We start from the raw sequence: 144,179 nt of genomic DNA on the forward strand, positions 1-144,179 counted from the left end.
AACAGTCAGCATGGCTTTTCTGAGGATAAGTCATGCCAGACCAACCTGATAGCCTTCAAAGATAAAATGAGTGGATTTTCTTGACTATAAGAAGGTTGCTGTCACTGTCCCACAGTACTCTTATACTTGGGTAGGGATGCTTTGGTCTTAATCAGTGGGCAACCAGATAGGTAAAAATACTGGCTGGATGGGCTATACTGAGCTTGGAGGCCCATAACAGGCTGGGTACTGCCAGGGTTTATCCTGAGACTTGTCGTGTTTAACATCTCTATCTATGCCCTGAAGGTGGCAACTCTGATCAAGTTTGCAGATGACACTAAACTGGGAGTAGGGAAGGGAGAGAGAGTCAACATGTCTGAGAAGAAGAGGTGCCATCCAGAGATACCTGGTCAGACCAGAAGAGTGGGCTGACAGGAACTATGTGAAATTCAGCTAGGACCAGTAACCAGTCCTGGCACCAGGGAAGGAGCAGTTCCTTCCAGTGACACAGGATGAGGCTATGGTGGTTGCGGAGCAGCTCTGCAGGCAAGGCCATGGATCTTGGGTGGCAGTGAGCTGGGCAGGATCAAGCTGTGCTCCCTGGCAGCCATGAGGGATGACAGCATCCCAAGCTGTGTGAACAGGGCACGGATATGAGGTGGGTGGAAGGGATTGTCCCCCTCTGCTGAGCACATGTTTGGTCTCATCTAGATACTTTGTCCAGTTTTCACCCTCAAGTGCAGGAAATACATCAACAAACTAAAGCACGTTCAGCAGAGGCCATCGAGGTAGTTTGGGCTGGAGCACTCCCTGTGCAGAGAGGCTGAGGAAGCTGGGCCTGGTCAGCCTGGAGATGGGACCTTTAGGGAAGAAAGGGCCTTTGGTGGGCCAGCACCAGCTCCCCAGTACCTAGGCAAGGCCTTTGATAAGGGAGAGCTGACCCTGCACACTGGTGCCTGATGGGCTGAACAGAGCTATGGGCATAAATTGAGAAAAGTTCTGGGTGCAAGGAAAATCTTTTCCCCACGGGAACCATTCGGCAGTGAAGCAGGTAGCCCAGTGCGCAGGCTCAATCCCTGTAGGTTTTCAAGACCTGACTGAATAAAGCCCATAACAGCCTGGTCTGACTTGGTAGTTGACTCTGCTTACAGCAGGAGGTTAGAATGGAGATCTCCTGAGGTCCCTTCCAGCCTGAATTATCCTACAGTCCTCTGATTCCTATGAATGTTGTGGGCCTGGTAATTTCAAAGATACGGAGCTGTTATCAAAATATCATTGCCTCTCACTCTTTTCTTCTGTTGGGATAAATGTGCAGGTATATTGGGCTGGGCCAGAATTGTTGCAAAGTTGAAGTACATGACTTGAGCACAGTTACGTCAGGGTAGATTTTATCTACAAGGATATCATATTCAACTGAAAGGTGCATATTCTGACTGTTAATTCAGAGCCACCCCAGCAACACAATGAACCAGGACTTAGTCTAACTATAACTGTTTTAGCATGCTGACAAAACATGCCACCATGTGAATCCACCTATGTCTGGAATAAAATATACGGGATATCAAAAAAGCCGTGGGAGAACTTCAGAAAGGGCTAGGTGTGAAATGGCTTCCCTGTGAGGAGTGGCTATGTAGGCCATGACTTGTCAATCTGCAAAGGAGATGACTAAGGTGGGTACGATAAAGGCCCGTGATATAGCATGGACAGGACAGGGATCAGTTGTTTACTCTTTTCTTAAAGAATTGGGTGGCATGGAGTAAAACTGCCCTGCATGCATGAGGTTCAGAACAAGGAAAATGATTCTTCATACAGATACAGCTAAGCTGTGAAACTTCTGGCCACAGGATGATGTGAATGCTAATTTTCCCGTAGGCTAAAAGGGTAAGTGGATGAGTTTGAGGAAAAGAAAGTGATCTGGGACTACCGGACACAAACCTGAAGAATTCCATTATGTCCATCATTCCATGTCTCAGCTGGTGGCCAGGAGAGCCTTCTGGGCAAGTGAACAGTCTGCACGTCCTCTAGGACTGTATGATTGCCTGGATTCCGTTTGACCACCAGCAGAGACAACCGGGATCAGTTACCTTTTGTCTGACACAGTACACTTACTCGTGTATAGTTCTGTGCTGGAAACAGAACATTGCATATAGAAGAAAAGACTGTTTACTTAGGTTTACCTGAGTCATGTCAGATTACTGGCATGTATTTGGGAACAATTCAAAGGACAGAAATCTGTCAGAACTGTGAATAAGCAGAGCTCATTCTGGAGAAATGGTATGGCCCATGGAAAAATCAAACAAAAGGCTGTATTCAGCTGTGGCACTCGTGTAGTGTTCTCTTTGAAGTCACAGTATCCATGCATGCATCAAATCCAAAGCATAGGTAAACAGCAAAAATGGATGCAAAGGTACCTATGTGAGGGGAATAATCTTATTCACAGGAAAGGCTGCAGTGTTTGTTGCCAGTTCAATCTTTTGTCATAGAATCCTGAAGGGCACATGGGTACAACCCCATATCTAGTCAGAAATGAAGGGTAACAATGGATAGTTTTCTCTTTAGACATGCTCCAGATTATTTAAATTCAGAATGATCAAAAAGAAATTGCTTCTCTGAAGATGATCTGTTGAAGATGGTCTCAGTTAGGGATGGATAGCTAGATCTTTTATTTCAATGCCAGGGAATACTTTGTTTTCCGTGCCAGCTTGACAAATAAGCGCTCAACAGAAGTTCAAATACTTCATCACATTTTAGGCTTTTTAGAGTAATTTGAGGAAAAGTTTGATTATGTATGCATTTGGTAGGTTTATATTTATATTTAACTAGGTCTGAAAATGGAAAAGACATTTAATTAGGGTGTAACTGTAAATTCATGTTGAAGCTCTAAATAGCAAATGGTGCAAACACAAATCAGACTGAGTCTTCTGATTTCCAGAGAGGTGTGTTAAACTAATCTGTACATGCAAAAGCAATTTCTTACTTCTCAGCTGCTGATTATGTACAGAATTCATCTGCCACTGTTGAAACCATATGAAAACATATGATATGTAGCATAAAATTTTACAATACTAAGAATTTTCTGAAGTATGGTTACAGGTGCATTGTGGAAGGTTTGTGATGTTTCTTTTTAAAGTACAGGTAGTTCCATGTTAAAGTTTCAAAGCATGTTCCAAGCCATGGCACAGCATTCTTTATAGAAGTTTTTACAGATGAATTCATTGTCCTTGTGGCAGTCCACCGTATAATCCCTGTGCTCCCTTTTCTGCCCTAATGTGCAATCTTTCCTGACTTCCATTACTAGGAAGGAATTGTGATATAAAATTTAATTCCTAGGCCCCTAACAGGAAAAGGCCCAAAAGTATTAACCTCCAGAACAACTCATCGAGGTAATTTATTTTCACATTTTTTGGAGAGCAAGTGGAGACATGCAGGTAGCTTAGCTTTTGGGGGGATACAGGCCTTTCACTTTGTAGCTGGTGGTGCTGATGGTTTATCTGCGATGTTTGTGGAACAGGTTTTATCAGGCTGAGCTTATATAGGAATTGCATTAGACACTCTTGAGAGTATAAATTAAGAGCAATGCAAAGAAATACAAAATGCTGGAACACCATGGGGAAAAAATACACAGGAGGATGAAACAGAAAATGTCAAATTAAATACTTAATTTTTTGGAGGTTCATTTGATTAGTCTGCTACTTTGTTAATAACTTGAGTAAAAGAATCTAGTTTTAGACAACTTACAAATTGCCGTGTACAGGAATTTGAAGATCATTATTTGCAACACTACATTCTTTCTCAGATACAGTTTTTGATATTATACGCCACTCAAGTCCCTAAGCCATCATAATCTGTATCTCAATTTCCGTTTAAACCTAAAAAGCTTCTGACATCTGTTTAAACACCAATATCTTCACAAGTACATAGAAATTTTACTCCTGCTGGGTATCAAGTGAAATAATCTGAAGTTTAAGATGACACTAAGCTTAACAAGCAACTTCTGGTGATTTTCTGCTGATGTTGGTATTTAAATGGGCTTTTGCTTTAATATTTCCTGTTTTGTCAGTGGCCTTAGATTCTTACTGAGATGTCTCAAATAGATTTACAATTTCTTGACTGAATAGTGAGATAATTTGATTAAACTTTTCAGCCTTTTTCCTTGTAGTTTATCATAGGCATGTGTGCTTCTTTTTCAATGATTCATCAGCTCTCACGAACAAACAGCACCACCAAGGCAGAAAAGCTGAGATCTGAGACTAATAAATGGACTGATCCAACTAAATTTTACAAATGCAACTTCTTCCTCCCTCTTTGGCACTTGTGCTTTATCTTTTATGTGTACAGTTTGTATTTATTTCCTTGGCTTTTAGGCAAGGATGCAATAGAAATAAATAAACACATACATATGTTAATGTCAAGTAATGTACTCAAATAATATAAATTAATCACAGCTGCAATTCTGTGCCCTGACTGTGAATTTCTATTGCCCCCTGCTTGAGTGGTACGTATGGTTTACAGTGATTACAATCTCCATTTTACCATGAACCCAGGAATTGTAGAGCTTGCCTTGTAAGCTGTAGCATTTGACCTTAAAGGTCAATCTGTTGGGCTGTACCAGTATGCCAACCGTGAGCCATCTTGCTGATATCTTTTTTCTTTAAAAAATATTTTAGAAGCTCAGAAAAGAGCTGTGGAGATTAAATTTTGTCCAGGTAGAGGAATCAGTGAGGAAATACTGTTTTCAGGTGTTTATCCAGTTAACAAATCTATTTTGCTAACAGCTTTAGTCATTAATTTATTATCTTATCTTCAAAAGGTACTTAAATGTCTATGCTTACAGTCAGATATCAGATCTCCTTTTTGGTATAAAGCTGATAACTGTTTGTTAGGTGAAGGTCAAGATTATCCTTGTCATAGTCTGCATATTATTTCATTGTGGTCAAAATCAAACGTGAGGGTTTAGTGGAAACATGGCATTTTAAAGCTCCCTGACAACTGCATTTTCTGCAGGAGATATTATTATCATTGTTTTCCATGGCTATTGTTAGGATGTCACCATATCATGTTCACTTTGTCTATTTTGTCACCTTGACATGTGTTAGGCTGTAATTCCACTTGATCTTAACCTGGAAAGACAGCATTTTTATATGTGCAGGAAATAAGAAAAATATTATGTCTTCTACAGTCACATTTGTAAAGATTGTTGTTGCACTGCATCCAGTTTGACTTTGCTTGGAGAAAGAGTTGACAGCAAGGCTACTGTAATCTGCTCCCCAGACTGACTAGGTTATATCCAGACAGGACTATTTCTTTGCCTCTGAAAGCACGTGCATCTGTGGAAAGCAAAACTTCTGTGGCTGAGCTTTTTTTGAGGTCCTGAACTGGTGATCTGCAAAGATTGTATGGAGGCTTCAGGTTTTAAATCTGAGCCCTTCACCAGGACTCCTCCTCTCCCAGGCACAAGGCTGCAATTGCTCAGTCTGCATGTTAGGAAGGCAAAGCTCAGTTTATCCCACAGTTAGTGGTTTCATGTTTGAGTTCTGAAGAACTGAAGTCATGTGCTAAAATCCCTGTCATCACCCTGTTTGAGGGTTAGCTGCACATAAATGTTCTTCTTGATGTGTTTCAGAGAATCCAAATTTTCCATGGGATTCCCTGTTCTGCCTTTCTTCTTTCTCACATTATATTTAGATCTTATCGCATCAGCTTTCAACTTGACTGGAAGATACAAACCTGAAGTTTTCTGAGCCTGCAAGCAGCATGCTGAACTGAGCATGCAGAGCAAAAAGTTAGCCTCTGTCTCTGGGGTTTTATTTTGCCATGCCTGTATTAACTTTTCTTTTGGCTTAGAGAGAAAACTTGGCACCTGGACTGCCTCTCTAGCTCAGCAGTACAAAATGCTGCCTTCTCAGCTAGCTTGAATGTGTCCTTAGTTGTTTCTTTATATGGAAAATAATTCTCGCTGCTGCTAACAAAAAAGAATACTGATCCCTAGCCTTTATATAGTACATATTAGCTGAAGCTCACAGTACCTTTTACAAACAAACCTGGAATAGTGAATGTTTTTGGGGGTTTTTGCGTTTTTTTTAATGGTTTTTTTTGCTCGTTTTTTTTTGTTTTGTTTTCTTTTTTTTTTTTTTTTTTTTTTTTTTAACTATTGGGAAGATTGGGGCAGAGAATGTGGGAATTGATTTAGCCAGTGTTATCCAGCAAGTCAGGGATGCAGCTAGGGCAGAATCTGATCCCCCGAAACCCAGTGCCTCAGACAATGGGGCTGCAGTAAGCACATAAGAAGCTGCACAGCAAAAAGAGCACAGCAAAAGCTGCCTCTCCCAGCCTGTTCCACCAGAATCACTCATTTCCATTGTTTTCAATCTTTCCATATCACTCTGCCTTTTAGGTGGTGAGCCATTTAGTGGCAAAACATTTGAAAATGCAGGAAGCTCTGTTCAGACCGAAGGGGAGATGACCTTCCAGGTTCAGAAGGAATTGCAAGTTTAGCCATGGCAGAGAACCCTTTCATCCCCCTCTGCTGATTCTGCTCCACTTCGCCTGCTTAGGTAATGATGCAATTGTTGAGGAGCTATCAATATCGTTATTTATTCTGCTCTGTTTTCAGAGTTGAAGGATAAAACTAGTTTGGCTCATCAGAATTCATTCATTCCTCCAGAAGTTCAAAGCTGGGTCAGCACAAACCAGATCTTTGGCTTGGAAACATTTAGGGTTTTTTCCTTCCTTTTTTTTTGCTTCCCCCCCCCCCCCCCCCCCCCCCCTTTTTTTTTTTTAAATCTTGCATTAGTGCCATGTTTAACTATGTCCCCACATAAAAGCTTTTGGCACAGAAAGTTCTCCATTCAAGTCATTCTCCTTCATGTCACCGATTAATTCAGATCATTAACTAAGAAGCAGACTAGCTAATCATTTGTCCATATGTGGCCTGCATATGTAGCAAGCTTGTAGGCTTGTAAGTGCAGTTGGCTAGCAAAGAAACCACTGGCATTTCATTACATTTTTGTGTGTCTCAGCACTTTCTGCCCTTGCCCAAAAAAATGAAAAGCCAAAGCACAGCCTGCCTTTACAGTAATTCCTACCAATGCAATCAGAAACAGAAAAGCTCATCATCTGACATTTCTAGTCCAATTTCCACAGCTCAGATCTTTTTACTAAAAATGGACAGTCACCTGGTCCAAATTTTTGGTTCGTTTCTTGCTACTGCTCTTGTCAAAACTCTGGGATGGTTGTTAAGTTTATATTGTGAATAAAATCAAAGGAAATTTGGATAAGTAAAGAATCAGTTACAGCTGAAAGTTAGAAGTTAATTCTCCTGTTGTAATCTCAGTCTGTGACTTTCAGACTTTTATTACAGGCTATGCTTTACTGAAGTCTCTGATCTCTTCCCCATCAAGTCCCTATTTAATCAAGACTTTTATTTTGGCTGATTATCTTTCAGAATTTTTATAGTTCAGTTCTCTAATCACTATTCAATAGTTTTAATTATAGCTACTGCTCAAGAGACCTGAAACATAGCTTTTCATATCTTTATGAAATACTTCTTGGATGGAGTTTTGAAGATCTCGTAATTTAAATGCTATTAGAAAAGTCTTATGTGAAGTGGAAGTGAGACCTGGACTATAGTGAATACCCATGAATGGCTTCAGGGTTTTATTAATCGCTTTGTGTTTGGTTCTTATAGGCATCATGGACTTAACAGGTGTAGAGTGCATGTGCGTACTACAGAACTTTGTGTGAGGCTTCAGAACACAATTCTATAGGTTAATGAAAAATGCCCAAGTCTCTGTAGCTTATTTAGAAAAATAAAACATCACAATCTCACTGCCTTTTGTCCCCACAAAAAGTCCTTGTGACTGCATAAGCTGAAAGAAAGAGTTCTTTCCTACAAGGGTATCTTCAGGTCAAGATGGTGAGAAACAGAATGCACAGGCAAAGGTCTGCTCTGCTTTACCTTTTCTATGATGAGATTTGGCCAGCCTATGGAGGTGACAAGTGATTCCATGGGAATGCTATCATGCTCTGTGCTTCATTGTATTTCCTCAAATTTTCCTCCTGTTTTGATGATTTTTTACACTTTTTGGCAGGTATCACAAAGCTCACACAGAGTGCACGTCACTGTACCGCAGCTGCCCTCTTCCACAGGATTTTTGGCTCAGACACAAAAAATGCTTATTAAGTTTCCCTGAAAGGAATAGGCAATCAGCTCTGGACAGTCAAACCTTCGGAGACAGACCAGGTATATTTTTTCCTAGCAGTGTATTTTCAAATCTCCACAGTCAGATGTTCAAGCCTGGAGTTATGAAGGGTGTATAATACCTGGAACTACACATAAGGCAGTAAAATTGCTCATAAACACTTTTAATGACAACTCTTTTAAATATATTTACATTAATATATTGAAAATACGATGAACTCTATTACCTGTCTGCCTTCATGTGTCCTCCTGGGTTGGCTTCAACACTTCATTTGAAGGAGGTATATATATATTTATTTTTTTTTGTCTTCTCTCTTTTTATCTCTCTTCTGTTTTTCTTTCAGTGCTATTTCAGCTTCAGACTAAGGGTTGTCAGCATCATATCTAATCCTCCAAAACTGAATTCTCAATCTTTTTATTTTTTATTATCATCCTCCAAGGCAAAGTTATGTATTTAATCTCTGTGGAATGAAAGCAGTGGAGACTGAAAACAATGTGTGTCTACTTAGACACAACAGAATCACCAACTTCTTCGTAATGCAGTTGGCATGAAGCTTCTGTGTTTTCATCTGTGGATAATTGCTTCTGTGATCAACAAGGTGAAATAGTTGGACAGTTGTAGACAACAGAGGGAACTAAAAACTGTTCTGTCTGAAAACATTAAAATAATTTAACATCAGGCTGTAGAAAAAGTGTTCAGAAAAAAGCACACAATTGGTTAATAGAAATTTCTCTAGCATATAGATGGAAAAAGAGTCAAGGAAATCTGTAAGAATGCTGTTTTCATCTTTAGTGGGTTGTGAGCCTCATTTTTTTTTTCAAAAGTGAAAAAAAATTAGGGTGAGAGAGAGAAAAGAGCACTGAATAGCTAAAAATTATTTATCTGGAGAAAAATGGGCTATTTGTTGAGAAAGTCCCACTGCTGGTTGCTGAGAACAAGTTGTCTGATGCAAGATCTGACTGAGGGTGTGCATGACAGACGAATGATTACTCATACTTGCCCTTCTTCTTTGGTGCTAGTAAGAAATTGTTATATTTCACTTTCAGAGACAGGACAGCTGGCTTGGGCTGAGCGAGTGTGGTTTTTGAGGCTAGTATGTCTTTGAGAGGAAAAGGGGGACTGAAAGCAGTAGGGAGTGTAGCTGTGTCAGAGTAAGCAAAGCTATGGGAGAAAAGTTGGATCAATCAACTCTGTTGTATTGCTCTGAAGGTATGTCTCCTCAGAAACAGTTTTGTTCTTGGTAAATAATGCTATGCTCTAAGGAGGCTTTTGTCAAAAGAGGCCAGAACTGCAAGACTTAGACTAAAGTTAGACCCTCTGTGGTAAATCTTATTTGCTGGGGGGTGGGGGTGGGATGGGCTGTGTTGGATATCCAGGCTGAGAATGGGAAAATTGTCTGACTGTACCCTAAGAGGCAAGTGATGGTTAAAGACCTGAGCAGCAGACAGAGTGTGGTCAGAGAGATAAGAAAATGTCAGAGGTACAGTTTTCTCCGAGACTGTAAGAATCAGTGATAAACATAAGAAGACACTACACACACAGATCCTTAAAATACCTTTAAGCATCTGGGTCTTAGTCTTCAGGATTATCCAGGCTTTTGATTCTGATAAGATGATTTATGAAGGTGCCAGTAAGTACTGCTTATAGACATGCTATTTATGATGTTTGCATTCAAAGCCATAAGTTCAGAATGTGGGACATGTTAAGGAGATAATTTGCAATTGTATAATCTATTTGTGAAAACTCTATGCATATAATTTTGGTGTGAAGTCCAACTGGAAGCCTGTCTGTTATTTCCCTACTACTTACTCCATTTCTTTTTGGGACTGGCAGGTAGAAAATAATACATCTTCAAAAATTGTTGGCTTTAGCAAAATCGTATTATAGCTATGCCTTTGTTAAGAGGAAGTACTGCCTGGTGGCCAGAAAGGAGATGGTGCCTTCAGCCATAGTGTCTCTTACTGTAGTATCCTCTCTGACCTGTTCTCTTACTGCACCACTGTCATCACACCATCCCTTTTGTGAACATAGACTATAAGAACAGAGATATTTATATTATACCTATCTAGCTCTGTATCTGAGAGCGCTAGTAGCATATGATGTGGAAAAGCATAGTACTTCAGAGGGCCATCAGAGTGATGTGCTGTGATTCTGCATCTCAGAGTTTCCATGTTTACCACTACCCATGCTGTCAGTAGTAGGTTTGAGCCCTTTTAATACCCAGAAAAGCCCTTTGCACCAGTGCTATAGTGTTTCTTACCTCAGTGCCAAACCAGGAGGTTTCAGAGCTCTGCAATACTTAGTAGAGATCTCCTTGTGCTAGAATCAGGTCTTTAGCCAGGTAATGTTTTAAGGAAAAACAATTCTTAAATAGAAACTTTACCACAGGAAAAAAAAAATGTTTTGCTTTTCCCTTTTGTTTTTGTTTCATTCAGCTCCAAACTCCATTACCTATGAATATGATATTAGTTATGCTGACCAGAAACTAAGGTCATACTGAATCTATTTCTCTTACATTTCAGTTGCACAACAAGGTTAAGTGTAGTTACTGTATTAGTTCACTTTCCTTACAGTGGATGATATTTGCGCTTTAGAGGTATCACTACAAAATTAACTGAAGCCCAGAAGACATTTTTAGTCTGGCCTGTTATGCATGCAGAACCAGTCTGGTTCTGTTATTCTTTTGGTTCATCAAAGAACAGTAGTGAGGATCTTCCCCTAGCTCCACATCACAGGCTTACAAATGCTTGATAAAAGGGTGAGCACTGTTGCAGAAGGGAATTCCTGGCCTGAAGTAGAAGAGAGAAGCATTTCTGCAGTTTTCAGTTTTGTTTTGCTTCTTTTTGATAAGGTATATTTCATTAGTGATCTCTTCCTTTCCACAGTGTGATAAAATTGCTGAACCAGAATGGAGAGAAAAGTGCTTCTGTTGCTGAAGCAGAATACAGTAATATATCTGCTTGCCATCTGTCACTATCAAAGAAATACTGCAGCTGGGTTAGGTAGAACATTTTGAATCTCACAACCATTTAAAATCTCCGTCCAAGCCAATGAAAGGTTATCACACAGGTACAACAATACACCCATTTCATAAGCCACTGTCTACTCATTTATCAAAAGATAGTCTTTCTTTTTTTCTGTTTCTTTTACTACCTTCCATTATCTTTGTAAGGTACTTGGGAGACAGGATAGTCATAGGTGAACAATTTCTTTCAGGCAATTTCTGTAAATTCTGTCTTCCCAGGCTTCAGCAATACATAAATATACTTAAATACATCCATGACAATAGAGTTTCGCTCCAGCCTACAGCATTGACCCAACCCTCTACCACCCTCCCTTTCTTCTACCTGTCCAGCCCTGGGTTCTGCACTACATTTCCATATGTCCTCATCACATATCATTCAATCCTTTCTGCTCTATTACTAGCATTCCTGAAAAGAGATATCCCTGTCCTTTCTTACTAAAGCCAAGGCTAATCTGAAAATATTTTTACTCTCCAATTATATGATTAGTAATGGGAGTTTCATATAATAGATGTCACTTTACTCCCACTCATGGCTTCATTTCACTGCAATATAATCCTGTCAACTAAAGTGGTGTTTTTATATTGGTGTCACCAAGAGAAGGGAAAGGATCAGAAATCTTTGTGAACCAAGTTCGCTTTAAGATTGCCATTTTGAGCATCTCTTTAAGGAGAGGGTCTTTGAATGTGGATGGTGATATTTCAAGCAAAAAATCACAGCTGATTTCTTTGTTTAAAAATAATGAAGACAATAACAACAATAACTCTGGAAAACTGTTTTTCAATGAGCTGTGTTTATGGGGAAAAGCCTCTGGAGCAGAAAGGTGTGAGACACACGGAGGGTGAGAAGGAGAGTGGCAGGGCTGCTGCTCCCCCACGTCTTCACGGAGCCCGCTGGGCCTGGGAATCAGCAAGGGGGAGCAAGCAGTGCCAAAATGCTCCTCACAGCACTGTCTGACGAGGGAGCTCAGATGAAAGCTGTGCTATTTCAGTGAAATACTTTGGATAAAAATAATTCCATAATACACAGCAGTGATCTAATAGTTTATAACAGGTTTATTCACAAATCCTCATATAGTGTCCACTTAGGTAAGCTCCAGTTGATTTATCAGCTAGTCAATCAAAAAGCAAAATATTTTGTCAAATGTTTAAAAATAAGTGGCCGTCTGACTTCAACAAAGGAACTTTTGCCACATCCAGCTGTTGTTTTTACAGAGTTTTCTATAGCCATTTATGGTGTTTCTTTTCTCTTCTGCTCCTATGGTTTGTTTCTCTTATGCAATGAATTGTGAGAGTAAGACAAACTAGGAAAGGAGATAAAGGCACCATGTGATTTTTCATTATTTGTTCTGTAAAGCATGTAGCTTATTTTGTACAATTGTATAAATGGCAGTAAAATAATTGGCTTCAGTGGGAGCTTTATTTGGGTAATTTCTACATAAGGATTACAGTCCAGGGCTCCCACTGTTTTAAGCAGTTCCAAAATACTGAGATAGCTTTTTTCACATCTGTATAATATCTAATATTTATTTCAATTCTCCACAGAGCTGAAGTATTTGGGCAAAAAAGGTAAGCAAAATGAAAACACCAAGTGAATGCATTTTAGGAATGTGTAGTGTTGGATGGTGTCTTTTCAGAGCTTTACTTGTGATTTCTATTTAAAATAACGTGTGAAAGTACCTAGTAGTTCTGATATTTCCATTTTTAGTCCCTAAACAAAAATACCTTACAGTGACCTTTTATTCTGAGAAATAACAACAAATATTTTTAAATAACTTAACTAGGCATGCAATATTATACATACATTAAAATCTAATCCTGTCCCAGAGGAGGATGTGGGGAGAGACAAGGTGACACAAACTACAGTTTAGAGCTGCAGTTTACCATTATTTTAATGGTACAAAACATGGTATTTTGCAGGAGCTGCTCCAGACTGGTCATGCAGAAGCTTGTGCTCTGTTGGTGCTGAGGGGTACAGCAGACTGGTGTGTCCCCTAGCAGAGGGGGTCAGCCCTCAGCTGAGTATAGGACTTCACATGAATTTCTTGTTGTTTCTGTAGAGGAACAAATAAGGATTTCACCGAGGAGTCAAAATGTGACATGAAGCCTTTTTATCTGTCTGAGTCAGAAAAGCACAAAATCTAAGAGGCTGCTGACTCTCACAGCCTGAGAATCGATTTTTTTTTTTTCGTGTGGTGTCTACTCCTTTATGTAAATAATAAGCTTTCCAAGAATAACACTGTATTCTTCTTTTAAATATTTAAACTCTGAAAGAGATTTGGCTTAATCACTAGAAGAAATACTGGACCAAGTATATATCAACCCCACAATTTTTCACCATAGTCCCCTATTCCCTCACTCTAAACCAGCTGCTTTTAAAGAAATATGAAAAATTAAGTTGTAGTTAATTACCTGATTCTGCACAGTAAAGTAGAGCTGAGGAAGCAGCTAAAGGGACTAATAAAGAGCAATCAGGAGAAACAATTAAATGTTTGGAGAGATGAACAATACGAAATGAGGGTGCAATGTGGCACACTCCGGAAGTGTTTAAAAACTTGTAGATGTGGTGCTTAGCGGCATGGTTTAGTGATGGACTTGGCAGTCCTGGGTTAATGGTTGGACTTGATGATCTCAAAGGTCTTTTCCAGACTAAATTTTTCTATGATTCTGTGATTAATTTGAAATTACAATGAGTTTCTAATGGCTGTTCTCTTGCTGTTGATCTATTTTGCTAAAATATATATTTGCTATTTAGGCAGATGATCATGTCTTAGAGATTCCCCTTGTAGATCTTTGGTGAGAGTCCATTACAATTTTCTTGCCTTGAAATTTAATATCTCCCTCTTGCTACTGCAGCTGCCTTTCCAACAAGTGTAGTGATTAAATGCAAAAGGAGCACAAAACCAGAGGAAAGGAAAGTGTTAAAGACTAAGTAGTCCTGTACAAGTTTTTGTGCTCTTCCTCTAGCTCTCACATCAAGAGGCACTCAGGACCCAACTGCCGCAATTGTTATAAAAGCTAGTCAGGAAAGTACTTGTTCTGTTCTGCAAAATGTGATACTGAAGTGCCATTATGGGGACCTAGCTTTTCCTTAAAGACATCATAACAGGATAAACAAATTCCCCTTGGGCAGGTAAGTCAGTATGAGGGGCCTCCATCTTGCAACAAGGAAGACTTTGAAGCTTTGATAGTGGAGATTTATATGCCTAAGGTACAAGCGTCTGAAATACAAGCTCTTAAGAAACAAAAGTACGGCTTTTGTGACAAAGAATGGAAAGTATTGTGCAGGAGGAGAGGCCCAACAGTGATGCAGCCATTTTCTTACTCTCTGAAAGCACACAGACTGGTGAAGACAAACGAGGGACCACCAGTTTTCTTGGATGTCTAGTAAATCTGCCCCATGCTAAGCAGCTACAAGTGATACAGAAACAAGCAGTATGCTTTATAGAGGTTAAAAATTGTATCCACTGAAGGCCTCCAGCTAGCTGACAGCTTGGAATTTAAAACCATGCCTCCAAATAGGCCAGCTAAGACTACTGGATTTCTAGGATCCTCAGTGTATTGGTGAGACATGTATAAGCTCCAATATAATCCTTTATGCTTTCTGAAAAGTACAGTATAATGTGCAAGGTAACCCATGTACAGAATAGACATTCCGCTTTGATTTAGAGAGAATAAATTACTAGAGTACTATAAAATAAAAACAGGTTATAAAACATGCAAGAAAATGGAGAAGAACAAGTTGTACTGCCAGCTCCAGCACAGATGCATATGCACAATGCTGAGAAAATAAGCCGTCTTTCCCGGCCTCAGTGACAGTAAATAAAGAGCGATGGCTAACAAAAACAATGTGATAAAGGCTGGGTTGTGTGAGTTGCTCTTTTGCAGGATACCCATAGTACAGCATATTCATTAGTCATATTATTGCTAACTGAGTTTTATGTATAGCTCCCTGTCCACCCAACTGAAAGCACAGTATGTACTATATATTTCCTTTGATGCACTGGCTGTGATCAAATCTAAACTGGCTCTAGTGTAAACCAGAAAGGAAAATAAAGGCAGCAGTTCTTAGAAGGGGAGGAAAAGGAAAGCAAAGTAACAGTAAGGACACATTCATGTAAAGTGTTGTGAAAGACACAGAGTATGTGCTGCATCAGAGAAGAAAAAAGTATAGGAAATTGCATTCCACAAGTACTAGACAAAATCTATAGCAATTGGCAGTGCTTTACATTCGTGTATTATGTGCCTTGGCTCAGCTGCTGCCAGTGGTGGTGGTTATTAGAATATTCCTGTATTATGAAGGACTAGGAAGAGCTGCCAACCTACAGTTGGTGATGCTCTTTATGTCATGATTATAGGTAGAAGGACTGATACAGACAACAGACCAACAATTTTCTCATTGGAACAAAAGGACAATTGATGGTTTTAATCCAGAAGGAAGACAGCAGCTGGTTGATCACCCTGGAGTGCTTTCTGGTCTTCTGAGCACCTGAAGAAGTTATTACTGAAAGGCCTTGGAGGGCGTCAAGACATCCAGCTACTCAGTGTTTGCTCATCAGCTCCAGCAAGAGGAGTCAGAAGACTCCATTATGAAAGTCTAGTAACAGTAAATCCTCAGTCCTTTTAAGATAATCCCTAATTTGCCAACTTGCTTTCAGGTTTGAGAACTGAGGTGGCACTGATGAGGTAGAGTCAGATGTTCAGTCAAGTGACTTCAAAGTAATAGGTTACCATGCATCAAAGTCATGGCAAATGTTCTTGTGAGTGCTCTTAGCCAAAGGCATATGCCAGATGAGTTAGGACAATTTAGTCCACAGTGGAAAGGTCTTGAGCTAAGTGTATTAAGCTGCCAAGGACACCGCTTTGGAAGCAATGTTATCTTGTCAGTACTGCTCCGACACGTGAATGTTGTCACACACAGAAGCAGAAACATTTTCTGTCCTTGTACCTCATGCCGCTTCCAGGATTGTGTATAAGCCATATATCCATGTGAAGAGAGATTGTGAAAGGAGCCTAAGGAGGTAAAAATATCTGAAGTCCACTGAAATTCAGTACAAATTGAATGTTTAACAGATTAAAACCCCAATTAAGTTGTCAAGGACTCAGAAAAAATCACAGATATTGCTGGTGTAAATTCAACTAATTGAGTAGTACAAAGTCCCAGTTTAACTTCACCCATAATCTCTTTTTTTTCAGTAAAACACATAGTTCACCTAAGATTTTAAAAAGCAATTCATTTCTCTTGACAGATAAGACATTTCATTATTTTCTTACATTTGGATTGTCATCAGTCATCAAATCAGAGCTAACCCAAAGTCATTATATCAAGCACTTATAATTTTTCCCCTTGGAAAAAAAGCACTGAATCCTTACCCCAGCTGATTCTTCTCTAGGTACAGGAATAAAAAACCTCAACAGAGTAAAACCCAGAATTTGCCCTGACAGATGCACAGGCCTAAGTTTTATCCTAAATAAATATGACTTCTCCAAAAAGATGAATTCAGAAATTTCAGTGTGTGCTTACTAGGATTTTGATGGAAGACTTGCTGGGAAGTCTTGTGATTGCCTATGCTGACTTTCTGCAGAGCATGCCCTTGAACTGAGTGTTGGTGTTGGAGACAGGCCACATTATTAATCAAACCCTTGGTGCTTCTGCAGCACCTATCAACTAGTAAATTTTTATGCAAAATATCAATATTCCTGAAGTTGTATTTTGGCCTTCCTGATTTGCCTGGTGACCTGGCTCCAAGCAGCATATAAAGTTTTCTGGGTTTCTTTGCCCTGGGGACCAGGAAAGTCAGTGCTGAGACACAGACTTTGATGGAGGCTCACGCTATCCATCAGACGCTTTATTGGCCAAAGGAGACTCGAGGATTAGAGGCTTAATCCTTGAAGCAAATTTTATTTCCTAACTTTGATTTTGCCCACAAAACAAAGTCGCTATAAATCCAGCTGTAGGATTTACTGGATGTGTTTTTCCAGCTTGAAAGCAAATATTTAACTCTTTATCTTACATTTTATGAGACAATGTGAGCTCAACAGAGTCCTTCAGTACAGGGCTGAGCCTCAGCTGCTTTTGCATTTGAGCTTTCTTGGCTACAGAGTCCCACAAGCACAAGCAGCACATAGGAATGGTTGGACAGAGAGTGGTGAAGAACGGGATTGCAAATACAGTTAGATCAGGGGTGGGAGTCTTTGGCTGCTTGCTTTTATTTACTTATCAAGCATCCTTGATAAGTCCGAGCTACGATTAAGCACTGAAGAATCATTTTTGGACATTAACTGTTGTCACCTGCCCATTATGGTTTTTGCATTATATACTTTTATACACTGAATAAAATTTACAAACCAGCAGCCCTTTGAGGGTAAGAGAAAGCAGCACTTCATCCTGCCTTTGAGGTACTTTGGGAGGGCAACCGAGCAGCCGAGGAAACAGTCCCTGATTAGCAAAAGGGGACCATTTTGCTGGAACAACAGTACAGGAGAGCAGAGGTAACGCTGTAATCGAGCCTGCTTTCCGAAGGCCCGGGATCCATATGCTAACAGGGCAAGATTTAACAGGTAACACAATGAAACTGAAGATGTATACAGCTCCAGCCCTCCAGCTAAGGTGGAGATCTTCTTTAAAACATGGAAATGAGTGTTAGTGTCAGGAAGACCATGAATGGCAGTGTCAGGAGAGAGAGTAAAGTTAAACAAGGCAAAAAATAGGCAAACATGTACTATACCAATATGGAAATTAACTACCCAAATAGTACGGCAAGGGGAATATAAGGTCATACTTGAGTTAATTCACATAATAATGCATCACAATAATTGGAAGTGTGTCAATGGTACATCATTCTTTAGACATGCAAAGAGGTGTCAGTAAGGCAAACATTTAGGGAAGTCCCAGTTTGTTGGCTGAATTTGATTCAGGATCAATGGAGTTTTTACTCACTACGACTACTGGTAATAGAAATGTTCCTGAAATGAGACATTTAATAGTGAACAGGATCTTAAGAAAATAGTGTAATCAAGTCTTTTCTTAAGAAAAAGTCAATGGAAAGAAAAGACTCTACATAGATGCAATGTAATTTTTGAACTGGTTTCTACCAAGTCTTCTAAAAAGAAACTTTTTAAAAATGAAAAAGAATATTTTTGCATGGATGGGTGAAGGGGAGTCAATGAGAAAAAAGGAGAGAAATCCTGTAGTCTTCCAGGAGAAAATTCTGCCTGCTTTCCATGGCTACCTACAGGAAATACAAGTACAGCAGGGGAAAACATGCTTTTGTAGTTACTGAGGTTTTTGATGTAGGACTGACTGCAAAGTCATGTCCCATACCAGCTAGCACACACTGTACTGTAAGCTGGAAACGACAGGAGAGCACTTTCACCCCGTCTATAGCACATTATGAGAACAGCAGCAAAGCCCAGGGTTGCCTTGACCTAAAGAAAAGCCAAATAGTCTGGCAGAACATACTGTAGGTTCTTCCAAATATGGAAGTTTCTTCTGATCTCCGGGCATATTTCAGCAGAACTATTTTTAAACATAATGTTCACGCTTTTCAAGTACTTTTCTTTGATTGGGAAGCAGAAAATATGAAAAGAGTGGAGTAATTCCCATTGTTTTGTTCCATTTTTTAAACAGCATGTTCCTGGTGTCAGTGATATCAAATAACACTAGTGCGTGTATACAACTGAGAGAGATAACAACCATATTTCTTAGCTTACTGCAGATACTGAATTTTGAAAAAAAGAAGGAAAACTAAAAGCTAGGATTCTTTATCCCCCCTTCTTCAACTCAATAATAGAAGTTCTTATAATCTAGCCTGGCAAAAGCAGGAAAAATTATACAGAATTACTATCCTTCAGTGTTCTTCAGTGCTCTGGGGACTGACACACCAGTTCCTGTATCAAGACATTAATTCCAGCACCTGGAGCTCCACAGTTGTATTAGAACAGTGTTTTGTCATCTTTGTGTATACACAAGGATCTCAAATGAGACTGAAAATACAAACTAATCTTCTGAGTGCTCCTGTGTAGTAGAAGTAACTGTGACTACATAAGATGGAACTGGGCATTATTGCTAACTGACAATGGTTAATTATCACCATGAGCACTGTTCCAGGATTGCCAGCCATCCAGGGCCAAAAATATGAGTCATGGCAAGGAGACTTGGTTTATTCTACAACAAAAATAATCCCATGTCTAGAAACACTTAAATTTTTTTACAAAGGTACCTGACACAAAAAGAATTATTTGTATTTTTTTATTTTTATTTTTATTTTTATTTTTATTTTTATTCATAACCAGGTGCTGGTAATGGAGAAAAGAGATCGGGATTTTCTTAGCTTTATGATCATACTCAAGAACTGGCATGGGCCAGGGAACATTCTGAATGGCCAATCTGGATGCAGTAACTGCTTTCATCAGGTAAAGGAGTTCATCTGTATGCACAGTGGCCCTGTCATGCCACTTGGCTTCAGAGTCAAATATTGTCTGGTCACTTTTACTTATTAGAACAGATGCAGCTGTTTATGGTGCACAGCTGTTATGGAAGATTTCAGTTCTTTTGCTGGCCTATGATGAAGATCGATTCAAATCTGCTTTGTGTGCTTGATTTGCTTATTTAATGTAACATAAGAACATAAAAAGTCTTTTCTGGGTCATATTAAAGGTTTATTTAGATCCAGATCTTTCTCTGACAATAAGAAACAGCCTACAGATGAGTTTAAGAACAGGACAAATTTAGCAGAACTTGCCAAGAATTCTTCAGTTCCAGTGATTTCGAGTTCAGGGGCTGCCCAAGGCAGAAGCACTATCTTAGTATTCAGTCACTCCCTGATAGATTTCTCTTCTGTAAGTGTGAGGCTTGGCAAACTTTTGGATCTCCTCAGTATCTTGCAGTGCATCTTACCTTCAGTTTGTGTAAGAAGCAAGTCCTTTTGCTTGCTTTCAGTCTGCCAAATACTAGTTTGCTTTGATGTCATTGTACTGCAACGGTGAGCAGTGACTGATCATTCTCTGTTTACCCTCTCCTTGTAACATGATTTTATAGATCACTTCCCTTTGGAGCATCTTAATTGATTTCTTTTCTATGAACAAATGTGTATTTGGTGGTTCTTCCTTCAGATGCCGTTTCAGAATTCTGTCACCTATGTACTCCTTTTCTTAGGCTTTCCCTGGGTGTTTTGAGTGGGTTTTTTTTTTTCTTTTCTTTTTTTTTTTCTTTTTTCTTCATACAGACAGAAAAGGTATTTTAAGCTATTCAGGATGGGAGAGGTCTTTTACTGAATATGTATGGTGCCTCGAGCATGGGTGAGTAGGTGTGCTGTAATACAATATAAAGGAATCAAAGGCAAGTTTTATGTAGCTATTGAGGTACCTTAGAAGGCAGAAGGTAGGAAACAAGATTTACAGAAACATCTTTGCAGATTAGATGCCTAACTTCTCTTGGTAGTCTTACAAGCACAGCAGAACTCTTTTCATGTTGCTGATCTTTTGAATAACAGCCCATAGGTCAGTGATTAAAAGCAATCAGCAACACCATATGCACACAGAAAACAGCACTGTTGCTTCCCAGGCCCAGTAGGCACTCAGGCATGACATATCTGTAGAAATAGAGGGAATCCGACAAATATAAATAATGTGAATTTTGATGACTCACAGGGGAAACCCATCCTGTGAATATAAAAGAGGTAATAAAAAATTCACAAGGAAAAGCGATTCAGCAACACTGGATTAATAAACTGTAAGAAATGAGCTTTGGAAATTAACGAAGTCCTAAGAATTGTTGGAAAGAAAGATGTATTGCTCTTCCTTGACATATACTATATTTCACCCATAGAGATGTTTTTTACTTGTTCACTTAATGTTTTGCTAAAGACTGAGCTTGAAAATCAGTTTAAAAATTTCAGTTTCTCCTAATTTCATTATATAAAGAAGGGATCAGGATGAATCAGACCAGTAAAGTTTTCAGTAGCTTCAAAACTGTGTGAGTACGACTGCCTTTATTGTGGGAAGACAGGGAGAGAAAAGATGGCCATCACAAGACAAAGACACAGTTGCAGACACTTGAGTCACAAGCTCAATCACTCGATTACTGAGAGTTTTTCTGGTATCTTTAATGTTTGGACAACTAAATTACTTTTTTGATATAGAATTTATTTACAACTAAGCCAGCAAGCATATCTGCACATTTTTTGGAAAATGATGATTTTTGTGAAAAGAATTCATATGACTTCATCAACTATTATTTTTTATGCTCATGAGCATGAGAAGGAAAAATGGCTGAAATGGCTTCTCAAAGTATGAGCCTTTCCATCTGTAGCCCAGTCATACATGTTTGTCTGGTTAAAGACTGGTAGACAAAAACTGATGTTCTTGACCAGGGTTTTCCAGTGCATAACCAAGTCTTGGAATGGATTTTCATTTATTTCTCATGAAAAGATTTCTGAATGTCTTGCACTTTTCAGCATACTGTATACAGGCACATGAAGAGCACAGTAAGCTATTCTCAGCAAACAACTTGTTCATCAAATATAGCTGCTTTATATATTTTTTTTAAATATTTGTATATAAACTCAATGTTTGTGGGGTTTTTATTTTTTTATTATTATTATTATTTTTTAATCTGGGACTACTCTGGAGTAAATTTATGCTTAGAGTGAATACAGCTGGCAAAACCAGACATCAGCTGACTGGTTTATACAAACATACTGTACCCTGTGGATTCCTTGCAAGTTTTTTCCTGTCTTAACTATGTGTACCATGTTTGTTATTGGGAAATTATTTTCATGCTGCTCAATGATATGAATTCACATGGATCACAGTGTTACATACATTTCCTAAATGCAATGCTATGCCTTTCCTCCACTGCTACACTGTGCTTTCAGTCTGTCTGAACTGTGACCAAATATGCACCAACATTTTGTTTCCTTCTTTTCCTATGGAAAAGTTGTCCTAAGAATTTTATTGCCTGAAAGTTTACATAAAATATCAACCATAGATTTTACTGGGGAAAGGGCAAGGCAAAGGAGGTAAAAGAGGAGAATTAAATATGTTGTAGTCCTTCCATTAGTCCTGTAAGATGCACACACATGGGATCAGGCGGTGCAGTAGGGACTCCTTGTTCATGTTACAGCTGCATTTGGCCTTGACCAGAGAAAAGGGTCCACTAGATTCAATACTTTGGTAACTACATGAACTCTATGGTCTGTGTAACACAGAACGTCAGGCCGAATGATGGAAAAGTCATCACTGGTCTTCAAATCAGTAAATTCCAATGGGTGATTTTTTGAATCGTAGTGAAATGAAGGTTTATGACTAGTTTTCCTAGCTGTTGCTATAATATAATGCTGTGGACTGTTGAACCACATGCTTTATTTCAGGCAGAGTTTATGTACCTCCAAGAGAAGATTATATAATCCCCTTTCAGATCAGATGGTCTGTGAAAGTACAGATGCATGCAGAATACATACTGGAGAAAAACTGGAAAGCAATAAGGTTACTTGGTTTAGTGTCAGTGTTACTGTCTTTGGCTTATAATAAATAAGCATTAGAAAGCATTTCACTCACAACAAACACTTCTGATAGTATAATAGACTGGGAAAAAAAGAATTTTTACAGGTCCTTACTCACATAAACTGTAACAGCAACTGGATACAATGTCAGGCAAATGGCTTATGCATTATATGAGAGCATGAACCTAACACTTCTGTTGACATTGTATAGAAGTCATTACACTTTTGATTGACTTATTTCGCCATTGAAAACACTGTTATCTTCTCAGTGGAAGATATTTTCCTCTGTATTTTTGAGAGGACGATTTTATATTGTTTTAAGAAGTGTTGCTGTTAATCATATTTTAAAGTAACTTTTAATATAGTCACATTGTTGATCCCTTTCAGTTAAAAGCTGAACAGGATAATTACTGAGGGGCCACGTCCACACTCAGCTGACAGTCAAGGATTTCTGTGTGATATAGCAGTCCCCTTTTTGTGTGACAGTGCACGTACTACACCTGCTGTGAGGACTAAAAACCCAGTCTTTCTCTCTCTTTTTTTTTTTTTTTCCCTTATCATCCCATCCCCTAACAATTTCCATATATTCACTATTTCACACATTTATCCCACTTTTTGGCTTGAAAAATTACAGCCCTTTAGTGTACACAGTGCTAGAGTGCACAGAAAAATACATAGATCTGAAACATATTTGACTGAATAAACAATGAAGTTTAATTTTCCATCATTTCATCTACCTATAGGAATGATATACCTGAATTGTCAAATTTTTTGGGTTTTTTTTTTTTTTTTTTACTTTGTTACCCTGATGTCAGAGTTACTATGGAGAATTTCTGAAATTCTGTTCTTCTGCCATGATTCACATCCTCAAATATGTACAGTTTAGGAGACATGTTTATATTTATTCTTTATTGTAGACATGTGCTTAAATGCATTTCTGAACTGGGCCTTTTGGCAAGCAAAGCAAAGAATGTACAAGCCATCTTGCATTTTCTGCCATGTAACTTTCTGCCATAATAGATTTTTTTTTGGTGTTCACACCCATATTGGGCTCGAAGTTGAGAACAGAGCCATGACAGTTAATTGAGCAACCAGATACTTGGCCTCGAGGATGTGATGGCCACAGCCCAGGTTGTCATACTGATGTTCAGCAACCAGTAGAGCACAGGAACTGACTCACTTGTAAGGCTGCACACCCTAACCTGAAACCAGGGGGAGTGCAATGCTGTGTAAAGGCTCTTTGGTTCAGTAAGACATTACAAACCTTCTCACAGTACAAGTCATAGGCCAGCTAGAACCACCTGACTAGAAATACATACTTATGGACTTGCCTAGGTACTGACTGCAGTGCAGAACATGTGATCTATTTAATTCCTTCCGTGGTGAGGATGTTAGACCTAACACAAAGATGTTCTTTACTAGTTCCACCTGCTCAAGATTAAGGATGGTCTAAATTGATGATCTCCAAAGTTCTGATGTTATAATTCTTTAACCCATTTCTAGGTTTTCAGAAAATACTATTCCATAGGTCTAATACGTTCCAATATAATGACACTTTTTATTTTGTACAGAGACAGAAGTAATAGTGTGCATTTATTTCAGGAAACTTAAACTTCAGCATTGTGCATAAAGCAAAAGGTAACATTTCAAGGTTTGCAGTTTGACAGGGAAAATGCCTTCTTGACCCTCCTACACTTAAAAAGAGAGGACAAAAAAGGAATACCTGTAACTCTTTCATCTTCTCCATTAATCTTTGCTTTAGACTTCGACTCATAAACAAGCACGATAGGGTCCTGAACCAGGATTAAAATAGAAGGTCTTTTTCAAAGCTGTTAAAGAAAAGCACTTCTTTTTTTTTTTTTTTTTTTTTTTTGGTGTAAATGTCTTTAAAAAATGAATAGAGTCATTAATCTGGAAAAAAAAAAAGTATTGACATTTTTATGACGTTGTTTTTGGAAACATCCAACATTTAATATTAAATTCAACATATGGTTGTGGTCAAATTGTGCTCCTACTGTGTAAAATGTATGAATAACAACTTACTGCATTCTCCTGGCCAGTATATGGAGAGAAGGTTGATTAATTTAACTAGTATCCCTTAATCTCCTACCTTGGCTTCCATCCCATTCTGCAAGGGCTGATAAATCTTACATCCCCTGAGGAGTATTACAATTCCTAATAGTCTTACGCTATTAGGAAGAAGCAAGGCTCAACTGTACCAAAACATCCAGTACATGAAATTGTATAAATAATTTAGCTTTTCCAATTTAATTTTTTCTACAGCTTTTCTTTGCAGACCACGATAAGAGTTGTTAGTTCAGTCAACTGTAAGTAAAAAAAAAATAAAAATGGAAAATACTCTTCAGGCAAATTGTATGAAAAGGTAGAGCTGTTCCTGTCACTCTCTGCAGCACTGTGTTAGGCTATTGAACCAAAGTCACTCATATATTTGCCCCCTCTTTTAAAAAAACAAGTAGTATTTTGCTTAGAGTCAGTGTTCTGTTAGGACCACCAGCTACTTTCTTTGTGGTATTGCATGGCCCAGAAGAGGAAAGTTATCCACTGATTTCAGCATGAAGTAGGATTGCCTGTCCTGTCACGGATTTTCTGTGTGACTGCAGGCAGATCACTCTGTGCTTCCTGGTAGGCTCAGGTGCACAGTCAGGCTACTTAAGTTGTATGAGTTCCTCTGCGTCAGATGAGCCGTAACAGTTGCCTGTGCTCGTACTCATAGCCCACAGCAAATTCAGCTTGACTTAGCTTACAGTGAAGGAAATTTAAGATAAATAGTATAGCCTTACATTTGCTTTAGGCTTAGTTAGCACAAGGACAGTCACCATGTCTCAGATAATACATGTTGAATTGCTCAGCTGAAATATCTTGATCATGTGACTGAGATTTATGCCTCATCTATAAACTATCTTGAAGGAGAGTGAGAGTTGAAAGGATTAAAAAAAAAACTATCAGGACTGTAAAATTCTCAGAACTTGGGTCTAGAAGAACCATGCAAGTATTCAAGAGACACCATTCTCCTACACAGGAAGAGACAATATTAATCAATTCTAAATGGGGATAGATTTTTTTCAGAGTACTGTGAAACCTGGCAGATCAGCTGATTATTTTCCTATTAACTAATATGGGATGAGTATCAGTAAAGATAAATGTATTTTGCATCAGTTTGAATCACCTGCAACAGGCTGAACCCTATTGTCTTCATTCTAGCAAAACTTCTGCTGCAGTTAGTGAGATTTTTGAAGGACTTGGAGCTTGCAGTACATACTTTCACAAAATAATGCTCTGACTTCAGTAACAGGTTGGACTGACTAAGGGTATGAAAACAGGGCTTGATTCATGATTTATATTAATAACAATGCTTTCAATTCTTATCTATTATTCACAAATCTTTCTTCATACATAGTAAAGTAAGTCCTATTACATCTGAGGTAAATAAATCGCATTATATCTGTTGCCAAAAAGGGACTTACAAAATTCAGGACGGGCTTTTGTAGGAGTACATCTCCTAGTAAGTGACCATTCTGTGGTGTCTGGGACAGAGGTTGTCCTCGGAGCAGTTTAAAGGATTTTGGCTGGCTCTCTGAAACAAGATGTGGATGCTGTGTGCCCATTGGCTGTTAAAGTTTGGGTATGTGTTTTATTGGGTCCCCTCTTGCACCCCAAAGCTTCACTTAGGGGGTAGGAAAGGGGAAGAAGGGCTGAGTCTTAGGCCAGCAGCAGTTCTGTACCACAAGACCCTGCTATGAAAACACTATGGCAAAGGGTAGAGGTGCAAAGCTGTGAGAACAAGAAGCTTCATGGTGAGGTTTGGTTTGTTTTGGGACAACTTTTCTTGAGAGTTTCTTCGGTTAAAAGTATGGCACTTTTCCATCACATGAGGAGCAACTAATTGTGGTCAACGTCTTGTGAAAGTCATGCTTTAATAGCTATGTCTTATGCAGTTTTATGGGTTTTAAGTGTAAAAAGCTGTCTCTGGAAAGAAAGAAATGGACCAAACCTATTCATGCATGTTTATTGAGGCTCTCCTAACATCCAGGAATACACTGGGACATTGCAGAGGTTTACACATAAGAAATACTGTAGAAAGACGAGTCCAGCACTGTAAAGTGAGAAACTTCAGTCCATCCTGTCACATCTATTTTCAGATAGACCCAGAGGACTTGGTTCTAACATTTGTACAGCCTGAGGGTATGGGGAAAACTTCTGGTCAGGAATGACACAATCCAGATGGCCAGCCATTTGGGTCCACCTTATACAACCGTTCTGACCAGCCCCCTAGGCAATTCAAAATCCCTTTGGACACACCTCCATATGCATTTCTTCCTAAAGCTGTAGGCTTGGCCCAGACCCCTGCAATTTCCCAGACCCATGTGACTGGATATACAGGGTCCACTGGAGCACTTCAAAATTAACTCTCACCAAAAGCCTCAAAAAAACTATCTTACCCCAGATGTCTCAAGGAAATTTTACTTCCCTGTGGTTTTCAGGTTTGTGCTTTCATAGCCAGAAAATAGAACACAACATTCCCAACCCAGTGTGGAATTAAACCTGAATATCATAGAATTATAGACTCATAGAATGGTTTAGGGTGGAAGGGACCTTAAAGATCACCTAGTTCCAACCCCCCTGCCATGGGCAGGGACACCTCCCACTAGCCCAGGCTGCTCAAAGCCCCATCCAGCCTGGCCTTGAGCACTGCCAGGGATGGGGCATCCACAGCTGCTCTGGGCAACCTGTGCCAGTGCCTCACCATCTTCATAGTGAAGAAATATCAGCCTCTTGTTCCTTTAGAAAAATACAGATGTATTTATTTCCCTATTCCTAGTTTCATGTACATTGTATTTCATACGCTTGCTGTAATAACACCACAAAAGGCTTCATAAATGCAGTAGTCAGTGGGGAATGCTATGCCTGCTTGTGATTTTACTCATCTTTTCTCTAAGCCAGAAAATCTAAATGTAAAATGTAGTATTCATAGACACTGAGTGGGGTTTTGTGGTGCTCTCTGGAGGTTGCTGGATTCATAAAACAATGAATGGATTGCAGTCATCGATAGAGTTAGTTTTTCCATCTGTGGCAGACACACAGTATACTCTTGCTAACGTGCTTCATATTAATAAACCACCCAAGTATAATTCGTTGCAGGTCGCAGCTATAAATCAGAAATAGCCTTCATTTTGTTCAGCTGTCATGACTGAGAGAGCAACGAGGGGTGGGGGATTTTTGTAAAGAGGCAAGAGGTGCTGCAGCGCTTTGACCTCTCCCTGCAGTGTAAAGCATGTAACACCGTGGCTGTCCAGAGAGATGCGTCTCATGACTCAGTGCCCTGTCACAAGCTAAAAGCCACCTTGTCACCTGCCATCATTTTTTTGTCTTGCTGTGTTCTGCTGGGAAAGAGATGGAAAGAAATGCTGCAGAAACTGTGCAATGCAAATGCAAACACACTTGCCAGCAGCTGAATCCTGCAGGCAATGATGCTGCTGTTACACTGCTGGGAGCTCTGGGATTGCGCAAGCCTGACCCAGACACAAACTGACCAGGAGATTAGAATGGAATGGAATGGAATGGAATAGAATAGAATAGAATAGAATAGAATAGAATGAGTATTTTCAGCTATAAGGGACCTACAATGATCATCTAGTCGAACTGCCTGACCAATTCAGGGCTGACCAAAAGATCCGTCAGTCCCAGAAACTCCCAGCTATGGGTAACTTTGCTCTAACCCTAACATTTTGGTGGCATTAGACAAATCACTCCAGACCTGATTCAAGTCCCATTAAAGCTGATGAGGTGTTTTTTCCCCCTGACTTCAATGGAAGTTCTCGCAGTCACTTAATCTCTCAGCTTCCCTGTGTCTGCCTAAGAAATTGGGATAAGCGTGCCTAGCTCAAAGAGCTGTTCTGAGGATTAATTAGTTAACATTTGTAGGGCATTTTGAGGATGAAAAGTGCTGAATATGGGTATTATCACACCTGGCTCTGTGTGTGTGTGTCTGTATGTGTTTGTGTGCAAAAAGAATGCCATACCTCCGGGTAAAACTTGCATATCAGATAAGCTGCATGCCTATGCAAATAAATCCTCAGGCAAATAAAAGTGCCCAAATAGTCCTCAGGCAACATGCAGGAAAGCAGAGGCAAAGGCAGAGGGCAGCAGAAGCAGGGGGAGATATTGAGGAGAGGAAAAAGAGAGACTCATTTGTGTGTGAGGGGGGAAATCTGAGAGAGTGGAAATCTCTTTTTCTACAAATGCATATGAATAAGCTGTACTGAATCACAGGCCACAGGCTGTGCACATGAAAATACAGTATTTCAAAATTCTTTTTGCATTGTGATTTAGCCATGCATTGTGTTTTATGGTGACATGACCTCATTGTTTAGAGATTTTTGGTGTGCACTACAACAGCCTTTGTATGGCAATAATTGTAACTCATACGTTAATTTTTGGCATTCCTCATATATTCATTCAGTCACTGGAATGTGCATAGTTTAAAACTAGCACATTGTAACTGAACAAACACTGGATTAAATGTGCCTGTTTTGTCTTCTTTACTAAGCTAGGTGGGATCAAAGCTATCTGCTTCTGTGCCATAGTTTAATTATATTTTTATTCTGAGTGCCAACATTTTACAAAATGAAATGAAGCAACGACAGGAGAAAATACAGCACCATTCAAATAGGCTTTAATCAGGTCTTGGAAGGATAATAGAAAGCAACTGAAGCAGGTTTGTTAATTCAGTTGATTTCAGCCCATTGTAAAACCAATACACATAGCTGTTATTTCAGAGATGATCAGCAATGGTCTGTCTGGACCTGCAACTGCAGAGTGGGTAGCAGGATAACAGCATGTGTAGGTGCCCACACAGAGGTAGCTGCCACACTGCTAGCAGTGACAGACAATCAGGTTAAGGACAAGGAAGTGGCTGCTGTGAAGGAATGAATTGTGCATAAGCACAGCAGTAAATGATGGTCCCTATCTGTGCAATTAACTAGGAGCTACAAGCAGGCAGTGAACAATGGCAATGCACACTATAGTTATTGCCTTTGTATTCTGTAATCTTCGCTACAGACACATTTCTCAGTATTTCCTAGTTACCCACGTAATTGCAAATGTTTAGAAGGTGTGGACTGGATCTAATTGTGAGAGGATTTTCATGTCTATAATGGGAAAGTGTAAGCCCATGCCTCTTTTGAAATGACACAGTGAATATGACTTATACACTGCAATGTCAGCCCTTAGCAATGTGTTGAATCCTTAGGGTAAAAGCTCATTCACTGACAAAGGCTGTAAGGAGAAAGGGGGGAGGGAAGCAAAAGCAAACACAAAAAAGCCAGAAAAGTGTGGAATCAGGTAGCTTCTGCTCCTCCTCTCTAAAATGTGAAGTGCTAGCAGGAAGTGCTGTAATAATTATTTCTTCTAACAGCTGGCACTTCAACCTTCCTTCACACCAGGGGAAGTCAGCACACAAGAGCTGGAAAGCGAGGTGGAATCTCAGGGGAGTTTTTGTCGCTGAGGATAGCATTTTCATGCCATGTTTGGGAGTGAAAAAAGATTAAAATGCAAACTGCTTTCTGAATGAACCACCTGTCTATCTCATGTTTTTTTTTAAAGATGGACCTTGATTGGAGGGGCATCTGGTTGCAGTGTTTTTTACACTGACTTTTCTTTGCCTACTGACTTATGTGGCTCCCCCCCCCTTTGTGCCCCCTCCCTCCTGGATGCTTCTTCTCACCCCATGGATAGTCCTTCTCACCCCACATCTCCTCTACAGTTCTGCCAGTGCTATAGTTTGTAGGTACTTGTGTTAAAGCAGACTGGAGGCTAGCTTGAGATAAAGTAACCCTGAAAGTAACACAACAAGGAAAAGTGGAGAGAAAAGGTGTTTCTAACATAAGTCTGGATCCTAGCAAGGACCTGCTGGCTCCTGATGTAGGTCCACAGGCACAGTCTTTTAGGCAGAAAGAAGTGCCCAGCAGTCAAAGGTGGAATAGTTGCTGAAGGAAATTATAACCACAGCCTAAAAAGGGAAGAAGGAGGGAATAGGATCCCCACAGAGTAAAGGAAATTGCAATTATGGTGGCTGAGTACAGATACAGAGGTGATGAAGAAGGGGTATTAAACACCTTTATGTCTCTTTAGTGACTTTACACAAGGCTGTGTGATGGTTTGGTGACCTACCACCATTACCTCCTTCCCTGATATGCAATTTTTCAACTGTACTTAGAGATTTTATGTTTTTATTTTCCTGGCATCACTTTGTAAATGTCAGAAATTTTGTTTGCCACCTTCATTTAGCCCCCTGCGCATGTGTGTTTTGACACAGACTTTAATTACATGGTCATCTATTATTTTTATTTCTCTGAATGGGTAATTATTAAATAGTTCTTTTTATCTCCTTTATTCAATGTATGTCTCCAGGCCCTATTAATCATGATCTAAAGCCTCAGCTGAATACAATGTTATTAAGTTTCTCATGTTTTTTTTTTATGGTGCTCCTTCTGTAATTTGTCAGTTCTTCAAAAACATTGTGAATTTATATTCACAGCAGCCCTAGCAATTAGGTGTATTATTGCCATCATTTTACAGATGGAGAACTGAAGAAAAGATAAATTATAGACAAAGCTGTCAAAACCCTATACTAATTTTTGATGACCAACTTTAGATACCTAGCCTACAATTTCTCAGTGGCAATAGTATCAAATAGACAACCTACATTCCAGTCACCTCTCCATGTGCTTCAGCTTTCTGAATTTCTGCAAATGACACCCAGAAAGCAAGGAATAAAAAATATTAAGAGCTGAGAGCTAATTGCAAATTGTTGGCTCTAATCCAAGATTAACACTGTGGCAAAGGTAGGGAGATCATATAACTGCCTTACATGCTGTTAAAGGTTAACTTGGGATTTGTACAGAAACAGGTAAAGGCAGATGCTTATACTGTGCATGTGTACAGCTGAGTTAGGCATCTAGGCTCCCATTGGTGCCAACAGAGCCTGGGGAGCTGCTGTTTACCCTCCCCAGGAGACACCCATGTCTGATCAGCCCAGCACTCTGCTATGCTCTACCAAATGCATTGACTAGGTCTCAGTTGACTCTACTGGGAATGTAGACACTCAGTTGACATACAGACACCTATCTTGTAGACATCCAATTTCTTTGCCTGAATCTGAAGCCAAGCCTATTCTCTATATTTAGTAATGAAATGCTATACTTTCTACGGTATTCTTCCTTTATCCTTTCTTCGATACCTTCCATTTTCTGCAGCAGATCGAAGCTGGGATGCCACAGACACATTTTCATTAATCCTGTAGTCCTTATTCTCATAGCAGTGTCCAGACTTCCTGAATTTTTAGTACTTATTCACATCTAGTGGAAATATCTCCTACTGTACACAGAGACGTGTTTCTCTTTGCACTGTTCAGGACTGTTATATTGCATCATGTTATGTATTCTTGCTCTGGTGCTTCTTTTTGACAGACCCCACCCTGACACTGTAACTGCATGACTGTAGCTCTGTTTTTTATAGCTGAATCAAAAATCTAAAATATTAATCCATTGTGATGTTGACTAGTGAGAATGCAACTGAAATCCTAGAAGGGATTTTAATTATACTGACACTAGGTTTCCTATTTTTTATATGCTGGTTTTTGATACCAGCCAACTGCTTAGTTACATGACTATTCCACTAAATAAACTTTAATTTATATGATAAATTATATAATAATAATTTGATATAATAATATATAATCTCTAGATATCATACAGCACCGTTGCAAGTCTCTCTGTTACTAGGAGAGGCAACAAAGCGGTGGTATGATCTACAGAATAGTGTATAGGTCTGGGAATAAAGGAAAGGTACTATTCCCAGCTTCATCACTGACTTTGTAGGTGGAATTATATTGACTAAATGCACGTCTGTACTGAAGACATCTGCATCTGGCTTCTGGCTCAGTTGATAGTCAGTGAAGAACTAGTCAATAGAATCCAGGGGGCAATTCATCGTCTCCTAGATTAGATGTCTGAAATAGGGCAGATGATTGGCACCCTTAAAGGGCATATTTATCTCCAGTGACTATAAATGGAGCCCCAAGGGCTAGCTTGTTTTAAATGTCTACATTGTTGATGTCTAAAGTCAGGTGAGACAAATCCCACCCTCTGTATCCCTAGGCCATTTTTTTCATCTCAGTTTGCCTTTTATTTGTCTCTCTGAAAGAGCTAGTGCAATATACCAGAAGCAGTAGAGTAGAATTAACACAGACTTCTGCCTTGACTGATTTCTTTGTCAGTAGGGCCTTTTTATAGATCACTGGGCCATCTCTATATGGCATGACGTTGTGCAATGTAAAAATACCCTAAGTGCTATTATAATAAGTCACATGGTAAAGCTCAATTAAATACTGACATCTTCCATGCAACATGGGAGTTCTTGCTTCCCTGTAGGTTTTCTTATGAAACAAAGATCTTAAATGATATCCCTGCCCATGGCAGGGAAGTTGGAACTAGATGATCTTTAAGGTCCCTTCCAACCCAAACCATTCTGTGATTCTATGATATCAGTGCAATATCTATATCAGAACTTTTGTTATACCAACGTTTTCATAGGAATCATGGTGAATTTTGCTTAGCAGAAATCACTGTTCTTATCTTACTTTTCTTCTGTGCCCAATTATTTCTTTGTCTGGAAGACACTGAAGCAGGAAGCTTCAGAAGCAGAAGCCTTGTGGCAAGCCAGAATGAATAATAAAGCTGAATTCTGGGGATATTGCCAGGGAATGTCATACAGGATACTCTGCAGCAACAGCTCAGGAACTACAGGTGGAATTACAAGATTATATGTTGCCAAGCTCTAAGGCAAGCTGGGGAAGCAAAACAGAGTCAGCGAGGGAGCAGAGGGGAGTTCCAGGTAGCTGCAGTTTACCCCTTTCTGGAAACCTGGAAAGCCGTAATGAGTTTGACATTAAGTATACCCATATAGTAAGGTTGTAACTCCCCATGGAATTTCTTTTCTGAGCTCAACTAAAGACCAGTGGTGCACACATTTTTAATTGCTTATGTTATTGCATCTATGGAGATGGCAATCTTTCATTCTCTTCTTCTTTCTGGGTAAGACCTATTCACTTCTGCCTCCAGCACTTCTCTCTAAGCTGCACTCCATGTGTTATACTGAGGATCTCAGGAATTCAACAGTCGTGAGCTCATTGCCCTGTTTGGGAATTCAGGGTAGAACTTGCCCTTCTTCCTTTCATAATATACTCATATATTCAGACTTTAGGCTGATCCTTTGTAGATGTCAGTCTCCTACATCTCAATTCATAATTTTCGACACTTGCTAAATAGTGCTATTACAATCAGTGGGACTATCCTTGGGAAACATCTCCAAATTTGGCTATGAGAAGGATTGTTTTGGAAAGTTGGAAGCAAAATCCTCAGTTTGACCTGTGTCAGCTCAGAGATAAATAAAATGAAGAGTTACTTTGTTCACTATAAAGTGTCAGGATTATCTAGAGATAGCTGTATTAGTGTATCTTCAGAAAGGAACATCTGTGTGTTAACAGCATACACACTTATTAGGTTTTTCTTTCATGCCTACCTTCAGGAACTGTAAACAGTCTAATTTAAGACTTCTTGCAAATTAAAACATAAAAAACAGATAAGTATGCAGTCTGAAACCCAAGGTAATCAAAGAATCACCCAAGAGCAATAGAAGTTGACCTTACCCTTGCATGACCTTTGTACGTTGTTTTATCACCCTGCAGCAAAGATTTACCCTGACACTTGCGTGTGTGCATGTCTGTGGGATAAAGGAGGCAGTCTTTCACTTTTGTTTATAGAGAAACAATGAAACATTGCATTTTATATTTTCCTCTAGGGGAAGCAGAAGATAAATTCACTGACCTGCATTCTGCTGTTGTGTTCAAAGAAGCAATAGCTTGTGGACCTGTTCACGGAGAAACCGTCAGACAGTTCTTCAGAAAAGCAACTGTCTTTGGTGCTTTCCACTTAAACAAGAAAATAGACATAATTTGTAATATCCTATTTGAGGTTTGGCATATTTCTCTCATGCAGCCAGCAAGCTCTGGTGGCTGGGATCTGACAGACAGACATGCCTGCACCCGTTTCTCCAGTTGCTTCATAGGATATGATGATTCATGCTCTTTTTAGTCAATTGAGAGGGAGGGGCTCATTCCTTGTGCTTCCAAGTAACCATTAAATTTCATTTAGCTTCCTCATCTTTGCCCCTTTTCTGTCAGCAGATGGGAGGTAGCGCCTGTGTATAAGATAGCTGGTTTTAATCTTCCTTCTAGAGGTGCCAATCTCTTATAATGGACAATTTCATAACAGTTCATTCCTTAAAGGGAACCTAAATTATTGACTTAAACACTAAATTAGATTCTAATTTCTAGATTGCAAAATTTAGGTGAAGCACAGCTCATTCATAGGGCCTCTCAAAATGAGTCTGACTATAATCTTTAAATACTGCCACGGTGAGACATATATTACAATAACGATGAAGTGGGTTGATAAAATGGCCCACGGTTATATGAATCCAACCATACACTCACATTTCCTGGAAAAAATGTTGCCACACTTGCAGAAATCTATTTTTTTTTTTTAAACATTTGACTGGTATCCACAAGAGACACCAGGTAAAAGTAAATGTTTACTTTTAACTCTCTCCTGAGATGAACAAGACTGACAGTATGGGGCACTAGAAAAATGTAACATGTCAGTGGCCTCAAACTGAAATGATTTAATAGGCTCAGAAAGAGCTTGTTTTTGTCACAGAAAAGCCTGAAATGAAAAGTAGATGTTCCAGAATGTCCTGTCAGAAAGCAAAAAGATCTTTCCTGTGCATGAGCCAGGAGGTGGCCCACTCCTATGGTCGCTTTCTTTTTGCTAAGTGCTGATACTTCCATGCTGTTTGTATTGGAGAGGGAGAGATGCAGGAGGAGGGAGAAGAGAAAATCAATATGCTCATGTGTAAACTCAGCCAGACAGCAGCATAATACAGGAACTAGCCAAAAATACCAATGAGGATTCTAGGCTTATGTTCAAAGAGTAATATGACGTTTTTCAGGGCTAAAATTCAGGCCTGACTGAAATAGATTTTTTCCATTTATTTAGGCCTAGATGTGCAAAGGTATTTAGTTCCTAGTTTTATTTTTGCTACCTGAGTTCACTGATTCTAATGGGACTTAAGAACTGTAATAACTAGTTTTAATTTTTCATACATACTTTTCATCCCAAAGCACTCCAGAAAAATAATTGCAACCATTATTCCTAGTTTACCATGGAATATAAAGGCACATGTGACAGAGATGACAGAGAATTTTCTATTTCAAAAAACTCAACATTCCATCAGTGTAGATTTCTCTAAATGAAATTTGTCTGTTGGTTGCAAGAGACACATCTCAGAATAATGGTTACCAAAGGATCAGGTTTTTTTTCAGAGCAGCTAATGATCTATGCTGTTTGCTAAACTGACCTACTCAGATAAGAAGCTTGGACTTTATTCATTAATATCTCAGGGAATTCTAAGTGAAGACACCTCTGATGTAAAGATGCATAATTAAGCAAGCCATCCTCAGTATCCTTGAAAACATTAGAGCAAAGTGGACATTTATAGAGATTTTGAATTGTGATGAGTCAGCCTTAGGCTCCACTGACTCAGTGTCCGTTGACTGTAAAGGCATCCTAGAGTGAGCAGTTCAGTTGATTAGATGTCCCAGTGGAGGCATCTGCATTTAGAAAAGGTGAATCCCAGCCTAAGTTTTTAAAAATTCTCAATTGATTTTAGTTTCCTTTGCTGGAAGTTTGCTTAAGTGATTAGAATGAGTCTTAAACTTGCGTTTATCCCAACTTAATGCCCTTCACATCAGAGTATTGTGATCAATTTACAAATATGTGGGGTTTGCCAGCATTGAAAGGCACTGATTTCACCACTTTGTGGGAAGGGCATGTTTTTCACATTGCCCAGGGTTCCATGGGATGGGAACATTCTCTCAGGCATCTGTCTTAGAAAGGTGAGGCAATTTTTCCAAGATTGGCAGCAGAAAACCAGCAGAATTTTTATTTCTTCAGATTCTTTTCCTCATTCTTTGCTTTAGGGTACACTGTGTCCTCTGCTAAATGGGTAAATTACATAGATATTTTACATTCTAGCCTGTGGTAGCAGCGGTATCTAAGAGTATTTAGGAATACTCTAGGCCAATATCAAGAGTACTTAGGGATGTTCACCTTAAGGTTATTGGAAGAGCTGTAAAGTCAAAACCAACATGTTAGTCCTACTGAAATAAAAATAAAGGTAGCCCTTTTTCTTTTCCTGTCTAAAGAAAAGGAAGGTATTTGCTATTGACCACTGTTAGAGACTCAACACCTGATCTGAGAGGTGATTGACTTAACATCTCTTCGAAATCAATGGCAAAGTCAATGGTTTTTCTGTGATCAGGATTTCAACCAATACCAAATCCTATATCCTGTGGATGCATTTTAATTTGTTGAGCTGATAACAGTAATCAATGAATATAGAAAGAATGCCAAACTCATTTGAAATGCATATTACTAGGCATCGAGTAATTGCTATTTCTAGTCAAATTTCTAGTCATTTGGGAATTTACTGCTGCTTGTTCACTCTCAATCAATGAAGATTAGCCACAAAGAGAAAGAGAACCTGCTTGCAATAACTTTGATAAAATGATAATGACTGAGAGCATTTTGAAGTTCTACAGCTGCTTTGCCATTTCAATTACATTCGGATTAGAAATAATATTAATAATAACAATAAATTCAGAATAATTAGCAAAGTTGAAACAAGTTTAAAAATCTGGGCTTGGGATAAGCATTTATTTTTAAATGGACACATTTAAAGTCATGTTGGCTTTTGACGTATTTATGAAGTTTTGTCTTGGGGCCAAAGTTCTTTAGAAGTCGCAATTGTTTCACTTTAAAATATTACCTGTTTAACAGATATTCCTGAAAACACTAAACCACTCTTTATGTACGATCTTAAACAGTCAAGAGTCCTCAGAAACAGCTTCTTCCTCCATGGTAGGCATGCACATCAAAACCTATAAGGAAGATCTTTACATGTAAGGACTGTCTTTTTATTAAAACAAGAGTGAATTCAGCCCAAATGATGTACTGAGACTCAGAGTGTCAGAATCTCCTCCAAAGCAGGGATCAGTCCCACCAGACAATGCTCTGAGGCAGTGCTGCAATTAGACATTATAATTACTGTGAGATTATTCATGCACATCTGTCATATGTGGACCCTGAAAGTCAACAACTGGTTGAGCAGCTGGTGATTGTGAAAGGGACCTGCTTTACAAAAACACAGTCCCTTTTGAAAACTGAGAACTGCTAGGAAGAGGTAGGATCAACCTGACCAACTGGGGCAGAAAAATCACAGCCAACAGACTGGCCGACCTGCTCAGAAGACCCTTAAACTAGAAATGATAGGGGAAGGAGATGATAACCCACAATCAAGTGGGGAAGTGGTAGACCAGGTGATAAGGAAGGAGATACTGCAAAATCAACAGAACAAGATAAAAGGCAGCCCGCTGCAACTGTATACACACAAATAAAGAAGTGCCAGGAGCAGAGCATTGTGGGGGGGAATGCTCAGTCTTCTTCTGGGAAATCAGCATGCATTAAAGAAGAACAAATGGAGGGAATGAGAGGTCTGCATGCAGTTTCAGGGCTGCGATCCCATCAAGATCACAGAGGGATAGATGATCGGATAGCACACACCTTCAGCAAAATTGCCTAGATGGTAACCAGCTAGGCATGGCTGATATACCAGATAGTTGTGCTGCCATTCAAACAGACCTGGAAAGACTGGAGAAATGAGACAACAGGAACCTCATGAAGTTCAACAAAGGAAAATATTGAAGGCCTGACCCAGGAGAGGAAAAACCCTATGCATTGGACAGGCTGGGGACCAACTGGCTGGAAAGTAGCTTTGCAAGAAAGATCCTACAGGCCCTGGTGGACACCAAGTTGAACATGACCCAGTGATGTGCCCTTGCAGCAGAGCAGACCAACAGCCTCCCAGGATACATTAGGAAGAGGACTGTCGGCAGGCTGAAGAAAGAGACCCTTCTCCTGTGCTCAGCACTGCTGTTAATAAATCTGGAGTGTTTGGACCTAGACATAGTGGAATGAGCCCAGTGCAGGGCCACAAAGATGTTTAAGGGCTTGAAGGATCTGTCAAGGAGAGACTGAGAGGGTTGGGACTATTCAGCCTGGAGAAGAGAAAGCTCAGGGATCTTATCCATGTGTATTAATACCTAGTGGGCAGGTGTAAAGAAGATTGAGCCAGAATTTTCCCAGTGGTACTAAGTGGCAGGAGAAGAAGTAACTGTCACCAACTGTAATACAAGAAATTTCATGTAAAAATAAGAAGAAAAGTTTACTGTAAGGGCAGATCAAACATTTCTAGAGCCTGTTTCCCAGAAAGGTTGTGGAGTCTCCATCCTTGGAGATATTAAAACCCCAAGTAATCCTGAGCAACATGCTGTAGCCGATCCTGATTGAAACATGGAGCTGGACTAGATGATCTCCAGAGGTCCCTGCTGACCCCAACTGTTCTATGTTTCTGTGATTCTCTGTGTTATTAAATTTGGTTAACAAGCAAACATAAGTGCAAAATACTTAAAAGAATTGATTGAAGATAGACCTATGCATTCATGCTGGAATACCATTGCTGTGCATGTTTGTTTTCATGAATTTAAGTAGTGGAAGTTCAGCAGTTCAGGAAAGTAATTTATTTTCACAGTGATGAAGCCACATTTCTGAACATTTTTAGTTGCTGAATTCCATTTATTTCAGGAAGAGTAAGATGCATAAATACCTCTGAAGGGAAAATTCCCAGGTGCTTAAATTTGAATTTGGCTTTTTCATTTCAGACCTCCAAATCAGACTAAATTGCCATGTAGTTTTGACTAACAGGAGCAAACAGAGCTGATACAGTAGTATGCAAATGAAGCTCAGGGAATCATAAATAAGTTCCCTAATTTTAGGTGTATTCCCTCAATGGTGCTGTGTTTATGGAAATGAAACTGCCACTGAAAGTCAAATTCATTTCTACATATCTTACTTTAGGTCTATTTTTAGTAATTGATGCATCTTCCCAGAACTCAGTCAACAATTATGAAAAATAAACCTGCATTTAAGTATTTAAGACCATGTTATGTCTGGGTAATTTTCTCCTCGAGTAATTTTTTTTCTAAATATAGAAATTATGAAGTCCCTTTAAATATTAAGATTATTTTTTTTAAGGAGTTTGAAATAATTTCAACATATTCCTTAGTTTAAGAATCCGAGAGGACCCATTGACTTCACTGGAATTACAGGTCTAAAATTATGGACACTATTAAGTGCTATTGTGTCTGTTTTTCTCTGCCTAGCAGAAACAATATAAATACACATGTACCTCTGGGTTACAAATAACTATATTTACTATACCTGAACAAAAATTCAGTCCTGGCTGTGTGCCCTGATTAGTTTTTAGTCAATTCTAAAGCAAAACACTTTGAATACTTGGAGAGATGATAAAATGTTTAAAAGAGTGCTGTTGTAGTTTTGTATAACATAAAATTTCTCCTGGCTATGTCTTGAATGAAGAGGGAAGGCAGACAGTGTTGGGATCCCCCACCATGTTCCATGAAGGGAAACTTCACTGCAGAACTATAAGATGAAATATCAAATTTGGCTCATTTAAAAAGATGTGTCATTCACCGATACTATATTTTATAAATGAAGTCAACGACAATCTGTATTTTGGAGAAGAAAAAATACACCTAACACACAGTTGTAAAAATAGCAACCTCTATTCAAAGCTAAAGATACAGTCTTTGTGCATAACAAAGCCAGTGGATTTTAATGATGCAATAAAGGCAATCTGGTGTATTGTTTAGAAATTAATTCTGCCTATGTAGATAATCTAAAGCTGAAACATGAGATACCTTTCCTTGTTTGAAGTGGTATTTGGGTCATAAGCTGTAATTACTTAATGCTAATTTGTTTATAACAGGTTTAATTTTTTTTTACTTGTATCATTTAATTAATGGAGTGTATATCAATTGTATTTTAATTTTCTTTCTTAGCTCAAAGTAATACCTCCATTTTCTTGAGTTTGGTACTAGCTCAAACAGCCCATCAAGAATCTGCCTCCCACACACTTCAGAATCTCCTTTCCTTGAGGAAATCCTCTTTCTGAAATTTCCTTTTCATTTCCTGTTTTCCAAAAAATACAGGACCAGACTCAGCATACTGACTGCCAGAACGTGGCCTGAGACAGAGACATGGCTATTCAGTACCTTGCAATTTCACAAGCACCAATTCTCGTATTAGAACTAATTCTGCTGGTTGCAGGGGATTAATCCAAATTTACACTAGAGTCAGAAACAATGGCTGGTTATGTGGGTTTTATGAGCATTTGCTATCCATTTTTTTTTTTCCTTTACAACTTGTTTAACATAATATCTGCAAAGCACTGCAGAACCACAGAAATGAGCAGGAACTCCTCCAGTTGCCAAAACTTCTGTTCTGGTAGATCTGAAGCTTGAACATCTCTTCCCCTACTACTTCTCCAGACCAGATGGGATGAGACATGGCCTAAGGGAGTACCAAAGCTCTCACCTCCCTTTTTAGGTTGCCTAAAGATGATCAGCCAACATGATAGGAGGCAGTAATTTACTGCCAGATAACGCAAAATTTGTTCCCTAGAAGGAAATTTTAAAAAGTCACTGAGCCTTCCATCTCTTGCTGTCTTCTGGTCCTTCTCCTATGTACCTACCTGGGAATGTCTGCTTATTCTGTTCAAAGACTGAATTTGAAGTGTTCAGCTTGAAAGGCCAAAACTACTGAAATCAAAGCAGAGACAAAGTTTTCAAAAGCACCTGCTTATACATGGCTTACTAAATCCCTATTGAAGCTAGGAAGTAGACTTGGCCTGATTTTCATATAAGAGCTGACAGAACTCTGCATTTCTGAAAAACAGGCTACACGTATTTAAGAATCTATATATAGACTACTGTTTTTGAAACCTTGGATGAGATTTTTCATTGCAGCTGTGGCAAACTTCAAATTTGGTGGGTCCTTTGATGAATTTTGGCTTGTAACTACCAGTCACTGAGAGAAAGGCAGGTTTTCATATGGCAGCAATGACTTGGCATTTCTCTTGCATTATGCCATATTGATTCAACCTATCTAATGAGAGGATCATGGCAGTCTAACAGAAAAGGCTTTCATTTGCCTTTCAGAGAAGCTTGATTGTGGCTGAATTTTCTTGTACACCTGGAAGGTTGTGTCCCTCCTCCCTTTTCCCTTTTCCTTCTAAGACCAGTGGTATTTCGTCTTTGTTTGTGTGATTTTTTGACTCTCGTAATGTTTTCCAAATTTTATTTTCCCTATGCACTGGAAGCAGCCTTGTGATTACTTTGTGAAGAGTTTGTTTCATTCCACTAGCCTGTGTTTTAGAGGAAAGCATTTGCTTGGTCTTAGACTTCTCTCACTTGCATCAGAAGAAAGACCCGGCTTCTACTTCTGCACCCCTGGCAAAGGTTTATGCATTTCCTTCAAGTTTCTCAGTCACTGGGCAAAATCTTACTGTTTATTTTGTTTGTTTTTCAGCTCTAGTGGACAGTATTGTGGCATGAAGCCATCACTAGTGTTTGGGGATTCAGGAGGAGCGAAACAAGACAGGGTTGTGAGTTTTGACTTACTCCCTTACAGGCAGGGATGTGCAGCCCTGCTGCTGCCTATCCCACTGAGCTGCCCCCTTTCCTCTGCAACTGTTGGACCCCTCACAGAGGTGGGGATGGAAAGCCTGCTTTCACCCCCCTCTCACCATCTATTCTCTCATAATTTTGAATCCCCACTTTCCCAAATGGGTCTTTTCACTATGTGTGAAAACCCAGTTCATTGGCTTTGTTGAAAGAGAAGTGCTGTGAACTAGGCAAAACATCGACCAAGATCTAAAAGCTGCTTTCACGGAAAGGGCTTTGTGTGCATTTTTCAGCCTGTAAAGTCAATTGATCCAGTAGTCTCAGAAGCCTTCTGATAAACTGAAGCTACTTCCCTTAACTTTACTACATGAACCTATTTTGCTCCTAGTCTCTGTTGTGTACTCTATCTTTCCACAAAATGGAGACATTTAAGAAGTAATGATGTTGGCTCATTACATTCTCAGCCTTTTATTCTTCAATTCTGGTGCTAGTAAATACCAAAATTTATACTCCTCCCACCAAACACTGCATGCCTTCAGGCTCTGGTATAGTTTATATGCACGTCACCTCTAAATCACAGTAAGTAGACCACATATTGCCTGTTAGGTGAAGTCTAACGAGCAGTGTTATTTTTAGAAGCAGAACTATATCCTTTGATTTCTATTGTATTTTTTTATTGCTGGAATAATTTTTGTTTGTCTTGTGCTCTGCAGCTGCATATCAAGCTGAGTGCTTTTGGGATTTGTTATTCTCTGCAACAAAGCCTAATATTCCTTCCTGGTCACTATGTGACTGCACCTGGATCATCTACTGCATTTCTAATGTCTGTAACAGATATTTCCTGTTTTGGGATTCTTTCCATTGTTCTCTGCTTTGAACTTCACTTGCCTTCTTTAGGCAAGATGTTTAAATGATTGAAGCCTTAAGACACCCATTCCTGCCTAGTGACCCATTACTTGCTCTTCCTTTACTGTATATAATGTACAAACGTGGAGTTTTTCAGAAATCTTATCTTGTGTGATGATAATCTACTTTTATATGCAATCTGCACCAGTGCCACCACTTTACTTTTAAACATACAATGAAAAGCCTTGGTGGATTCAACTAAATTATTTTACAATGCTTTCTTCTTGATTTAATTTAATTAATTAGCTACACATAAGTGTGATTATAAGTGCTTTGGAGTAATTGCTGTCTCTTCCTAAGTGTTTGTACAGAAGCTAAAACAATAAAGACGGTCCTATGAATAGTAATAAAATTAAGGAAGAAGGATCAACTGTGTATTTTAATGAAATTTGTATGATATATTTTTTATCTTTTCCCTTGACTATAAAATGTGTCAATACATTAATACAGTCAACATATACTGTTATATACAGCACAGTTATTTGAAACCTCAAACTGAAAAACTTAGTTTCTTTGTTCCCACAGCAAACAAGTGAAAGTAAAATTGAAAGTTGCTGAATATTTTGTATCTCACTTAATGTTAACTTAGTAAATAAGAATACATGTAACATTAGAGAAGGGGCCTGCAGTGAAGTGTTGAAATTCTGTTCAGGCTAGCGCTCGTTAGCTCATATCAAGGGTAAAAGAAGGGGAAAAAATGTGCCAGAAGGGTTGTGAAAAGAGAGTGTTTAGTTGATGAAAAAGTTGTAATTATAAAGAAAGACTATAGCTATATATAGATGTGATGAGTTGAAACCACAAAGAGAATTTAATGTTTTCTAGGTATAATCACGCAGGCTGAATTCTGACAGAGGTATGTGAGATATTAAGCAGATATAATGAATTATGAGTTGACTACTAAAATATTACATTTCTCCAAAAATGGAATTCTCCCTAGTGCAGAGATAAAAATGCTTTTAAGGGCCAGGATCTGAGTCACCCTTTTTCCCTTTCCCAACCCCCCACCCCCTGCAGCGGTCAGTGACTTAAGTGGGATTTACTTATGTGAGAAAAGATAAAAGTAGCAAGATCTAGTATTCTTAAAAATGCTCTATCCAGCTGACTTTGCCACACTTCACTTTATGAAACTTGACATAGCTGGGAAAAAATGAAAGAATGAGGTTGTGTTCATTCAGGCTAAGCATACCTAATAAAACATTCTGGCTGTTAAGTTCTTCACTTTTTGACTAGTTATACTAGTCCAATAGAGTGAAGTGAAATACACAGATAAATGATTGCACTGAAGATTTTTAAGACAGTGTTAAAGCCTGTTCACAGACCATTAAAAGGTTAAAAAAATATTCGCAACTGAATTTCTGTACACATACAATTACCAATGATTCTTTTAATTTCCATTGATGTATACAGAAATAAAAACTGCAGAGGTGGGGGGAGAAAACTATGAATGAAATTTGTTCTAGGTCCAGATATAGTGTCCAGATATAAAACTAAACAGAACTAATGAGTGATTAATACTTTTCATGTTGCCCTTTACAACTAGAACTGATACTGTCAACCTGTTTCAAGTTTCAAATACCCCTTCTTAGTAAAAACACAAATTCCATTTGCCTCCAGGAAACATAAATGTCTGTAATCGAACCGGTATTTTTGATAGCATAACCCATGAAATGTATATGTGCTTACGTGTAAATGGCGGTTACTGGTTTCACTGGGATCAATGAGCTTGTCATGAGCTTTGTGCTAAGCAATGTGGTTTGTGCCCAGCAGTATGCTTATCTTTGCCTGCCCTGGGGAGCAGCACCCATGAGATCACGGTGTTGTTTCATTAGGTCATTTTAATCACATGTAAACACATCACACTTAAAGATTTCAAACTTTTCCATGCTACCTCTTGGCACAGCATGAGGGATGCCCTCTTCTTCATTAAAGGCTGCGTGCCTATGTTTCAGATCTTGATTGCAGCACCTCTCTGATAGGCAATCTAAAAAACCAGCGCAGAGTACAGCATCTATATAGTTGTGTCCTGGAGTAATTTATATTCAAAATGAAGTGAATATAGGAGAGCAGAGGTCAGTGAAATGCTAGTAGAATTACAGGCCTTTGCAATTTTGCAGTTGAACCAAATAGTGACTTTCAGTGTATGTATTTTCATTCATGTCTATGTCTTATGCTCTGCAGGGCTGCAATCTCAGACAGACCCTTGCAAAGCAGTGCAGAGAGAGCACTGAGCAACACATTTGTCTGCACAGATTATTCCTTCTCACTCATGCAGATGATTGTCTTAAGTACACATAGATGGAATTCTTTTCCCCTCCAGCCTTCTGTCAGACTAGCACTGAGATTCAGCATCTAAGGTACTACATATTTAGTTATGTGTTAGAAAGAAGGAACCCCTCTTTATCACATCACATCACATGATGTATTTATGGCATAAAATAGCATCTGGGGAGTGTGTGCTTGCTAAATCAGATGCTGATTGCAGGTAACGCTAATCCACAAACACAGGAATTGCAAGCACCATTCTGCAGAAGAGTGAGATGGGATGCAGACATAATATATGAAACCTGACATGTTGATATTCCCCCATGTATTTGCCTAATAGCTGGTCTGTTTCTTTAGGCCTAAAGTTATAGTTTTATTTTGTTAGTATATGCACATGTTTCAGATAGAAGGGAAGCATGAAGCCATTGGCTTGCAGAGTCTAATTGCTCCCTGGTACACCAAGAGCAGAGGGAACATGAATGTAAATGACTTAGTCATGAAACAGCTAAGGCAGGAATCAGATGCTCCAGCTCACTGCAGAGACAAATGCTTCTGACAGCATTTAGCTGGTGCAGACCATCAGTTCTCAAAGACCAGGATTTTCACAACAGAATTGAACCAGCTGAAGCATTGGCTAAGGACATTTTTCCAAGTACACCTTGAATATACAGCCCATGTGACATAACTAACAGTACCGATAGTGTTTGCAGGCACTGCACTGTAAACAAGTTCCAACACTGTAAAGCGTGAAATGTATGTGTCAAGTTTATTATGCTTCCCTTGCCTCGAGCTGATTAGTGCAAATTAATATTTCACACTAATCAGCATGAGCAGTTAGCACACAATTTGGATTTACGGAATTCAGCTGATTGCATTAAAAATGTATTTAGGCTATTTTTGCATTGTGCAAATAGAGCAAAAATATCTGAACTGCTTCCAGTAAGGTTTTCTTTTCTATTAGTTCTAATGTTAATGTCACCCTTCATATAGAAATATCCTGTTGACATTGTAGTGGCTTCATGGATATCCAATACTTATAAAATCTGTAGTCCGTACTGAATGAAAAAGTAATGGTTAACATTTTTTTAATAGGTAATGACCAGTCAAATTTTAAGTAATTAAAAATTTATTTTAAACACACTTTATAAACATACATGCAAGCAAGTAATAGGTAGTCTGAAATTTGATCCTGAAACTAAAAAACCTCACTTAGGCTAAATAGTTATTCTGGATATTATGAATATAAAACAGTATTTTCATTTAGCTGGATCAAACAAGGCATCAGTTTCCTGCTGTGAAGAAGAAACAAGAATGACCGCTTGCCACACTAAAGACTAAATGTAAAACTCACCTGCTTACTCAGGCTTTCCCAAAACAGCACACTTACTCTTACAGATCCTTTCAAAAATCAAAGCCTCATGCAGATGTTTCCATCAATTTTTGGGAACATGTAAGCCAGTATCATTTCTGGGAAAGTTACTAAGGAAGTGCTCACTGACTTCTGTGGAAGCTGGCTCAGGTGCAGCATTTTCAAAACTTAATTTATCTCATAGCTCTTGCAGTTGTCTAGAAAAATCTTTGCAACATTGATCTCAAACACCAATTGGATGGCACAGGAACTGTTAGATCAATTTTTTAGATACAGTATTGGATTTCCAACAAGAAGACATCTAAGTACTTCGCACTAATTAAAAACACACACATGCATAAATTTGTCCAAATTAGGAATTAACTTTTGCTGATTAAACTCAACATTTATTTGGAGCAGTCTCCCATCATGGCTATGGCAAATGATGGCACAGCAAGAGGATATATTGCCTTCTGTAGAAGGTCTGGCCAGCAGTGACACTATGTTTTACCCAGTACCAGACTCCAGAGCTGTTTTTTCCTTCACTGACATCCATCTGAACTTCTTGAGACCATTGGAGTACCTCTGGATTCAGAGTGACATAACCAAGAACAGAATTTAAATCTCAGCTGATGTAGTGACACACATATATCACCCAATGTTTAGTATGGAACTTCTGAGTTTGGGCATGTTTCCGAGATATCCTCAGGAGATAAAGACCTCTGAGATTTCTCTAAGGGCAGCATCTCTGTACGCCATAACAATGTACTGTGTAGGGTGTTTCTAAACCTTTCTTCTTTGATTTGGCTTTAGGTTATGAGAGCCAGTTCTTAATATCTTCTTGCTGAAGTGCAAAAACCTCAAGACAATAAGTGGAGGATTATACAAAAGAATTACTGTAGCTTGCTTTCTTCAGACAAATAAAGATGCCTGTATTGGGCTTGTTGGATGCCAACCCAGAATTCTGCAAGGCTCCTCCCCTAACGTGGACAGCCGCTGTATATTGTGAAATGGCCCTGAGCTGTCTATGTCTCACTATGAGGTTTTCTTTGAACCACAAAAATCAAATAAAAATATTTCATTACCTAATAGTTATTCATAGTGCACATTCAACCATTATCATTTAAATGAGGTCTCTTCGATTTTCGTATTTGCTGATCCTAATGCACCATTGCTGTTCCCTCTGATTTGCTTAGTAATACATATAGAAAATTATGTAATTAGGCTTGTCAGCACAAAGAACTTGTAATGTTCTTACACATACTATAAATGCTGCCCATTTGTCAACGAATGACAACTCTAATAAGAGAAGTGCTCACATCATATGGAATGTCCACATACTCCTTTGATAAACACTGGTTGAAAAATTTACTGCCCCAGCAAGATCTTTTGGGACTTTAGCATGAAGAGGAGAAAAGTTCAGTCATAACTGAAAACATATGTCCAGAAGAAAGAACCCAGCTCTCCACACTGTCAAGTCTTATTGCTGATTTAAATTTAGGCAAGCACGTACAGTGAAGTATGTTAAACCTGGAAACTTGACCTCATACACAGCCAGCAAACCCAACTAGAACTGCTTGAATTGAAGCTGTGATAGGGTGCTGTGTCTTCTCTGGATCCAAGCCAAATTAATATTTGTGCTTTTTTGGACTGCTGACTCTATGCAGCTCTCATGCTTCTTTGAAACACTTCTATGTTTGATGTGTGCATGGCAGTGGAAAAAAGGCAAGGTGCCTTCAGGTATGAACTGCTGTGGAGAACTTTTGATTCATGTTTTGGCTGAAGTTTCCTATTTCATATCTTGACATGCTGATGCAGATAGTCACAAGCTAAGCTGTGGTTAAAACGGCAGGCTTGCTGAATGTCATCCTGTGCTTCCTATTTAGAAAATCAGAGTTCAAGCTTTCAGCAGAGACGTTCAGCAGTTAGGTAGCCAACTTGTCCTGGTTTTCCTAGGAATGCAACACCCACCTCCCTTTGGTGCCTTGAAAACCTTGGCATAGTTTATTCATCTTTAAGTTGTTTATTGAATTCTTTGTTAGATCAGGGTAAGAATAATTGACAAAAGAAGAATGTGAACTATGAGATTCATCTGTTTCCAAAGTGGAGGAAAATGACAGCAGCAAACTATAAGCGTTAATGAGAAGACAATGAATGATTGATTAATTAGTAAATAACAGCATGGTTGATGACCAGTTAACAAGATAATAGAGTAGAAATATACGTACAAAAAAGAAGTGTCCATCGTATTTAACTTTAGCATAGTTAGAGTAAAAAAGGTTAAATTGTATTGATTTATGATCTATCTATTTATTTATTTATTTTACAAATGGATGGAAGAATTTCAAAACCAATAAAATTCCTTATCTTTCCCTGCATTGTGTTGGTAGCTCATCTCAAGTGTTGGAATCCTTGGGTTATCCTTCAGACAACTATTCGAGAATTTTCTGGTTTTAAACATACAATAATACCATGTCCTTTGGACATAGTGAAAGCTGCACTGCGCTGTAAAACTCATTCTGTATTTATCCATACCCATGTAATTGAATAAGTAAAAAGAAAACATTGTGGAGCCCTCAGGGTCTCTTCACGGCTGTGGATGCAGGTGGACCCAGCTGGTTACTGCCAAAAAGGGCACAGGAATCTTTAAATAAAGTCACTCTGATTGTGGTTGTGCCAGTGATGTTGATCAGGATGGTGACCCAGAATAAATGTGATCACTCCTAGAGCTAAAATCCTAACCTGCATCCTTTGTTCATCCATTTGAACAGGATCCTGAAAGGTCAAGGTGACCAATACATATATCACATTTATGACAAACAGGGGTATATTCAGTTCTCTTCCAAGTACATTTGCTGCAAATACGAGTCTTACTCCTTTTCAAATCCAAACAAGGATGTCATTTTTGTGCTTAGTCTTCTGAGCATTGTGAGAAATAATTTAAAAGCAGATGTATTTAATGGACAGGTGTTCATTTCTGTGTGTAAAATCTGAGTGGAAAAATAGGTAAATATGTGGCAGCTCTTAATAGGTATCCTATTAATGTATGTAGAAAACATGAATCACACATATAAAGCCCCAGTTTGAAGGCTTATGACTGATGTGCTCAGGTCAGGATTACTAGCCTAATGTCAGAAGGTTTATACTTTCAAAGGCTTTGACAGGAAAAGAAACAGATCGCTAAACAGAGATACCAAAAAGCACTTTGCATCCCAACTATATCCATTTCTCATAGCAAGCAAGTTACAAGCAACCTATAGAATACACCCAAGCAATACCAAATCTATGGCTTATGATTTATTCAGCACTTCCTGAAAATCAGAAGCCTTGGAGAGATCTCTAAATGAACTCAGTATGCTGGGACTGCCAAAATCACTAAACAATCAAAAAATAATGACCAAATTGAACAATTAAGGAACAACTAATACAGCTGGAGAAAATCAGTTTGATCAAGAATATTTATTGAGAGAAAAAATTAAAATTATTAGTAAGTGTGCAGGTAATTTTCAGTCATTAGAATTACCTCTATACCAAGAAAGTTAGAGAATCATAGAATGGTTTGTGTTGGAAGGGACCTCAAAGATCACCTAGTTCCAACCCCCCTGACATGGGCAGGGACACCTGCCACTACACCAGGCTGCTCAAAGCTCCATCCAGCCTGGCCTTGAGCACTGCCAGGGATGGGGCATCCACAGCTTCTCTGGGCAACCTGTGCCAGTGCCTTACCATCTTCATAGTGAAGAATTTCTTCCTTACACCTAATCTAAATCTACCTTCTCTTAGTTTAAAGTCATTACTCCTTGTCCTGTCACTACATGCCCTTGTAAAAAGAGAAATGTGAGCATAAATAATGTATTATGATTAATTGTATGGTATTTGAAGACTTTTCTGTAGTAAAGCATCATATTCTGGAAGCAAGTAATCCGAGTTAATTTGTGCTTGAAAAGTATGTTTAGCTCTCCTATTTATAGGGAACACATGGAAACTGATGAAAACCTGTCTCAGCTGTGCTCCAAAGAGAGAGAAATGTTTGTAAACTATGATATTGGAAAATTTCCATCTTGACTTTTGAACTCTTGGTATAATATTTTGCTAGTTAGTTACTATGGTGATAGTGCCCAAAGCATCAGCAGCTGCAGCATCAAAAAAAAACTCCTGTGAAACACAGTATTACCTAAAAGGAACAGATAAGTTTGTATAAAGGAAATATTTATTTTTTGATTATATATCTATCAATTGTCTCATTGTTATAGTATCATTCTTGTTAGTGTTAATTATCTCAGCTAAATTCAGCTACCTACAAGTTAATACATAGGTAGCAAAGTTAGAGAGGAAAACTGTTCACCTCACCTATTTTTCAGATGTTTCTTTGGGTGACATGAATAATTTTCTGGAAACACGACTCTCTCCCCCACTTCCCTTCCAATAATTATAGTGAGAACTCATATAACCTTTTTAGATAGCTGAAATGGGTAAAAGGATTTGAACATAGGTCACTTGCTGTAGGCTTATAGATATTTTTTACCAAAAGACTTGCTGGAGTTAACAACCATAGATTATAAAAATTGCTGTAAATATGATGATACTGTTACAGTTTATATAACATTATGTAGTAACTGTATATAGTCATACACATACTCTTTTTCTAAAGAAATAGTGCATAAATTGCATAATGTAGGTTTATGACCATGTGTGTGCAGTAGTTATAGTTTACTATCCATTACATATTATCACTGTAAAATCAGTTCCAAGAAGTAATTTGAATTACAGGTTTTTCTCCTCCTCTTTCTCATTTTACTGCTCTTATTTTACTTGTATGACAAATCTGTCTCTCTGGATTTCAGTAGCATTGGTTATGACTAAGAGGATGCATGAAGGAAAAGCATGATCACCTTTCTGCTTATTAGTACAGAGTATTTAACAATAGTTCAATGTAAAAAAAATAATTAAACCAAACAGAATATGTATCTATGTACAAAAAATATTTTTGTGATAATAGAATTGTATTTTGAGCTCACATTTTTTCTATTTTCTCTACTTATTATGTACAAAGCATTTTTTATAAAAAGGGGTTGTGAAAAAGGGTGAGGTGAGGATAAAAATGTACTTAGAATGATTTCATACATCAGTTAGCTAGTTCTGTGTAGTGAGCAGAAGACATAGCCTCATAGCAGTAGGAAAGACCTAGTATTTAATATATTTAAGGTAGTAAAAGTAAAAAGGAAAGGAAAAAGGTGTGAAGATACCTGCTTGTTGAAAATAGCTTTAGAATAGTGTTATTAAGCACATAATGCTCTGGCTCTATTATTTGATGCCCTGAGAACTGCTCCCACTCTTTTTAATCACTGCAGTGCTCAGCATCTCTGACACTGTCCATTGGTAGTCTAACTGCAGACCTTCTGAAATCAGCTGAAGGAGTAAAGGCACAGACCTTGATTGTCATGAGAGATCTGGTACTCAATTCTGAAAGTACCTGAAACCCCCACTGATATCTGAAAACTGTCAGAATAGTATGCCCCTGAAAAAATACAGATCAAGCACAGTGAAAAGATTGTCTTCTGATTTTTTACGAGAATAACCTCAGCCTAGAGAATAAAGATTTTTTTTTTAATATGAAAACAGAAAATTTTTCTTACATTTGCCAAGTAAATGTGATTTTCTTAAAGGATTTCTCATGCTGTGGAGGGGATTCTTCAGTCCAGACATAGACTCTTACAGTGGAAATGTCCATACCTGAGCTAGTTACATTAGCTTCCTTCTTTGTGACTGAGAAAAAACCCAGGTACATTTATGGCATGATAAAAGTTAGTTAGATGTCTGTATTGTCAGATGACTCATGCCCTGAAATGCTTTTCACTCACCAACTATGGTAAGAGAGCTCCCAATAAGACTGGCGAAATACTGATGCCTAAGGTTAGTTTAGGTGAATCCCAAGAGTGAAGAATCTTGACTTTTTTCTGTCAGGAACCTCATGCCTTCATGCTCTATTTCCTATTGTTTTACTTTCCCTAAACTACTTGTTTCTCTTTCAAGCCAATTCTGAAGAGGAAAGGGTGGAAGGTGCAATGATTTCATCCACAAACAACTTATCTGTTAGGAAACAGCAGTACAAGGCAGAGGTGACTGAAGCAACGGGCTACTCATTTTAGATAGCTGCAACAATCTGTCCATGAACACTTTTTAACACAATGGATACTAAGATAAGCCTGAATATAGCCTATCAGAAATTCAGGTATTTCGTTCCAGTTCAGCTATTCATCCCACTTTGAGACAAGAGTTGTCTTGTGGAAGCATCTGTGTCTCTTTCCCAAGGGTGCAGGTTGAGCCAAGGCTTTGGGTCTCACCAGCTTGTGACTGCTGAGGTGAGCCTTTCAGTCAGTCCCTTTAGGCCAGTAAAGAGATGGAGATACCAACTCCAAGTAGAATTTGTTCTCCCTGTCCACAGGACCCAAGGAAAGTCAGGACATGAGGAAAGAGGGCTCTGCCTCTTCTCAGGTGCTGGTGGCACAGAAGACAAGCAAGCCACTATGCTCTTCTCCTTGCTTTAAAGTGTGGAGGGTCTTGGTGGAATTCCTTGTCACTTACCTGACATACCACCTACTTCACTCTGATTTCCTTCTAGGAAATGGTAAAAAGTAGTAGCTAGAAGAAAGAATATGGATGATTATTTTTTTCCCTGATTCTGTCAACGTCTATGGGGATTCTTGGACTATGGACCCTTGAAGAATTCTTTATTGTTCTATAACATAGAAGAACTGGATCTTGTCACTCTCCATTGAAGAAATGAGGTCCAGGAAATTTAAAATACATTTTAGACCTTCAGAATGCTTAGTTGCAAAAGAATAGATGATTCAACCCTAAAGCTTTGTCAGCAGTCTAGGGTTAGTGAGTTATTAATTATTCTGTTTTATTTCATACTTCTATTTCACTACTTTTTAGATATGTTCTTCAAATATTATGGTGATACAATAGTCTGGCAAAGATATGTACAAAAAAAAAGTTTACAAATATTTTTAAGCAAGTGATATACAATGCTGGTGAAAAAGCTATGACTGAAAAGTTATACATGAATCTGGAAACCCAACTTAGATAGAGTAATATGTGATATGATGCAACATCAGAGCCCAGTACAAAACAACAAGAACATGTTATTTTGATTTCTAAATCTTAGTAGAAGATTCTCCTGGATATTACTTAGTTGCACAGCAAATATCTTCAATCGTGAAAAAGGCCATGAAAACTGTCATAATAAATCAACTTCTTTTATTTTATTTTTTTTTTTTTTTTAAGAAAAGCAGGCTTTATTCACACAGTAATGTTTTTTTCCTCTAGCATTTTTGCTGGTGTGGAAATGAGGCAGTACCAATGCCCACAGAAGTAATTGAGAGATTTTCCAGGCAAGTCGCATTTGCAGGGACGAGGTATCTAACTCAGTGTTCATTTTTATGGACTCAATTACCATTTACAACCTGGCCCTAAGCTCATCAGATGAAAGTTCTGCTGAAGTGAAAACTTGTACTTCTTCTCAGTGGGTGCAGGATGTGATCCATATAAGTAATAAACCTGTGTTTTACAGGCATAAGCTATAGTGCTCTATAGAAATATCCATGAAGAAAAGTCATTATGTATGAGGATTCCTTTTATTTCAGCATGTCTAAAGGAACACATATGCTGCCTTATTCATTCTTAGCAGCAAGGTCATTCCCCACAGGACATGGAACAAAAAAAAATTGATCTGAAAACAGCTCTTATAGCAGTTACTAAATATCTAGCCTTGAAAATCACTTCTAAAAGCAGAGGATATATTGTGTTATTGTATATTGAATTTTCATCTTTCACTACCAGAGTCAATATTTCCACTACTCTCAGTCAAAGAATTGCACTAAGTCCAGCTGTGTACATTCAATAGCATAAAAGATACTCAGGTGTTACCAGATCTATTATCTGTATTTGAGCCTTTGTCTAGGAAAAAAAAAAACAAACCATAGGGCAAAAACCTTTCTCAGTTAATTAGGAAATGTGATCTAGAGGGTTTACAGATTTAAGTGTTTCAAATGCATTTTAGAATAGAATCAGCCATCTACCAAGAGACTGCAAAGCTGGGCTGAGAGCACAGTCTGCCCACCCAGTAACCCTTGCCACAGCTGGGTGAAGATTTGCTTGACTGTTGAACAAGAGTAAAGGAATAGGCAAGAATTAAACTACAGTGGGTATTGATAGGGTGAGGAACTTAAATGTGATGCAGAAAGCAAATGGAATTGACTGTAAAGGAGAATATAGAAAAATATTTACATAAAATGTGGGGATAGAAGAGGAGTGGGAGAAAGCAGATCCTTCCTGAGTGTCAGAGGAACAAGCACATAAACCGAAGCAGATTTAGCCACTGTCTGTGTGTGTGTGCATGTGTGTGACAGGAGGAGTTTTCACTCTTCTAGGGAAAAAATGTCTGAAATTCTGTGGGAAATGTTCCATAGCCACAACCACAAAATGCTTTCATTTTCTGTTTAGAGGCAGCAAGAATCCAAGATCTAGAGAGGGAAAAAGGTGTCCTAGGAGGTTTCAGTTTGTGCTTTATGCTTCCTGCATTCCTTGTAGCAATGGATTCTGCCTTGTAATCTGTCTGAACCACATGTTTCTTTTGTTGGTCCTTTCTCCACAAAAAGTAGTAAAATACTCTCTTTAAAGAATAGATTAATTTTTCAGACCATTCTGGCAACTAATTTATTTTATTTTGTTTATTTAAAAGTTGTTAGTTTGGAGCATTTTGAAAAAAAACCCACCAAAATAATAAACAAACCAAAACATTTTCCATGAAAGGGAAAAAATTAAACAAATCATTCCTATTCTTTCAACATTTCGAACATCAGGCACACCAGCAAGACAAAGAAGCCTTCGTCAGCAAATTGGCTTGGTTTGTGAGCACTGGCCCTGACCCTAGTTGCACGAGCTGATGCAGCCATGTGAAGAATTTATCCTTTTCCAAGGGAAGTATGGGTGACGTTCTGCTATCCCTTGTGACTTTACTGCAGTCTCCTGGAATTTTATTTTTCTGTTTATTAATCTAGCAATGGCAATGAGGGAAATGTCAGAATCTGCTCTTTTTCTTTTTTGTTTTCTTTCTTTCTTTTCTTTTCTCTTTATAGCAGTTTCCAGACTTAATGACACTTGAAAAAATCTGGAAGCAGTGAAATGGCAAGGAAGAATCAGAATGCAAAGAAGTCCAAAACTTATTACATATAAATCTTTTAATTTTTATGCCAATCTTCTGATACTGGGGTTCTCGTTTTAGAATGCATTGGATTACCAAGAAGAATTATTCCTCTCTGTTTAACTTTAATAACTGGGGAATATTAAAATGTTATTACAGTTCAGTTTCCAACAATATATTTGATTGAAAGCAATAGGTGAGGCACTGAAACCAGAATCCATTTCATGTGGGAGCAGGGTGCACTTTTGCTCACTCTGTGCTTGACTGCATTCTCCCTTTCATAACATGGAAATCATAGCATGGACTGGCGGCAAAACCTGAGCTCTCCAGCACCTTATCTCATACCCACAGTCTGAAAGGTACAAGAGCTGCCACTGGTCCTTCCCTTTTCTTCCCAGGGCGACTGCCCTAGCACATGTTTGCTACAGGAAACCTTGCCTCCCTGCCTGCAAACAAGTATGAGGCCATTACGCGCAGTAAGGGTTAAACCCAAAGCCCTGTTGTACCAGGTGTGTTGAGCATGGTCCCGTCCTCTCCCATGTCCAGGCATGGGGAGCCCCAGGTTGTGTGTGGTGGTGCTGCTGTGTCTGCACCACAAAACCCTGCTTCCAGCTCCTTGGTCTCTCGTCGCAGGTGTGCTCTGACCCAGCCCAGTTATTGTCAAATTTCACTGCAAAAGGATGAACCTAAAGAACAAGTTTCACTCTTAGCTGTGTTTCTAGATGTGGAGCATTTTTAAAGGACATGAATTTCCAAAGTGCCAAATTCAGTTTGAAAGCTAGTGTGGTATAGAGACTGACATGTAAAGGTCTTTGGGTACATAAAGACATAGGGAAACAACTATTTCAGATCCAGAACTAGTCATGTGTCTAAATCCTATGGAAAGCAAAGTGAACTAGGTACTCAGGCATTTCTGAAATATTCTACTTCTTCTTCAGGACTCTACCATCATTATTGTTTTCTATAGCACCTTTGGGAAATAAGTAAATACTTGTGCCATTCCTCCCCCCAGTTTCATCTAAATAAGCAAATAATTACTTAATTGTAGGTTGTTATTTGTGTTGCATTATTGACTAGAGGCCAATTGCATTGTACAAAATATAATAATTATCTCTGTCTATAGATTAAAAGTGAAGGATTTTTAAAAAAATCATTATTTTTTTAACCGTAGCATAAAGAGAGCTGTACCAGGTCAGGCAGTGGCCAGAGGAATATTTAACTCTGTAAAGTCAAAGACAGTAATTTCCTGTCTGGTGGATTGAGTGACTGGAGTGCATATCACTGTGTGCATGAACATATTTCTGGTTTACAGCAGATGGCAGGAGATAAAATGTAAATATGTTTAAATCACTAGGAGTTCTCCCCCACAATCATTATGTTATTATATTTCCAGTCTTTCGAAAAACAGTTTACCTTTCATCAGCTCCTGTTAACTAACAACCTACTTCACATCATCATGCAAATATGAGAAAAGAAGACAGCTGCTTGAGTCACAAAAGATAAATATCTCCTGAAACAGCTATTGTTTTGAGTTCCTGAGTCTACTAAATAGATATTTTCAATGCAAATAAATGATGTAACCCAAAGTGAATCCAACAATACACTGGCAAAGTAACTTGTATGGTTTTCACAGGAGAATATTCAATCTGTGCAAACAGACTACCATCTGTAAACAGCAACATAAATGGGAAGTGTACATCTGATGTGCCTGCTCACCAGATCCAATCCTTCAGCATGCTGTGTACTCTTATCTTCTTTTGTTCGCCCTATAGGAAGACATTTTCAAAGCATATAGTTTCATAATGAGACTTAGGAGCCTATGATCATTTCCAAATGGGACAGGCTATTAAGGTCACCTACGTATTTTAATGGAATCAAGACCCTAGACTCCCTTTAAAAAAAATAATCTGTTAAATTCACTGCCAAATTCAGAGCATTAGTCAAAAGTAAATGAATCCACTTTTTGAATTAAAAATAACACTGCTATTTTATTGAGCAGGACATTTTTTAAAAGAGAAATCTTAAACAACCACTGTTATTGTAAACTTTCAAGACATAAAAAAACACTTGTAAAAATTCTTTTGGTTTACAAGGAGCTTCCATTACACGAAACCGATAAAAAATGGATTAAAAGTTAAACATTTATCACCCAAGGAACTGTTGAATAGACTTTGCTCTGAATAACACCTGTAACAATAAACCCCAGACCCCTGAAATTCGAATTTTTCTGTTGTGCTTGCTTAGTTACTGTGTACACTAAGTTTTTAGTCTCTGATGGGGTAATGGTGCAGTTGCAGAAAATATTCCCTCCTTAAGGATTTGCATATATAATTCCTGGAGGGGAACATTGCCCTCGACATGCACACACAACTGCCATTACCATTAATGGAAGTTATGGGTTCCATTCAAATGCAGAGTACACCTTTGAGTATGCCACTAAATCAACAAAAAACTATATTACAATAATGCTAGAGGTAGGACTTAATCTACCAGAGCAAAATATTTAAAGAGTGAGCATAATTTCAGCCTTACCATCTCTATTAATGAGGATATTATCTTCTGTAAAGGGACTCAGACTACTCTTTATACATCTAAGTTATAGAACTAAAGCACAGTGAAATGAAATGATGGTGCTATTGAGTGTAGTAAGGCTGTTTCCATTTTACTTTTGTCTTTACTTGCTGATGTAGACTGCATCAGAATCTCAACACAATAACATTACTGAAACTTTCATCCTGTTTCTGATTTACACTTCGCTCTGGCAAATTGATTTACATCCATGATCAGGCCATTTTTACAGTGCTAGAGTAACAAAGTGAAAATGAGAATTAGGCTCCCTTAGCAACAAGTTTTGCCTTCAGATATGTTGAACCTGTGTAACTGAAAGCTTAGCTGGAACCTTTTCGTGTTTCTTATGCAGTTTTTAAGAAGAATTACAAATTCAAATTAGGATAGGTCCCTTTCCTAAGAGTAATTTCAGGTATTCTTTTTCAAAACCATAATTAATTTTTACTCTATACCATAAATCTTTATTTAACGAATCATTCCTAAATTAGCTTTTAATCTCCTTATTTGTATTAACAGCTTTTATTAAGTCATTCTTGCTTCAGCATATGCTTAGCGCATATAGATTTTTGCATGACAAACATACATGGATCATGATACTATGTATCTAATGTAAACAGACATTTATGAAAAGGAAAGGTATAACCAGTAGAGAGCAAATGGTTTTCTGGTTCAGTGTCTTCAGTTTTACTCATCAGACTTCAATAACAGAGATGTAGCTTTATGTGTTCAAGCCCACAAATGACACTGGTTTTGCTTTCTGAGTTTTAGGAGATAACTGGTATGTAGAGGTGTTTAGGTATACAAGGCAGATTACTTTTTTTAAAGTGTCTCCCATGTGCAAAACCAAGCATTCCATATACTTAGATGTGAACTATAAATTTGAGATATATGTCTAATTAGATACTCATTCTAAGTAGCTACTGCTACTTGTTAAAGCAATGCTTGCAGCAGCGAGCAATTGAAGGAAAACATGTAAATAGAAATAGGATTTTGAAAACTCCTGAGGGACCAAACATGTTGCTGGGATATTAGGTTTACGCTTTCTAAGTGACTTTTGGCAGAGTAATATATCCCACTAAAGCACCGAATGTAGCACAAATGAAAAGTCATAACATGTTTCTATATGAACAACACTTCTGCATGAAGCCATATTAATGTTACAAAGATAACAGTCCTTTTTTATTTAATATGGATTTCCTAATTGCAAAACACCTTATGATATATTATAAAGACTATGATTAGATTAGGCCAAACAAATCAATATGCCTTTAATTAGTGGCATATCTGCTGCTTCACTATCCTCTATGCTAACAACAAAGCTCAATGAGTTTAAGATTCCAGGGTTCTGTAACAGTTTTCTAACGCTAAAATTTTGGCTTTATTTCATATATATAGGAAACCACTATGCTAGCAAAAAAATGAGAACAGTTTCTATAGAAATGCATGAGCTGCTGTCTACATTAAAAGTAAAAATAATAATCTTTTATGTCCCATCCAATAGATGTGGACACGCGATTGTATTTTAATGAAGTACTAGCTTGTAGTGTTGCACATTAGATAATATTTCATATTAATTAGTATTGCAGCCTTCTAGCCTTTTTCTAAAGATGTCATTATATGATTGGATACCACTGAGTCACCTAATCAATGAAACAAAAATTACTAACACAGAACAATTAATGGTGACTAATCAGTCATGTTAAATTAGGAAAACAAGAACAGTCTCGTTAACTCAGTGTGCCCAGTTACTGAACTCAAATGTCTATGTTTAGAGATGCACAGCGAGGCTATAGACAGGTACTTTTCTAAATGAGTATAACTAACTGTCACCATTTCTTAATTTCAGATTTTTCCTACTCAACTAGTTAATATTATTGTGATATTAAGGAATTCCAGGACAAGGGAAAATTGTGACTCAAAAAACCCACATGGGAATGCATGTTTTTAATAGTAAACAGTATGCATATGTATTTTTCTACAGAAAATATACTTTTAAAATACATAAAACCAAGCTTGGCAACAGGAAGGTCACATGAAGCTCTGTGATTACTTGAGTGCAGAGGTTCCCCAGAAAGAGATGAGGTGGCTATTTGGTCATTTTGTGATAAAGCTCTTTCTTTTTGACTTGTAGAACATGTTTAATTTACTTATTAACAGATAAGAGTTAATCTCTGCCAGAGAGATGTGTACTACTCAGTCAAATAAGTACAAATGTGTGTGTTTGTTTTTTCCCTCCCTGTGATCTGGGACAGACAGATGATTCTTCCCTGAAAAAAAATAAGCATGAGATTAAAACTGTGCCCAAACCACAGCCATAAAAATAATTGCCAATGTTTGCAGAGAGATGTTTTAAAGAGACAGAGCAGAGCATGTATTCAGAGGATACCCAGGGTCCCCAGAATTCTCTCCTGCCCTTTTCCCCTGCAATCGAGTCTCTTCTGTCCCTGATTCATATAAATTAGGGGATCATAGCGCCCCATTATAACATCAAAAAAGTTGCAATGTGTGGCAGAAACCCACTCCTTTAGCTATTTTCCTCCTCTCATATGTCCTGAGGGGTTATAGGAGCTTAAAAATGGCCACAAACAATAACTATGAAAAATATTTTTGAGATCCTTAAAGTCTTGCTCAGTTGTGAGTGATTTGCTGTTTCCTTGCTCTTTGGCCAGTGTCCAGTTCCTTCCCTGAAGGCTCAGGAACTATGCTATGCAAAATTATGTACCCCTTCCTCCCTAGCTTTGAGTTTGCTCTCTGACCCTACTGCTCCTTTTAAATTCCTTCATATAAATTTTTCTCAGTCTCCTGTGAGTCTTTAAGCTTTCCTTTTTAGATTCAAAAAAATTATCAAAAATCCTTTTAAAAACCTAAACAATTTCTAAACCATTGCTGCTTAATGTTTTAGGTGAAATAAGATACGTGTTTTTCACTAAATAATCAACAAGATACTTTGACCAACCCAAAATGATCTTGTTTTAGCTTTACATAAACAAGATAAAACTCAAAGCCCACAAAATCTATCTTGGATCAAGATTCAAAATTCTTTTTAAGGTCATTCAATGACGCATTTGTTGTGTGTATCATTTCAAAAGGATAAAGTTTTCTGTGTCATAAAGACTGCTAAAATGTCTTCTTTAAAAAAGACTTGATTTTAAATAGTCTTTCACTGTAGTAGAAATGACCTCTTTTTATGGAAATATCTAACTTCTAAAGAAAATTACTAAACTAAAAACTTCAAGATTTTTTATTTCATCTTGTTAAAAAATACCTCTGTCTCTCACATTTTACCTCCTCATATAAAAGAGAGGTCTATTAGAATCTAAAATCTGAAAAAAGTGTCCGCCCTCCATCCACCCCCCACCCCGCCTTTTAGCTTTTGTATGCCCTCTTCCCCCTTTGAGTAAAGGGGAAAAAGATTAGAAAGCATTGATTTCCCTTTACTTTTTTCCATATTCTCACTGCCTTATTTCCTCTGCACCCACCTCCCACCTTCTAACCCCTCCCCTCTGGTCTGAAGGGGGTGGGGTGGGGTTGGGAGGGTGGAAAGTGAAAAGGAAAGTTGCATAAAGGTAAAATTCTCCAAGACTTGTTTTTTTTTTTTTTAAAAAAAAAAAAAAATAGGGATGAAAATACCATGAAACACTTCCAAAATTACGTGTTTTCTTCTAAAATGCATTATGAAGTATAGTTGCTTTGGATAGTTGCACCTTATTTCAGGTTTCACTGAAATTAGTCTGCCTCCATGTTCTATACACCCTCCCACCAGCTATTTATACACATGGATAAGATTTCCCCCCTGAGCTTTCTCTTCTCCAGGCTGAACAGTCCCAGCTCTCCCAGCCTCTCCTTGTATAAGAGATACTCCAAATCCTTTAAATGGCTTTGTGGCCCTGCACTGGGCTCACTCCACTGTGTCCAAGTCTCTCTTGTACTGGGGAACCCAGCCCAGACCAAGCACTTCAGAGCAGACCAAGCAGCTCCCTGACATAACAGGCAACTCCCCCTCCTCACATTCCCAACCCATCCTTGCTAAAGAATCTGTATCCCTCCATGGCAGCTCAGCCCTGTGAGCTGTCTCACCACATCTCTCTGATCCCAGTGGGACTGTAGCCTTGCAACTACACACAGATGTCCAATGCCCTCTGTTCCTGTGCTGCATGCATAAAGGTACAGGCACTCCAGAGAGCCACCCAGACATGCAGCTTTTCCAAAAAATGTTTGACAACTTCCCCTATCATGCTGCACTTTCAACATGCCTTTACTTGCATGGATGCACTTGTGGTGGTCCAGCTTCTGGACTTGAAGTAGAGCAAGTAGAAAGTCTCTGGTCAGTCTCTTTCCAGTTAACACCCTGTGTGCCCTTAAGAGCACCTAATGACAATCAGTCCTCCCTTATTTCTTCCAGAGCAAACGACTTTTTTTTTTCCCTTTTGGTATGAACACAGCTGTTTAGCTTAAGTTAGATATCATCCTGGACAAAGGACGTTAATGAGTGTGTTACTGCATCCTCTCTTCAGTTTGATGCTTAAATTAAAATACATATATGCACACATGTTTTTAGATGTATGTATGAGAAAAACAACTAGAAAGCCATGATGACATTTCTCATTCAGGTTGAAACCAAGTTATCTCCTGTGTAACTGGACCCATTCCAACTAAGGAACACTCCAAACTTTTTATCTTCATTTCCAGACCACAGCCTGCTGTGCTAATAACGAAAATCAGAATAGGTATGGTATTTACTCAGTCAGCCTATGGCTACATGTGATTATCATCTCTGAAATAAAAAGTGGTTTGTTTTTTTTTTTCCTTGGTGTGGTGTTCCTGGCAGAGAAAGTTCTGTTTCAATATCAGGCTGCTCTGGTTTTCAGGTATTTGGGATACAGAGTGAAGGTTCAGTATAACCAGGTAGGATCCCAGGGTCACCTAAAAGCCTCTCCTGATGCAGGTCAACGTGGAAGGCAGCTCAAAGGACAGCCTAATACTATTTTCCATGTAATCATAAAGGCCAGTATCCTTTAAAACACTACAGCTAGATGTAGAATCCCTGGAATAGTCTGGTTTTGCCTTAAACTGATCAGCAGGCAAAGAGAGATCTTTACACACAAATGAGGCAGAAATCTGAGTAGGAAAGAGCCGTGTGCATCTTCTTCACTTATATAGTAACCTTTACAAATTACAATTTAACTTATATGTTAACCTATTATTATATGAAGACTCATAAGTTCCAGTTCAGAGAAAGTCTCCAGCCAGGAATACTAAAATTGCTTTTGAATAGCCTGACTATAATTACTAGAAATGGAAGCTACTTGGCCTTAAAAAATATCAGGTGAATATGAACAGCCTTTATGAAGTTTTAAAGGCAGCACACACACATCTATCTTCTTCATTGGGTGTGTTTGTGTTAGTGTTTATGCTTGGATCAGGAGTGAGATTTTCAAGTAAACCTTCCTGGTTTTCTGACTTAGTATGCTTTGGTTCACACTGCTGAGCTGTCAGAGCTCACAAACTGGATGTTCAAATGGAACTAAAACTTGTCTATATGAGCAAGTAGTGCAGTCAAGCAGGAATGGGCCCACGGAGTGAACCAGCTGGTGCTGATGTTCAGTCTCTATGTATGTCGGGAGTTTTACTGTGCACTGTCTCTGGTCCACAGACTGAATAGGCGTGAGTGGGTATTATCAAACATAATTTTAGAAAATTGTTTAGAGCACTTTATCCTATTTTTCCGGTAGGTTTTTCTGAAGAATTTGTAGCAGGGATTTCCTGAAAAGTTTTTATTTGATCACGGATTTAATATTTCCCTAATTTTTTCCCCTCATAAAATCATGTGCCTTATTTGTCAGGGAGATGGCATGACCACTTGCAAATGGGGTGCTTCTCTCCCTGAAAGAATGTTTTGCTAAAATGTACTTTGTGCTATGGGAAATTATAAGATTCCTTCTCCCTAGCAAAACCAACCTCCAGTTATGCCTTTGGCCAAGAAACAGATGATTTTAAGTTTCTCTATTAGTTGACAGTTTCACAAATGTGTTAAAAACTACTGCTTTCCAAGATGCCAGGGGATGCTTATAGCTCAGTGAAGAAGTGTGAATGGACTCAGATGAAAAGGAATTACATTCACTGTCAATATGTAAAAGGCCTAAACACTAAACCCCACAAATGTACTGTGCTGGTGTTGCTTTATTTAACCTCAGTGTTTTGCTACCTATTGATGCCTGGGGTCAGTGCCTGTACAAACTGCAGAAAATTAGTGGCTCAGACTGTGTTTAATGAGACAACACAACTTAGGCAGTATCAAAATGGCTCAAACTCTAAAAAAAAAATAAATATTTGTGGCTCTTGATTTTAACCTGTAACCTCTGGGAATATTAAGTCAGCAGTCAAGGCCAGTCTTAATATTCTGTGGCTGCTAGAAGGAGCCCGACATTAACTCAAAGTATGTGTCTTAGTCATGCTGAGATAGTTCGAAAGACAGACAAGGAAAAGCCATTGCTACTCCATTTCTCATAGGGAGAGCACTAGTGCTTGCAAATAGAACTGCACAACACCTCCACCCCCTCTGCAGGTGAGAACAATGCAGGCAATGAGTCAAAGGGCTTAAAAATATTTGCGTGCATTTGATATTTCTACCTTAAGAGTACATCCAGGAGATTTGTCACAATTTTAATTGAGGTAATGGGGGCAGGGGAAGTGATTTGTTAGCACTTAGGCTTTTACCTGCAGTCTAGACAGATTTGATGCATGCAAGGTTTGGACATGCATTTGTAGCAGTGATCATACATCCAGTGTTTACGCTCCTCTGCTTAAAATATATGCTTGCAAGAAATGACAAATCCCAAAGCCACAATTCCCATCACAGCTTAGTCTGGTGTCAGCTGCAACAACACAGGCAGCTGTCTGTGATCCCTACTTATTCCTTGGGTCATGCTCTGCCCTTTCCTTCTTTAAGTCTGTGGAAAAATCCCAACCTTAATTAGGTCCCAGTTCCTTCTCCATGAGGTGGTAAAATTCAGGTTTGCATGAACAGGGACAGTTCAACAAGAATTAGGAACCATGGCTTAGTTTCTGGTGCTACCCCCAAGCTTCATTCAGTGCTGTCATTATGTGTACATCTCATCCTTGCTTTCTCAACAACTACTGTTCATATTACAAAAGACCAGTCCTTGGTCTTTCAAAGTCTTAAAAAACCCGGATGTCCTTACTTTGAAGTTGTTGCTTCATAATGTGCTTTTGATCATGGTTTATAGACATATTTCTGGCAGAATCTGGGCTTTCTTCTTCCATAAAACTACCACCAAATGACCCCAAAACTTTGCTGTTACTTCAGTCCTATTAGTAGAAATACGCCAGCTCTGCCAGGCCCTGCCAATCTTCATGCACAGGCAAATCTGTGGAATTCTGAGTTGCTTCTACAAGCTGTGTTGCTTATGCGCAGGAAGACAAAATTTCACACAGTAGTTCTAATGACATTTAGATTATTCCATAAATTCTTAAAATGTATTAGTAAAAGCAGTTTTGAACAGAAGGTGAAACACTATTATGGAACTTTGAAGGTGATGTTCCACCACATTGTAACAAATTAATAAGGCCTTTGCAAAGAGTTAGAAAAATTTGCCCGGGCAATGCATTCAAATGCACTTCATTACATCAGCTGATAAATATTTCTGCCTTGCAAGCAGAACAGTAGAAACATGAGCTATTCTGTTCCCCAGAGCAAAGCTATCTCCCATTACCACCATTCACAACTGTCTGGGAGACACGTGGCTCTACAAGACACTCGGCACCTTGTTGTTCCCTGCAGGGCATGAGGCATCTGCAGTGCTGGGTGGCTGGTGGCTTGCAGTGCAGGGCTGGCTGGGGCACCACAGCAGAGCCCCCGGACTGCTTACACATGGCACATTTGTACCTCTGGTGGAACTAAATCCCACTGTGTCGTAAATATTGACTCAGCAGTTTGGCTGCTGCTTTCATTTTTGCACTGAACAATGCCATAGGAGATTATTAGGCTTAGCAGTTGATTTTTGCTTGTAGGATGGATCAATGATCATTGATAACAGAGTCACTTTTTTATACGCTTATTTTAGTCAACAAACTGTTGTAGCATGGCAACCGTGATTATTCAGCTGTACTGTAAATAGGCTTTCCTTCCTCATACAAATACAAGAGCATTTTCCTTCCTTTTTTACTCCATGGGTTTCAATTATTACTCCTATAAGCTAATTCACATATTCGCCAACACTGAGAAGTGACAGGAAGCAAAGGGATGTTTCCATTACTGAAGTTCCTCTCTTATTTGTGTTTTTTTGGCATTTACCTCACAGGAAGTTTTCCTCAGAAGTCCCAGCTAAGACAGGAGATACATTATGGTCCTTCTGCTTATATGGACTTCATAAAAGAAAGCAGCCTTCTCTTCATCTTGCTGGAGTTTCTACTTTGATGCTAGACAAACATTTTTGAACAACATTGTCTCTTTTGTCCTAGTGAATAAGTTAATTTGTTGTAGTGGTTTTGTGCCTGCTTTGAAGAACTAATATCTTGGCTGAAGCATTTGAAACAGTAACTTGTTAGACTAATAATAAAAAAAATCCACCTAGGAAGACAATGTGAAAGGAATAAATGTAAGCTTTCCCTTTCAAAATTAGTTGTTCCTTGAGGACATAGACGGTGTTTTCATGTGACCTGTCAAATGTACCTAAGCAACACCTGACCAGTTAGTATTTATCACAATGATCATAACTAGTCAGAATTTAGTTTTCTGCAGAAAAAGTACACAAAAGTAAACAATTGTTATTGAAAAGTGAAAAATACATCTTTTGATTGTAAGACAAAGACCTGACTTTTGCATGAAGTATTTGGACTTTGCTTTTTGATGTGGAACATTTTTCTTATTACAGTAGATGTTTCTTGCATAAAAACTCTAAACACGGTTCAGAAGAAAAAAAAAAAAAGAAAAAAAATCCACTGGCAGTTGCAAAGGATACTTCAACCTTACTCCTCAAATTATAGACCAAGAAATAATTGCAGCATTTCTTTGATGACTAATTTCTAATAGGTTAATATGTCCATGAAAATGTCATTGGCAATTCACAAATACTGCAAGAAGAAAAATGCATTGAGTAAATGATTACCTACTTATGACTTATTTTCTCAGCCTTGGTTATTATAGTTAAATGATGTAACCATTAGATATAATAACTATTCAGGCATGAAAAGAGGTTATTTATCACAACTGCATACAGAAAAATTAAATTAATGTAGCCACTGATGGCAAGAGATTTTTTAATATTATTCACTACAAAGAAAACCACAGTTCCTGCCTAAAGAGCTTCTGTTTCTTAATAACCCCCAAACACTAGACAATAAAAGCACAATATATAAAGAAATAGATCGTGATATCCAGATGCAGTTATAAACTAATTTCTAATTGATCGCAATCAACCCGTTAAGCTGTTAACCCACAGCATTTACTGATATCTGCCTCAGTTTACCCAATTCTCATAAAAATGACTTAATACCTTGTTTGATAGAGCCAAAAAAAGATAGCTCAAGCACTCTGTGCTGCTTTCATCCTACTTAAATGCTTTTGAGATGTATGCATAAAACGAGCTGCATGAAGATTTTTAATATCAGGAAAGAATATTTTGTTCTTAGTTACTGCTTTTCTGGCTCCTGTATTTTATATGCAGCCTTGCTTTGGAGCGGCTGTTGGATTTACTTTGGTGGGGCAAGAGTGGGCTCCAGCCCGCTGTGCACTGCATATAAATGACTGCTAGAGGTCTAAAGCATGGCAGGGTAATAGGTTGGACAGCTGCTGGCAGGAGGTTTCCCTGTGGTTTACCTGGTAATGACACTGCCCACCGATCACAGAGAGCTGGGGATTCCTGCTGGCTAGGATTTCACCGGAACAGCTCATATTTCCAGGTAAAGGTCAAAAGGAAAATGTTCCATACAGTGGAAAACAATTATATTTTCATGCATGTAAATATAAAAAGAACATGAAAAATACTTAAGGAATCTGGGTTTAACTTTGAAAGGGGATAACAGTATCCTTTTTTCACAACACTGTCCGCAATTCTCTCACACTCATGGAATGAGTCCAATTCTGTCTTCATTTATGCTCTGCTCTCCCCTGGGGACTAGTCAGATATGAGCAGGTGTTTCTGGAAGCTGGATATTTTTCAGATGTGCTAGGCAGGAGAGGAAGGATTCATTTTGTTGTTTAAATATGAAAACACAACTTTGACACTTCCAGTTTTTGTCAAAATGCAATATTATCTCCTGACCCCTTGTCCTTCAGAGGAAATGCTGGAGGACTGTGTTGGCACGGGGGTTACTAATGTGCTTCTCTGCTCCATTAGCTTCTCTCCTCCTTTATTTTCCATTTTCAGTTTGTGGAATATTTGTGTGTGTTTTGCATACAGACTCCTTTGGCACTGTCCCAGTTGGTGTCCCTCACTACTCCTCTATGCCGTATGCTGCACAGGACTCTGCAAAAGGAGATTATAGCAGCTCTCAAACCTATGGCCTCTGGGAGTGCTCCTAGGATGAGTGGACAGCTCAGGTATGGAGGGACCTCAGCTGGTCTCTAGTCTAATCTATTACTCAAAGCAGGGTCTATCATAAGATCAAACCAGATCATTCAGGACCTTGAAAACGCTCTGGGATTGAGGCTGAGCAGCCTTTCTGGGCAACCTTCTTCCTCTGCTTGACTTCTCCTATTTTTATCTGGACTTTTTACCAAAAGGGTGACATCCAAACTCTTTCTGGAGGGATGTTATGAGCAACTGTTTCTTGTAAGCTCAAACATCAACCAATCTGTATGTATGTTCCGATCTGGAATATACTTGATTTTACAAGGCCTCAGGCAGTATCTTTATTTTACTCTCACAATAATAACCCAATTATTCCTTCTTTGATGCTGTGAACAAGTAATCAAGCAGATCCAAGATGACTTGCTCCATGGATATTTGCAAGAAGAAAAGGAGTGGCCAGCTTTAACAACTGGCAAAGCAAAGCAGTATGTAGAAGAGTGCAGTCATTTCCAAGAAACAAAAAAGGTGAATTTTAAGAAAAAAAATGATAAGTAACAATGAAACTTTGTGTTGTTTAGTTTTTTATTTTGTTGGTATGGCAAAAACAACAAGAATTTTGTATCTGGGTCATTCATATGTCCTATGAGTAGCCAAGGTACCGATTATTCAGGAAGGAAAACTTGTCTTAATCTCATCTATTAGCCTTTATCATACTTCCCCCATCTTTTTCCACTTCTACCTCCCTCTTCTCTCCTCTTTCTCTACATCTTTGTCCATGGGGGTTAGGAAAGAGAAGGGAGACAGATGAAAACATCTTCAAGCTGAATAAAGATAAATCCTGAAACATAAAAAATTCTCACAAATTATTTTTTCCTTCCAGAAATGGGAGTCAATGGCAAGTTGCAGCAATAGCAAGAGCCTCAAAGACCCATTCTGAGTTTTGATAAACCCAATGTAATTCTTCCTGTCTGATTTGTGTTTTACACTGAAAATACAACGTCCTAACAGAAGGTCAGAGGAAGACCTGGCCACTGTATATTCCTGGGCAACTATTTCCTATATCAACTGCACACAGAGGATGATTTGAAGATTAATTTTTACTGCTAACAATTATTTTTTAGATTCTTGAATGAAAGTTGTTGGGAAAAAAATTGATGCATTAATAACACACACGCTCGATGCCATCAGGTGGAACCAAAAGAAAGCCCCAGACTGTGTGTGTATAGATAATTAGCTATCCTTCTACTTCTTTTGATCTTTTACATGTAAAGAACATCTTATCTCTAGTTATTTCTCTTGAGGGGTACACTGTCATTTTAGCATTATACACCTAAACAAAAACAAATTGGACAAAACTGTTGATGTAAATCCCAAAGAGCAGCAATGTATCTTCATTATAGTAATTACGTGTTTTATGACTTTTTTCATATAAAACAGTTAGCTGAGCTTTAATTTAAGCTCAAAAGACAGCCAAGTGCTTATGGCAAAGAAATCTGATGGAAACTCAGTTAAATAAAATTAGAATCACATTTAAGCATGTTAAAACTGAAACAAATGATCTGGATCAGACCACCCTACCTCAGTGAGTGTTCCTACCTGTGAAGGCAGATTGTAAATCCGATCTACTGATCCCACTACATAAAGTGAGGAGGCAGAAACTACAAAACCCAGCTCTGGTTCCATAAAAATAAAATGGCTTAAAGAGAAACAAACATCCTCTCCTCACAACACACACACACACATTTCTGATGTGTCTAATTTTCATTTTAGAGTCTTCAAATATCATCACTCGCAATTTACTTTTCTGAAATGTTTCCTTAATTCTGGTGGTGTCTGCTGTGTGTTGCTGTCATTAATGGTCTGTCAGATTTTTACTGATAAAACAAACCTTGAGGGATCTGTAAGATGTCCTAAAATTCATTCTATGTAGAAATCCAATGAATAAGACCTCAGTAAGAGAATGGTACAGAATAAAAGTCGCAGGACAAAAACTATGGGCAAAGTATAAGAGAAGGGTATAGGTGGATTAAAATGAAATGAAGCAGGGCAGAGAAAGATGAAGTCAGAAAATCACAAATTACTTGAAAAATATTTCACATGCCTTTTTTGTTATCCAAACTCAGTCTATTTTTTACAGTCACAGGTCTGTCAGTTTTTGGTGTTTGGAGGTTATGTATCAGAAATATCTTTTAACTATATTAAAGGATAGGAGGATTTTCAGGAGAAGCACAGTAAACTCATGAAGGACCAAGGGTAATAGTATGATATTTGTGATTTATTCATAAGTATGTCTGTGCCATTCTTCGCATCTACATCAAGTCAGTACAGTTAATAAAGAGTACTAACAGCGCCGGTTACAAACCATACCATCCAGTAGTTATTCTCAGGTAAATAATCCATTATGATAAATATAGACAAGAAACTTTAACAGTTAGGTCAACCGGCTGGCTTCCAAAAAGGAACTGTGGGCAACAATCCTTCTTAATACACTGATTTTCCTCATTGATGATAACCTATTTATCCCAAGCTTTTCTTTTTTTCCTTTTCTGGTATTCCCCATGTATAGGCCATGGTTCTTAGTCTGGCCAGGAGAGCCGTTATCTTCTGTTCATTCCAGTTTCCCAGAACTTCCTTTATGCTTCAAAGCATGCTAACCACTATTCAGTATAGAAACTGAAATCAGTTTCTCTCAGAAAAATATAAAGATAAACTTATCTCTAAAGAGATATCTAGAGAGGAGCATCACAGTAGATGAAGTGGAGAATTAAGTTTTTATGTGAAGTAACTCATGTGGGGACTATATAATTAAAGTAGGCAAACTTGACTGTGTTTTGTAATCTTGTCAGCCAATAGCTGGCATTTCAGTGACTGTCAAACACATTTTACAGACTTTAAAAAACATCTTAATTTGGTTTTCTGCATTTTTCCCTTACAGAATCAAAGAATTTTGTACTCAGGAGCCCTGAAAATCATGTTATTCATTGGTCACTCAGATTATATTTTTAACTTCTAGGTTTTGTACAATACACATTTTCTCCTTAAGGTCAAGAGCACCTGAGAAACAAGCTTCTCACTGGACTTGAATCCCGATTGACTTTATCATATCACTCAATTGCTTGAGTTCATCAAATCTACAATCACGAACATTCAGGTCATCACACCCATAAAATACAATGATAATCAGAACTGACCTAAAGAAAGGTCAAGCATGAATTGCTACCCAGCATGTCTGAAGAATGTCTACTGCAAAAAGAATTGTCTTCTCTGGAAGCCAGACAGAACTATAGCAATCAAAAAGTAACAGTTCTGTGAAAGGTGGGTGAACATTTATCTTGACTGGTTTTTTAACCACAAAAGAAGAACACAGACCGGTAGGTTAATTTATTCAGAAAACATTGGCTGGATTTTGTCTCACCTGCCTTTAAGCACCCACAATGCAGATGTTAACATCACAGCCAGTGACCTAAATCTCTCTTAATAGTCAAAGAAAAGAAATAGATCCCTTAGGGATGTGATTCATCTGACCTATTTCAGAGATATTTACCTAGGAGATGAATTGCACCCAGGACTGCACTGAGTGTATTGACTAGATCTTCACAGACTATAAAGATCATGGGCTGTTCTGAATGAACAGTAAATTTTGCCAAATGAATCCTACCTTGTGTCAAAGTGCTAAAGGCTGGTACAGGGTCAGCACTCCAGGTTCTATGGGCACAGTTTAGTTCGCACCAGAATGTGAAGTTCCTTTATAGGCACGTTATAAGAAGACTCATGACTTTTATGGTCTACATCTCTTACTAAACCAAATTCACACTTTGTAGTAACCACTATCCTTCAAACTGTTGAGAAGGAATAGCTCTAAAAAAAGGACAGTGTTTTAAAATGTTTACCACATCTACATTCAGTTTGTAGTTTTAAAGTGTGGTAAATCAGGATAATTTTCATGCAGTAACATTTCTGCAGCTTTCAATTATTACAATAGCTTTTCCAAAATCTCCAAGAAATTTCAGAAAACTTCTACATCTCTGCCTGTGAAATGTCATGCATTAGTTCAGAAAATGTGTTAAACTTCACTAATAACTATACCTGATCAAATTATATATAATATATATTTAAAAAAAACCAGAAAAAACTACAGTTAAAAGTGTAATTTATTCAGATATTAAAGAGGATAATCCTTTTGTAACTTTTTTCTTGGGGTGTTTTGTTTGGTTTTTTTTTTTACAAAATCACTGGAACTCTTAAAATATTGAGCGAAATAAGACATTTGTTTTCTCCTTTTCATGAGTTAAAATACACAGTTCTTTAGCAGCCTCTGAAATAATAAAAAAGTAGTCAGCTGTAGCTGCCATCATTCCCACATCCTAATGAAAAGCACTTTTGTTCTTTTTTTTTTGTTTGAGGTGAAAACCAGAGGATGAGGGTCTTGTGAGAACTCGGCATGCACTTCAGTTTTCTAATGTGGCACAGCAGGGGAGAGATACAGAGGTAAAGCAAGCAGAAATAATAACCAGAAGCTGTAGGAATAATGGGAACATGAACTACTGGCATGCAGGGAGACAAAAATCTGAGTATCCATGCTCTTGACCTTATTATATTGCACTGTAAGATACCCAGTCAGCTTTACTGTCTCGCCTTTTCCTTCAGTTGGTAAGGACTTTTGGAACTCCAATGGTGTTGGATGAAGATCTCAGTACTTAGTTTAATTTCTAGCTCTTTGAAGTTTGTCTTTCATTGTCTGTCTTCTTTTTACATCTGTATAATGAAGTAAAATGATGAAATTTAAGTCAAATTGAAAAAGCTTCCTTTGGACAAGAAAACCAAATTTGAAGATATGTATTTTTTTTCTTACATCAGAATCATAGAATCATAGAATCATAGAATCATAGACTCACAGAATGGTTTGGGTTGGAAGGGACCTTAAAGGTCATCTAGATACCCTGCCATGGGTACGGACACCTTCCACTAGAACAGGTTGCCCAAAGCCCCCCCCATCCAACCTGTCCTTGAACACTTCCAGGGGTGAAGCACCCACAGCTTCTCTGGGCAACTTGTTCAAGCCTCACAATGAATAATTACTTCCTAATATCTAACCTAAGTCTACCTTCTTTCAGTTTGAAGCCATTACTCATTGTCCTATCACTACATGCCCTTGTAAAAAGTCCTTCTCCAGTTCTCTTGCAATCCCCGTTAGGTACTGAAAGGCTGCTGTGAGGTCTCCCTGAGGCCTTCTCTTCTCCAGGCTGAACAAACCCAACTCTCAGCCTGTCTTCGTAGGAGAGGTGCTCCAGCCCTCTGATCATCTTTGTGGCCCTGCTCTGGATTCAGTCCAACAGGTGCATGTCCTTCTTATGTCGGTGGCCCCACAGCTGAATGCACTGCTCCAGGTGGGCTCTCACCAGAAAAGAGTAGAAGGGTATAATCACTCCTTTGACCTACTGGCTACACTTTGATGCAGCCCAGGATACGGTTGGCTTTCTGGGCTGCAAGGGCACATTGCTGGGTCATGCTGAGCTTCTCATCAACCAACACCCCCAAATATTGATACTAGGGGCTGCACCCAACCCAGGTGCAAGACCTTGCACTTGGCCTTGTTGAATTCGTGAGGTTCACTTAGGCCCTTCTCTCAAGCCTGTCAGGTCCGTCTGGATGATATCCCTCCCCTACAGTGTGTTGGCTGCACCACACAGCTTGGTATCATTGACAGACTTGCTGAGGGTGCACCCCACTGTCCATGTCACCAACAAAGATGATGAACAGCACTGGTCCCAGTATGGAACCCTATGGAACACCACTTGTCACCGGTGTCCACTTGGACATTGACCACATCTCTTTGAGTGTGACCATCAAGCTAATTCATTATCCATCGAGTGGTCCACCCATCAAATCCATGTCTCTCCAGTTTAGAGACAAGAATGTTATGCTGGACAGTGTCAAAAACTTTGCACAAGTCCAGTCAGATGATGTCAGTTGCTCTTCCCTGATCCATCAATGCTGTAACCCTGTTGCAGAAGGCCACCAAATTTGTCAGGCATGATTTGCCCTTGGTGAAGCCATACTGGCTGTCACCAATCACCTCCTTCATTTCCATATGCCTTAGCATAGTTTCCAAGAGGATCTATTCAATGATCTTGATGGGCACCAAGGTGAGACTGTTGGGTTGGTAGTTTCCTGGGTCATCTTTATTTCCCTTTTTAAAAATGGGGGCTATGATTCTCCTATTCCAGTCCATGGGAACTTCACCAGACTGCCACAGCTTCTCAGATATGACAGACAGTGGCTTAGCCACTCCATTTGCCAGTTCCCTCAGGACCCACAGATGCATCTCAACAGGTTCCATGGACTTGCACATCTTCAGGTTCTTTAGATGGTTTTGAGTCTAATCTCCTACAGTGAGTGCTTCTTGATTCTCACAGTCCCTGCTTTTGCCTTCTGCTACTTGGGTGGTGTGGCCGGAGTAGTTGCTAGTGAAGACTGAGGTTAAAAAGTCATTGAATATCTCAGCCTTCTCCATATCTCAGGTAACCAGGTCTCCCATTTCCTTCCAGAGAGGGCCCTCATTTTCCCTTTTATCACTGACATACCTGTATAGAAGCCTTTTTTGTTGCCCTTGGCATCCCTGGCCAGATTTTATTCTATCAGGGCTTTAGCTCTCCTTAGCTGATCCTTGGCTGCTTGGACAGTTTTTCTGTATTTTTCCCAGGCTACCTGTGCTTGCTTCCATCACCTGCAGGCTCCCTTTTTGTGTTTTGTTTTGTCCAGGAACTCTTTATTCATCCATGCAGGTCTTCTGGTATTTTTACCCAGCTTTGCCTTCGTTGGGATGCATTGCTGCTTAGTTTGGAGGAGGTGACCCTTGAATATTAACCAGCTTTCTTGGGTGCCTCTTCCCTCCAGGGCTCTGTCCCATGGTACTCTACCAAGTAGATCCCTGAAGAGACCAAAGTCTGCTCTCCTGAAGTCCGGGGTAGTGATCTTTCTGTACACCCTTCTCACTGCCCTAACACTTTTGATCTCCACCATTTCATCATCACTGCATCCAAAGTTGCCCTTAAGCTTCACATTCCCCACCACCCCCTCCTTGTTGGTGAGAATAAGGTCCTGCATGGCATCTCCCCTTGTTGGCTTCTCCACCATTTGAAGAAGGAGTTTGTGACTTTTTGGAATGTCACAACTATTGTGATGTAGAGTCTATACTTCCATTCATGCAATGCAATGACAATTTGAATTGTTTGCTTGGGTGTGAAGATTTGGTTGCTATGGTTATGGGGGTAGCACCTTTTGAGCTACGATTCTACTCACAGCAGAATAGCTTCTGATTAAATTTCAGTCTTATGCAATGCATTTCCTCAGCTTAACCAGGAGGCCAAGGTACAGCTATATGTGTGCATGAATATGTGTGAATGTTCAGGTTTTCTTCATGCTACAGAAGACAGAACAGCCAGAACACATACAAAACCAGTGTTTTTTCAGCAGAAACTGATATATAAACGATGGTAGAATATTTCAGGGATTAAATTGTATTTCACCAAAATATGATCAGTTTGAATTAACATTTTATTTTCAGGTTGGTGGTTTATGCGTTTTTCATACCATTTTAAATTGACTGTAATGAATTTCTGCAAAGTTGCATTGGACAAGATTCTACATACTGAGTGGTATTTAATCACATCAACATCCCACTGATGTTAATTGGGATATTCAAATGAGAAATGAACACTTAGGCTAAGAATCAGTCACTGAGTTCTATCACTTTGAAATTTTTATAAGTCCTATATAAATTCATGATCAATACCTTTGAGTCCAAAGCCATTCAAAATCAAAGAGAATGATAAGTTATTGTGAAACTATTGCATGAACAGGTTTGCTAGATAGATTTCTTTAGTAAATAGTTAATATAACTTCATCATTCTTCATTATGTCTTTAGGGTCCATAAGCCCAGACAAAAAACCACAGGGTTCAATAATGTACTCAGCTTGATCATAATGGCACAAAGCATCCCATTAACTATTACTAAGTTGATTTACAGTAAATGTTGGCAGCAGCCTTCGTTAAATATTCAATGCAGAACAACTTGATCCAGAATTTGTTATCTCGGGGATTTTCCTTTTACTTTATATCAGGAGTTTGATAAAACAGAGTATAACCTAGTTTACTACTGTATAGTGTTGTTATCAAGGGCAAAGGGGTATAATCTAGATAGGAATAAATTTATAATGTAAATTAGACAAAGATTTTTATTCACTGAAGAAGACATCTTCTAGAACAGCCTCACAATAGATCTAAGAAGACCAAAAAATTACTAGGTCTAATACAGTTAATTTATAAAGGTATTAATTACACCTACACTAGTTATTGAAACAATACCAAGAAACCCTTTTGAGTATGGGAACTCAGTTCTCTACACTGTAAACCTGATCCTTGGCACAGTTTTGGCCCAGACCTTCTAGCACTCTCCCAAACAATTCCCAGCACAGTTGAAGAGTGCGTCATCTGGGGACCACTCTTAATACATGGTTTACCTCAGAGAGGAAGAAAAAGCATGAAATAAGCATGAATGATTGGTGTCAGGTGGTCTCAGCAACACTGAACTGTTATAGGCATATTTTATTTACCATTATGAACGTAATTGTGTAACTAGGAACTAGACTTGAAAACCCAGAAAGTCCCTTTCATTCCTACATCCATATTGAGTTATCCTCATTTAATTAATCTTTTCTTTCTTATTTTTATTAAACACAAGGAAACCTAAATCATGTTATTTAAAGTAAGTAGAAAGAGGGGAGGGAGAGGCTGCTGTAACAGGAGTATCTCCATAGAGACAATTTTCCTACACTGACAGTTTAAGGTAGATCAAGAGAATTCAGGTCTTGCTTAAAACGGGTACATCTGTCAACTAGAGTTGCAACAAATGTTTCACTGGATATTTCCCAAATGTGCATATATACTACATCGGCAGTATGCACTCCCATCTACATCTTTTGGCTCCCTCCCTTGACAAATTATAGACATTTGATTCCCTTTTGTCCTTAAAGTCACAAGAAACAACCAATGTGTAATTTACATCTTCCTGCATTTTGTACACATAACTGGTGAAGAAACCTGGCAGCAGAATAACAAGTCCTTTTCCTGGTTGATTTTGGTGCTGTTCCAGCTCAGAGCACCCTTATTCCTCACCCCCAGGTCAACATTACCTGGAAAGTATTTTTCCTGGAACTTTGTTTTGAGTTCAAATGAAACACTTATTTCAAACAATATTTAATTATTTTATTATGCTTTTGGTAAAGGTTCTTCACTTCTAAATAATGTAAACTAGTAAAGTATTATAGAAAATTATTCAATTTCCTTAATAAAAATGAAAATCAAATCAGCTTTACCTCTTGAAAACATAGATCTCTCACTATCGTCAGAATTTATCTACCTATATCGGTCAAATAAGGCAATTACAGTGAACATTCAGATTAATTTATTTCAGAATAACATTGTCTGTTATAAACTAGTACTACGGGAGAGTCCCTAGCTGTCTTTAATTAAGATTAATAGTGTCAGTTGAATTTAATAGGAATTAGTGTTGATGCAAGATACACTTTCATACACCGGCAACAATGTTGTTAAAGTCTATAGTATTCAGTTGGCAGGGAACTATTAGAAACAAGCACAGCCAAAGCATAATGTGACTAATTCTTATATGTGGAAAGATAGAAAGAAAGAGGAAATTATATAAGTTATAAATAAAAATGAACTGATTCTTCAATTTTTGCATTTTAAAATCTAATGTATCTTGATAGTGCATGCTGCCCTAAATCTGTCAATCAGTATTCTATTATTCAGTTACTTCAGGTAAAATGTAGATAGTCAGATTGCCTCTTGCAACATGTTTGCTGCCTAGGAGCACTATTTCTTTCTTGTATGAACATATACCAGTCAAATATAACTGAGGTGTAGGCCTGATTTATATGGTATCATCACAGCATATGGCATACTAACCAAAGACTGATAGAAAAGTGATATCTTTATCCTTTATTTCATTGTAAAATAACTGTGAGAGAACTGTAATGCACATGTGAATAAGCACTAACACAAACACATACAAACACCTGAAGCCCAGGCATGTAATAAAATGTTAGAAACTACATTTTATTCCACAGATATTTCTTAATATTAATGACATTGCATGGAAGATTCACAAATACCATGGTGGCTAGGAACAATAAAACCCATAAGCAAGTAGATGAATTATTTTCAATTTCATTTCTGATCTATATCTCAAAATTTTACTTTTTTTCACACCTGTAGTATACTGGCCAGAAATTTCCACTGTGGTCCCCATTTTTTTTCCTGAGTAATTGTTTGGAGTTAATTTACAACCTAGTAATGTGTGTAAGCAGTTCAAATTATTTCTTCCCATGTTCATTACCTTGTATTTGTCATCAGAGAATTCCATCTGCTCTTGCAATGCCCATTCATCTAAACAGCACTAATAGCATTGGAAAGCCAGCTACTTTTGAAGCAGTGTAAAATAAACTGTGAAGTACATGTCAAAAACTATTTTACATTCAAATCCTTGCTTTGCCTCACTCACTGTGCTACTGAGCAGAATCAATAACAACATTCATGATAGGATACAGGCATTTTTCAAGATACTAGCTTTTTTCACTTATGAAAAGTGGATGCGGAAAAGATGAAATAGTTGGCAAATGTGCTTTTCCTCCATCTCCAATGACATCTCTCTTGTATTTATTGCAGTTTGTGCAGGTATTAAACACATTTACTTTAAGGTAAATTTGCTAGATTTGACAGTTTGGCAAAAAATTAAAGGGCAGCTTTTATAACTGTAGGAAAACTATTTTTCCTACTTCTTTTTTTCCCTTCATTATTGATTTGTAAGCATCAAAACTTTGTCTAGGATGTATGTTATGTTGCAATTACAAGGCAACAAACCTTACAGCAATTAGTAGTGTTCAGGCTAGTCAAGATTTTGCTGGACTACATATAGTGGACATCCCTACCTCTTTACTGAAATACCAACTTGCTGTGAGGGTCTGCTCATACATCAGATTGTGTCCTGTGTTCCTTGGGTTCCTCCACTGCCCCAGGTGTAACCACTAGAAAATAGGAGGGACACAAGGTATAACTCTATTGCTAATCCTGTCTGACCTCCACCACCTTCCTACAGCACAAGATAGGTATGGTCCTGCAATAAATAATGGCTTTTGATTAACTTTGCAGAGAGGATTGGCTGTGGGTGAGGCCATTGGGTGAGAGTACTGTAAAAGGTTAGTAAGATGCACCTGGAGAGTAAACAAAACTTACAAGGGATGTAGGAATTTAAACCCATTAAACTCTGGGGGAATTGTAATTCTTCAAATGTATAAAAAGTTATCATGGATTACATTCTGTGGTCTACAGGTTAGTGACATCAGGACTGTATAGGTCTCTTTAATATAATGTAGAATAGCTCAAACCAGAATACTTCAAAATGATAGATTCCTGTTTTTATTTTGTTTTATAAGGCATTTTACCATTTTCATAGGTTTTAGGTTGCTTATTAAATGTAAGTGTAGCTGCTAGCAATTAATTACTTTGTTCTTTTCCTTCTTCTGAAGCTTAGAAGATAACAATATAATACAGTGTTCCATTGCACCCAGGGAAAACAAAAACCTGATTAAAAGTTAGACTATATTGGAGAAATGAAAGGTAAAAGTATATGTCTTAAAAAGCTATCACACTGGCTTGAATGGTATTTCTCTCATCTCCTTTTTCTCTTGCATTGTTTTCTTTGTTATTTCCAGCATGCAAGTATCCCTGACAGTCAATCAGGATCAGAGTTATGTTTAGCCATTTAAAAGTTAGGTGTCCAGCCTTCTGCAGAAGGTCTCTTGCATGAACAAGGGCTTTCAGTCAGATACTTTCAACAACAAATTTGATTGTACACCAGAGCTGTCTTTTAGCTTGGTTATTAATAGAATAAGGAATAGGAAGCAACAAAGCACAGATAATAAATATATAGACAGAAAATAAAATATAGAAGAATTAAGTCATATAGTAGTTCAAAGAAGGAAAAGACAAAGTCCTCTTCATAGGTTGTTATCAATACCTTATAAACTGTTTTATTACGTTACTTAAATACTAAAGCCTGGTTGACTACTCTGGCTCTTATTCATATTAGTGCAGTTTGTTTCAGACATTACTCCACTTCAAATAGCAGATTGGAATTTTCCCTGTTCGCATGTGCATCATCATCACATGGTATCCTTTCTATGACTGAAACAAGTCAGAACCCCCAAAACTATTTTTTCCTGTGTGATTAATTAGCCTGTTTCAGTCATACTCGCAGTCATTTAAACCACTGCTCAGGAACAGCAAATCACATATGCAACTTAGCTCAGTACCAAGCAACATTTATATATTTCAGTTCACTACATTAGATCCCAAAGGACATCAGACTTCCTGGGTTTAGGTCTGTGTAACTTTAACATAGCTCTCCTGACCCACATACCTCAGAAACCTTTGGGGAGAAGGTATTCCAAGCCTGTTCACAGGCCAGAGAAAACCAGCTCTGATTAGTGAGCTGGAGCTTGGCTGGGAACAGAGTGAGATCACTGCAGTGCTGGATCCGTTGGTTCCTGCTGTCTTACAGGAATGGGTAATTAGGGATTTGGAGTATTAAGCAGCCATTACACCGTAATAGCCTTGTTGCAGGTCATATGTTATAGCTCCAGCAGAAAGCTGCACTTGAACTGCTTGTTACTTGCATGCAGCTTAAGAGACACAGGTTAGTCAATTGCTGTGATGGATACAAATCTTCTAGTTTCTACCTTAAAATATATCCATGCATACTTCCGCTTACTGTTGCACCAACAACTTGAATTCTTCCTCTATTTGCATAGCATCTTTAAATAGCGAGATAAGACACTTACTTTCTTTAGATAATCAAATAGGTCAGGCTTTATTTGTTTGTAGATGTTTTTCACCTCTGATCGAACAGTAGACCATAACTAGACCATAAGTACATGTTTCAGGTGAAGTGCTTTATTCTTAAGCATGCATAACCAGAACAGAAAAACAGTAACTCAGGTGAAGTCTGACGAAGTCATTTAAAATTAACATTAACATTTTTCTATCTGTAATCATAAAAGGGAACAGTTCTCCCACCCTAAAGATGCCTTAAAAGCTTCCTGGCATCATCCTAGACATTATTGCACATTTGCTTTTTTCATAACTACATCATATTTCATAGCTACATCTTGTCATTAACCCATCCTCCTCTTTCTCATTTATATTCAGCATACAGTAGGTAACATAAAATTCTGCCAACTGCATGACCTAGCATTTTCATGAGTCTTCAGGGTTGTCTGGCATGTTTCTGCATATATAGCCTCAATTCTCTCTGATACTGACACTGCTCCCAGCTTTATGACACCATTGACTTTCCTCAGGATGCTTTTAATATCTATGTGAAATAATTAATGAAACCAAAACCTGTTCCTTGAGGAACTCAGCTAGCATCTACTCTCCAGCCTGATGCTTTTCCTTTCAACTGTCCCCAGTGCCATCTTCTTTTTCATAGCTCCCCACTTACCTTAAGATTCTTCCTTAAATTATATATTCTTTACATCTTCCAATAGTTTTCTGTGTGGTACATCTGAATCACTTACAGAAGTTTGGGTAGAAGAGAACAGTTGCATTCATTGCGTGAAGGTGTTGTAGGCTGGGTTTTTTTGTTTCATTAAGTTTTGGGTTGTTTGTGGTTTTGAGGTTGGGGTTTTTTTCGTGGTTTGGGTTTAGGGTTTTTCTTTTTTTCCTTTTTTTTTCCCCAGAAAAAAACTGCCATGCTCTAACTGCTGGTAAGCTTTTTTCGGATGACATTTTTCTTTCCCTTTAATATTATGCTTAACTATTTATATCATTAAGTTATGATACAAAGTCTAATATATTTAGAGCATCAGAGTTCTAATATGAGTTTTTGTGAGAGAATTACTGAAGTCAACTTAAACAACAGCATTGCAAAGAACCTTCTTTTTAGTTACCCTGTAAAATACAAAGAGAGGGGAAATTCCTTCTTAACAAACAGAAAAGGAAATCCCCTCTTGATAAACAGAAGAGGTAGATAACGTATGCTTCTCATTATATGTTATGTCATTCTTTAAAACACTGTCTTCGGTGTTGTCTTTAAGTGAAAGACCAACATAGGCCAAGGGCTGGACATAGGGAGGCCTATTTCCCTTTGGGGTCTTAATTAAATCTATAGTGTACAGCACACAACCAAAGGTTTGCCAAGACAGCCTAAGATATATTAAAAGCCTAATTGTTTCTATATTTTTAAGAAGAAATCTTTAATGTGGCATTTTATCCCTGGCACTGAGTGTTGGTTTGCTAAAAGTCATTTTGCCCTCTGGCTTTTGAGTGCAGTCCAGTGCTGAAAGGGAAAGCAACTGAAAATTTTCCAATTCTGTAATGTAATTATTCTATGATAAAATAACAACATATCAGCTACTCTGTTGCTAGAGCTGGACATGAGGCTTTATTTAACAGAAGAAGAAAACATCATGACCTTTATAGATGAAAAGATTTTCCATTAGTCAGGTGTAACATACTGTTATCACTCAGTAGTTTATCTGACACATTCAACAATATATGAGAAAAAATTACTAATATTGAAGTTCCCCATAAAAGGCTAAACACTATACAAATTTTACGACTATTCAACTTTAGCGTAAAGCTCAACTATAAAAGGGGCAGATACAACGCTGAAAACAATAGCTATCGCGCTGAAGAGGGATTGAACTGAAACTGAAAAGCATCATTTTGATGCTACCTACCATTTCTCTGCTAAGCTTCTTTAGGCAAATTATGTCAACCCAGTTATTCTGTTAAAGCTCACTCTGACACTCTGTGATCCTAGTATCAGTCATGGCCTCTCTTAAAAACACAACTAAACAACAAAATGCAGAAAATATGTGAAGGAAAAAACCTCAGTTACAAGTATTCCGATATTTTTTCAGAGTTATTAGTCAAAGGTACTCGATACAGCAATAATAATGTATCTATCCAGACAGCAATCTGGTAAAGCAGATGCTTTCATGATTTAGGTGAAGTCATCTATTCCACCAAAGTCAGCTATCTAATCAAACTAATTTCATCCAGAAACTTAGGAGTAGCCCAAACAAGGCCAAAATATTGGACATGTAATACTGAAATTAGCACAGCTGCACAGTAATAAATCATACAAAATTCCACAATTAAAGTATTAAGGAGAGAAGTATTTCAGTAATGCAGGAGGCACAGTTCATGTTATTACACTACTTAATGTTAATGTGCTTTAATAGCTCTAATGGCTCAGCATAAACCACATACTGTGTTAGAGCTACATCTGTAGGATGGTGCTATTTGTGCTAACCTCAAATTTGTATTAAACAGGGCCATAAGGATAAGAGTGTAGGTTAAATGTATTCACACTACAAGTTTTTTTTGTTTTCAACTTGTTCTGTGAGAGGTAAATGTATGACTAACTAGCACATTTGGTATCATTAGAAGAAATAAAGAACAGCAATTTACAGAAAATGTAATCTGTAATTAATTAATTTTTTCTGTGCCACCCTTTTGTTAGTAATGAGAGATATGACTGTGCTATTTATTGTAGTATATATCTAGGTTGCTGAAAATTCTATCGGCTCAAAGAGCTCTACCTTCTACAAATAGAGAATGCCATGGAATTGCAACCATCTTGCATACAGATGGAAAGCAACTGATCAGCTCAATGGGTAATACAGAACAGAGGTTTTTGCTCAAGAATGGTATATAAAAAAATAAACAAGACTTGAGCTATTAGAAACAGGTACACAGAGGATGAGATTGTCCTCTTAAGATTCTTTGGTGAGGTTGTTTCTGACCACCAGAAGGGGAAATTCAAAGAATTAAAAAGAGACTCAGATGTTCAATCTTTTCTAACACATGAACCCATTGGGACGGTACTTAATTGCCTGAACAGAAGAAAGGACTTCACCAATCCTAGTAAGCTAGGGTACATGGATTTCAGTCTACCTTTTTATTTTCCTCCACAGCTGCAAGATCTGTGTGTCAACAGGGATAAGGAATTAAGAACTTTGAAAAATAAAGATGGTCATTTTGGATGTGCCTCTGAGCAGTGACCACACTGTTATTAACTTGAAAATTATTCTAAATCTACAATATTATAGCAAAAATGTATCTTAAGTCCTTTCTCATCAGTGAACTGAGAGGCTAAATTACATTGTCAAAGGCAATGCACTGTGATATTATCTCCTATTAGCTCAATCTAACTCACTTCAAACTTGCATAAATCATGTTTTTAAGTGGTTTGTTAGGAGAAGATACTCTATTTTGAGCACATATGCCACTGGTATGGTTTGTCTTTTTCTCGTTTAACCTGACAAGAACTCTGAGCCAGCATTCCTTATTTTCAGTATTCATGACAGAAGCTACAGTAGGGGTATATTACTATGTGGTTGGTTGACCTTGGCTGGATGCCAGGTGACCACCAAGCCCTTCTATCACCCCCCTCCTCAGCAGGACAGCAAGGGAGAAAATAAGATGGGAAAAACGTGGGCCAAGATAAAGGCAGTTTAATAAAGCAAAAGCAAAGGCCATTGGTGGAAGCTAAGGAAGACAAAAGATTTATTCTCTGCTTCCCATCAGCAGGCGATGTTCAGCAACTTCCCAGTAAGCAGGGCTTCAGTACGCTTAGTGGTTGCTCCAGAAAGCAAATGTCATATGCCCCCCTCCTCCTCCTTTCATCTTTTTCATCTGAGCAGACATCATATGGTATGGAATACCCTTTTGGTCACTTTGGGTCAGCTGTCCTGGTTATGTCCCCTCCCAAGATCTTGCCCACCTCTCAGCCTGTTGGTGAGGTGGGGAAGGTCAGAGATACAGCTTCGGTGCTGTGCAAGTGATGCTCAGCAGTAGTGAAAACAATGGTGCATTATCACTGTTTCTAGGTACCAATACAAGCACAGCACTATGAGGGCTGCTATGGGGAAAATTAACTCCATCTCAGCCAGACCCAATACACACCATTTTCATGTTGCATTCTATTCTTTGCTTCAAATCTTCTAAGGAGAAGAAAGGTTATGATATAAAGTTAAGGTGCAGAGGTACAATTATAGTACCTTTGCATGGGAGTGCATATGGAGGTTTTTTCCCCTAGATTTGGCTTTTCAAACTAAACAGAGAAAAAGCAAAGGAAATACTGTTCCATGCAGCATTACTGCACAGTGGTTTGTTCAAAGATAAACTGCACAGTTTAGTGATGAGCACATTCATTACTGGATATTAATGTAAGAAGGTAGACAAAGTCTTTGGGTCCAGAAAGAACTTTAGCTGTTGATTTCCATGAACTGTGAGTACAGCAAAAAGAGGATTACCCAGTGCTCACTTTTTTCTTAAATCCTTTCTTAAGCCTCTGTAATAGGCCATTTAGTCCAGAAAATATTTCTCACGATGCACTTCTGATCCTTCCATTGCAAATACATCTCCTCATGACTGGTCTTCCTTTTTCACTTCCCTCTCTCCTACATGTTTAATGTTTTGGGAATTGTGAAGACAAACACTGCATTTTTTGACATGAAAGAAAATATCGACATAGGCTTTGATGAGAACAGTACTTGCAAGTTGTAAATATATAAAAAGCATGTATTACTTTGAGATTCTTGAAGATGAAAGACAACATTATTTTAACTAAAATAATGTAGAGCCTTAGTGATATTAGTGCTCAATTTATAACTCCCTTTCCAGTATTTTTATCTATGTAAACTTCAAAACAGGCAAGGCAAGAAGAAAGGTAAATATTTGCAAAATATCCAGATGAAGGTAAAAAGAAGATATAAAAAGATATATGGTATACCATACAATACCTTACTTTTCCTATAATTTTCTGTTCATTTTATAGAAGTAAGAAGATCAATAGAGTAATGTCTAAAAGTTTAAAGAATGTATTTCAGATGACCAGATCAACTATTTATTGAATCACAAAATCAAACAGAAAAAAACATTTAGGAACAGGCTGCCTCGTGACTTCATGTTCATCCTTTGGGTCACAGTTGGAAGTACACAACACTTCTATTGTTGGCCCTGCTACTTTGCCTAACAAAAAATCCAAAAGGTAAAAGCAAAGACATAAAACAAATTTGAAAACTTGGCTTGAGTTTTGCTCTGAATGGGTAAAGACCTCTGTCACTGGAATTGCTGTTTATTTTGGAAACAGGTTGTGTGTACCTAATGAAAACCAGAACACAACTAGGTTACACATTTTTTTGGCTCATATAGCAATCATATGCAAATCTCCCACTGGCTTCAACAGGAATTTCCCATGCACTCTCAGCTGCAAGTTTTTGTCTTGAACAATTTACAAATAATGGAGGTAGACCAATAATTAAAAAGGTCCTATTTCCCTTCCACAAGACATACAACAGTTTATTTATTGAAAAAAACCTGAAACTTAGTTTGGGTTACCACAGTTGCCTTTCTTTGGATATTGATTACATGATCACCTGTCCAAACCAAAACTTTAAGACCTCAGGCAGCTGATGAATAATGAGCAATAGGATGGCAGAAGGCAGGATTACTCAAAGAGCAGATTACAGTCTGGATCAGCAGTCAAGGTGAGAAGCTGCAGTCATGCAAAGTCTTTTGTATTCCCAGAGAACTCTAACTGTCCACACCCTCCCTAACACATACACACTTTCCTTGTGGTTTTGAAGGCAGCTGCAGCACTCCAGTACAGTTTCAAGCCATGAAGTGTCTTCATCATCAGTGCATGATTCACCCAAAAGAATTAGGGCAAAATATTATTTCAGTTGAGTGGATTTTGATAAAAAGGATGTAAGCATCAATGAAATTTCCCAAGTAAGCTGTTCTTGCCTAGAGGCCCTAGGATTGATGACATGATGCTTGGCTTCTCTTTACAGATTTGTCACTGACCTGTTTTGTGACTGTCTTTAGTGCCTCCTTTCTTTTCCTCCCACCCAGATGTCTACTTAAATTGTAGATATGTCAAGGGAGAAATTATCCCTTGCCATGCATTTTCTACCAAGCAAGCATTGGTTTTGGCTGCAGGTTCTTGTATGTTTCTAGGAAAAGAAACCCCACCCCCCTCAATCCCAAAATCCCACCACCACCACCAAAATGACTGGAAGCTGCAACAGAAAGATAGGTTATTCGGGAACAGCTATGTAAATATTTTAATATGGGTTTTATTTGCATCTGCATTTGATGGACATTGGGATGGGAAAAGATTATAAAAGTTTTTCTTGACTCTAATACAGTTTAGTACACTATTCTGGTCTCTGATAATTCATTAAAATATATTAATAAAATCATGTTGAAAATGTCTTCACTAGCATCTCCTTCATGTCTTCATCTCAGCAGAGAGAGAAAGCCCTTGTCACTAGAGAAGCCCTGACAAGACTTGTCATCTTTTTTCTTGTTGTTCTTTTCAGTGTCACTGGATTCCATTGCAGATACTGATAATTTAATAGCACGTCTTTCATACTGGGATGCATCAGATATTGTCTAGTGCTTCTGTTCTTAGACTAAAAGAAATCCCCTAAGTATAACATACAGTTATCATGTTCATATATTGTATATAAAGGTAGGATAAAATTAAAGAGCTACCTAGCTTGTCTAGGTATTTTTTGTTACTTTTTCTTACCTTTTTTTCTTTTCTTTTTACATTAATACTTGAATCAATAAAAATAGACATGATTCAAAGAGAAACAGGGAAGCAGAAAAGAAACTTACAACTTCAAACTCTTTGTGAAATACCGTAAGTCACTAAGGTGGTTTACAACTTTCCATTCACTTTTATCCCTCTCTACTAACATACGTACATACATATATACATCATAAATGATTGCAACCAGTTCCACGTTACATATTTAAAAGATAATTTCAAAAATGGGAGAATTTACTTTCTGCCACCTCTAAAATATTATTTAAGGTATGCCATGAAACATAGGTACATATAGAAACATAAGAACGTAAGGTTCTTAATCTAACCTTATGTCTTTTATGGTTGTTCCTGTCATCTGTGGTAATAATTAATCGCTTTGAAATTCCATAAAATACAGTCTGACAAAGGGTTTCAGTGCTTCCTCAGTAACATCCTCCAATTATTCCTTATATACCTCTATCTTCTCTTCCTTTTGTTGATTTATTCTTTAAAGTAAACAATCCTTCCTTTCATTCTTCCTCATGTGTCTAATAATCTGTCACTTGCTCCTGAACTTGCAAGACAAAATACAAATAAAATGAATGCAATAATCCAGATGTGAATGACTTATCGATTTAACCTGACATTAAAAGTATTTGCTTCTATCCTGTCATTTAATCAACCTCAACATTCCTTTCTAAACCAAAATTTTTGTAGAGAAAATAATTTTATTAAACTCCTTACAATTCAGCTATGCCTTTTCTTGAGTAATTGCAGAGTAAGCACAGTGCCCGTCTGTCTATCTATTTTAAACATTTACAAAGTTCTTTAAAATATTCCTCAGAACCGAGTGGTTTAGAATTTTCTTTGTTCACATCTCAGATGCTGCCACTCCTGTAAATTACGGCATTGAAACTAAATGGGACAATAGCTCTTCATTAGGATAAGGTACTATTGTAAGAGCACGGTGTAGGTACTTCAAGCATGTGGCTTAGCATGAGATGTGTATGGAAGATTTTTCTATTGCACTGTTTCAGAAGTAAGTGGTAACAAAATATACTGTGATACTTTCTTTGAGATCTATTTCTCCTGACAGCCTGAAAGGTTCTCTCTGGTGAAAGAACTGATTTTCATGTAGGAACCTGACCATGGCCATCACAGAAAAAATGTGTAGATCTGGACAAGCTCAAAGAATAAGAAAAAGAGGTTACACACGGCTGTCACATGTGGTAGTGCAGCTTTTCTGTCGATTGTCAGGGCTGAGGGCACTGACTGGCCTCCCTGTCCCTGCCCTGTTCCCCAGGGCCTTCCCCACCCTCCCACGCCCCAGGACCCATTCTAGGCCCTGCCGCCTGTCCCCAGCTCCCCACCATTGCCAAGCTGAGCCTTGCCCTGACCTGTCTGGGCCCATCCCCATCCCCAGGGATGTGCCTAACTACCCAGGGCTGGGGCTGTCTCCATGTCCCCCAGCCACCCTGCTCCTGGCTGGCACTGGAACAGGCCCTGTTTGTCTGGGGTGGGGGTCCACCATGGCCCTGGCTCCTCAGCCCTCACCCCGCAAGATGCCCTGACATTGTTACTGAGGCCCTGGAAATACCAGCGGTGGACACTGGGGTTTGGTGGGGAGCAGTGGAAGAGATAATGCATGGGGGTAGGATAAAAAAAGAATATCTGAAACCAGATTCCCACCGGAGCAGGCAGCATGGAAGAGGGGACATGTCTGAGGCCCTGCTGGGTCTATTCCTTTCATACACTTCTAATCTGCACATCTCAGAAACTTCTGCTTCTAAAAATTATATGGGAAGAGGACATTTAGTTAAGACAGACCTGCCTAGATTGTGATCTGAAAGTGTTGCCAGATGAACTTTACTTTAGCAAAACAGATCAAGACTTCTTAATTACTTACCCAGAGGGCAACTAGTAAATATTTACAAATTGAAGGCTAATTAAAATAGAAGCAAAAGTACAGTCAAGTTAGGCAGCCTGTCTTGGAGGTCATTCCAGTGCTTTTTGGCAATAGACATTTATGGGAAAGCCTTGCAGATAAGCAGATTCTAACACTGACTGTAGCAGACTTTTTTTTTTATTATTACAGTATGCAAATAATTTAACTTTAATCTCATTAACTGGCTTTGATCAGACTTTTTTTTTTTTCCCCAGGAAAAAATAGCATGTTACAATACCACAGGACAATTTAGCGTTTTTTTGTTTAGTCACAGAGGCTGGAGAAAGCAATGCTGGCATGCTGAGTTAATGTGCCAGTTGCCGTAAGCATAATGGTCATATGCTCTGCAGGCTGTACCTCTGAACATGGGTAAAATGCTGAAGAGTGTTTTGGAGAACCCCAAAAGTCTTCAGAAATGTGTTGTGAGAGCATACATTGGGTTTAAGTGGTATGAGCTAGAGGCAGTCTTGAGCCAAAACTTTCTTTTGGAGCAATTCTGAACATGTGGAAATCAAATCAGAACCTGAGCTTACACTATGAAGATATGAGGAGTACAAATATTGTACATGTACACACACACAACCAAAATCTGAATCCTAAAAATACTGTACGTTGGAGAAGGAATATGCATGAATCTTTTATCAGACTTTTCAGCCTCTTGGACCATAATACTGGTTCTATAATTGAATATCAGCATGTCTGAATAGATTTATGTCTGGAAAAGTTTACCCGTATTAAAAAAATTGGTTTTCATTGTGATATTGGTTTACCTTTTTTAGATTAAAGGAGAATTCAGATCAATATATTGATTTCTATAGCTTTCTGTCCATTGTATTGGTCTCCAGTGATGTGTTTTGCAACTAAATGTGATCATAAATCTGTATGGGACAATAGGAAGGTTGAGTAACTGTCTGTTCCCTGTTCCCTAAGAAATACACTTGCTGAAACAGAATAAAAATTTTAAGATTTCTACTTCAGTGAGAGCTAAAAAAAAATAATAATTTACTCACCTGAATAAATATCTTTAAAGTTTTATTCTTCATCAAGATGCAGAAGTTTAACTTGATTACAGGAGCATGCCACTTTCTTAGTAAAAAGCCATATACTACAGCAATAACATTTTTGTTTACTGTAATCAGCCTTTCTACTGGCTGTAAAGCTGTTTCCTAAACTGCGCTGGGATGGGATTGGTTTATACAGGATATTAAGAACTAAAATCCTGTTTTACAGCTCATGATTTGTAAAAAATTGTATGGATTGTCCCAATTGCTGAAATACAGTACAAGAACAACTGGAAAAAAGCTAGTGACTTAATGGAAAAAATTGAGTGAACAGGAATGTGACATATACTTAAATTGTTAGTGCAGAAGCCACTGAGCCCTTAAGGCGTGCTCTTGTGTTAATGTACATGTACATCTTATGAATAATGGTTGAAAAAAACTAGCATTCTCTTAACCATCTTCACTGTTTCACAAATTGTGCTTGGTTTTTTGGTACTATGGGAAAAGTACATGACAGGTAAGTGTGGTCCAAATGAAAGCAATGAAGATAGCTGCCCTGCAACATATATTTTTTTCCTTCTGTTGTCTTGAATAGATTCGTAGATTCTGCAGAGAATAGGTTGGGACATAGAGTTCCATGTAGCTTTGTTTCTCAGTTGGAATGCAATGTTCCACATTACAGCAAGCACAGGTGCCATTTCAGTACAGCAGTGCTTAAAATAACAATAGCCATTTCCATATATTTCAAGAGGGGGAGAAACTATTGTTTATTAGAAGAATTCTAAGTAATTGGCAGCCATCACCAACTCTCCAGCTGTCTAAGTGCTAATGTGTTATTAGCTGAATCTCTGAACATTTTGTGAGCATTATAAATAGGCATTGGACAAGTTGTTGTTGCTTATAATGGAAATATTAAAATTAACATACATATATGAGTATATAAACAGACACACACGTGTACTTCAGTAAACATTCTCTGCGTTTGATTACAGTTTCTTTTGTTGGATTGTACTCTGAGCTTTGTAACTGGGGATTTCAGATGAGAATTGATGTGAGGCTGATAATGGATTTGACATGCTGTGACTGATTTTAGTATGTGAACCAAACTATCAATAGGGTTTCTTATGCAAAAGGAGAAACTCTCAATATTACATTGTGGTTTCTTTCTAGAAGCTTGAAAAAAAATTGGATTGTGGTCTTTGGTGGTCAGCTAACAATACTCTATTCATTAAAGCCATCAAAAGAGCAGTTATAGCTCTGATGGAACTATTAGACTACAGGTAGAAGAAATGAAATTAGGCTTTCAATTCAGAACAAGTACTTTTAAGGTTGATTTTCCTTGAAATGGAGTTTTAGGAGAAGGTTAAACTAATTATAGTATTATAGAACTTGTTTGACCTGAAAAGTGTCCATCTACTTAGATAAGGTGAATAGTTACAGTGCTATTATTTGAGCTTAACAAACGGGACACCAACAACTCACTTCTAGCTTAAAAAGAAGGAAGCAAGAGATTCCTCTATCAAGTCAATTTACTGCCTGCTATGTCAGCACATTAAAAATTAGTCTCATAACTCCAATATGTTTCTTCCAAGAAATTTTTAGTAAATTACATTATGAAATTGAATATTGCAGTTCAGTTCTTTGTCTTGGGACCTGCATAATACTAGAGAGCTCATTCAGATCAAGAGAGAATTTAAAATATTTTCACAATTCCTACATTTCATGTGTAACTGCACTGTAAATATTAAATCATTTATCTGAATTTAATCAAGCTTGCAGCTACAATGTACAAAGGGACACTATTCCACTACACACACACACACACACTTTTACCCTTCCAAACTGTTCTTCTCACAGACCGTGTGTGACAATCATAGTCAATTTTTTTCATATCTATTCAGACCCTTCTATTTCCTTTGATATTTTCAAGATCTAGTAACTCATGTTAATAGGATGGCAAGCTCTATCAGTTCAGGTTGGCCTCTGTAAAATCACTTTTTTATAGAATATATGTTATTCCCATTCCCAAAGTTCAATAGTGCTGTGACCTCAAGACTGTAATATGGTGGTAGGATATATCTTACTTAACCTCAGGTATATACTAGATATTTAAATTTGACTTTGTTAATAGTCTGAACTCTCTCAAAGGTCAATGGAGAAGAGTTTACAGTGTAATCTTTCTAGTTGTTTTAGGCATCCATATTAAGCTGGGAAACAAAATCACTAGGTCTTTATCCAATTACTAAAGAGAAAAAGTCTCTGACTGGGCACACACCTAAAGATAAGTATCCTAAGATATGTATACCTAAATATATGTAAAACTATTTTTTACTATTTATAAAAGTATGTAAAGCTAAAGATATGTGAAACTATTTTTAATATGTGACCCACAGAGCACAAACCTTACGAAAAAATCTAAAACATGTAGATTGATCTTTGTTAATATATCTTGGTTCACATTAGGCTTAATCACAGTAATTTTATCTAAATTAAGAGTTTCTTGAAACACCCTTATGTGTACAGCCTAGATGTCATACAGGTCCTTAAACCCAGCATTACAACATCAAATTTTAGGTGTTTGGACACAACCCGGAATTTACAGCCCTCAGTAACCACGTAGTATTCACATCATCTGTATTAGGTGACTAATTCAAGAAGAATTAAGAAGACAAATGTAAGGGATTAAACTCCTTGTATAGTCAGTGGGGAGAGGAAAATGCCTCTTTTGTCAAAATCTGCTTCCTTTTGTATGGAGTGATTAAATATTTGTTGGATCGAGGGAGAACCTAATAGCTTAGAAACTGGAGAGAGCCTTCACCTGCAGGCAAAATCTTATATTTCAAATAAAATGAAGCATTTTCAATAACAAAGAAAGTGCTTATCTGAAAACACTTAACCTTGGCATTACAGAGGAATATGCTTTTTAGATTCAGTCCTCCAAATCAGAGAACAAACTGGAGATCCAACATATTCTGGCTAACCAGAGATACCGATGCTTCCATCTCTGGGGCTCAAGAAAAATTCTCTAACCATTAAATGCCTGGGCAGACGGAGAGGTATCTCCCTTAACTGCAAGCAAAGAGGAAGAATGTTCAGAATTTTCTTATCAGAAAAGGACTGCAAAATTTACTATGGCTTGGGATATATGCCAATACACACAGAGCCTTCAAAACCAAGGGTTCTTGCTTGGGAAACAGCAAAAGAACTGAGGGCCATTCCTGAAACTAGTAGGTGTATCATTTGAAGCAGTTTTGTGAATGTTTAATTTTAGGTACATAAGGTGAAAGTTATATGCCAGAATAAAAAACTTCTATTTCAGTACTTCCACAGTAAACAAAGGCTGTATTCTTACAGAATCAACACAAGCAATGAGTCACCATTTTCAGGGAACACCCCTTTCATAGCTTTCCCACATTGCTAAATATACAAAGAAACTCCCCTTTAAAATATTTCCCACCACCTGGGAGGGTTAAAACGTCCTAATAGTAATGGGAGGAGAAAAGCCGTAGGAGATATTTCAACATATTTCAGAAACATGCACTACCTTTCCCCTGACCTCTTAAAGATTTTCTACATTTTCCAAGAAACACTCCCTTTTTTTGCAGTATTAACCAACTTGTGATCATCACTTTTCTGTGCAGCATATTATCTGAGAAGCTGAAAGAACTAATGCTGATAAGGATAAGATCAAAGTCTCAACAAGAGCTGTTCGTCTCTCCCTATATTACATGAAACCAAATCCTGCAGTAGTTTGCCTAATGCATTAGACAAACATTTATAATACTGATACCAATAACACAGTCGGAGTTTTATATTAAATATTGACTCATGTCTTGACAAAACAAACATGTACAGAAAGAAATAATGGTCAGATACAGAACTGAAAAAAATTACTCATAATAAAACTTCGATTTCCAGATTGCTTGTGTATAAGATAAAATATGCTCAACTTTCTGCAAGTGATAGTTTCTTTTTCTCCCCTTTTGTAAGAAAAATTGAAGTGGTTTTACTTCAACTTAGTGTTTCTCAGCTGAGCTCCTAACTCACATTAGAAAAAAAAGTGAGTTTTCAAGAGTTATTACAAACATCTTAATCTCAGATAAACCTCCAGCTTTCATTACCTAAGTATTATTTAGGGTTTTCAAAAAAAAAAAAAAAAAAAAAAAAAAAGATGTTTGCAGTATTTGCTCATTGGTTTAACCCAGAGAACTGAACAGACCTAGCAGTCAGCTGAGCTCCATAAGGTATTACAGCACTGGCAATATAGTTAGTTCTGCTAACTTTAATAATCAAATGTCCCTTGTGATCTTCTGAAAAATGATACTTTAAAAGGAAAGGGAGTTATGTTTTACCAGATCATGGGTTAAAAAGTAAGTATTGAGGAGAAAGTATATCCCTGAGTGATTTCAATTAGACATTTAGAAAAATGAGGGATTAGAAAAATAATTTCTTGGAGTATTGTAATGCTTTTGAAAAGGAACATTACCCAGGCTATTTCCAACAGCATTTTGTAAACAGCAGTTCCAAAGACCATTTTAAGGCCAAAACCCATAGCATAGCTAGATCCCGTGTGCCTAAACAACAAGAACAAGTGTAATGTAGGACTTTAAGTGATAATGAAAATTTTAAACCAAAGATAATCTATTGAGAATCTTACCTCCCAGAGCAGGCCAGCATTTGCGTTTGTAAGAACAGAGAGTGAAGTATAGTATTCTTTCATGTTTGTGGTCTTCAGACATATCTAGCTCATACAGGGGGAAAAATAGCTTAACCAATCTGAAGAGTCAGGAACAGCTGAGTCGTGTAAGGGCTTGCGGGAAAGGCAGAAAAAACTAACTTTAATAAAGTCCACAAGGGAGTTTTAAAGGAATTAAAGAAATGCCTCAAGTAAAAGTATTAGGATAGTTGCTCCTAAGTAAAATTATTTTTGTCAAGAGTTTTATTTCAAGTAAATCATATCTGATTCTTAAAGAGCTGGGAAACACCAAAGCTATCTCAAGGCTTGTCAATAGAATGAGGCGTATGAAACATTTACCTTTCTTGACAGCTCATACTTTTCTTAGCAGTAAACCTTTGTGTAGACCCAAGATAGGGCTAATCCATTGCTTAGATGAGTCATCTTGTATATTTTGTTGAAATGACGAGAGTACACCCAGTGCTGGTTAGACTTTAACCAGAAGTTAAATGCATAATTAACTTCAACCTCTATTAGTGTTTAGTTCTGAAGAGATTACATTCCAAGAAGTATCTGTTAATCTTTTATTTTTGCACAGTAGACAGCTCCACTTCCTGTAAATCCAGTAGACACCCAAAGTAGGAAAGAAAACACAGGAGCTGCTGCACAGGTCAACCCAGCAGACTACTTGCTTGTTTCTTATGGCCACTAGCTCTGGTTGCTTTATCAAGAGATTAGTACAATGAAAAGTGCACCCAGAAAGTAGCCTTTTCTTAGGAGGGTTATTCCATTTACTTAAAAAGGAGAGGGTAGTGTAGAAGGAAACAAATTTCTGTATCAATTTCAAAACACTTTTTAGTAAACATTAACATTACATGTCTAAATATTTTCAGCCTCCACAACCATTATTCTGAAACCCAAGATTTCAGGTCTGGATTTTAAGGCATGCCATATCCAAAACATGGTAGGTTAATTCTAAGGAGACATCTGCTCATCTGAGTAATTCAGTTGGAGATCAAAGTGTGAAAATTGTGACCCTCCAAAGCTGCACCAGTTTCAGCTGAAAATTGTTTGGATCCTGTCTCTAAAAGAAGAAGATTACAACTGGTTTATTTCCAAATCATGGCTTTTCTTTCTCCCTTTAGGAGTTCCTGAGATATTTGACTCATTTTCCTATCAGTATTTTTCAGTGGTGAAAATCTAAAGGGAAATTTTCAATCCTTGGGCAAAAGCACTGTTGAATGTAGAATATCAGACATGATGCTCACACAATTGACTGTTTCTGCAGCAAGGCCCTTTCCTATCTACTGTGCAGTGCTACTATATAACTCCCCTTATCCAGCAGGCCACTGGTATGATCTGCAATACACACACCAAGAGCTAAAGTTATGGAGAGTCTACTGTTGAGGGTGCAAGCTTGATTATAAGTTGTGCTCAGAACTGGTGGCTTATCTCCAAGCAGCAGCTTAGTATTGCGGGCCTCACTCTCCCATGAGGGAAACTCTTCCTACAACATGTGTATTGATGTGGGCAATTTTTTTAGGGTGTGAGGCAGCACTCTATTCAGTCATGTGGTGAAAGGGGACAAATTTATCTAAGGTAACTTATTTGGGAATCTTATTTCACACAAACTTGTGAGGAAAGCCACAGAGCAACCTTTATTGCTGTTATTTTAAGTCATAATCTAATTATACTATTCAGCATGACAAAAAAGTTTACGTCCTTAAAATGCATTCAAGCTCATCAGCATTGCTCAAATATGTTTAGATGGAAGAAACTATATGTTGTGCTTTTTACAGTTCACCAGCAGATATATCACTATTGTGATTTACTCTCAAAGAAAATCATTGCTTCGACCAGTGGTCAACAAGGAAAAGTTTTAAATATTTTTCTTTTCTGACAAACAGAAGTTAATTATATAATTTGAAAAACAGCTAAGTTTAGTCACTAAAGTAAGCTCAGGAGCTCATGTTTTACTGAATACAACTACAGGAAGTATCCTTCAAACAACCATGGTCAATTAGATGAGTTTCAATTACTACATAAATGACAGGAACAAGAAATACAGATGGAGACCCCAGATAAACCAGGAATGCAAGATAAAAAACACTTTTGCAACCTGTTAAGATTCAATCATTTTACCTTTCCCGCATAAACATCAGGTTGCTAAAATTAAGGTGGAGCTAATAATGCTTACAAAACCAAAAGACAATTCTTCCATCATGATCTGTTTATTTAATTCCTGTCAAAGAAAAACTGGAAAGAAGGAGTTCTGCAAGAGTTGTTCCAAAATTCTCAGTTCTGAAAAAAAAATCCCCAACCTAAGTTTTCATATATTATTTAATTAAAATAAACAGGTTCATGCCATAGGAATTTCCAGTATTTCTGAAACATTTTCATCCTGCCTTAGGACAGAAAGGTAAAATACCAGAAGCTGTCAAACACAAAATTGTTCCATGTGTGCTAGAAATGGGGAAATGCTATTGTGATGGAGATGTTCCTTAGCTCATGGATCTTGACCTTGTACTGTATTTTTATTATCTTAGACAACTAGTAACGTTCTATATATTCTAATGGAAAAAGAATTATGCAATGTGATTTTTCCTGATATTTGCAATGCCACAGGCACTGCATCTTAGAGATAATCACAGTGAAAGACATCTCCCAACTAATTCTATAATTCCCTAAACATAGTCACCTAAAAGTTAGATATCTATTCTGCTCTAATTGTCTATACTCCCTTTACAAGCAACAAATTGGGATCCCTTGAGAGTAATTCACTCCTTCTCAAGAAAAATGGGAAAAGAATTGGGCTAAATGATTGTCTATCCATCTTTATCTTCCTCTCTTAGGTATACAGGAAGTCTAGAGATCTAGCTCAGACTAAACACCTTGCTTTTAGATGGCTAATAGAGAATAAATATGTACTATGTATATATACCAGTTGAAAGAATTGTGATCTGTCTATTATGTACATATTTATTTCATATTTTTTAGTAATGAAACTTTATAATTAAGTGGATGTGAAAGTAGTTTCATTTTCCAGTAATTTTCTGCCTCCATCACTGTTCTCGCCACACTCTTCTTCTTTAAGAATTATGGTAGTCATCTATGGCTCTTTGAAGGACTTGAGCACAATAGCAGTTTTATAAGTAAATCTATATATTTTATTCTTAGGCATCTGGCACAAATAATGTACTATTAATTCCCTTGTTTGATTTTTTGTGTGTGTGTGTTTGTTTTTTTTAGTTGGAATTTGGATTTAATCTAAATGTGCTTTTTAGAATGGGGAACATGACCTGTCATATCTCTGGCAAAAATTTGCATCTACTAGCACAAACCCACTCTTAGAAATGGGACTTCAGCAAATGCATAGTTTATAAGCCTTCTGTAGTCATAAATGCTTATGGTCATAGGCAATAGGAGTATGTTATAGCCTGCAGGTGACAACCTTTCACGGATTTCATTAAGAGCTGCTCAACAGTTTCAGTTGCACTTGGTCTTTGTATAGAACTGCAACAGCTTGATGCCTTTTGGGACTGAGTTTGTGGAGAACTCATCTTTCCTACACTGTAGCATGCAACGATGCTTGGGACAGCAGCTGGCGTTTGGGACTGCAGTTCTAGCTAATCACACAACAGCAAGTTTCAATACACATGGTTTGCCCATAACTTCCCAAGTCATTTCTTCAAGTAGCAAACCAGCAGGTGATGTGCTCTGAGTGGCTTTCAGGCAGCATGACATTTATTCTTTACTGAATAGATCAGAGAGAATAAACCTCCTGATGCTATTTGTATAAACTCCATATAACTTGTTGCCTCACTTTACAGTTTCTTCAGTACCTGGGGTGTAACAATGGCCAAGTGGTTGAAGCTGTGTGTGTAGGGTGCACAAGTGAATCATTGTTGTGGCATTTATGGAGACATTTATCTCAATAGCAATAAGGTTAGGAAATCCATACATATCTGACTTCGCTGTGCAGTTCCCAGAGTGATTCATGAGATCCCATCTACAACCCAGCCCTCCCCTTTACCCCCAAACAAAATGAAGGAGACAAAAATGGGTGTGTTAGGAATTCCTCTTGCATTAAATACTTAGGGAAATGACAGACAAATGCTCCCCTCTAGTGAAATGACTAGTGGACTAATTGTGTCAGCTAAGTGAGCAAAGCAGTGAAGTGTTTACATGTGCATATAAACATGCACATGCAGATAAAACCCAGTAACACACTCACTTCTAAATTGACATAAATTCTACTAGAATATTTGTTTTAACGTCTTTCTTAAATTTCATTTGTACTTCAGAGAAATATGTCACTAAAAAGCAGTAAAGAATGGCTAAGTACTGTTAATACAAAAAGATTTCCACAACTTCAAAAGCATCTTGAAAGTGAATTTCTCATGACTTTTTTCTTCTGCTTTTGTTAATGCTGTCTTTCTCAAGTCTCTAACTAGAAAAAAAGAGCAGCCTGAGAAAAGAAAATCAATATTTATTGTTATCATAGTGATAAATCATAGTTAATAAGAGCTTATGTGCTTTTCTGTTAAGCAGAAAAAAAGATATTCTTAAATGCTTCAAGACTCCACAAGAATTTCAAAATCACCACAAAAAATGTAGAGGAAAAAATTAGGTAGAAGCTCTGACTAGGCTAAAAAAGTTTGGCTTGTCTTTTACATGGTGTAATTTTGAAGTGCTGATCTTGCAAAAATAAATGTTTATTTTAAAATTTTTATTAAAGCAGAAGTATAGGAAAACAATTATGTGGTGAAACAATTATTAAATATGAAAGTGGAGGGGAAAATTTTAAAGAATATTCTAAGTGAGTTTTTGTATACCATTAACACTAAATAAGACTTGGAAAAGTTCCTTTTTGCTCATAGAATATATACAGTTTACTTACAGAGTTCTTGAACTACCTTTGTATTTGTAATTTACAGGACAGATATTTCTACTAGTTGTTGTCATCTTACTTCCTTACAAATTCATTATTGATGACTGAACAGTGACTACTAGAACTGTGTTTTGGAGTTACAAATCAGATGACATAAATTCTATTTCCTGACTAAATATACTAAACTCTTAACATCATGTTTGTAAAAGCCTTCGGGGGCATGAAATTTCTTTGGAAGGAGAAGTAGCAGATAAAGGGGATTGAAAATTTCAGAAATATTTTAAACCTCTTTTCTTTCTAGACAATGTAAGCTCTGCCTTAAGGATATTTCCTAGAAAAAATTAGACTACTCTAAAATTGCATGGCTGAGACACACCAGTTCACATTAATTTTCCATTGTCACATCTGTATAATGTAATTATGTGTGCTTGTGTGGTCTCAGCTGTAGAAAGTGCTGAGGGTTTTGGCATTTTGCATGAAGTACTGAAAAGTTTGGACCTCTGCCTAAAACATTTTCATCATCAAATGTGTCACTTTCCTTTGATGGTCACCTGCACCATTTGAAGAGATGAACCCAGGAAATCAAAAAGAAGTCAAAGTGAAAATTTGCAAAGACATTTTCCATGGGACTTAGCGTAAGAAAAGATAATTGCAAGCCATTGGGATATTCCAGGCTCATGCCCTTACCCAGTTTACCTAATGAGTACGTTGAGTAACAGGCCATGCTCACATTCCTAACCCGTTACATATTTTCAGATAAGTGTGAAGGTGGTTAAAACTAGCATTGCAATGGACTATATGTACACACATAGTAAATATAGCTCACTGGCAAGGAGTTTAAGATGTTTAATCTCCACTTGTGGTTGTCATTTTATACACCTTGGTGACAGAAGATTTTTGAAAGAACAAAAAATCATAAATTACCCAACTGCCAGAAGAAATGCTGGGGAAAATTATATGAGAAAGCTTTTCACTTTCTTTAGCCATCTTTACCTAAAATCAAATATTAGTGCCAGAACATACCTATCTTTGAGGCCTAAGCCTTCTGATCTGACAAATACTTGAACGTGAGTTTAAATGTTCACTTCTCTCGTGTAACTATTGAAGGAAAATAGATAACACAGATGTTGGCTGGAAGTTCGTAAGACTCAGGAAGGTAGCTATACATTTATTTTCATAAATCCATACTAATTAAAGGGATGGATTTGTGCTGTTTTTACTGAGGTCTGCTTTGTATTTAGCTAAATTCTTTCTAATTATTTTGCTTTTAAAATCTTAGCCTGTATTCTGGAGTGTGGGTCTGTAAAAGTTACAGAGAGTTTTGTATTTGTTGTTCAAGCCACAAGCCACTGTGATTTGTGACTGAATGTGTAGGATGAGATCCTAACTTGTTTGGGTAGTCCCTGTAAGAGTTCATATTAGAAAATTGTTGCCTAATTAGCAATACTTCAAATGAAATCTGCAGTTTCAAAAATCAAAGTATTTGGCAAAATATTAATGGTTGTGGGTTACTTGTTAATAAAGTCAACTGGAAGTCTTTTCACTGAAGGTAAAAGGCTTCAAGGAGAAATAGCAATTTCACAGGAGAGAGACTTTGATGGATTCTGATTTTCAAAACAGATTTCCAGACCTAATTTTCAAAGGAGCATTCAAAAAAAAAAAAAAAAAAAAAAAAGCCATTTAGACTAGATCACATCAGAAAATACTTCCACCTTTCTAAGACATATTTTTTTTTAGTGTAGTTACAATGAAATAGGATCAGTCTCTTCAGTGTAATACAATTTAATTTGATGATTTTTGAAATAATCTCAAAGAAACAGCAACAGAAATGGGATTAAAATACAGGAAACAGTGAAAAAAACAACCTGCAGTGAGTGTCAACTCTGCTTCCTCTCTTACTTATGATGGTGTAGTTTGGCAGTTCGTGAATTTATATCAGACTCTTTTCTAAGAAACACTATTTTTAGTTGTCTTTTCTGTCCACAATGAGATTACAGGCAGAGGAAAATATCAGTATATTCTGTGAGTACAAATGTCATATATATATTGGGGTGAGTCTTGGCATTTTTAATATTTTTAATTATTATTTTTATTTTAAGCTTCTGAAATTCTCAAATCACAGCCATTTCTGTGAAATAAAATTAATTTTACCAGTCATGTACTAAGCGTCTACACATAGAAACTCTTTATGCTAGTCCTGCAAAAAATAGGAACCATTTCTAACCTGTCTTAACAGCCACACATCATGCTGACAAATAATATCAACACACTGCCCCCGCAGAAACTCCCATATGTCTGATTATTCTGGAAGCATATCATACACACACACACACAACTTTGGTCCTGAACAAGCATAAACCTCATTATTTCTAAGCCAGCAGCATTATCCTCAGTTTTACTGGGTAAGTCTGTCATGGAAGGTTTTGTGTTAAGGTGTAACTTCTTGAATGTGATGTTTTATGCATATATATAGATTTTTTTTCAGTTACCATAAGCATTGCTTTGTTAACTTTAGCATTATAACCCTTCACCCCATGAAAATTCAAAGGATGGTTTTAAGAGCAGCTGACCTTCAAGAAGTTATCTACCCATAGTAATATCAAGAGACCCTCAACCGAATGTGCTTTATTAATGTTTCCACACTCTCTCCTTATACAAACATGGCAAAACAGGTTCTGACATTCATTCAGTATTTCAAGATTGGGGGTAACATTCTCACCCAGCCTACACTTTTATTTTAAGAGACTCAGTAAACTTACTTAAAGTATATTTAATAATAAGTCATCACCACAAGCAAAACCCTCTGCAGCAATTTCCTCATTGGAAAAAGAATATTATACTTTTTTAACAGAAGAGATAATGTATTTATTTGAAATAATGTGATGGGGTATGAAAAAAGCGCAATGAGAGTTGCCAATAAATGTAGGATTTGGCAGGCGTAGCAAAAAATAACCATCAGATTGAAATAGTACTTTTGGCAGTACTCAGAAATCTTTAGCTCTGTATGGAATTACATCCTATTACTATAAGCAAACACAATTAAAGTTTTGTTGAATGTATTTACACACAGAGAGACACATTTCTTTATTACTACAAGGTTTTAACGTTTTTCACACACAGTGCATAAGCTCAACTCCTTTCTTAACACCTTACCCACATCCTTCTGAACCTATTAAGAAGGTCGCCCTTGACTTCATCAGGGGCCAGAAACACCCTTTGACTGTACTCCTCTAAGTTCAGCATAGGATGAATCCTAAAAGTCATACTGTGTTTCCAGGTACTTTAAAGCCATAAATCCATATTTAATTAGAGTGCATGAAATGCTGCAGAAGATAAGATCTCTGTTCTAAAAATGAAATAAAAAAACTGGGCCTTTGGCTTTGTTCTCTGACTCTGGGCCATAATTTAATTAAAACTGCATATCATAAGCTAAAAATCTCATTGACAAGTATTAGCTGAGGAATTCAGATTCCTTGTGGTACCTCAATCTGTGCTTTCTATTTTACTGTCATATTATTCCATATTCTTATCCTCTCCCCCACCCCACTGCATCACACACTCCTTCCTCCCTTGTTTCTCATTAACAAAGTGAATTCCTTTGAGATTGAATGCTGTAATGTTGAAGTTTGAACACTGGCATGTTACTATCTTAATGGATATCTTACTTGACAGCTCTGTGAATTTTAGCTCTCTTCTTTAACAGCATATATTTGTGGGAAAAAGCTGATGCTGAATTTAAGTGCAGGGAGCTCAGGCAGGCTTGAAATGGAAACCTAGCTAAAATAACCGATTTCTTCCTACTGCATTAGAATATGGGGTAAGCTTGAGACATTAAAAAGAAAATGGAATATCAATGATGTACCTAGAAAGCCCATCCCTTATAACAAAACCCAGTGTGATACTTATGTTTTATTATACAAGTTTTTATTTTTTCTCCTACAGAAAAGTTATGAACAATGTATCCCTGTCTGTTTCTGAATCCATGAAATAGCTTTCATATTTTGGCAGTGAGAGTCTGGGGAGACAATCACAAACCCGGGGTTTAGGTATTGCCATTAAAAATCTTGCAGTTTACAAAGAATTGTAAGATACAATAGCATTTCCAGTTCCTAGGGTAGACGGTAATGGTGGCATTTCAGACCTTTCTCATTTCAGAGGGATCATCTTTAGATAGTACAAAACAGTAGGTACTTGACGCCACAAGCTATTTAAAGGAACTACTGTATGTTTTCAGTGTGCATATGGATTTATATGCCTGCCACTGAGTGGGAATATGGATATGACAGAAGACTGTTCATTGACAGAAGACAGCAGGGAACCTTGTACTATATCTACCTATACTGTGTAAACTGAAGCTATTAATCTATCTCGAGCAGTAAAATACTACTTCCCATATTAAGAAAGATGACTCATATATAAAGGTGATGTTGTCCTAGTCTTCATTTATATGGCATTGGCTGATAATTTGGAACAGGTCTGTAAGAAGTCAAGTCACATGGATTTTCTACATAATTAGATCTACAGTGACACTCAGACACTGGACTCACGTGTATCATTTGCATAAGACATCTTAATATAAGTATTTCACAGTATATTTCCTCCTCACAGCTGTACTTCTGAAGCAGCACCCACACCTTCTGTTCTTGAAAAATTGCACTTTCTTTCCAACAGCTGAATTCTGCAAGTAGGAAAATTCATTTCTGCCCACTCCCTTCTCTCCCCCTCAATTTTTAAGCAGAATCCAAAGCCTGCCAGTACTGATGAAACCCCATTCATTGACTCATGGGGGTTTTATTTGTACAGTATCTTTTACAATCCTTAAACGATATGTTACTGTGCTCCTCACACAGGGGACGGGCCATGTTAGCTGTTCAGGATGCATGGCAGTCAGGAGTAACCTGATGGATAAATCAGGAGGTATATCTCACATTCCTTTTGGAATGCTTCCAGTTAAAGCCTTGGTCATTACATGTACATATCTACACACAGAAATTATGCTGTAGTGAAATCCATGACAAAAATCCTAAAACACTGCTCTTTCTTAATAGAATTATCATGCCAAAAGAACTGGTATAAATATTGGAGCAAGCAAGAGCAGAAACTGGCCCTGTTAGCCAAAATCAGGGCACTATTTAAGCTGAAGAGAAAAAGAGGGAAGGTAAGGAATTTTTGTATTGGAATAACCTTTGGAAATGTAGTACCAAAGGTTTGGAAATTTTTAGGCATTTAGATGTTTAAAGGTGAAAATAGGAACCAAATAGGATGAGGTTTTGTGAATACTATAGGATTAAGGGGCAGCAAAAAGGCAAGGGAGTATGAGACAGTCTGGAAGCCTTGCATGAAGCTAAGCCAATTTATGTTGTCAGGGGGATGGGGCCTTGTTTCTATATGACAGTTTTCATCTGCTTAGCAATTCACTTTCTGATGATAATTATAACATTATTTTGAGATCTAGGTTTGGGTTTTTTTCACCGTAAAATCCATCATGTGGCAAATGAAAAACATTTTTTATTAGGATTAATTGCAACACAAGAAGGCTCTCACAATGTTTCTGCTACAATGGTTTCAATAAATCTATTTTCAAAAGAAACAGGCAAAAAAATTACCACCCTTTTATTTTTATGCAGTATGTGATTCTAATGTTTTGCCACTGCTGTCAGTGCATTCTAGCTTGATATTTTTTCTGTGTTTTATTTTCAGTTTCATGGTATTTTCAATAATTAAATTATCACGACTTTTTGTTCTGTTTATTGCTCATGATGCTACTTTTTGTGTGGCGTTCCCTCTCCACACGTGCAAGATGCATATTTGTCTCCTTTATAAGAGAGATTAAAATGGCTGGTATTGAATTGACATCTATTTCTTTTTATGTGAGAAACCATCCCCTGCCCTTAGAATTTGATTAAAAATGGTTGCTAGGGCACATGCCCCACTTAACAGACAGACCCTGGTTTTCTAGTGAATATGAAATACAGGATAAAATACCATGGGAGTACTATATTTTCACACATAGTCATTGAACATATCTAGCCTTTAGAATAAAGCTCAGCATACCATAAGTCTAAGGCCATAGGTCTAGTGGAAAAAAATTGCAGTGCACATACCTTGTCTCCAGCAAATGCCTAGCAAGGACATACAGTTGGAGCGTTAAAAGGCTGAGATTCAATTCCATGCTTAACTTTTCTGTGTGACCCTGGACATGCTGCTTAGGCATCCATAATGGTCAATAGGAATTTGTTTCCAACCAGGCATTAGCTTGGCTACATTGCAAAAGAGGATCTCCTTATGCTACAGGGTGTAAGCAACATAATACCTGCAAAATTATGAGATACTGGGACACAAAGGTCACTGGAAGTGGAGGAAGGAAAGGAAAGATGGGCAGAAAGGGAAGATGTAGTAGTTGATTCCTTTCTGTAGTTGTGATATTTGCCCAGACATACCTTAATGTCTGAGATTTCTGATTTTCTATTTTTTCCACTATCATAAGATTAATACAATTTTTATGTAAAGTAAGACAAGATTACTTTTTTTTTTCAAAAAGTCACTTCTTAATTTTCATCTTGTGTTAAAAAACTTTTTAAAGTGTTCTTTACTGTCTTGCCACATAATTGAAGTGAAAGAATGAAAGCGGACCCTAATACTACAATCAGGCCAATGTCAAGAAGAGCAAGATTTGACCTCCTACAAGCATTTTACAGAAAAACTGTCATAACTGTCTCCCAGGTAACTTTTATAGAAGGAAAGAGAAAAGAAAACTGGACTTCAGTTCAAGTTACTCTCTCAGGAAATGCCTTTATGGATATTGTCGGTGGTGTTCTGCACTTGCAGTGGGTGATGTGACTATATTTCATGGTGATTTGCTTACTCACAGTCCAGCATTCAGCAACTTGGTATTTCTGTATAATCTGAAATTGTATTTAAGATCCAGTTAAGAAGTGACAAGCATACCTGACGCACAAAGTCTCTGTGGTCTGTAGGTGTATTTATTGGTAAAAATCTCCCAGTTTAAAGCAGAGAGTTCTGTTATTTATCCCAGCAAATAAAGTAAGGATGAACTATTAGAATGGGGCAATGACTCCAATTCTCCTGCTTATATCAATCTAAACTATTTCTTTGTGTGAACTTACTTTCAACACTTAATATTTGTGTCTCAGTTATTTGCCTTTTCAGTGACTGTTTCAGAATGAGGGCTTTTCTGTTCGTCTTCACAGCTCATAATTTTTATTACTAGGATCAACTCTCCTTCTCACCACATTTTCAAGAAACCAGTTTTTTATGATGTGGTAAGTAGTACTGAGCACAGTATAAGTGAAGTCTTGCCAGAGTTTTCATTACTACTTCCTTACATTTACATCCTACATTTATAGCACTATGTTGGCTTTTAAATTTATTCTTACAGTTGCCTAGACATTTATGGACAGCAGACCACCATTATATCAAAATCCATGAGAACATGCTCTCCTTTGCTTCGTTTCTATACTCTCCTTGCTTTTATTTGTAAAACATGTGTGCTTTAGATTTTTTTTTATTTTGATAAAGAGTAATTTTTTTCTACAAACCTCTATGCAAGGAATTGAGCAAGGTCACAAGGTGTTTTTCTTTCCTTATTCTTTTCTCTAGGGTATTACATAGAGAAACTGTGGTAAGGAGTTACTGTCTGATCTGATATGTAAGTTATGTCCTACGCTGATTACCCAATAAAATAACCAAGTACGTCATCAGAAGACGGATGGTTTTGTGGAAAAGACAGTGGACTAAAACTCAAACCCCCTACATTCAACTTTATAGCTCTTTTGCAGGCTTCCTGTGGGCTTGACTGTGTTAAAGAAAATGTTGTGTCATGAAGAAATCCTTGGGTTAGTGCCAAACCAAGGCTGACTGTCCACAATGAATAGTGCAGTGCTGGAGAGATATTAGCTTGAAACTCAAAAGCAATACAGTTGTATTAGCCTGAAGATAATGAGCTTCTCACCAAGGCATATTAACTGTAATACAGGACTGATGGAAATATCAGTTCCCGATTTTGAAACTAGTCTGGCTGTGGGTCCACCCAACTATGGCAGTTTAGAGTGTTCTTGGTTCTGCAAGACAGATATGCTTTCAGTGACTTTCAGCAAGTGATTTAATCTCACCCTGGTTTATTATTGTGCTTTCTATTACTCTTCTAAAATATCATTATTTTTGAAAATGGATGAAAATTTATTTCTCTTTGCCTGTTCAAGTTGCAGTTGATCTATCTAGAAATCCCCCTCTTTTTATATATTAGAATAGGACCTTGTGTTATAGTTTCAATATGTAACTTTGAGAGAAATAATAAATGATAATCAGAATGGTCAGAGGCTGTGGGTAAGTAAAGTCTGTATAACACCATGAGACACACTGTCAGCGTTTCTCAGTCTGTGGCCAAAATAACACTGGTAGCCAGTAAAATCCCAGAAAATAGACAACAAAACAAAAGAAAATGTGCGTATTTTTAAACAGATGCTTTTTCACTCATACAAGCCAGGAAACAAAACAGTATGACGGAAAATATAAACAATAAGTGAACATTACAGCTTAACTTATTTTTTTATTTTGTTACCAAGAAAAAAAACACCTTATGGCAATACTTGAATTATTACATGGATTTTATTTTTTTCCAGAGGTTAAATAATTCTTTAATTGTAGCAGGCGGAAAAACTCTGTTTAAGCTATGCTCTAGCTAAAAAAGGCACCACAGAATATCTTTCCAGGAAAAAATGGGCATAAGTAATGAATTTCCTTGGCAATCTATACTAAACTCCACACAAACTCTATTAGAACTTTTAGCCATTTACAAGCTTCAGAGAACTTATAGAAAAGCTCATCTACACAACTTTTAAAAGAAGAATGTTAGAATATATAATAATAAAATCTAAAACAACTTATAAAACATAACAATCCCTTTCTTACCAGTAAAAGGCCTGTGCAGTGTATCTAGTTCACCTTAAAGAAGGAATCCCTGTTCTTAGCTAGCTTTTTTTAAAAATCTTGTTTTATTTTTATTTTTAAGCCAGGAGTTTCACATTTGTGCTTTGTGGTGCAGGTGCAGATGCACCTCAAAGGACTTGTCAACCCTGCTTAGTAACCAGCAATGGTTAAAGCGTTAAAGCCCCAGTGGAGTACAGCAAGCCTTTATAGGCTTCTCTTTTTTATCCCAGGATAGCCTGGCTGGAATGAGAAGCTTACACAACTGAACCCCAAAGGACCACTTTGCCACTTTAGAATATGATTAATTTATCATCATCCAACAAAGACAGCTGCTTGAACACAAACCAACACACCCCCCCCCCCCCCCCCCCCCACACACACACCACACACCCCCCAATTTTCCCAGGAGGCCCAAACTATGAGAACTTTACTGAAATCAGTGTAAACCACTAGAAGTTCACACCCTGTGTATCATTCAAGGCTTGTCTCTCTATCAGTGTAATACCTTATGAGAAGGGGCTGTGGCTCAGAAGGCAGCATGACAAATCCTGAGTCAGTCACACAATTTCTTCCAGTACAGGAGTATTTAGGCATTGCTTTTTCCTTTGCAAGTCTCCTTTCTAAGCATAGTATGAGCCAAACTCCCCATTTTAACTTCTAAGATCTGAGAGCAGCCTTGCTTTTGCTGTATTTCCGCCATGTGACCATTATTCTTGGGGTTTAGGTGGACTAGTTTTTGCTCATGTAATGAAAGTATATCTCATCTTCTTTTCTAAAATATACTGAAATAAACACTGAAATGTATAAAGCAACCCTATGTGGTTAGGAAAAACATACTTTTACCTACTATGGTTAGAATTTGAAAAAGGGGAAATTAATGTCAATGCATTAGGACTGCTGCTCAGAGATTTATACTGTGGTCTGATGGACAACTACACACAAACCGTACCATTATCATTCCAGTTAAGCAAAGCATTTGGACTTTTCACAGCAGAATAGCAATGGTAATTGATTGCAGGTGTTTCAGGCAATAAGCAGCACTGGGAAACTTCACTCTTTCAGCCTGCCTCAAACACCACTGCACCAGCAGGAGGATGCATAGGGCTGCTCTGTTTGGTAGGTACTGAATATACAAAGTGTTTCGAAAATAAATTAGAACTTGCTGGTACATCTTGTTTTCACTAATATTAGTTCTATAATTTTATAAACTTTTAAAATTTCTTTTCCTTTCTCAATAGGAATCTCCTGTATTTAGGAAGATGCAAATAAAGGTTTAGATTTGTAAAATGTGGAATGGGTAGGGAAGTCCTGGACAACGTAAGGCTGAAGAAAGGAAAGGAGAGGGGAGGAAGGGAAGTATTTAGCCAGGACTAGCACAGGTGGGGTGAGAAGAAATTGTAATGGAAAATCAGTCCTCATCAGATGAAAGTGTATAAGGTCCTCTCGACTCTTTCACGATATATGTGTTGCTCCATGGTATAGGATCTAATGCTTTGGTTTGTTTAAGAAACATAACTGACTTTGCTTACAGACTACTCTCTCACGTAAAAATCTAAAGTGTAATAAAATCTCTCAGTGCAATGAAACACTTTGTTTAATCTTAAGAAGCATTATTTCACTTTCAAAATATCCAAGCAGTATTATTCTTGTATTATTTTCAGTATTACTGAAAATCTTGCCCTAGAAAATGACAGGAACCAGTTAAACAGTTAACTTTTGGAGAAGATTAGATGAAAAGCAAGGTTTGTTGCTGACTCTTATTTGAGCTGGCTGTCAGCTGGATCCTGTTGAAGCAAACAGTTTATGATGAGGTAGTTCTAGGGCTGGAACTATCTATTCAATAGTTCTATTGGAACACAAAACTATTTCCTGTATGTGATTAAAATTTTCAATTGTACTTTTGGTGAGTGAATTAGCATAGAAAAAAACTTCACAAATCTATTCAGTCTTCCAGCCAGGTCTGAGTGGCTTGTGCTTCTTCTGCTCCTCTGGTGATTATTTTGAATCCTGACTAGTTCAGAGCCCTGGATGAGATTCTTCTTCTGTAGTCCCTGGCAGTGCACACAATCCAGCACCATTTCACTTGATGGTAGAGAGGGACACAAAAGGTAGCTTGTTACTAATAACATATCTTTCTGTTCAGCATTATTTGGACTAGCTAAGTGCTATGATCTGTATGAGAATGAAATATGAATTAACCTGGACAAGAGAAAGATTTCTGGATTAAGGAAAATGGTTGCGAGGAAGTATGCAAACAAGACTGAGATAGAAACCGAAGGCAATGGTAAGATGACTGCTTCACTAGGTCCTGATGAGTTCCTGCTAAAACCAAAAGGGATTTCTTTTACTGATTTTGATGGAATTTCAAGAGGACTTCAAGGACTGAAGGGTCACAAAAGTAGAATTGAAGAAAGGGAGTGAAATCACACTAATGCTTGATACTAACAGTGAAGATTTATGAAGGTGAGACAGCATGGGCAGAAGCATTTGGTGAGTGACATGGTCTGGCCTTGTGAAAGAACTATGATTATAGAGTATCTCTATTTTATCTAAGAAGTTAGGAGACTGAAGCCACTGCATCATTTAGGGAAGCTGCAGTCAGTTAGTAAATTGTTACCATGTGACAAGAGCAGAAAACAGAAATGGAAAAAAGGAGGAGGAATTTGCAGACTTGGAAAACTTCTTGCACATTTGTATACCATAGCTTGTTCCGCTTGAATTTTAGCAAACCTGTAGCTCTTATAGGGTGGTTATTAATTATTTGTGTTGTGTGTAGACCTGAGAGCCTTCAGCTGTGCACATGACAAAGTTGTATTCCAAACCATAGCTTTATATAGTTGTGTTGTTTCAGGGTTTCCAAGGACCCAGAAGATGCATGTGTACCTGCAGTCACTGTGAATTCTTTGCAACTTGGCATGAAGAATTCTCCATTCCTGGGTTTCCTAACTATGTCTCTAAGTGCAGGTCCCTGGAGGAGTTCTGAATATGCAACCTGGCTTGCTTTCTCTCTTTCTGGAAAGATGAAGCACACAGTTTCATTCTGATTAACACTGACTCCCAGCTCCAGGCTTGACACCAAAACAAGATTATATTGACTAACATACAAGGTTGAGCCATTAGTCACAAGACTGAAAACAAAAGGTTGTACATAAGGTAAATACGTAACAAAACTCTAGTTTCTGCTTTAACAGCAGCTTGCTTTCTTAGCTGGTTTAGTATCACTCACCAGCAGGCTTGTGGCTACTCATGACTACAAAACCCAGGGACTGAGCTACATCTGCCAGGTGGATCCCTGTCTCCAGAGCAGCTCCTGTTCCAAAAACTCCAACTAACTTTTCCTTGGAGTTTCACTTTAGGTACAAACTGCCGTAACTTTTTTTTTTTTTTTTTTTTTTTTTTTTTTTTTTTTTTTTTTTTTGTCTAAGTTTTGTAACTATTCAGCTGTGGGAGGAATAAACCATGCAAATGTCATTCAGAACCATTTTAGGGTTAGTAACACAGGTGCTGTTGTTCCTAATTATCAGTCTTCAAAAACCCAATTAAGGCCACTAATAAACATTGATTACCTGTTATGCAAGATAGCAGTTACACATGTTTTATGGTGCTATGGATTATGGTGCTGTAGAGATTCCAAAATATCTAATCCAGTAACAGATGATGAGAGATGAGTTGATAGACACAGTGGTATTAGCTCAGGCTTTAGCATCATGACAGAAAGGAGCCTGGTTGTTGCTGGGATTCCCCACTGGATGACGGCTTAACTTTTAAATGCCATTGTAGGAAACCGTGGCAGAATTCAGAGACTTCCAGTCCTCGGTGTCTTGAGAGATTTTACACCATCCCAGCTGAGCTCTGACAATGTGGCTGCCAACTTTGCCTCTGGTAAAAATTGCTTTCAATAAACATCAAATTTGTTAGTCTTTAATATTAAAAAGTTGTAAGTTTAACTTTACCGAAAGATTTAGCCAATGCTTGCTAAATTTATTTCAGCTGTTATTGTGCAAGACACTACAGAAACAATTTTTTTTCAGAAGATGATAGAAAACTATTATCCAAGTTATTTAATTGATAAATTGTCAAATTCTTTTTGATGATGGGCTTAGGGAATTGTCCTTATTTATGAAATTAAATAAAGATGGAGGACTTATAGGAATCTTTGATAATACTGCCAGCAAATTAATTTCATCACTATAGCGGCAAAAAACAAATAACCACTCTAGAAATGTGGATGTGAAGAGTAAAGGAACTGAAAAAAAGTTCATGACCTACTGCCTGCAGTAGATTAACAGCTCAACTATTTGAGGAAAAAAGGCACAAGTTGTTAAAAATAAGTCATTGGTGTAACTTTTATAATAATAGTACATATACTCCTGTAACCAATGACTTACGTGCTTTGACTTTGCTGCATTCCCATATCCTGTATATCTCTCTCTCTCCTTTACTGTTTATGTAAAGAAAGAAGTTGTTACTGACAATTTTCTTTGTCTCAATAAAAGCTTGTAATCAGAAACTTAGTCTGCAGAAAGGTGTTTTAATTAACGATAATAAAAGTGAAGATCATTCCACTAAGAAAATATTTTTAGATGCATTTATTTTTCAACTCAAACAAGAAATATATTACAAAGAAACACCAGAAATTCTGGGTTGTTCAGCTTCCTCAAATATTTGAAAGCTGGAAAAAGCACACTGTGTTGCCTAAGAATTCACGGACCATTCCTAAGGAAACAAAAATGTACTCTTAACACTGCTAAATTAGTTGGAGTCAATAAAGTTAGACCTTAGATGGATTTAGTTGATCTATCTATCTTTATATTTTTGTCCCCTTCTGTAATTCTTAATCAGACCAACACATTAGCACGAATTTAATACCAAGTCAAATGTAAAGAGCAGACAAACTATGGTCTCAACTCAATATGGGAAGCACTTCCAGAGCTTTAATTACATTAGCGTTCCCCTTGACTTTTTAACTGGCTACTGATGACAATGGAGGAAGTAAATCAGTAGCAGATCTGGAAACTGAATCCAGTTTCTATCCATCATGCTATAAACAAGATTACAGAAGCTTTGAGGATGCTTTAATTTGCAATGCACAGCAAAGCTACCCCTATCACTTCCTTTGTATCATGCAGGGTGGGCTCTTCCTGGACATCGGTTATGATCCTTTTGAGTGTCTCCATTAACACAGTCCAGGTTAGAAGCATACTTTTGAAGTGAATCTCCTGATCATCCTTTCCTGACACACTTTCATCTTTGTTGAGTGTATGAATAGGAGTGCTTTCAGGTCACCTAGTGTACTGCAGACATTAATGGTGTTGAATTCAGAGGACCAGACCCACAGTAAAACCCAGCTGCACACCGCACGGACACTTAGTTCTCAGGACCAGCTGCTCCATTCTGTAGACCCTCTCCTATTGCCCTGTGTTAATTGTAGATGAAGATGTAGGCTTTATATCTGTGTCTAAGTTTGTCCCTATACACCACTGGTTGAGAGAAGAAGGGGTTGCGTGGAAGTGTTAGAAGCCAGGACTAGATTATTTACCCAGAGATTATTGCTGAACCCCTCTGATGTCAGCTGCATGGCTGAGCTCCAGTAATACTAAACAAAGGATGACTAATGAGGTCAAGACATTGTTCTCATGCCTGGCACTTTTACAGATTCCACAAGACAGAAGAGGGAGATGACAAGATTTGCTATGAGGTACCTGTAGACTTGATATTACACAGGATCAGACTTTTTGCTGGACCATTCTCATGTAAAAATTCACTGCTTATAGTAAACCAAGCCAAACATGATGTTAGATGAATACTCTTCTGCAGCTGATACTAGAGAATGTGCACATTTTTTCTGGATGACAAAACACTAATTTTGTGTACCTTAACCAAGAGACTTGTGTTAAACCCATTCTCATTAAAACTGTATCAAAATCAGACACAGAGCACATGGCGTGTAACTAATTGCAGAACAAGGCCCTAAGTCTTTTGCTTTACATTCACTAAACAAGACTGTTATTACTGTTTGTGCATGTTTAAATTAAATGTTGAGCTTTGTTAATTAAGAATAAGAATACTTATAATAATTGACTCTGTTGTTTGACAGATGAATCTGTATTTCTTCTTTCTGTTTTCTATTCTTTTCTTGGTGGGGTAGCATGAGGGCTTGGCATACTTACTGAGAATGGCTACATCATCCTTCAGAGTCAAAATTAGACCACCATTAAAAACAGAACTCTGTTCAAGGTTAGACATACAAGTTCGTGTGGCAAAAGTATAACAGATTCATTCAAAAGATAAGTCTATAACAGGGGTCCTCAAACTACAGCCCGCAGGCCAGATACGGCCCCCCAGGGTCCTCAATCTGGCCCCTGGTATTTACAGACCCCCCTGCCCCCCCTCCCCCCCCGCCAGGGGTTAGGGGGGGAAACCAAGCAGCCGCAGATGACTGCCTGCCACTTCATTCGCGTGCTGGCCCCCTGTTTAAAAAGTTTGAGGACCCCTGGTCTATAAAATACCTAGGTTTGGAAAAACTGGTAGAAAAAATAGATCAATTAGTATGTGATAAATGTTTCTCTTGGTGGCACAGATTTACTAGGAGGCAGAGGGCATGAGGGACCTTAACAACCTTGCCAAAACAAGTTGCTCCAAGGCTCTCTGCTATGCCATGTGATAGGGAGGTGCTCCTCTGCTGGCATAACTCCTTTTTAGATAAATTAGTGATATCCAAATCTTTTAGGTTTAGTGGAAGCAGCTTCCGTTGAACTGTGCTTCCTCTGCAGGTGTGGAAGCAAGGAAGCCTGAGGCAGCAGTATTTGCTGTGGATCCAGCAGTGTAGTCTTAGACCAGCAACTTTCAAGGAAGCATTCAATGATTTGAGCTTGCTGCCATTAAAGCTTGCTAATTTGCTTAAGGTGTTGCATAAACATTAGAACTTTTCTGAAGGCCAGATTTGATTTATTTTTGTCCATATTTTGCTGAGTTCTGAATTAATCTACTCAAAGTAAAGGGGACAATCACAAAGATTGTCAAGTATTATTCATTTTGAATCTTACACTTAGCCTTATCCCAATGCCACTGGAAGCAAAGGGAGTTTTTTCAGATTATTTCAATATTATGGACCGATACTAGATTGGGATATTGGGAGATATCGAGTGCCATTCATCGTCACTGAAAAGCACATCCAGCTTTTCAGAAGTTGGAAGACTGAACTGATTTAAAGTTTGAGTTGGAGATTTTGGAATTAATTTAAAATTGAATCTAACCTCTCAGATTACTATTCTTCATATTTATGGAATTGATTTAGGATCTCTATTTAGAATTAAATAACTTCTTACTCTATCAAGCTCTAATTTTTACATGCTATAGTAACATTTGCCCGGTCCCAGGAAACTTTTGAAATAAGGGCAAGTCAAGCATGGTATGAATTACACACTGTGGGAAACTGAGAGAGAGGCAGGAGATAATATTATAAAATGTCGTCAGAAAACTGTCAAAGAAAGAAAAAAAAAACCCAAAACCAACTTATTTCAGAACTTCCTGTTCAAACCTATCACAAAAGTTTTGAAGCTATGGACATATACACACATATAAATAAATATAGGTTTTTGAAGGCATGGACTTTAAAAAACCAATAGATAACTTTATTCAACATGCAGATATTTCTTACTAGCACTACTACATATCTGGAGGATTCATTCATTTTGTATTACGACCCATATCTTCCAAGTGACAAATGTTTTGTGATTTTTTGTTAGAACCTTGTTAAAGCTACTTTATTTTGGGCAAGTGACATGCATATACTGTCTGAAAATATAGTAGCTTCCCAATCCTGATCCACTCAAACACATACAATATCTGCACTTGAGAAATCAGTTGATCATGCTCTTTATTCTTCCACCTCTAACACAGCTGGCAGGACTGAGGAATCAGTGAGATGGGCATCTGAGCCACCTGAGCCACCTGGAAAAAACTGTGGAGATAACAGTTTTCAATAGCAGAGATGAACTAAATGAGAGATGAGTACATTGTTTTCAAAGTGAGAAGGAAAAGATTCATTAAAAGACTTTGAAAGCAAAAGGACTGTATTTCTCTTGACTGTATTTAGTATTTGCATGTTCAAAACTCACTGAAATATGTGTGGGGCCATTATTGGACATAGTACATTTGGTGATTATCATACTGCATATGTTCAAGAGTAGAAGCTTTAAGATGCTACTTCCATCCCCTGACAATCTTCTGTTCCTCCTTTGAGGTTTCGTTGTTTCCAGATTTATGTGGACAGTGACCATGTTTAGCTATACTTTTGATGAGGTATTATTCTGTCTACATCATTGCTAAAAATATATATATACAAAAATAAGTAAGAATTCAAACCTGTAGTGTTGTGTAATCAGAAACTTTTATAGTAGAACTTTTTTCTGGATAGGAAAATATTAGTAAGGAAAGTTCATTTTGATTAAGTACTTATTTAAAAAGAAATCTGAAAAGAATTTCTAAATTCTTAGTTATTCTTCTTAAACTAAGCCTTTCTTAGTCTAGCTTGAATAGCTTTAATATACAAGATATTTCTCAAAAATATCTATAAATCAAAACTAAAAAAAAAAATCCAGATAAATTAGCAGTAGTCTGGGACACAAAGTGGGATTCAAATGTGAAGGATCTGTCTGCCAACAGTTGCCACACCATCATGCCTAGCTCAAGCAGAATGAGGTGCTGTCAGTGTCAACATCCTTTGACTTATTCCACACACCAACACTCTAATGATGACCATTCCTTCGGCCACTGCATGCAGGGGTTGTTTCAAGGCCCCCAAGTGATTTTCTGAGAATACATCCCTGCCTACTCTTATGCCTCAAAAAAACTCCAACCCAAAACAACAACAAAAAGAAAAAGAAAAAGGAAAAAAAAAAGATTAATTCTCACAAGAATGACAGGATAAAGCCATGATTTTCTGAAGGAGGTCAAAAGGTTGATACATTAGGTATAGTGCAGCTTTACTGTGAAAGCTCTCTTTCATGAAACATGCTGTATCTTAAGTCTGCTTCAGGAGCGCACCAAATGGTGTTAATGTTGACAGACCCTTCTTGTGACATTAGCAAAAAACACTAGGAATGCCTTTGTGAGGTGCCTTCTGTATTTCCTTCCACAGCTGAGCTTGTTCTTTAAGATAGCTCTTGTATGTTATTAAATAAAATGGAGAAATCATAGAATATTTTGCTTTTTAAGGGATTTGTATGGAAACAAAAAAAAATTAAAACTGTATCAGTCTAAAGTAGGTAAGGAAAATTACTACTTGTTTGGTTCTGAGTGCTCTTTTTCTTGACAGCAGAGACTTTATTATAAGGATTGCTGCTCTCATAAAAAGTGCTATATTTTGCATTTACTGTACATTTCTTTGAAACATCCATTCATTTGACTACATATGTTCATGTTTGGAGCTGATCCTGGCTCAGGGAACAAAATGCAGAAAATAGAGCCACTTGCCAGAATCTGAGGCTGTCTTCCCTAGCTCTACTGGCCAGTACTAGGGTGTCTCCAGGCTATGAAGCAAAATCCCTGGTTTCTCCAGCTTCTGGGAATTATGACTGTGATGTTTATAATCCCTTGATTTGATGATAATCCTGACATCTAGTACAATCTAACCCAATCCTGTCAAGTCCAACCCAATGGATGTTCCTGAACAAGTGTGAAAATTCAGGATAACCTTTGTTGTAACAGGTTCCAGGCTTTTGCATGCAAGCATTTTCCCCACAAATTGGATTTGTTGTTTTTTATGCTTATAATTCCATAAATACATACACCCACAAGCAAACTGAATAGCATACTGGCTTCACAAAATAGCAGCTTTCCATGTATTTAATGGAATCCAGTGAAAAGTTGTCAGTGTTTTGGAAATTGTTGCCTTTCTTAAGGGACTTTTAAAAAAAATAATTATTCAGGTCATTCTTCACGAACTATTGAGTTGCTAAAAGAAATGTTGACTTTTTAAAGGCTTTCAATTAGGCCTGCTACTTGATCCATTTTAGCAGTTTTATTGAACTAATAACATTGCTCTCCCTGGATTATGATTCTGAGGGAGACTGAGATTCAAAGCATTTAACAGAAGTTGAATGAAATCATTCACATGATCAAAGTGACTCATCTGCATATGTTTTTACAAGCTTAATCCTCAAAAACAGATGCTATTAGTTTTACCAGTCATACACAATAGCTAGCTAGCTCCTAGCAGAATGTAAAACAATGCTAAGAAAGAATCTATTAGCTTTTATACCAACAGGCAAGGAGTAATAAATATATTTTTAAAAGATTAAAAAAAATATTAAAAAACAAGAATACATTGTTCTTTAAATATTGTGGTATCTAAAAGACTGCTTACTAGATCAAATCCTATGAAATGAACTGGGTAGATTAGCTCAGTTCATTGCTTTTAATTAAATACATCCTGAGCTATGCTCTCAATGAATTGGCAAGGAACATTTGCTGTTTCTCATTTACACACCTGCTAAAGTAGCAATTGGACCAACTCTATTCTGACTAAATACTGGGAAAGGTTGTATAAGGAGTCAGGTGTGGGCTTTACAGACCCAAAGAATCAGTCCCAAGGGAAGGGGAAGAATGATCCAGGTGAATTTTGACTTTGAAGTACCATATTTCAAAAGCATGTAATCCACAATGTAATCCTGAATCCTTCTTAAGGGCAGGCTTTCCTGCAGAAATATTATCCTGACCTTTCTCTCATTGTTGCTATGGAAAGAAATGCTTTCTGGCTTCTGGCAAAGGGCCAGTAATTGTATTTAAATGGGGTGTTGAACAACCATAGTATGTGCAGTGTGCTATTACTTCTTTGTGGGAGGTTTATTATAGGCTTCTGGTATATAATCTAAATTAGATGTCTCAGGAAAAATAATGCTTTCAACTTTGGAAATTGTATTCTGTCTTTAAAATTCCCTGATTTCCCTGATAGTCTTTTGAAGTTATTCTGAAGCTGTAAATGTTATCTATATTCCTTAATCAAACCATCCTTTCAACCAGCTGCAGCAGAATATCTCTCTTTTATGTTTATGGGAACTCGGATGCAATTACTTTACAAAGATGAACTTGCTATAAACAACCCTATCACTTCTAGGCTTTCAAATTTCATTATCTTAAGCACAAATCAACATTGATGCTGCTCTAGTCTGTCTCTGATATGCTGTTTCGAATTAACATGGGTGGGTGATCTTTTATTCAATTTCATTATATTAGCAAGCAAATTTAGCACGTAAGTTAGCACAGTTTGGGAAATGAAATTTTTCAAGTTATTCACAGTACTTAAATATTAACAGATTGGTGGATGCAGAAATGAGGAATTGACCATATTATCCTTGTCTGCAACAGGTGCCTGTAAATGAATGGATTTTAGACTAAGTGCTAGTAACTGAGTGATAATTAGTACCTGGGATTTATATTTCCCACATAGTTTATAAGAATTAATAAGTATTGTATAACTGATTTATATTTAGCTTCTTTTTTTCTTTCCTTTTTTTTTAAAGACAGGATTGTTTATGTATGTACATAATTATTCAGATAGCTAAACAAGGTGTACTTGACTGTTAATAAACTTAGAAACAAGTTAGTTAGGTAGACGTTAATGGTTCTAGCACAGGCTTCTCATCCCACTGAAATCAAATTATCTTGATTTCATTTTTAATAAATGTTGGATAATTCCAGATAGCGCTGCTTCTCTAGCATCTCCTACAGTCTGTTCACAAAGATACCCTTTCCATGAAACACCATAGAAAAGCAATTCAGCTTCTCATAAAGTTGCACATGATCTGAATTTGTCAGGTCTTGTTCTTCTTTCCCTGCCTTTTTGCTTGCAGTGACTTCTCAGCAAAGGTTATCTTTCTTGACTTTCTCTTAAAAACCACTTCCCTGCTGTTTCCACCCTCAGTGCTTCTGAAAGAGCCACTTCTGCTACAATCTGCTGTGAATCAGCTGCGTAATTACGTTCAGTAAAAAGGTAATATATACACCTGCTATTTTCCATTTTCCTAAACTCTGTGGTACTTAGTGGTGCTTAACCATCACCCACTGCAGGCCTACTAAGAAGTGTATATCTTTTGCATGTACTGCAGCTGCTTAACGCATATCTAAATTGAATTGGAACTTTACCAGTCTTCATAATGAAGAAACAGTAATTTTTGACACTTCTTCTCAGCTTCTGAAAGAGGACAGTTTGGCCTGGTAATTACAGACAGGGTAAATGCAATGGGCCAGTATTCACAAAGCCTCTAACACATGCCTAACAATGTGGCTGAAACTTCTGTCTGTCTAATGGATCATGATGAAGGGTTTAGTAATGCAGTATGCAGGTACGTAAAAGAGCATAGGACTGGTCTGCTGAGTAGGATCAAAGGTTCATCTAGCTCAGGATTTGTTCCATGACAGTTACCAATTATAGGCGCACAGGGAAAGGTATGAGAATCAACAAGCAGATTATGACACATGTCCCAGGAATGCTGAGCGCTTGCAACTTCAGGTCTTCCTTGGCCGAAAGTGCATCTTTGTATTTAACAGTCATAGATTTACTCCTTATTTTCCTTTGTAACTCTAATCTGTAAACTCCCCAGAAACAGAGGATTCTACATCTCAACCCTATGTGGTCTGGCATCTCCCCCCCCCCGCACCTTCCCTATTTTGTAACTATGTACTAGCTTAATTTGAAACACCCTAATGCTTGTCTTGGAGGAGAAATAAAAAATAATTTCTTCTTATTTTTTGTAAATTGTGATTCTGAAGATCTTCAGCAATTTATCCATCAGCTCTTTTCCATGATAAAGCACAATGTCCTACTGAATTGCTTGAAATGCTCCATACCTTTGACCATACTTGTCATTCTTACTGCCTTCTAGTCACACTGAGCTGTGTGACCATTATTAGTTATGAGTGTTATGCAAAAGATCAGAAATGGAGGGGGGGAAAAAAGCAATCAAGAAATTAAAAAAATGTAGAAGTTATGGGAAAAGCACTCATCTTCTAAAGCCACTTACTGCCTATCCAATTTAAAAGTCAATGTTCATCTACTTTATCACTACTGACTAAAATTTACTCACATTAATAAGAAGCATGAATTGCTGTTTGGTGTATTTATTTTGATCAGATAATCTGTACGTGTCCTACACAATCATTTGCATGATTGTTTAAGCTAATGTATATTATTTTGTAGTTGATCTAGACCAACACATGATAGAATATGGGTCACCTTCCAAAGGTATCTGTTTACCAGCAATTTTATACTATACAGTAACTTGATGACTCATGAGTACCTGACACATATTGTTTTGTTAGTTAATGTACCATGGGAATTAATCTGCTGAATAAGAAAATGCAGTTCTACAAATTCATTTTAACAGTAGACTACATAAGGGCTTTATACTATTCAAAAGGTTCATACAGTTTTTGAAGTCATCAGAGAAACATGCATTTTGCTGTTGGCACTTCAAGTTTCAAGCAGTGCCTAATATAACTATTCTGTCTTTCACCAGACAGGGCATGGAGCAATACCTGAAGAATGTTGTCGAGTTGTGTTTCACTGTCTGCTACAAGGTATCTATGCATGAAGCATGCCATTGACATCACTCACTCACAATGCATGGTCTGAATCAATGAAACTAAGAAAATCTGGAGATAAAAGTAGGGAAGCAGCAGGGGGACTAGAGTGAGTGAAGCAAAACATATCAATCTGTGGAAGATGCCTGACTGCTTTCAATTGTACTGTCATGATCTTCTGATTTATCCTCCAGGGAGGAAGGATTGCAATTATACTGTACCAACAGGTACAAAAATGGAAGGAAAATTACATCTTAAGCATAGTTAAAGATTTGTCAGTTTTATGCAAAACCTCCTTTGGGGCCTTCTTAAACCTATGTTAGAATCAAACTAAAATTCAACTAAGCTTGTTTTATAAGGTTCACAAACGTTAAAAGACACCAATTTTTTATCAACTTAAAGACCAAATGCATATGGATGAATACACACTGCTCTGGGCTCAAATATTAGGAACACAAACACTAGCTGTAATTGGGAGTTTTGGGAGTGAATTAAATAATAAAGACTGTAGTGTTTACCACTGTAAAGGTCTGATTCTTATCTGTGTTAGTAAGGAGTATATCAAGAATAATGCCAAGAAACACATATAATTGCAAAATTTTTTTGCTAGTACTGGAGAAGCCATGTTCTCTGTGTTCTAAGTACCTAAGCAATATTCTTCAGAAATCTCTGACCTAGGAAACTATTGCTATTTTACCAAGAAGATAATAAAGTAGACAAAACCTAAGTGATCTGCATAAATAATAATAGCATGTAAATGGTAAGAGTTAGTAATAAGGCACAAGGAACCCCAGTGCTGTAAGTTGCAGTCAGAATCTGTTGCCAGTAATAGGAAAAAAAAAAAAAAATCCTGCCAAAATTAGTCTGTGATAATTTTTAGAGAGAACTGTAATTCCAATCAAACCTATTAGTCATTAGTCAAATCAGGAAAAAGTAATCTGAATGGACTTTTAAAAGAACTGAAAATTTATATTTTACTTATCCTTAAAACTTCATTCAATTCTTTCTGATTGAACAAGAAAACACAGGAAAAACAACCAATTCAAAACTACAGTGAAGGACACCTCTTTGTTAGAAACACCTCTTTTAATTTGAAATGATTGAAAATTCTAGCTAAAGAATTACTTGTTTTCCATCCAGAGTTTTTGAATATATCTATTTGTTCAAAAAATCATGGAATATTCCCATGGCAATTTCCCAAGCATTTCTACCTTTGAACAATTCACTAAATCAATTCAATGCATTTCCTCTACCGTTACCCAAACAGTGTCTTTTTGACTTCCAACAAGGATATTTGAATTACACCATTTTCAGCTTTTCTATGCAGTCTGCTTCTGTGCACATTTTAAGCCAGACCTCCATCAGCCCTTGGGTCTTTGGTCTGTTCTGAAACAAAGACATCGTGCAAGACTAGGTCTCTCCTTGCAAAATCCCACTGCATATCTTTTCCATTCATACAGTAAGTGGCCAGCCTGCTGGTGAGTCTGACCTTAAGACCCCCCATCATGCCAAGGAGGGATCACAGTCATGATTTCTGCGGCAAATTTTGGCTGCACCTTGCTTGTCTCCATCTGCAGCTTGGTTTTCTGGACCACAATAATGAAGACATGGTCTTGTGATTACTTCTGGACTGTTGTGGGCTGTCCTGCTCCGGGCTTCAGCTCTCAGGCTTGTGGAGATGGTTGCAGGTTTCCCGGTGACGGGTTGGTGAATCTGGTTATGGCCATTATCTTGAACCCACACCTACCTGATTTATCTCTGGTGTCACCCTATCAAAATTCCTCATACAGCTGGATGGTTTCAGGCTCTTAAAGACAAAACTACTTTGCTTTTCCTAAGGCATTTGCTTATTTCTATCTTGTGAATAGGAGCAGGTATGAAATACAGATGAGTCTAAAGATTTAAGGGGAGAAAGATGTGTCAGATCCTAATGCTTTGAAAAGGAATGCCACTGGATCTGAAACTGCTTCACATCATAACCAGAATAATGGATGCAGAAATCTACTATGGTCTTTTTGAAAAAGAAGACCCATAAGAAACTGGGTGTACAAAGAATAAATGCATCTGAGAGGAAAACCTTGCTGAAAACAATTTCTGTTGCAGCCACTAAGAATCTGTCATTATATTCTCTGTGGAACCTTGTGCTGCCATTAATTGGACACACCAAGACATTTCTCAGAATGAGTTGTTTAAAGCACAGCTCCTATCTCTCGGTGTAGTGTAGTCAAAATAAAACCTTCCAAACAACCCTTTCAACTTTCACTGTCATCACCTGCCAATGTAACTCTTTGAAAGGGTTTTTATTTTAGTAGCTGTTTGAGATAAAAGCAGCATAGTCATATCCACAGATAAAACTCCTCTGATGAATCTCTGTTGCCATTTGGGCAAGAAGGAGTGCTTTTCTTCCCAAGATTTTATTGATTGTTTGTGGACTCATTGATAAAACAGGCTGTGTGCCTTGCTGCAAAATGCTGCCAGCTCTGCATGCCGTCTGGTTTAACAATGATTCCAATACTAAATGTCCTATTTATGACTGTAGCCTTATGAAAAGCCATGCTTTTTTTTTTTTTTTTAAAAAAAAGATACTTTGTACATAATTTTACTGAGATGTTATTCAAAGGACACAGGAATTAGAGTTGTAATGCTATTTATTTTTTTAAATACAGCAAACTTATTTTGTAAATTCATCAGTAGGTAGTCAAAAAAAGCAAATTAAGTTAAGCCTAAAATCACGGGGAAAAGGCAATCCAGGTTACACAGTTCTGACTGGAAAGAAAATTATGTATTCTTTTATCTGATATCAAAGACAGAGAAATTAAAAATCCAGACTTCATAAGATCCTAGCTGGAATTAATCAATAGGAATCCAAACGTTCCAAGTATCACCTTGTATTAACAAGGATTAGCTATGTGCACTGGAATACAGCTAATCTGGAAATATCAGCTAAATTCAGGGTTGCCCACAGTTGCAAGCAGGAGAGGGCAACAAATTGTGATCAGCATTTGTCCTTGTGTTTGCTGTGACTGATGGAGGCAAGTCAGTGTAAGCATACACACTCAGATAATCAGTTACCTGACAGGGCTGTGGATGATGAAAAGTCTCTTCTCAGTCTCCAGAGAGCACAATGCTTATTTCAGACATTTCCTGGAAGACAAAGGCATAGAAGAAGAGCCTCTAGATTACACTGGGATGACAGAGATCTGCTAATAAAAATGTAAAGGTCAAAAGGCTCCATCCTCCTCTGCTGTAAACCAACATAACTTCAGCTATGACACCCATTTACAACGGCTAAGGATCTTGATTACCAAAGCAGGTTTGTGTCTTTTTTTGCTTTGCTTGTCACACAGCACAAAGGCCATACAGAAGCCTCACAGGCACAGTTAGGTTCCAGATAAAAGTATTTGCTGTTAACACAGCAAGTATAGTACTCAAGGTGTAATTAGGAGGCAGTTTTCTGTCAGTTTGCAGACAAAACCCACAAACACCAAGCTCAAGCTCAAAACAACATGGAACACTGTGTGGTTTAGATAACATTTGAAGCACACTAATAGATAAACCATAGCTCATATATTGGAGTTTTAGTAGTTCAGACCACCGCCTGTACCAAGGATGGGACCTGAAGGTGTAGCTGACACTTGCATGACAGATCTAGAAGAAATAAGGTAGTATCCTTGTTGCTATCTTTTTTGATAGTCTTTGATAATTGATTATATATATAACCAAAAGAATCACACTTCTCTCAAGTACGTACTTTCATCATTTAAGTGGCTACAAAGCCTCCCTGAAGTTGTGTGTGACAGTTCTTAGGTTTTCAATGACATTCACTCACATTTATGTTTTAATTCACATTTATTTTTCAAATGGCTCTAATGGATGATATGTAAGGGAAAAAAAAAAAAAAAACCAAACAAAAAACAGAACTTGGACTTCCACTATTATGTGAATGACATTCAAATGTATATTGTCAAATCCTGGCATGGTACTTTCTTGCGAAATGATCAAAATGCATTCTGGAATGGACAGAAAGTTAATTGACTTTGCTTAAAACTGAATTGATGTTGATTGTTAGATGACATGAGAACAGATACGGTGATTTCCCCATACTTGCATTCTGATGGATTGGAACCCAAAACTTGCTTTGTTAAGACTTGCTATTGTTTTAAGGTGTTTATACGTATGTACATGTATATATTTATAATTATTTGAAAGATGTAACGAATTCAGCGTTCATTAGCTGCAGATGATTGGAGATCATTATTCCTACTTTCATTACAAGCAGGTCTGATTAGTGCAGGGCTTTATGTGTTGGCCTTCCTGCCACTGTGTGCCCTCTCCAGCAGCTTGGAATTTGCTGGACAGACTGAAATTGCTGATCATATCACTCCTGCACTGCCGTCCTCACAGTGCCTCTCTGTTTGACAGTAACCAGTTGCCATGGAAATAATTGTGGTGTCACAAATTCACTGTTATGATTTCAATAGACGTTCATGTAAAGTGGAAGAAATGGTTTGCAAGAGTAGCTGACACAAACAGCAAAGGAAACAATAAAAACACATCCAAGAGGACAACACTGTCTGGTAACTATAAGGTTTTTTTCTGACTAGTCCTTCAGGTAGATTTTTCAGGTCAGAATCCTTTTCTTCAGGATTTCTGTTGATGGGAACTCCTTGCTCTCTGCCACATTTTCTATTAATCCTTAGGCAGTTAGATATTCAGTAAAGTGACAACAGCATTCCACAACAGCAGGTATCTAGGGCTAGACAAAGTGCACCAGACAGCATCTCATTTGTATTCTGCCCCACTTATGGCCCAGACACCGCTTACATGAAGCACTGGTACATAGCCATGGCCCTTCTGTCATTCAACACACACTAAAAAGTCATGTGCATCAGACATGGAGGGAGGTGATAAGGTGTTTTTCTGCCAGCCACCGCACCTGGCACTACTTGTTGGATCAGAGACATCTCATTTCTTTGTCTCTCTGACCCTTTTTTTTTTTTGTTTTTTTGTTAGATTTATTGAAACATTTCTTGTTTGAGCTATATTCATGGAAAAGCCCTGCAGACATCAGTTCTTATATACGCAAAGGCTCCTCCTCACCAGAGAGACCCAAAATACCTGTTAGTCCTGTAAATCAGTTTATGAAAATCTCCATGTTCTGCAGCTAGACTTTGTCCATGCTTAAGCTTTCTCACCCTGCTTGAGCATATTAAGTTTCTGAGGGCACCTTCTGAGGTTTAGCTCTTTAACTATGGTAGAGTAACAAGAAGTCCCATTTTAACTGGTAAAAATCAAGAATTCTGGAAATTATCCATCCCTTTCAAAAACTCTGAAAATTTACTTTATGGCCCAGATTTTTCTAGAAGAAACAGGACTTCCCTCGTTTCCACCCTTTGAGATGGTGAATAAATAATTCCTATAAAGTTGCAATAGACAGAAACTTTGACTCTCTGCTGGCCATAATATAGCTCAACATATTGCTGGTTCACTTGCATGGTCGCAGCCGGGAGATATCCCAATTTCCTGATGATGAAAGCTTCCTGTCTGAGCCTGTCCTGGTTATTTGAAGTCAAGTAAGAGCCATAAAATTGCATGAAGGCATAAAGGCATAAAGTATATAGTATTTACAGTAGACATATAGATTACGAGCCAGGAAGTCTATTAAGAGATATGAAATAGGTCTCCCCATGCTTTATTTAATCATCTGTAGAATGAGGGTATTAATATCTCCCTACCTCATAGGCCTGTTGTGAGGGTAAATACATTCATGGCTACAAGACACACTGGTGTCCTGCAACAACACAATAACTAGATAATAATTGGGAGGTGGGAGGGGGTTTCTTTCAGTTTTTCTAAACTAATTGATTCCTGGTATAATGCCATTGACTCTAAAGCAGCAAATTTTGTCATTGAATTTTAAGTTTCAAACCAAGGCTGTGAAGTTTTCTCTTGTATTGCCCACAATACTTCAAACCTATGGGTTAAGTTGCATTTGAAATGCATCCAAGGTGTCCCCAGCACATACCAGCATGCCCTCTTTTCCTCATGTTTGGGCCAGAGCCATTCTCTCCTGCTTTGTGGATCTGTTTGAAATAATGCATGCAAGAATTAGTTTTCTCATGGACAGAGAGTGTTTTTTGCAAAGAAATGCAAGGAAAGAATGAGAAATGTTTTGCTTTATACAAAGCTGTGGATGTTTCTTGATTTAATTTTTAAATCTAACTACATCTGGCTTACACTGATATAATTTGTTCTAGGCCTTGTCTACACAGGAATGTTAAACTAGTTTAAAAAAAAGTGACTAAGTAACCTTAAGATTCTAATTCCAGCACTAATCTTGGGCATAATCACAAGAAAATTGGTATGGGATACAAAAAGATTTACAGAGTAGTATCACAACCAAAGTAAATAAAATTAGGTGGGTTTTCGGTAGAAAATAGGCCTTGTCAGACAAACTAGATATTGGAGGGGTTTTTATGGTAATACAAGTGTGGTTGTCAAAGAGAAGTGTTAGTACAATAGCTGGGCTGTAATTCAAAACAAGATTTAGGAGTGTAGTTCAGGATGGAAATGGCTGAAAGTTAGGACCTTACCTCTGTACATCAAATTTTCCAAGCACAGGTAGGTCTATGCCCTGTATGGGAAAGAGCTAAATCCTTACCAGTAAGAATCCTAAACTCCACACATGGAGTTTGGGAATGTTAAAATTCTGTTGAAAAGTAAACACCTGAAACCAGAAGGACCATGCGTGGCAGTGAGCCATAGAGAGGGAGCCTGTCTCGTCCATGCTGCCTTTGGTGAGCGTGCTCTCGATCGAATTATCACCAGTGCTGTGTCTGGATATGGGAGAAAGCTAACTGCAGAGGTCCAAAACCGTCGAGGAGTGAGCTAAAAAATAAGCAGTACAGATGGATGATGGGAGGTCCAAGAATCACACTTAACGCCCTGCCACTCGTTATTTAGTACTATAAGAGTACCGATATAAACAAACTATAGTAATGCCTGAACAGATGCCGAAGGAATGAGATTTCTGTCTGTCTCCTGATTATCTTCATGACAAGAGTAGCTGCTTAGACTCTATCCAAGAAGCTGTCCACAAGGCACTGCTATTTTTGTACGAGTTCAGTGCAGTCCAAGCAAGTTAGTTACTGTCTAAACAGAAATCATCAGGCTGGCTGTTTGTTTTTTTTTTTGCCAATTTGGGCAAAAGATTGCTTGCTGTTTGCACACCAAATGCCATGGTTTGGGCAATGGGTGCATTTCAGGGCATCTTGGAGAATTTGGAATTAGGTTGAATTCTAGTGGACTCCTGTTCTGAACTGCAGGTTATAAATGACACATTAGGTATCTGATCAGTTCACTGAACATCTAATCAGACAGTTGATGTAGTCCTGTATGACATTCTTATAACAAAAATATCACTATACAAAAATCAGTGAAGTTCTCTTAAATGGATTAAAATGAACTCAGTTTGGCAAGTGACAGCTTGCCAAAACTACAGTCTTTGTGTGGGGGAGAGCTGCTTTTGATTAGTTATTTTTAAGCTTTGATGTTATCTCAGCTTTTTCATGTATTTCACCATCTTTCAGTGGAAGATTCTGGTTTGCAGGCATTTTAGTTGTTGTTCAGAAATGTGGAGGAAATAGTTTTACAATAAAAATGTAAGTGTAAAAACTATGCAAGCTTTGAAAATAGAAGACTTATTCGGAAGTTTTCATCTTCTTTCTTTTTCCTTTTTGTTGTTGTTGTTGTTGTTGTTCTCCCCCACCTTGAATTTGAGATTTCAGCAAAGGAGAAAAAAATATGAAATCCTGAAGATTTTGCAATATGGAAAAATCATTTACCATCCAGCTCCAATTAAAAACTTTCTCTAATTAAATCTTACTTAATTGACAGGTCTCAAAAGATGTAACAATGAATCATCATACTATCAAGCTAGTTCCAGTGCAATCTGTTCTTGACCAAATGCTATATAACATCCTTATCTGTAGTCTTGAGAGAGTATAGTCATTGCGAGTAAAATTTACAGATGACAGGAATGGGTGGTATAGTAAATAATGAGGATGATTAATTTCTATGAACAAATTTGGTAATTCCTTAAGCAGTTTTCGTTTGAAACACATGAAAAGATACACCTTCAGGAAAGAAGAAGGTAGGTCATGAATGCAAACTGGCAGGCGGTACTTGAAATGCTGAAATACTCAAAACTGTTGTGGTAGCAAAGCAGCTTAACATTAGCTCTCTGTGTGATGCTGTAGCTAACAGGGCAAAACAGCTTTGGTGCATGCATAAAGATAGAATATCAAATAGGCATGTGACGTTGATATCACCCCATGAAGATATTGCAATGCAGTGGCTGGGCCTTGTGTCCATGCTGCAGAAAAAATGATGTAAAATTAGGTGGTTCAGAAAGGAACCACAAAGACGCTATTAGTTCTGGAAAGCTGATTGTATAATGAAAGACAGGAGTGTAAGGCATTTGCTAACCATTTATCCAAGAGCTGCTAAGTTGGTTATTGATACAACTACAAATCAAAGGATATCAGGCTGTAGCTGGTTCTCAGTCTAGTAGAAAAGGTTGTAATGAGATTTCACTTTTGGAAGCTAAAGTCAGAAAAAACTGGGCTAGACAAAAAGACGCTTTTTTTAACATGAAACGCAAACAACTGGACTGATATTTCCTGAAGTATAGTGGCTACCCTGGCTCTTAAAGTCTTTAACCCAAGGCCAGATCCTTGCTAAAATATATCCCTAATTGCACAGACCTTCACACAAGTGTTAATGTGATGACTAAACAGTTTTAGGGTGTGCTTTTAAAACACATTCTAAAATTACTGTAGGAGTTCTGCGTCCCAGGCAAGAGAGGTTTCATCAGGGTCCTTCCCCCTGCCCCCATTTTGTCCTCTCTAATTTTCCCTCCCTCTTTTTTGTCATCAATACTGATGATGTGGCTGCAGGATAAGGCAGATGACCTCACTGATCTGGCTGGAAACTAACCTAAAAACTACAAAAAAGCAACCCCAGTGACTGAAATGGCATGTTCAGAGCAGTGAGCAACCTGAGACCACACGTGTCTACATTGGCCATTCCAAACTTGCTCTTTTCCTTTCTCAAACAGATCAGAGAGATGCTGACTAGTCTTGTCCCTGCCATCTCAGACAAAATGTCCCATGGAAAAGTTCACAGTCCATGTCTCCATAAAGGCACAAAAGGAACCGGGCAACACAGTCCAGACAACAACTATAACATAATTTACTACTTTCCATTAGGCAATATGGAGCCCAGAGGGTAACTGGACCATGAAGAGACCTGCATCTCAGAATACTCCCATGCTAGAACTTTTTTCCATCTCTCAATTGGGACTTCCCCTGCCCACTCCACCCCCCCCCCCAAAAAAAAAAAAAAAAAAAAAAAAAAAAGGCAGCAATTTCTCTTTATATATTGTGTTGTTGAGGGCAAGGAGATGAGAGAGATCTTGTTGCTTTCCTCACCTCAGAAAAGGTGGTAGTTGCTGCTAGACAAGCACTTCAAGTTAGCCAAGCCAAAGGGCCTGTACTTCAGGCACAGAAGTAAAGATTTAACTCACTAGAGAATGTTTTTGCCAGAACACTTAAGAGAATGTGGTATTTATACAGCTAAGTGAGTTTCTTTTAGATCTCTCTCTTATGAAGTTAGGAAGATAAATTGATAGCTATGATATTATTTTCAGATTTACCCTAAATTGACTAGATACAAACCAATATGCCAGTTTTGGCTGCCTATGTGCTGTGACCATGGTGGATTAGGACAGAGGTCTGGAATCTGTCTTTTCTAAGACAAGCACTGGGGAGGATCAGGTCAATGAGCAGGTGGCACGTTCAAAACACAGACAGTGGTTCATCATGCAAAGGTTACGAATGTGGCACTCCTTCCGGCAGGTTAGGAATGCCGAAGGTTAACACAGGCTCAGACACATCTGTGTAACAAAAATCCAATGAAGACAATTTAGTCGTAAGAAATCATTTATGGTTCAGGAAGCTCCTAAGCAGCAAACTGCTGGATGTTAGAGGAATATTAACATATCCCCAAGATATACTCTTGGAAAACCATATGTTTGCCTCATTCCTACATTATTTTGTAGGCATCCCCTATGACCAGCTGCCAGAAACAGAACTTGGTAAAACTTTACTCTGACTCACTCTTAAGCTCATCTGGTAAAAACTATATGATTCTATGGGTATATGTTCAGTATCTTACCATGACTGCAGGAATTTATCCTTTGAGGGGGTGGTTCTTGATATCAGCCTATCATTTCTAACTATCATATTTAATTTGACATTCCATCACAGTTGGTTTGCAATCAGCCTCAGCTGTTCAAAATCCTCACATTCAACTACAAATTCCTTGTGACTACTTGTATCTAAAAAGCTTCCAAAAGTATATGTGGAATTTACTACAAGAATTTTCTTCCCAAAGGAGTAGCTCTAAGTTTTTGGCTAGATTTTCCTAGACCTTGCGATGCCTTACAAGTTCAGCACACTTGTCACATGACAGTATTGCACAACTGAACTGGAAAGAGAAAAACACTAGCTCATTCATGTGGTCTGGCATTAAATCCATCAGTGTTATTCAAAGTGATAAGTACAGCTTACATGTACAGTAAATCAGGCAGCACAGCATGATAAATTATGCTTTCCTTTCTGTCAAAGGATTTTTGAATCACAATGGAAATATTTTTCCATGTTCAAAGTCTGGATATGGAAGATAGATATGGAAGCAAAAAAAAACCAAAACCCAGGCCTTGGCTTACACCCTGAGTTAAGTGACAGCGTGGTTTTAAGTGCATTAAGGGTTTTGTCTGCTTGGGAATCTTTTCTTCTGAAAGAAGATATCTATAAATAACTTGAAGCACAGATCTCCTTATTGAAGAGTGCATTAAACTGAACAAGAAAAAAAAAAAAACAACACAAAAAAACAACACCACAAACAAAATCAAACGGGCATTTCTGGAATAGGAGTATCTACAAAGAGACACATTCTTACGAGAAAGCTATTCTGGTCAAATTTCCCATGCAGACAGACCTTTAATTAATTCACTGTAAAACCATGTGTGGAAACTCTCATTCTGATTTAAGCTTAAATTATATCAGTTTAATTTGTTTCCTTAAATTGACAGGTGTAAATGATATAACTAATTTTAATCTGGATACTGGAACATTTCAACATTTCAGCTTACTTGGCTTTAACATCAGTTTTGGGGCTTGTCTATGTTCACAAGTTGTACAGGTTTAATTTGAGTTATCAACATATTTAGGCAAACTTGTGCAAGAGATCATGCAGCAAGCTCATATTCTCATCTGCCCAAGTATCACTTGATTGCAGCTACACTTAAACTGAAGAATAAAAAGGCACTTTTGAGGTAAAGAAAGAATGCCCATGTAGGCATCTGTATTATTTTAAATAGAGATGTGCAAGTCTGTATGTAAAGTATCACTCACACTTGTTCATCTCTTATCTGTGGATAAAATACAGGAAGGTCTAAGTTCAGCTGTCTGCTTTTTCTTGGATTTAAGGGATACATATTCAAAAAATATGTTCCATCCAGTCTGGTGTGGGACAAGAGTAGTTAGCAGGGCATGGACAGCTGAGCGCAGAAAATTCAAACCCTCCAGAAGTGAATGAGTAATGAGTAATTATGCATCTTGTATGCCTTCCCTGAGCAGAGCAAAATTCAGATCTACAGTGATGACAACAATATGCCAGCAGCACATAAGCTTTTCCACCTGGTTCTTACTCCACTTTAGGTCAGTACACAGGGTAGCCCAGGCCACTCAGTACATCAGATGATCTCCTTGCTGCACATGGTAACTTTTTTAACACGGAAATCCTAATGCTTTATGTTATTTATGATAATTAGTATTCTCCTGCTGAACTGCTTCAAATGTACTCTATGAAACCCACATAGTCAAAATATTGCTGTACACCTTACACCTCTGATTCCAATGCAGACATCCAGGCTCAGGCTCTCATATTCTGCTCGTCCTCTCTTGTGTGAGGACGTTACAAATGAACCTTCTCCCCTGATACGAGAAAAGATACTAGCAATTACATTGGGTTTTGAGTAGGGGAGTGAGGAATATAAATGAACAGAAAGGTGCCAAGATATCAAGACTAAACCATCTGGCTTAGTGATAGTTGTAAAGTGAATTTTTAATGTGGTGGGTTGGGTTTTTTTTGGTCCTGATTTGAATAGAAACTGTTTTCATGTCCTGTGTAGCATAAACCTCTTTCAAAAAGGTCAAGTTAGACTAAACGAAACATTATTAATAGAGTCTGTATTTTTATTCCTTGAAGATATTTTATTGCAAATACTTATACAATCCAATTGCTAGTTAAAAAATGGAGAGAGAGAGAAAAGAGAGAAAAGGCAGGAAGAAAGGACATTACTTTCTTTTCACACTTTTCTTTTGTTTTGTAATGAATTCCTGCATTTCTGCAGTTGCACTCAGGAGAATGCTGGAAGGTTACTTCCCATAATGAATACAATCTGATATGTGAAGGACACACCTGCAAATGCTGCTGTGAATTTGAAAGGTGAAAGCCAAGTGAGAAGCATGAGGGATGGTGAATGAATGGAAGGAGATGAAGCAGGGAGAGACAAGGTTTTCTAAGTGAAAAAAGGCACAAGCTGCTAAAAAGGTAGTGGGACAGTAGGTTTCTCTATGAAAGATCATTTGTATTGTTATACAGGTTTTTATTATGGCTGTGCAGAGATGGTGCAAGAGCTTCTGGCCTCTTGTTTTCACTTAGAGCTGTGTATCCTGCTTCCCTTGAGAATTTCTTCCAGCTCTGTATTGCAGCCAGTTCAATTCAAATCCTGCTGAATGGTATTATTTATTTTTGAGAGTGCCACAATTATCAGCAGGAATTCACAGGAATAAGCAAGTGTCGTTAATTGCTGTGATCTTGAGGCTGGATGGTCTTGGACACAGACTGTATAACAAAGACAATATGAGATGCTTGAGTGCAGTGTTCTAGTTACTTTCTCCTGTAATATTGTCTATGAAAAAAAGAAACTTCCAAGGTTTGGTTGGTATAATGTCTGAAAAACTCACAGCATAGTTGAAGTTTTTTAATATTCAGATTGAGAAAGTCCTTTTTTTTTTTTTTTTTTTGTAATGGATTGATATATCTTACTGTATAGTCTGTTCTTACATTGTCAGGAGGGACTAAAATAATCAGTGTATTTCTTCTACATTTGAGTTTCTTCATTATGTTTGTGCTCTACAAATATTTTAGTATGCAGTTTTTCCTGGAAGGAAAGGTAAATTGATAACTTTTAAGCAAATATCAGATCACAACTGCTAGTTTTCAACTCATAAATGTTTCTACCTATAATATGATTCCAACAGTTACATTTACTCACCCAAAGACCAGAGACAACACCTTGTAACCCGTCAGTCAACATGAAAAACAATACAGCATAACTCTCCTTTTTTATTTCTACTACTGAATTTTGTAAAAAACCCTACCCACGGCCCACATACATGTGAGAAATTATTTGCCAGAAATACTTAACAATAAATTAAGATAAATATATCTGAGACACTCATAAACACTTCCCTCCCCCCCCTTAAAATGTTATGTAAATCTTGATGTTTTAAAAGAAAACAGAAATCAAGCTTCATAATCAAAATGTTATATTAGCAGTAAACTTCATACTAGTCTACGTAATACTGAGTCAGATGTTCAGTTTGATCTAGATTTTAGGATTCAGTCTTCTTTCACTAAATGAAACAGCTAAAATAATGACCACGATCAGTAAATAAGAGATTTGCCTCTGAAGGTAAATGTTGGGGTAAAGCAATCTGAATCAAATAAAATATTTTTACTCAAAGTCATTAACTCAATTTATTTCCTTGGTATGGAAAGAGAAACATCATAGAGTGTATTGCTGTAGCTTACTGGGTTACTGTGGCTTGGGGAGTTCAATCTAACGTGTTTTACTTCAGCACAGTCAAGACGGGCTAAAATCATACACAGTCAGTTGCTAGGACTTTGCCTAATGAGTGACAGTTTGCTATATAGTGATACTGCAATCAGTTGCTGTCATTAACAATCAATAGCTATCAGTGCCTTCTGTCCTTTAGTATTTGCATTGAGGGAAATGCCAAGAATGTTCATTGACTTAAATTCAATCGGATTTTTATTCTATAGCTGAAATTTGCCACTGGGCAGTCTGAAAGATTCCAAGGTTTTGATGTACCTCTGTATATTAAAACATCAAAATAAGTTTTATGATGTGTGCAGACCTTATCCTGAATTTTTGTACAAGAGCGCACTGTATCCAAAGACTGCCTTCTTCCACAGCCTTGAGAAATACACTGAGAGTCATGACATGAGTTCAGCAGTATAAAAGTCAGGCGCTTGTGTAAACTCAATACTTAACCTTCATCTCTAGTAGGTGGAGAGCAAATATCTCTTCCAGAAACTGTTTTGTTTCCAGCTATTCTAAGAAATCAGTATGATGTGCAAAACCATATCACAATACATGCTATTGCTAACAAACAATATTCTAATACTGACACAAAGCTGTTAACATTAAACAGAATAAAATCACTGTTTGAATCCTTGTCTGAATATAGAATATTGTTGAGGTTTGGGAGTTAAGGACAGTTCATGAGGATGAAACTCCTGCTTAGAGACTTTCATTACCTTAGTTACAATAAATTATCTGAAAGCTGAAATTGAACATTTTTCTTTCCCCAAAGGTTAGTGATTTGTAGTTGTCACAGCAGTATTAGTTCAAATTTGCCTCCATTTTTTAAAAAAACAATGTGTTAAGAATATTTTTTTCTAATTAAGCTTTTCTAATATTGGAAAAACTGGTTGTGTCTTCCACTGTACTTGGTTGCTTTTTTAATATTGGCTTTTTCCTGGAATGAAAACCTAATTCTAAAATGCAGACAAACAATGTAGTCCTTCCTCCTCCACTCTTACCCTGATTTTTGATGCTGCCTTTATCTAAGAATCTTCTTTGTCAGGTCCTGTGTCAAATCACAGGCTGACACTACACCATGACTTCCATTAACCTCATGATAACAACAGTGCTGTAAATCTGAAAATAGACTGTAGCAGTAGCTGTTGCACAGCTATCAACAGTAAAATTTTTCCATAAGACATGCAGCAGTGGGTTTTAGTAGATTTCTGAGTTTTTATGTTATGGAAACGCTGTCTGCCCAAAGCATAACCCAGCATTTGAATACATGAACCATGAAACAGTTCATGGTAAATCCAGTAAATAAAATCATTTTGTATGCATGATTTACACCATAGATCTCAACATGTTTTTCAAAGCAGATTAGTAAAGAATTGATGCAGAGAAACTGAGGGAAAATCAGTCAAGCGCTCCTTTATGCTTGATTTTTCTGATAGCTGTATAGAGACACCTACCACAGTTTCTGTTGTCTCCCAGCATAACGAGAATGACACTGCCAGTACATCATATCAAACCTAAGTGTGAAAAATGACTGCTCTTGAAAGCCTTTGACTCAGGGCTAAGCACAAAAAAGGTCTCCATAGGAGAGAGTAATTCAGGTGCCTTCATTGAAACGTACCTCCTCAGATGATGAGCTCAGCTCTGGAAGTATCCAGGCAGTGAACCCGCTTTGGGACTCAGCCCTGTCTCAGTCGACTCAGCTGGAATCTTTCCATTTATAACAGGGCTGGGGAAAGCCTTCAGGATAAAGTAATAACTATTAAAATGCAGAAGGGCCCAACTCTGCTGTCATTTATCTTATTTCTCTGCAGTGTATTTCTCTTATTACAAGCAACATCCCTTTCCCAAAGTGAGAAAGTCTCCCATTTGCTCAAGCTTAGAGGTGATCCACGAACAAATCTGTCACCAATTTTATATTAAATACCCTTACAGATGGTTGTGTTTTGTAAAACTTCAAATATACTTTATTAACTCTGAATTTAATTTAAATCCCTGCACAATGCAATAAATGACAAATAAAACCAATTTATAGAAAAAAATATTATTTTTCCATCTGAAGGAGGATGTCACAATCATATAATCATTCTTTCATTTAAGGTGATTAAGGAAGGCAGACAGATGAAGAATAGTCAAATAAATATTCCTACATTAAGACAGAAATATTTCCACCTACATTTGTTAACTGTGAAAATGGCATCTAGATGCTACAAAACAGCTTTTTCTCATCTGCATATTGTCTTTGCTGGCATCAGATATACCTCACCTACCCTTCATCTCAGCTTAACACTACTTGCTTATGCATGCACAGCGTGTGCAAGTGTGAAAAAAATAACTTCTCTTGTAGGAGCTTAAGGTGGATAAATCTTTGATGTACACTGGTAAGCTATTCTAATCTTTGCAGGCACTCTGTGAGATATCAACTCTTTAATACTCATTCCTCTTGGAAAGCTGCACAATTGATCTCGTGAAGATCTAAGTAAATCTAGGATTTACAGCTAGAATAAATCAATATGCATCTTTTTAATGATACTTATAATAATCAGAATGCCTCCATAATAAACATAACTGTGTTACACCATGTAAAAAGTAGCATATTTATCACTAAATACTTTAAAAATAGTGTGCAGAATGTTTCCACATTCTTCCAATCCAGAGTACACCATCAAGCCAATGAACATGGAACAGACTCTCAATTGATGAAAAATGATAGACTTCCAGGACTTTAATCCCATTATTTTTTTTCAGTTTAAAACTCTATTAGAATGTAAAGTAATCATTAATGATACTGTATTTCACTTATTATTTAACTATACAGACAGGGGCTTTGACATTCTAATGCATCTCATTATCTTTTACATTTCTTCTGCATTTTTCTCAATTAGGCAAAAGAAACAAATATATTTAGTAACTTTCACCTTTACTGCTAAAGTGTTTGCACAAGAGCAATTCTTAAACAGTGTGCCGGCTTTATTTTAATCATATCTACCTTTATTGGGTTTGGCTGAGCCCCACAGACACTCTCATAGTGCTGTGCTTGTACTGGTACCTAGAAACAGTGATAACACACCAGCGTTTTGGCTGCTGCTGAGCATCACTCACACAGCACCAAAGCTGTATCTCTGACCTTCCCCCCCTCACCAACAGGCTGGGGGTGGGCAAGATCTTCGGAGGGAACGTAGCCATGACAGCTGACCCAAACTGACCGTATTCCACACCATATCATAGGGGAAGGAGGAGGAAGAGAGAGGCATTTATTATTTACGGCATTTGTCTTCCAGAGCAACCGCTACACACACTGAAGCCCTGCTTCCCAGGAGGTGGCTGGACATCGCCTGCTGATGGGAAGTAAAGAAAAACATCTTTTGTTTTCCTTTGCTTCCATATGCATGAACTTTGCTATTGCTTCATTAAACTGCCTTTGTCTTGACCCACAAGCTTTTTTTAAAACACTTATTTCTCCCTACCCCACCCACCCCCAAATCTGCCAAAGAGGGGAGTGACAGAGCAGTTTGGTGGGCACCTGGCACCCAGCCAAGGTCAACCCACCACACTACCAAAACATTATGAAAAGATAATTACCAAGATTGTTTTTCTGAAACAATTTTCCCCTTCCAAAACTAGACTGGTACACTCCTTTAAGGAGTGCAATACATCAAAAATGGTTACAAACTGAGCAGTGAAATATGACTTCACATGCTGTCTTTTTCAATTACTGTATACAGATGATTTTGCCCATGTAATAGCATGTAATATTTTTATTGCAAGGGAAACAAGCCTTTAGCCCTTGTATATCAAAACCATTGGTAGCTATTTCTCTCAAATGTTACATATAGTGTATGTTTCAGGAAATCATAATGTCTGCATGAGAACTGCTTCTTTGATACATACTAGTATACTGCCTAGCACAATGACATCTTTGATTCAGAAATGGGTACAACTATAATAGATAAGCAATGAAAGATAATAAACAGTAGGAATTGTAATTGTTGGTGTTTGTATTATTAACACAGAGACTGCCTCAAAGATATTCAGCCATCTCACTTGTATCCTCTTGTACCAATTGATCCTCTGCCTTTCTTCATCAATTAGCGAGGGTATGTAGCAAATTAGGATGAATTCCAGCTCTGCCCACACTATTTGATTGGTTCCTCCCATTCTCATTCAGTGTTTTATACAGTCTTGATGAGGGAGTTGGAATTCATGCATCTGGCCCCATAGCCCGGATAAATACAGCAGCAGCCCTCAAAGGCCTATTCTGAATGAGAGAGACAGACATTAAAAAAAGCCCCAAAACAACCACCCCCCTCCCCCCCCCCCCCCCCCCAAACAAAACCAACAACAAAAAAACCCTGCATGATGGTATAACGAGTTCAGTTTATACAGTAGCTCTATAAGCGTCAATGTCAGGGATATTTTTTTTCCCTTCTGACTTTGCTTTGCTCGTACTCAGAAACCTCTCTGACAGGATGGGTCATTTCCTAAATAACCTCAGCGGCCCAGAACCAATGGTATCCTCAAACAAATCACACCCTGCTGGTCCCTTTCACATCAAAACTTTGAGGCATTCTGGTTCATTATAATTTACAGTTTCTCCACGACACATACAGTATTATTGCCAGTCAAGCCAGACTGTACGTCTTTTGATTTCGTTTGCATTCCTGGCTTGCTCAAGCTGGTCTTATTGAGATCACTGAAGAACATCATTTCCTTATTTAAATAGGATTTGCATTTCTCAGGCTTCTTTAACAGCCTCTCTTTTGAACATTGCTTTTTGAAGATTTGCCCTGACGTTCCTACCAGACAAGTCTACAAAAGAGCATTGTGGGCTCCGAATGTCCTTCGCGCTGTTAGCCTAGTGGAGGGCATTATGACATGTGGGGTAAATAAAAGTTAACAGAGATAACAAGGACCTTAATACAGGAAAGCATTAAGATCTCTGGAGCAGCTCTACTGTAAAACCTCAATGACAGTCCTGGGTTTCTGTCAAACCAGAGCAGCTGCAGCAAATTGCTGATGATGTTCGTTCAAAATACAACAGTGGTAAGTCCAGGCAAACAATACCCCCAAACAAAGATCAATTTATTTGTGCTTTTGCACAAGCTCTCAAGGTGGTTAGACTCCCTAGAGTCCTGTGCTCTAGAATTTCTCCTGAGCTGAGTTTCCATTCTGTACAGGGCTGACTGATATGGCTGGCATCCAAAACACCTTGAAATCAATGTGAGTGAAACTTCACACAAAGCATTACTTATTAACTTAAACACAGTTTCAGAACACCAGGTGCTCAGATTAAGATACATGGTCAGACTCAAACCGCTGCTTCCTTTAGTACATCTACCCAGGTACACACATATAAGCTGGAGTCCTGGGCCAAAACATTTCAAATTCTGTATGAATTCTGTTCATACAGAATACTGAATTCCAGGAGTTGAATCAATCTACAGAAAGTAGGTCACCCCTGTAGCTGAAAGTGCTGGGAGCTCGGTGCTTAGCTCAGGTCTTGCCTAATTGCCCAGACTAGGAGCTATAACTGTGTCTGATCTATCACATATGTCGTTATCTCTTCAAGCCTTATTCTCACCGTAGAGATTATTTGGGGAATGATGTCCATAACTATTAGGCAATTCCTTATTTCTAGGACTGCATGACCCACTTTGATCTTGTGGGTTAGTAGGTGGTGGAAGAAGAGATGAGATATTAACTTTATAGCTTCTCAGACAACCTCAGAAATTAAACTATTGTCCTGTATTATCATATATCTCTGTAATTCCTTTGTACGTCTGAACCTCAGGTCACAAACTAGCACACTATGAAGTGTTCAGCGATTTCCATACCATAAATCCTGCTAAGGATGAAAGATTCTCTTCCGAGTATTACTGTCCAATTTCTGTAACATCAGGATTAGCTTATTTAGGTAAGCTACTAAGTCTGTGGCTGTTTAACCAAAAATTAACCTCAGACTTTTAGGAAAGTCTCTGAGTAACAGCCATTTCCAGAAATGTAGGATTACTTGCTTTTTGTGGCAGTGCTGTCTGCACTGGAAATTCTTCTCATTACCACTTCTTTGAATAGCAGTGAACAATACTTGGACCAGATCCAAATCTTATGCAGCACTGAGCCTCAGTGATGGTGTTCATGGGAAATACCTTTAAATATGGTATTTGATTTGTAATGAAAGAGCATGTTCTTGGGGTTCA

This window comes from Falco punctatus (genome assembly GCF_963210335.1).
Source record: "Falco punctatus genome assembly, chromosome: 4".
NCBI lineage: Eukaryota > Metazoa > Chordata > Aves > Falconiformes > Falconidae > Falco > Falco punctatus.